The following is a 144,179-nucleotide window of genomic DNA, read 5'->3' as shown; positions in this document are numbered from 1 at the left end:
TTCACATGATGTGGGCGTGTCCGAGACTGGCTGCTTTTTGGTTGGTGGTTCTGAGTCCTGTGGAAGAAGCATATAGATGAACGGTACCAAGGGAACCGGTGGTTTGTTTGCTGGGTTATGTAGAGGAGATTGGAGTGGATAACTTCCTGAAAATAGCAATTGCCAGATTATTATATACTAGCTGAAGAGCCCGGCGTTGCCTGGGCATAGTAAATATCTGTGGTTAGTTATAGCACCTCACTTCTCTTATTGTTCCATCACGCCTCATTTTCCCCCTCACATCTCTCATTTTCTCCCTTACAACTCTCATTTTCCCCCTCACTCCTCTCATTCTCCCCTCACTCCTCTCATTCCCCCCTAACACTTGTCATTTCGACCTCACATCTGTCATTTTCCGATCACTCCATTTTCCCTCACTCCTCTCATTTTGCACTCGCACCTTTTAATTTTCACCTCACACCCCTCATTTTCACCTCACACCTCTCATTTTCCCCTCAGTATATACATGTTTGTCATCTCCCTTATATATAGTATACACCTGTATGTCATCTCCTGTATATAGTATATACCTGTATGTCATCTCCTCCTGTATATAGTATGTACCTGTGTGTCATCTCCTCCTGTATATGGTATATACCTGTGTGTCATCTCCTCCTGTTTATAGTATATACCTGTGTGTCATCTCCTCCTGTATATAGTATATACCTGTGTCATCTGCTCCTGTATATAGTATATATCTGTGTGTCATCTCCTCCTGTATATAGTATATACGTGTGTCATCTCCTCCTGTATATAGTATATACCTGTGTGTCATCTCCCCTGTATATAGTATGTACCTGTGTGTCATCTCCCCTGTATATAGTATGTACCTGTGTCATCTCCCCTGTATATAGTATTATAGTATGTACCTGTGTGTCATCTCCCCTGTATATAGTATGTACCTGTATGTCATCTCCTCCTGTATATAGTATATATGTGTGTGTCATCTCTGTTGTGAATTCTGCTTTTGGGTTCCCTCCAGTGGTTGTAGGTGGGAATGCAGTTGTCCCTGAGTTGCAGTCCTGGCCAGGTGTATCTGCTGATTGCAGTTCTGACTGGGATATTTAGGTGTGCAGGATTCATTAGTCCTTGCCAGTTGTCCATGGTTCTGGGAGGTTTTGGATCTTTGGTTCCTCCTGCCTTGCTGCCAATTCAGCAAAGATAAATGTCTGGTTTTTGTTTCTGTGGCACACATGCTGTGTGCTTAATAATTCTGTGCTATTCATTTGTTTTCTCTTGTCCAGCTTAGATTGTGTCAGTGTTTTCTCAGTCTTGTTGGATTCTCTGGAGTTGCAGATATACGCTCCACATCTTTAGTAAGATGGTGGAATTTTTTGTATTTTCTGCTGTGGATATTTTTAGAAGGGTTTTAATACTGACCGCTTAGTATTCTGTCCTATCCTTTCCTATTTTAGCTAGAGTGGCCTCTTTTGCTAAATCCTGTTTCCTGCCTGCGTGTCTTTTCCTCTACTACTCACAGTCAATATTTGTGGGGGGCTGCCTATCCTTTGGGGTTCTGCTCTGAGGCAAGGTAGTTTTCCTATTTCCATCTATAGGGGTATTTAGTCCTCCGGCTGTGTCGAGGTGTCTAGGATTTGTTAGGTACACCCCACGGCTACTTCTAGTTGCGGTGATAAGTTCAGGATTTGCGGTCAGTACAGTTTCCACCAACTCAGAGAAAGTTCCATGCGGCTCCAAGGCCACCGGATCATAACACATCTCCTCCTGTATATAGTATATACCTGTATGCCATCTCCTCCTGTATATAGTATATACCTGGGTGTCATCTCCTCCTGTATATAGTATATACCTGAATGTCATCTCCTCCTGTATTAGACCGCGTTCACACGTTATTTGCTCAGTATTTTTACCTCAGTATTTGTAAGCTAAATTGGCAGCTTGATAAATCTCCAGCCAACAGGAAGCTCTGCCCCCTGGCAGTATATTAGCTCACACATACACATAATAGACAGGTCATGTGACTGACAGCTACCATATTTCCTATATGGTACATTTGTTGCTCTTGTAGTTTGTCTGCTTATTAATCAGATTTTTATTTTTGAAGGATAATACCAGACTTGTGTGTGTTTTAGGGCGAGTTTCATGTGTCAAGTTGTGTGTGTTGAGTTGCGTGTGGCGACATACATGTAGCGACTTTTGTGAGATGAGTTTTGTGTGGCGACATGCGTGTAGCAACTTTTTGTGTCGAGTTGCATGTGATAGGTTAGCGTAGCAAGTTGTGTGCAGCAAGTTTTGCGCATGGCGAGTTTTGCGCGTGGCGAGTTTTATGTGTGGTGCGTTTTGAGTATGTGCAAGTTTTGTGTGAGGCAACTTTTGCATGTGTTGCAACTTTTGTGCATGTGGCAATTTTTCCGTGTGTGCAAGTTTTGCGTGTGGCGAGTTTTCCATGAGGTGAGTTTTGCACGTGTGGCGAGTTCTGCGTGAGCCTAGTTTTGCATGTGGCGAGTTTTGCGCGTGGCGAGTTTTGAGCGGCGACTTTTGTGTTTCGACTTTTATGTGGCGAGGTTGGTGTATGCATGGTGAAATGTGTGCTAAGGGTGATATGTGTTCAAGCACGTGGTAGTGTGTGGCGCATTTTGTGTGTGTTCATATCCCCGTGTGTGGTGAGTATCCCATGTCAGGGCCCCACCTTAGTAACTGTACGGTATATACTCTTTGGCGCCATCGCTCTCACTCTTTAAGTCCCCCTTGTTCACATCTGCCAGCTGTCAATTTGCCTCCAACACTTTTCCTTTCACTTTTTCCACATTATGTAGATAGGGGCAAAATTGTTTGGTGAATTGGAACACGCAGGGTTAAAATTTCGCCTCACAACATAGCCTATGACGCTCTCGGGGTCCAGACGTGTGACTGTGCAAAATTTTGTGGCTGTAGCTGCGACGGTGCAGATGCCAATCCCGGACATACACACACACACACACACACACACACACACACACACATACATACACACACACACATTCAGCTTTATATATTAGACTAGCTGAAGAGCCTGGCGTTGCCTGGGCATAGTAAATATCTGTGGTTAGTTATAGCACCTCACTTCTCTTATTTTCCCATCACGCCTCTCATTTTCCCAATCACATCTTTCATTTTCCCCCTCACATCTCTCATTTTCTCCCTCACACCTTTCATTTTCTCCCTCACTCCTCTCATTCCCCCCTAACACTTGTCATTTCAACCTCACATCTGTCATTTTCTGATCACTCCACTATTTTTCCTCACTCCTCTCATTTTGCACTCACACCTTTTCATTTTCACCTCACACCTCTCATTTTCTTCTCATCACCTCAGTATATACATGTTTGTCATCTCCCTTATATATAGTATACATCTGTATGTCATCTCCTGTATATAGTATATACCTGTATGTCATCTCCCCTGTATATAGTATATACCTGCTGTGTGTCATCTCCCCTATATATAGTATATACCTGAAAGTTATCTCCTTCTATATATAGTATATACCTGTATGTCATCTCTTCCTGTATAGTATATACCTGTGTGTCATCTCCCCTGTATATAGTATATATCTGTGTGTCATCTCCTCCTGTATATAGTATATACCTGTGTGTCATCTTCTATATATAGCATATACCTGTATGTCATCTCCTCCTGTATATAGTATATACCTGTGTGTCATCTCCCCTGTATATAGTATATATCTGTGTGTCATCTCCTCCTGTATATAGTATATACCTGCATGTCATCTTCCATATATAGCATAAACCTGTATGTCATCTCTGTTGTGAATTCTGTGGCAGAGTTCACTCCTGTGGTCACAAGTGGTACTTCGGCTGATTCTCTCTGGGAGCTTCCGTTTGTGGAGGAAAGTGGTACTGCAGCTTCTGAGTTTCCTCCCTCAGGTGATCTGGTGAGGTCGTTAGCTGCTTCTCTACTTAACTCCACCTGATGCTTTGATCCATGCTTCCTGTCAATGTTCCAGTGTTGGACTTGTGTTTCTCTGGATCATTCCTGTGGCCTGCTGCTCTGCATAGCTAAGTGCTTCTTTGCTATTTGTTGCTATTTTTTCTGTCCAGCTTGTCTATTTGTTTTGCTGGAAGCTCTGGGACGCAAAGGGTGTACCTCCGTGCCGTTAGTTCGGTACGGAGGGTCTTTTTGCCCCCTTTGCGTGGTTTTCTTTAGGGTTTTGTGTAGACCGCAAAGTTATCTTTCCTATCCTCGTTCTGTCTAAAATATCGGGCCTCACTTTGCTGAATCTATTTCATCCCTACGTTTGTCTTTTCATCTTACTCACAGTCATTATATGTGGGGGGCTGCCTTTTCCTTTGGGGTATTTCTCCGAGGCAAGGTAGGCTTATTTTTCTATCTTCAGGCTAGTTAGTTTCTCAGGCTGTGCCGAGTTGCATAGGGAGCGTAAGGCGCAATCCACAGCTGCCTCTAGTTGTGTTTGGAGAGGATCAGGAATTGCGGTCTACAGAGTTTCCACGTCTCAGAGCTCGTTCTATTATTTTGGGTTATTGTCAGATCATTGTATGTGCTCTGATCGCTATGTACATTGTGTTACTGAATTGCCTATCATAACAGTACAGGAAGCCAAAAGTGCTGATGATTCTCAATAGAGGGAAAAAAGAAGTTCTGAGACCATTTTTTTTCCTTTGCACTGTGATTTGTCTTTTTTTTCCCCCTAGACATTTGGGTGGTTCAGGACACAGGTGTTACAATGGATATTAAAGGTCTGTCTTCATGTGTAGATCAGCTCACTGCAAGAGTTCAAGATATTCAAAATTTTGTGGTTCAGAATTCTATGTTAGAACCGAGAATTCCTATTCCAGATTTGTTTTTTGGAGATAGAACTAAATTTCTGAGTTTCAAGAATAATTGTAAACTGTTTCTGGCTTTGAAACCTCGTTCCTGTGGTGACCCAGCGCAACAGGTTAGGATCGTCATTTCTTTTTTGCGTAGCGACCCTCAGGACTGGGCATTTTCTCTTGCGTCAGGGGATCCTGCATTGAGTGATATCGATGCGTTTTTCCTGGCGCTTGGATTGCTGTACGATGAGCCTAATTCAGTAGATCAGGCAGAAAAAAATTTGCTGGCTCTTTGTCAGGCTCAGGATGAGATAGAGCTATATTGCCAGAAATTTAGAAAATGGTCCGTGCTCACTCAATGGAATGAATCTGCGCTTGCAGCCATTTTCAGAAAGGGTCTCTCTGAAGCCATTAAGGATGTCATGGTGGGATTTCCTATGCCCGCTGGTTTGAATGAGTCTATGTCTTTGGCCATTCAGATCGGTCGACGCTTGCGTGAGCGTAAATCTGTGTACCATTTGGCGGTATTACCTGAGATTAAACCTGAGCCTATGCAGTGCGATAGGACTATGACCAGAGTTGAACGGCAAGAACACAGACGTCTGAATGGGCTGTGTTTCTACTGTGGTGATTCCACTCATGCTATCTCTGATTGTCCTAAGCACACTAAGCGGTTCGCTAGGTCTGCCGCTATTGGTACTGTACAGTCAAAATTTCTTCTGTCCATTACCTTGATATGCTCCTTGTCGTCGTATTCTGTCATGGCGTTTGTGGATTCAGGCGCTGCCCTGAATTTGATGGACTTGGATTATGCTAAACGTTGTGGGTTTTTATTGGAGCCCTTGCAGTGTCCTATTCCATTGAGAGGAATTGATGCTACACCTTTGGCCAAGAATAAGCCTCAATACTGGACCCAGCTGACCATGTGCATGGCTCCTGCACATCAGGAGGTTATTCGCTTTCTGGTGTTGCATAATCTGCATGATGTGGTCGTGTTGGGGTTGCCATGGCTACAAGCCCATAATCCAGTATTGGATTGGAATTCCATGTTGGTTTCCAGCTGGGGTTGTCAGGGGGTACATGGTGATGTTCCATTTCTGTCAATTTCGTCATCCACCCCTTCTGAGGTTCCAGAGTTCTTGTCTGATTACCGGGATGTATTTGATGAGCCCAAGTCCGATGCCCTGCCTCCGCATAGGGATTGTGATTGTGCTATCAATTTGATTCCTGGTAGTAAATCCCCAAAAGGTCGACTGTTTAATTTATCCGTGCCTGAGCACACCGCTATGCGTAGTTATGTGAAGGAGTCCCTTGGGAAGGGGCATATTCGCCCGTCATCGTCGCCATTAGGAGCAGGGTTATTTTTTGTAGCCAAGAAGGATGGTTCGCTGAGACCGTGTATAGATTACGGCCTTCTTAATAAGATCACTGTTAAATTTCAGTACCCCTTGCCATTGTTATCTGATTTGTTTGCTCGGATTAAGGGGGCTAGTTGGTTCACTAAGATAGATCTTCGTGGTGCGTATAATCTGGTGAGAATCAGGCAAGGCGATGAATGGAAAACTGCATTTAATACGCCCGAGGGTCATTTTGAGTATCTAGTGATGCCGTTTGGACTTGCCAATGCTCCATCAGTGTTTCAATCCTTTATGCATGACATCTTCCGTGAGTACCTGGATAAATTCCTGATTGTGTACTTGGATGACATTTTGATCTTCTCGGATGATTGGGAGTCTCATGTGAAGCAGGTCAGAACGGTTTTTCAGGTCCTGCGTGCTAATTCTTTGTTTGTGAAGGGATCAAAGTGTCTCTTTGGTGTGCAGAAGGTTTCATTTTTGGGGTTCATCTTTTCCCCTTCTACTATCGAGATGGATCCGGTTAAGGTCCAAGCCATCCATGATTGGACTCAGCCGACATCTCTGAAAAGTCTGCAAAAGTTCCTGGGCTTTGCTAATTTTTATCGTCGCTTCATCTGCAATTTTTCTAGTGTTGCCAAACCATTGACCGATTTGACCAAGAAGGGTGCTGATTTGGTCAATTGGTCTTCTGCTGCTGTGGAAGCTTTTCAAGAGTTGAAGCGTCGTTTTTCTTCTGCCCCTGTGTTGTGTCAACCAGATGTTTCTCTTCCGTTCCAGGTCGAGGTTGATGCTTCTGAGATTGGAGCAGGGGCTGTTTTGTCACAGAGAGGTTCTGGTTGCTCAGTGATGAAACCATGCGCTTTCTTTTCCAGGAAGTTTTCGCCTGCTGAGCGAAATTATGATGTGGGCAACCGAGAGTTGCTGGCCATGAAGTGGGCATTCGAGGAGTGGCGTCATTGGCTTGAAGGAGCTAAGCATCGCGTGGTGGTATTGACTGATCATAAGAACTTGACTTATCTCGAGTCTGCCAAGCGCTTGAATCCTAGACAAGCTCGTTGGTCGTTGTTTTTTGCCCGTTTTGACTTTGTGATTTCGTACCTTCCGGGCTCTAAAAATGTGAAGGCGGATGCTCTGTCTAGGAGTTTTGTGCCCGACTCTCCGGGTTTATCTGAGCCGGCGGGTATCCTCAAGGAAGGAGTAATTGTGTCTGCCATCTCCCCTGATTTGCGGCGGGTGCTGCAAAAATTTCAGGCTAATAAACCTCATCGTTGCCCAGCGGAGAAACTGTTTGTCCCTGATAGGTGGACGAATAGAGTTATCTCTGAACTTCATTGTTCGGTGTTGGCTGGTCATCCTGGAATCTTTGGTACCAGAGAGTTAGTGGCTAGATCCTTTTGGTGGCCCTCTCTGTCGCGGGATGTGCGTACTTTTGTGCAGTCCTGTGGGATTTGTGCTCGGGCTAAGCCCTGCTGTTCTCGTGCCAGTGGGTTGCTTTTGCCCTTGCCGGTCCCGAAGAGGCCTTGGACACATATCTCTATGGATTTTATTTCTGACCTTCCCGTTTCTCAAAAGATGTCAGTCATTTGGGTGGTCTGTGATCACTTTTCTAAGATGGTCCATCTGGTACCCTTGTCTAAATTGCCTTCCTCCACTGATTTGGTGCCTTTGTTCTTCCAGCATGTGGTTCGTTTGAATGGCATTCCAGAGAATATTGTTTCTGACAGAGGTTCCCAGTTTGTTTCGAGGTTTTGGCGAGCCTTTTGTGGTAGGATGGGCATTGACTTGTCTTTTTCCTCGGCTTTCCATCCTCAGACTAATGGCCAGACCGAACGAACCAATCAGACCTTGGAAACATATCTGAGATGCTTTGTTTCTGCTGATCAGGATGACTGGGTGTCCTTTTTGCCTTTGGCTGAGTTCGCCCTTAATAATCGGGCCAGCTCGGCTACCTTGGTTTCGCCATTTTTCTGCAATTCTGGGTTCCATCCTCGTTTCTCTTCAGGACAGGTTGAGTCTTCGGACTGTCCTGGTGTGGATACTGTGGTGGACAGGTTGCAGCAGATTTGGACTCAGGTAGTGGACAATTTGACCTTGTCCCAGGAGAAGGCTCAACTTTTCGCTAATCGCAGACGCCGTGTGGGTCCCCGACTTCGTGTTGGGGATCTGGTTTGGTTATCTTCTCGTCATATTCCTATGAAGGTTTCCTTAATCCTGTGTCTGTGTTAATCCTGTGTCTTTTCGTCTGACCCTTCCAGATTCTTTTTCCATACATAACGTATTCCATAGGTCATTGTTGCGGAGATACGTGGCACCTATGGTCCCATCTGTTGAGCCTCCTGCCCCGGTTTTGGTGGAGGGGGAATTGGAGTATATTGTGGAGATTTTGGATTCTCGTGTTTCAAGACGGAAACTCCAGTATCTGGTTAAATGGAAGGGTTATGCTCAGGAAGATAATTCCTGGGTTTTTGCCTCTGATGTCCATGCTCCCGATCTTGTTCGTGCCTTTCATGTGGCTCATCCTGGTCGGCCTGGGGGCTCTGGTGAGGGTTCGGTGACCCCTCCTCAAGGGGGGGTACTGTTGTGAATTCTGTGGCAGAGTTCACTCCTGTGGTCACAAGTGGTACTTCGGCTGATTCTCTCTAGGAGCTTCCGTTTGTGGAGGAAAGTGGTACTGCAGCTTCTGAGTTTCCTCCCTCAGGTGATCTGGTGAGGTCGTTAGCTGCTTCTCTACTTAACTCCACCTGATGCTTTGATCCATGCTTCCTGTCAATGTTCCAGTGTTGGACTTGTGTTTCTCTGGATCATTCCTGTGGCCTGCTGCTCTGCATAGCTAAGTGCTTCTTTGCCATTTGTTGCTATTTTTTCTGTCCAGCTTGTCTATTTGTTTTGCTGGAAGCTCTGGGACGCAAAGGGTGTACCTCCGTGCCGTTAGTTCGGTACGGAGGGTCTTTTTGCCCCCTTTGCGTGGTTTTCTTTAGGGTTTTGTGTAGACCGCAAAGTTATCTTTCCTATCCTCGTTCTGTCTAGAATATCGGGCCTCACTTTGCTGAATCTATTTCATCCCTACGTTTGTCTTTTCATCTTACTCACAGTCATTATATGTGGGGGGCTGCCTTTTCCTTTGGGGTATTTCTCTGAGGCAAGGTAGGCTTATTTTTCTATCTTCAGGCTAGTTAGTTTCTCAGGCTGTGCCGAGTTGCATAGGGAGCGTTAGGCGCAATCCACAGCTGCCTCTAGTTGTGTTTGGAGAGGATCAGGAATTGCGGTCTACAGAGTTTCCACGTCTCAGAGCTCGTTCTATTATTTTGGGTTATTGTCAGATCATTGTATGTGCTCTGATCGCTATGTACATTGTGTTACTGAATTGCCTATCATAACACATCTCCTCCTGTATATAGTATATACCTGTATGTCATCTCCTCTATATAGTATATACCTGTGTGTCATCTCTCCTGTATGTAGTATATATCTGTGTGTCGTCTCCCCTGTATATAGTATATACCTGTGTGTCATCTCCTCCTGTATTAGACCTCATTCACACGTTATTTGCTCAGTATTTTTACCTCAGTATTGTGCCATAATGGCACAACGTAAATAAAATACGAAGATTAGGACTGCCCCATTATGAGATTGCCGTGAAGTGGCGGGGTAGCTCAAAGAATTGATCAATTGTTTGCTAAATGTCTCATATTTGAAATACAGTTAGAATTTATGTGCAATTGCACTTCAGTTATTGCGTTCTGACCATAAGCAGTGCTGGCTTCTTCCCTCTTTTTTGCTTTGCATTGGTATGTGGCTGACCACCACTGTTGCCGCGCACGCTGGGTTATGTGCGCCATTCTTTCTGTGTTCACTGTGATTGATAGGCTGCTGTGCACACACACAGCAGCCCTGCCCCGCCTCAGGCTCAAGTTAATTGTGCACCTGTGTCTCAGCCTGTCTCACCCTTCATCTTTGGTGCGGGTTTGGCAGTGTGGAAGCCAGATCTGAAATGTCCGCACTGGACCTGATCGGCCTTTACCTGCGCTTGCCTTTCCTGGCACCAAGGGAGTGATTCTGAAAATGCTCCAGGTACAGTTAGCATTTAATGTGGTCCTTTTTTTTTTTTTTTTTTATACTCTTTATACATTCAGGAGGCCATAATGGCACAACGTAAATAAAATACGAAGATTAGGACTGCCCCATTATGAGATTGCCGTGAAGTGGCGGGGTAGCTCAAAGAATTGATCAATTGTTTGCTAAATGTCTCATATTTGAAATACAGTTAGAATTTATGTGCAATTGCACTTCAGTTATTGCGTTCTGACCATAAGCAGTGCTGGCTTCTTCCCTCTTTTTTGCTTTGCATTGGTATGTGGCTGACCACCACTGTTGCCGCGCACGCTGGGTTATGTGCGCCATTCTTTCTGTGTTCACTGTGATTGATAGGCTGCTGTGCACACACACAGCAGCCCTGCCCCGCCTCAGGCTCAAGTTAATTGTGCACCTGTGTCTCAGCCTGTCTCACCCTTCATCTTTGGTGCGGGTTTGGCAGTGTGGAAGCCAGATCTGAAATGTCCGCACTGGACCTGATCGGCCTTTACCTGCGCTTGCCTTTCCTGGCACCAAGGGAGTGATTCTGAAAATGCTCCAGGTACAGTTAGCATTTAATGTGGTCCTTTTTTTTTTTTTTTTTTATACTCTTTATACATTCAGGAGGCCATAATGGCACAACGTAAATAAAATACGAAGATTAGGACTGCCCCATTATGAGATTGCCGTGAAGTGGCGGGGTAGCTCAAAGAATTGATCAATTGTTTGCTAAATGTCTCATATTTGAAATACAGTTAGAATTTATGTGCAATTGCACTTCAGTTATTGCGTTCTGACCATAAGCAGTGCTGGCTTCTTCCCTCTTTTTTACCTCAGTATTTGTAAGCTAAATTGGCAGCCTGATATATCCCCAGCCAACAGGAAGCCCTCCCCCTGGCAGTATATATTAGCACATACACATAAGACAGGTCATGTGACTGACAGCTGCCGTATTTCCTACATGGTACATTTGTTATAGTTTGTCTGCTTATTAATTAGATTTTTATTTTTGAAGGATAATACCAGACTTGTGTGTGTTTTAGGGCGAGTTTCGTTTGTCAAGTTGTGTGTGTTGAGTTGCGTGTGACGACATGCATGTAGCGACTTTTGTGAGATGAGTTTTGTGTGGCAACATGTGTGTAGCAACTTTTTGTGTGTCAAGTTGCATGTGACAGGTTAGTGCAGCAAGTTTTGCGCATGGCGAGTTTTGCGCGTGGCGAGTTTTATGTGTGGTGCGTTTTGAGTATGTGCAAGTTTTGTGTGAGGCAACTTTTGCATGTGTTGCAACTTTTGTGCATGTGGCAATTTTTCCACATGTGCAAGTTTTGCGTGTGGCGAGTTTTCCATGAGGTGAGTTTTGCACTTGTGGCGAGTTTTGCAATTGCCTAGTTTTTGGATGTGGCGAGTTCTGCGGGTGGCGAGTTTTGAGTGGCGACTTTTGTGTTTCGACTTTTATGTGGCGAGGTTGGTGTATTTGTGGTGAAATGTGTGCTGAGGGTAATATGTGTTCAAGCATGTGGTAGTGTGTGGCGCATTTTGTGTGTTCATATCCCCGTGTGTGGTGAGTATCCCATGTCGGGGCCCCACCTTAGCAACTGTACGGTATATACTCTTTGGCGCCATCGCTCACATTCTTTAAGTCCCCCTTGTTCACATCTGGCAGCTGTCAATTTGCCTCCAACACTTTTCCTTTCATTTTTTCCCATTATGTAGATTGGGGCAAAATTGTTTGGTGAATTGGAAAGCGCGGGGTTAAAATTTCACCTCACAACATAGCCTATGACGCTCTCGGGGTCCAGACGTGTGACTGTGCAAAATTTTGTGGCTGTAGCTGCGACGCCTCCAACACTTTTCCTTTCACTTTTTTCCCCATTATGTAGATAGGGGCAAAATTGTTTGGTGAATTGGAACGCGCAGGGTTAAAATTTCGCCTCACAACATAGCCTATGACGCTCTCGGGGTCCAGACGTGTGACTGTGCAAAATTTTGTGGCTGTAGCTGCGACGGTGCAGATGCCAATCCCGGACATACACACATACACACATTCAGCTTTATATATTAGACTAGCTGAAGAGCCCGGCGTTGCCTGGGCATAGTAAATATCTGTGGTTAGTTATAGCACCTCACTTCTCTTATTTTCCCATCATGCCTCTCATTTTCCCAATCACATCTTTCATTTTCCCAATCACATCTTTCATTTTCCCCCTCACATCTCTCATTTTCTCCCTCACTCATCTCATTCCCCCCTAACACTTGTCATTTCGACCTCACATCTGTCATTTTCTGATCACTCCACTATTTTCCCTCACTCCTCTCATTTTGCAATCACACATTTTCATTTTCACCTCACACCTCTCATTTTCACCTCAGTATATACGTTTGTCATCTCCCTTATATATAGTATACACCTGTATGTCATCTCCTGTATATAGTATATACCTGTTTGTCATCTCCCCTGTATATAGTATATACCTGCTGTGTGTCATCTCCCCTGTATATAGTATATACCTGTATATCATCTCCTCCTATATATAGTATATACCTGTATGTCTTCTTCTATATATTAGTATATATCTGTATGTCATCTCCTCCTGTATATAGTATATATCTGTGTGTTAACTCCTCCTGTATATAGTATATACCTGTATGTCATCTTCTATATAGCATATACCTGTATGTCATCTCCTCCTGTATATAGTATATACCTGTAGGTCATCTGCTCCTGTATATAGTATATACCTGTGTGTCATCTCCTCATGTATATAGTATATACCTGTAGGTCATCAGCTCCTGTATATACCTGTGTGCCATCTCTCCTGTATATAGTATATACCTGTGTGCCATCTCTCCTGTATATAGTATATACCTGTGTGTCATCTCCTCCTGTATTAGACCGCATTCACACGTTATTTGGTCAGTATTTTTACCTCAGTATTTGTAAGCTAAATTGGCAGCCTGATAAATCCCCAGCCAACAGGAAGCCCTCCCCCTGGCAGTATATATTAGCTCACACATACACATAATAGACAGGTCATGTGACTGACAGCTGCCGTATTTCCTATTATCTTCTCTTGTAGTTTGTCTGCTTATTAATCAGATTTTTATTTTTGAAGGATAATACCAGACTTGTGTGTGTTTTAGGGCGAGTTTCGTTTGTCAAGTTGTGTGTGTTGAGTTGCGTGTGGCGACATGCATGTAGCGACTTTTGTGAGATGAGTTTTGTGTGGCAACATGCGTGTAGCAACTTTTTGTGTGTCGAGTTGCATGTGACAGGTTAGTGTAGCAAGTTGTGTGCAGCAAGTTTTGCGCATGGCGAGTTTTGCACGTGGTGAGTTTTATGTGTAGTACCTTTTGAGTATGTGCAAGTTTTGTGTGAGGCAACTTTTGCATGTGTTGCAACTTTTGTGCATGTGGCAATTTTTCCGCGTGTGCAAGTTTTGCGTGTGGTGAGTTTTCCATGAGGTGAGTTTTGCACTTGTGGCGAGTTTTGCGTGAGCCTAGTTTTTGCTTGTGGCGAGTTTTGCGTGAGCCTAGTTTTTGCATGTGGCGAGTTTTGTGCGTGGCGAGTTTTGAGCGGCGACTTTTGTGTTTCGACTTTTATGTGGCGAGGTTGGTGTATGTGTGGTGAAATGTGTGCTGAGGGTGATATGTGTTCAAGCACATTTTGTGTGTGTGCTCATATCCCCGTGTGTGGTGAGTATCCCATGTCGGGACCCCACCTTAGCAACTGTACGGTATATACTCTTTGGCGCCATCGCTCTCATTCTTTAAGTCCCCCTTGTTCACATCTGGCAGCTGTCAATTTGCCTCCAACACTTTTCCTTTCACTTTTCCCCATTATGTAGATAGGGGCAAAATTGTTTGGTGAATTGGAAAGCGCGGGGTTAAAATTTCACCTCACAACATAGCCTATGACGCTCTCAGGGTCCAGACGTGTAACTGTGCAAAATTTTGTGGCTGTAGCTGCGACACCTCCAACACTTTTCCTTTCACTTTTTTCCCCATTGTGTAGATAGGGGCAAAATTGTTTGGTGAATTGGAAAGAGCGGGGTTAAAATTTTGCCTCACAACATAGCCTATGACGCTCTCGGGGTCCAGACGTGTGACTGTGCAAAATTTTGTGGCTGTAGCTGCGACGGTGCAGATGCCAATCCCGGACATACACACATACACACACACACACACACACACACATACACACACACACACACATTCAGCTTTATATATTAGATAGCCCGAAAGGTAATAGCGAGAAACTGGATAAAGGAGGAGCCGCCCACAAGATGAGAATACCTTCAATATGTGAAGCAGGGTCTTGCATTGGAAAAAGGGGTTTATAAGAAAAGAGGAAAAATTGAAATGTTTGACAAATTGTGGACTTCTTGGTTTGAAGTTTGAAATGGGCTAGAAGCTAGGTAAAGGGGGAAAAGTAGTTGGTGGCTTGTTGCTGGAAGAAAGATTGTATATGCGGTCTTAATTGTGATGAGATCCATTATATGTTGTTTGAGGAAGTGGTAATAAAAGATGTGAGCTGTCTCATTGGGATGGGGGGGATAAATTGGGGATGTTGGGGTTTGACACTTAAAATTTGAAATAAAAATAAGGTTGTAACATGTAAAATTCAATGTTATTCTTAATAAAAATCGATTTGAGTTTAAAAAAAAAAAACAGCGTGGGGATCCTTCTATTCTTGATAACCAGCCTTGCTAACGCTGACAGCTGAGGGCTGCAACCCGCTGAATTTTGCCTGACTGGTTATCAAAAATTCAGGGAAACCCATGCCTTTTTTTTTTTTAAACTATTTAGAGTGCAGGTGCCGGCTGATAAATACTCCAATCAGCCGCTCCTGCTCTTGCTGTAATTAGCAGCAGCAGGCGTAAGGCTGCCGGGAGCAGTAGTCCCATCAGCTGACGCCAGTGACCGGAGGTAAACTTTTGACCTTCACTTTTGACCTTTGATCACAGCTGCGGGCTCATGCTATCATCTCATAGCGTGGGAACCGCAGTTGTCTGACCCGAACAGTAGGTTCGCCCATCTCTATTCAAGACCAAGCAATTTACCCCTGTTCCGATTTCCGTTTTTCTTTTCATACATGTGAATTGAAGAGCTTCAACCACATGTAAGAAAGAAAGCATGGATCATATCAATTTTTCTCATGCAGATACTCAAAAGTATTGGCAGTAGCTTTTTTTTATTTATATTTTTCATTCATTTCACACATTCTGACACCCATAAGTTCATAAAAGACCTTTGAGAAGCATTATAATATTTAAATAGTTTTTTGTACATGATTTTCCCTGTAACTCACACATTAGCCCCAGTTATAGTAGAAATACAGCCTTCTTGGCAGCATGGCAGAGCTGACTGGGTCTCCTTGGACAAAGCAGCAACTGTTACTTCCTTACAACTAGCAATCACATGACCGCAGGGGCCAGAGGAAGAAGCACCATTAGCGAGTTGTAATATGTATACACAGAGCATGGTCGATGCTTTTCATACAACATTAGAGAAGGCAGAGATGTTAATAAACCACCTGTGCCTTCTCTATGGAATCCCAGATCCTGCAGCTGCATGTTTGCTTGCAGCTGCTCTATTGTGCATTTACCGGTTAATTTTAGAAGGTCACTGTAGAGTAGAATGTGGACTGACGAGATGTTTATCGTCTATGAGCTGTCTAGTAGGAGTTAATTAAGTTTGCTATTTAGGTCTCGTCTTTCAAATATGCAAAAAAATGTTCTGAGTTTCATTACTGTTTGGATCAAGTTTTCATCAGTGGTTCATCTGTTGCTATCAAGTAAGTCATCACTGATTTTCACCTGAAAAAAAAAAGAAAAAAAAGATAGCAAAGCTCCTATACATTGCATAGCTAATCACAGACAGCATATGGATGCCAATCACGTTTTCACAGACTTAGACTTGTATGTGCAATTTTGATCAGGGATTCCGATGAAAAAAAGAGGACAAAAGAAGACATGTCTCCATGATTTTTTGGAGGATGCATGGACCTCAGACTTTAATGGATATCTGTTCTATCCTTAAAAATCACTTAACTATCCAAGCTAGATTGGAGTGGAGGTCTGCATGCTCGACCAATTCATTTATTCCCTATAGTGCTGCCAGCAGTCCCTTATAGAATGAATGGAGAACTGGTTGAGCAATCGACCTGACGCTCAATTTTAGAATAGGAATAAAAGTTTCCAGTCAGGTAATATAAGTTCTGTTGGAGCCTCACTTATGAATAAGTTATCATCTATCCTGTGGATAGGCGATCATTTGTTTTAACTGGACAACCCCCCATCAACTTTTCAATTTCATGCTTTCGATTTCTCTCTCCAGTAACTTTGAATGCCATGATTAATTTTACGATATAATGTGTCCTAGCAATAGTATTTTCTAGATCACTTCCCTTATAGCAATATCAAACTTGCAAAACTTTTTTATATTTTAGTGATTAAAGAAATTTAGAACTTTATATAAAAAAATAATAATAATTTGGATTGTGTTGCTATTTTCTGAGGTCAGTAACATTTTTATTTTTTATTTTTCTATCGATGGACCTGTGCTATTTTTTATAGTTTATCAATTTGAAGAATTAAGAACGTGGCAATATCAAAATTTATAAACTTTTATTCTTTACATTTTGATTTTGAGCTTTGGGGAAAAGGATTTAAACTTTTATATTTAAATAATACATCAGAAGACACCTTCCATTCAAGCTTAACAATGAGATTTAGGAGGTTAAATTGATGCGATTGGAGCTAGTTACAATTGCAACAATTACTCATGGGTGCCAGATACAGTGCCTTGCAAAAGTATTCGGCTCCCTGGAACTTTAAAATCTTTTCCCACATATCATGCTTCAAACATAAAGATACCAAATCTAAATTTTTGGTGAAAAATCAACAAGTGCAACACAATTGTGAAGTTGAACGAAATTTATTGGTTATTTTAAATTTTTGTGGAAATTCAAAAACTAAAAAGTGGGGCGTGCAATATTATTCGGCCCCTTTAACTTAATACTTTGATGTGCCACCTTTTGCTGCGATTACAGCTGCAAGTCTCTATCAGTTTTGTACATAGAGAGACACTGAAATTCTTGCCCATTCTTCCTTGGCAAACAGCTCGAGCTCAGTGAGGTTTGATGGAGATCGTTTGTGAAGAGCAGTTTTCAGCTCTTTCCACAGATTCTCGATTGGATTGAGGTCTGGACTTTGACTTGGCCATTCTAACACCTGGATACGTTTATTTGTGAACCATTCCATTGTAGATTTTGCTTTATGTTTGGGATCATTGTCTTGTTGGAAGACAAATCTCCATCCCAGTCTCAGGTCTTTTGCAGACTCCAACAGGTTTTCTTCAAGAATGGTCCTGTATTTGGCTCCATCCATCTTCCCATCAATTTTAATTATCTTCCATGTCCCTGCTGAAGAAAAGCAGGCCCAAACCATGATGCTGCCACCACGTTTGACAGTCGGGATGGTGTGTTCAGGGTGATGAGCTGTGTTGCCTTTACGCCAAACATATCGTTTGGCATTGTTGCCAAAAAGTTTGATTTTGGTTTCATCTGACCAGAGCACCTTCTTCCACATGTTTGGTGTGTCTCCCAGGTGGCTTGTTGCAAACTTTAAACAACACTTTTTATGGATATCTTTGAGAAATGGCTTTCTTCTTGCCACTCTTCCATAAAGCCCAGATTTGTGCAGTGTACGACTGATTGTTGTCCTATGGATAGACTGTCCCACCTCAGCTGTAGATCTCTGCAGTTCATCCAGAGTGATCATGGGCCTCTTGGCTGCATCTCTGATCAGTCTTCTCCTTGTCTGAGATGAAAGTTTAGAGGGACAGCCGGGTCTTGGTAGATTTGCAGTGGTATGATACTCCTTCCATTTCAATATTATTATTATTATTATTTATTTATATAGCACCATTGATTCCATGGTGCTGTACATGAGAAGGGGTTACATACAAGTTACAAATATCACATACAGTAAACAAACTAACAATGACGGACTGATACAGAGGGGCAAGGACCCTGCCCTTGCGGGCTTACATTCTACAGGATTATGGGGAAGGAGACAGTAGGTTGAGGGTTGCAGGAGCTCCGGTGTTGGTGAGGCGGTAGCTCCGGTGTTGGTGAGGCGGTAGCTCCGGTGTTGGTGAGGCGGTAGCTTCGATAGTGATGAGGCAGCAGCGGTGTCAGTGCAGGCTGTAGGCTTTCCTGAAGAGATGAGTTTTCAGGTTCCGTCTGAAGGATCCGACTGTGGTTGATAGTCGGACATGTTGGGGCAGAGAGTTCCAGAGGATGGGGGATATTCGGGAGAAGTCTTGGAGGCGATTGGATGAGGAGCGAATAAGTGTGGAGGAGAGAAGGAGGTCTTGGGAGGACCGGAGATCACGTGAGGGAAGATATCGAGAGATTAGTTCAGAGATATAATCACTTAGTGATCAATATGATCACTTGCACAGTGCTCCTTGGGATGTTTAAAGTTTTGGAAATCATTTTGTATCCAAATCCAGTTTTAAACTTCTCCACAACAGTATCACGACCTGCCTGTTGTGTTCCTTGGTCTTCATGATGCTCTCTGTGCTTCAAACAGAACCCTGAGACTATCACAGAGCAGGTGCATTTATATGGAGACTTGATTACACACAGGTGGATTATATTTATCATCATTAGGCATTTACGACAACATTACATAATTCAGAGATCCACAACAAACTTCTGGAGTGAGTTTGCTGCACTGAAAGTAAAGGGGCTGAATAATATTGCACGCCCTACTTTTCAGTTTTTGAATTTCCACATAAATTAAAAATAACCAATAAATTTTGTTCAATTTCACAATTGTGTTCCACTTGTTGTTGATTCTTTACCAAAAATTTACATTTGGTATCTTTATGTTTGAAGCATGATATGTGGGAAAAGGTTGAAAAGTTCCAGGGAGTCGAATACTTTCGCTAGGCACTGTATGTAATGCAGCTGATGTCCATGTTGTACAGAGCAGGCTCAGCTCCTGTGCCCGAGCCATAAAGCGCTGACCCACGGCTGCCTTACATGTACCGTTGCTATGGGATTAAGCTGATATTTTGACATTAGTGCACTCAGATATTAATATTTCTGTGTGTAGTGGGCACAGGTTTCTCAAGCGTCTCATAAACAATCTATGAAAAACAGATGGCATTTGAATGCTGTTCAATTTTTTCTTGAACTCGTCGACTTGAACCAGGGATTCAAGCTTGAGGAGGCTAATTTGCATATTCCAGGTGCCTTCTGGGAAAAGCGAAGAGTCTCCCTAAGCTAGAAGATCGTTGGGTACAGCCGGGACCAGCTGCTTGGAAAGAATCACCTGTAGGACATTAATGCAAGAGAGCTTGGCTGAGTAGATTACACAAGAAGGAAAACACAGCAGCAAGTCAGCAGGATCTAGGAGCAACATGGCAGATGTGACAACCTACATGGTGAGCTGCAGCATGTGCTACATGTTCACAGATCGACCAGAAGAAGAATTAAATTTCACCTGTCAGAAGTGTAGACTAGTGGCCCTTTTAGAAGAAAAGGTGCGGGGTCTGGAAGAAAGAATAGCAACTTTGAAACTCATCAAAGAGAATGAAGACTTTCTAGACAGAACAGAAGCATCTCTACTGGTCACAGAAGGTGAAAAAAGTGTCAGAGAACCTCCAAAAGCAGATGAGTGGAAGCACGTGACTAAAAGAAGCAAGAAGACCATGGAGAAATCACCAACCACACAACTGAAGAAACGATATCAAATCTTTGTAGAGGATGAAGATGGCACACCTAAGGATGAAGCAATACCAGCAAGCAAAAAAGAAAAGGGCACACAGCAACAAGTGACAGCAAAAAGTACAGCCAAGAAGCAACGAAGAGTGGTGGTGGTGGGAGACTCACTACTGAGAGGCACAGAAGCAGCCATCTGCAGACCGGACATAACTGCAAGAGAAGTATGCTGCCTTCCAGGTGCGATGATCAAGGATGTGACCGATAGGATACCAAAGCTCTTCAACTCCAAGGACGTCCACCCATTTCTTCTGATACATGTTGGCACCAATGACACGGCAAGGAAGGACCTACCGACAATCTGCAAAGACTTTGAAGAGTTGGGGAAGAAAGTAAAGGAACTGGATGCACAGGTAGTTTTTTCTTCTATCCTTCCAGTAGACGGGCATGGCACCAGGAGATGGAACAGGATCCTTGATGCAAACAACTGGCTAAGACGATGGTGCAGACAACAAGGATTCGGATTCCTGGACCACGGTGTGAATTACTTGTACGATGGACTCCTCGCCAGAGACGGACTACACCTCAACAAACCTGGGAAACACACATTTGCCAGAAGACTCGCTACACTCATCAGGAGGGCGTTAAACTAGGAGAAGAGGGGACGGGAAGAAAAACATTAGACTTGAACAAAGAAGATCCAGGAAAACATACTCAGAAGGGAGGTAAGAACATTTCTAAAACAATCCACAGCGAGGAGATTGGAACAAAACAAAATCCTCTAAACTGCATGCTCGCAAACGCCAGAAGCCTGACAAACAAGATGGAAGAACTAGAAGCAGAAATATCTACAGGTAACTTTGACATAGTGGGAATAACCGAGACATGGTTAAATGAAAGCTATGACTAGGCAGTTAACTTACAGGGTTACAGTCTGTTTAGAAAGGATCGTAAAAATCGGAGAGGAGGAGGGGTTTGTCTTTATGTAAAGTCTTGTCTAAAGTCCACTTTAAGGGAGGATATTAGCGAAGGAAATGAGGATGTCGAGTCCATATGGGTCGAAATTCATGGAGGGAAAAATGGTAACAAAATTCTCATTGGGGTCTGTTACAAACCCCCAAATATAACAGAAACCATGGAAAGTCTACTTCTAAAGCAGATAGATGAAGCTGCAACCCATAATGAGGTCCTGGTTATGGGGGACTTTAACTACCCGGATATTAACTGGGAAACAGAAACCTGTGAAACCCATAAAGGCAACAGGTTTCTGCTAATAACCAAGAAAAATTATCTTTCACAATTGGTGCAGAATCCAACCAGAGGAGCAGCACTTTTAGACCTAATACTATCTAATAGACCTGACAGAATAACAAATCTGCAGGTGGTCGGGCATCTAGGAAATAGCGACCACAATATTGTACAGTTTCACCTGTCTTTCACTAGGGGGACTTGTCAGGGAGTCACAAAAACACTGAACTTTAGGAAGGCAAAGTTTGACCAGCTTAGAGATGCCCTTAATCTGGTAGACTGGGACAATATCCTCAGAAATAAGAATACAGATAATAAATGGGAAATGTTTAAGAACATCCTAAATAGGCAGTGTAAGCGGTTTATACCTTGTGGGAATAAAAGGACTAGAAATAGGAAAAACCCAATGTGGCTAAACAAAGAAGTAAGACAGGCAATTAACAGTAAAAAGAAAGCATTTGCACTACTAAAGCAGGATGGCACCATTGAAGCTCTAAAAAACTATAGGGAGAAAAATACTTTATCTAAAAAACTAATTAAAGCTGCCAAAAAGGAAACAGAGAAGCACATTGCTAAGGAGAGTAAAACTAATCCCAAACTGTTCTTCAACTATATCAATAGTAAAAGAATAAAAACTGAAAATGTAGGCCCCTTAAAAAATAGTGAGGAAAGAATGGTTGTAGATGACGAGGAAAAAGCTAACATATTAAACACCTTCTCCACGGTATTCACGGTGGAAAATGAAATGCTAGGTGAAATCCCAAGAAACAATGAAAACCCTATATTAAGGGTCACCAATCTAACCCAAGAAGAGGTGCGAAACCGGCTAAATAAGATTAAAATAGATAAATCTCCGGGTCCGGATGGCATACACCCACGAGTACTAAGACAACTAAGTAATGTAATAGATAAACCATTATTTCTTATTTTTAGGGACTCTATAGCGACAGGGTCTGTTCCTCCGCAGGATTGGCGCATAGCAAATGTGGTGCCAATATTCAAAAAGGGCTCTAAAAGTGAACCTGGAAATTATAGGCCAGTAAGTCTAACCTCTATTGTTGGTAAAATATTTGAAGGGTTTCTGAGGTTATTCTGGATTATCTCAATGAGAATAACTGTTTAACTCCATATCAGCATGGGTTTATGAGAAATCGCTCCTGTCAAACCAATCTAATCAGTTTTTATGAAGAGGTAAGCTATAGGCTGGACCACGGTGAGTCATTGGACGTGGTATATCTCGATTTTTCCAAAGCGTTTGATACCGTGCCTCACAAGAGGTTGGTACACAAAATGAGAATGCTTGGTCTGGGGGAAATTGTGTGTAAATGGGTTAGTAACTGGCTTAGTGATAGAAAGCAGAGGGTGGTTATAAATGGTATAGTCTCTAACTGGGTCGCTGTGACCAGTGGGGTACCGCAGGGGTCAGTATTGGGACCTGTTCTCTTCAACATATTCATTAATGATCTGGTAGAAGGTTTACACAGTAAAATATCGATATTTGCAGATGGTACAAAACTATGTAAAGCAGTTAATACAAGAGAAGATAGTATTCTGCTACAGATGGATCTGGATAAGTTGGAAACTTGGGCTGAAAGGTGGCAGATGAGGTTTAACAATGATAAATGTAAGGTTATACACATGGGAAGAAGGAATCAATATCACCATTACACACTGAATGGGAAACCACTGGGTAAATCTGACAGGGAGAAGGACTTGGGGATCCTAGTTAATGATAAACTTACCTGGAGCAGCCAGTGCCAGGCAGCAGCTGCCAAGGCAAACAGGATCATGGGGTGCATTAAAAGAGGTCTGGATACACATAATGAGAGCATTATACTGCCTCTGTACAAATCCCTAGTTAGACCGCACATGGAGTACTGTGTCCAGTTTTGGGCACCGTTGCTCAGGAAGGATATAATGGAACTAGAGAGAGTACAAAGGAGGGCAACAAAATTAATAAAGGGGATGGGAGAACTACAATACCCAGATAGATTAGCGAAATTAGGATTATTTAGTCTAGAAAAAAGACGACTGAGGGGCGATCTAATAACCATGTATAAGTATATAAGGGGACAATACAAATATCTCGCTGAGGATCTGTTTATACCAAGGAAGGTGACGGGCACAAGGGGGCATTCTTTGCGTCTGGAGGAGAGAAGGTTTTTCCACCAACATAGAAGAGGATTCTTTACTGTTAGGGCAGTGAGAATCTGGAATTGCTTGCCTGAGGAGGTGGTGATGGCGAACTCAGTCGAGGGGTTCAAGAGAGGCCTGGATGTCTTCCTGGAGCAGAACAATATTGTATCATACAATTAGGTTCTGTAGAAGGACGTAGATCTGGGGATTTATTATGATGGAATATAGGCTGAACTGGATGGACAAATGTCTTTTTTCGGCCTTACTAACTATGTTACTATGTTACTATGACTTGTATTGGCGAGTTAGATCCAAGACTCAAGTTAAACTCAGACCACTCAGTCTGCAAAAATACACAGTCATGTGAAAAGTGCCATGGACTAATAGGTACGAGTTCAAATATAAGAAGAACTCTGATAGTACTTGTATGAGAAAAACTAATATCTGAATGAGCCCTAAAGAGGACCTGTAACTTTCCATAAACATGTATTATATGTTACCTGCTCTAAATGTCACTGTTCTCTTGAATCTGGTATTGTTTTATTTTTTGTTTGGCAGCTGTTCAGTTCTTGAGACATGGCCTCCTCTTCCTAGTGTGTACATCTACACTAGTTAGCCAAGGATTGGTGGCCTCTCACTACTCTCTATGTGAATCTTCATAAGGATCATGTTTGCTAGGCTAGCACATCTAGATTAACATACAGGGAAGAGGGGCCATATATATAAAAAAAAAAAAAAAAATAATGGCAAAATGACATTTAGACAGAGGAAACAATTCAATCATGGCAAGTGACACATCATCTTTACATTACAGCTTTCTTAACTCCTTAATGTCCCTAATTTTATTTCGATTTAAAAGGAGAAAACAGCCCACTACAATGACATAACTCATTAGCATAGATATTCTGTTTCTTCTAGGACCCAGCAGCTCTGCTATGTTGGCAGATACCCAGCAATTAAGTGATACCCAGGTCTTATATCAGCTGTGCCCATTCCACAGTACAACGCACTTATTGAGTGCCATGTTGCCGGTAAAATAGAAGCAGTAACAAATCACTTCTTTCTTCTTGTCCCCACAGTCCCCGGCTGTGTCTGAAAGCTGAGGAGACCTGACCTCACTTCTGATAGATTGCGGGAACAAAAGCTTTAGCCGTGCGATATATTTACAATATCATGGGTCCTTGTGAGGTTCATAAAGGTTGCAGTAAAACACATAAAAATACTTCAACACATTGCTGTAATAAAAAAAATATATTATAAAACAATGTGACCAAACAAAGTGCTATAGAATACAAAGATTTCATGTTTGGGTGATGGCTGCTGAGCCAGATATTTGGCAGCTGGTGGGAAGTTGCTTGCTGGATAGCTGGGGATCCTCGTTGGCATGATGTTTCTTGGTATGCTTGTGTAGCAATTGTTTGTCAGGAGTGGAATACTGACAAAGGCTACATTTGAACATTTCTCTTGTGTGGTGCCGACGTATGTGGAGGTCGAGACTTTTCTTCTGAATACTAAAAATAATATATTAAATAAAATACGTTAATAATGTTACTATGTTTTTGTTGAAGGTGGTATTACTAAAGCATTGCCTTTATATGAGATGATTAACATATATTACAAACAATCTTAAAAATTAATAAACTCACTTCAGACTTTCAAGAACATATTGAATCACTGGATGGCAAATATGACATGATATTTTCTCTCATGGCATCAAAGCTGTATCTAAGATGCTGAGCTGTGGGGTAAGCAGTTTTCCAGAATTTAATTCAGTATTTTCATGTAAAAAGTGGGTTAAATGCTTGCAGGACAGATGGCCCTGTTAGGAATGCTCTTACTCCAAACAGTGATCGAGAGGTCTACATTCATTTACAGAAACTCATATAGGAAGAATTGTCAATCACAAAGTGTGGGGGAAGTAAGACACATAGGCTTTCTGGACAGCAACCTATAATGAAAATACGAACAGAAATCATAGATATATATATATATAACCCCCTTTATAATATAGTGCTCTAAGGCAAAGTCACTTTAAATGAATGTGGATGGGCTATACATTTTAAAAATCACACAATTCATTCTCTCCCATCCTGCACCATCGTAAGACACCAAGAGAGGTATCATGGCTAACAGATAAATGCCAAGGTAAATCAAATATGGAATTTATCACTGTTGAAATGCTCATAGATTTCTAGTGTCATCCTAAAAGGAGACCTGTGGGATGTGAAAATGAAGATTTTTGGTATTCACGGTAAAATCTTTCTCGTAACCTTCATTGGGGTACACAGGAACCATGGGATAATGTTACCACCTGAAGGCTGACAGTAAGGCCGGGGTCACACTTGCGAGTGCAATGCGAGAAACTCGCAAGAGTCTCTCGCATCAATACCCGGCACTGATGCCGGCACTTGGGACCGGAGAGTGCACTGCATAGAAATACATGCAGCTGAACGCTCCGGTCCCGAGTGACGGCGGCAGTGCCAGGTATTGATGCGAGAGATACATGCAAGTTTCTCGCGTTGCACTCGCAAGTGTGACCCCGGCCTAAGACTACATCTTAGGAATAAAAAAATAGCTGACTCCTCTCTGCTAGGTTACGCCTAAGCAGCTGGCACACAGGTATTCAGTTATTGCAAATCAGTAGGAGCAGCAAAATCAAGAAAAGCGCCCCACCCTGAAAATGGAGGGTTCTGTGTCCCTTAATTAAGACTACAAAAAAAGATATCACGGTGATTACCAAAAATCTTATTTTTTTTTTTTTTATTGCTGCATTGGGGGACACAGGAAACGTGGAACGTCCTAAAGCTGTCCCTGCTGTCCAGTACTGCAGAAAGAAGAATAGCAATCTCTCGGATTAACACGCAAGCCCACTGCCACTTGTTGTACCCTTCTGCTAAGACTTGCATCCCTAGAAGCAAATTTTAGAGCTCCACAAAGATGTGGACAGAAGACCTTCTGTATTGGCAGATCAAAACCAGACAACACTGGTTGCCCTCGAGGTGGTCGGACATCTTCCAGAGAAAAAAAAACAACACTCTATAGGAAAGCCAAAATGGAGAGATATCTCTGATCAGTCCAAAAGAAAGTGAATGAAGGGCATCTAAGACTAGAATGAGGTCCCACAGATCTAGGGGGGGGCAATTCGGTGACACAGAGTTCTCCCTGCTCAGGCAAGCAGTCCTGATCAATGGTTTATAAGTCAAGTTCTGCTGGACCAGGATAGCCATGGCTGGAACCTGACCATTGGGAGTCAACCCAAGCTCAAGACAGACAAGCAAAAATTAAAAAGGTGGATATCGGTATAGGAGTGCTGCTGATTTGTTCTTAGGTGAGAATCTGAGACTTTCTAAATATAATGGTTTAAATGTGACATCTAAGGTCCTTGTTCCACAATTCCAGTCTAGCACACCTAATCTGAAAGGCACAAAGCCTTCTGAACTGTGGACTAAACAATTCCTGCTGGTAAATTAGATGACTAAGAAATTGGGTAGACAAGATCACCATTGGGAAAGGTTTATCTGGATGCTATGAGTGGTTTCGGGGCATCTCCAACAAAGAACGGGAGCTCTAGATGCAATCTGAAAAATCCTGAGTTTAGCAGGGAAAACTGGGGAAGGAAAATCCAGCCCTGAACGGGAAAGATCAAAATTCCTCTGGAATGTAGAAGAACCCAGACCAGTCACTTACAGAGGAAATAGGGATTTTTGTGCTACTCACCGTAAAATCCTTTTCTCCGAGACGCTCATTGGGGGACACAGGACTGTGGGTGTATGCTACTGCCGCCAGGAGGCTGACACTAAGTAAACATAAAAAAAAAAGTTTAGCTCCTCCTCTGCAGTATACACCTTGACACTGGCCGCAGGTGAACCCAGTTTAGTGCAAAAGCAGTAGGAGAGAAAAGGAAACATATCAACATTAATACAGAAAACAACATGTCTAGAAATAACCCCACTGACTGAACAAGTCAGAAGAAAAATGAAACAAAGAAAAGAGCCATCTGGCTAACAGGGAGGGAGCTGTGTCTCCCAATGAGCGTCTCGGAGAAAAGGATTTTACGGTGAGTAACACAAAAATCCCTATTTCTCCTTCGCCTCATTGGGGGACACAGGACTGTGGGATGTCCTAAAGCAGTCCCTGGGTGGGGAATTAAATCACTGGTATAACATCCAGGCATCTGCCGACTATAAGTGCGCTACCGCTGCCTGAAGAATCCTTCCACCCAGACTTGCATCTGTAGAAGTCTGAGTATGGACATTATAGTGTTTGGAAAAGGTATGCAAACTAGACCAGGTTGCGGCCTGGCAAATCTGTTCTGCTGAAGCATGGTGCCAAAGCGCCCAGGAAGCCCCCACTGCCCGAGTGGAAAGCGCTTTTATTCCGGCCGGAACGGCTACTCCCTTGATGCGGTAGGCCTCCTGAATAGCTGATCGTATCCACCTGGCCAAGGTTGATCTCGAGACCGCAAGACCCTTCCTGCGACCCTCAGGGAGGACAAACAGCACATCCGTCTGCTGAAAAGGTGCTGTCTGAGACACGTACCTTCTCAGCGCTTTCACTAGGTCTAACGTAGTGAGAGCTTTTTCCACACGGTGCGTTGGTGCCGGACAGAAAGAAGGCAAGACAATGTCCTCGTTAATGTAGAACGAAGAAACCACCTTTGGTAAAAAGGAAGGTGCTGGTCTGAGCACCACTTTATCCAGATGGAACCGTACAAAAGGAGCCCGACAGGATAGAGCAGCCAGCTCCGATACCCGTCTAATTGAAGTAAGCAAGAATACAACCTTCCAGGAAAGGTAAGTAAAAGAGATGTCCTGAAGGGGTTCAAAAGGAACTTCCTGCAAGGCACTTAAGACCAGATTAAGGTCCCAAGCATCCAGGGGGTTCTGTAAGGAGGAACCTTATGAGCTACTCCCTGTAGATTGATAGCGATCCTGCGCTGAAAAAGTACCGACAAGGCTGATATCTGTCTTCTAAGTGTACTCCGTGCAAGCCCTAAATCCAGGCCGGTCTGGAGAAACCCAAGAATGTTTGGGATGGAGAAACGTAGTGGAGGGAGCCCACGCCCTCTGCACCATGAAAGGAAAACCATCCAGGTGTGATGATAACTACGTGCAGAGACGGATTTCTGGGCGCTAATCTTGGTAGCAGCTACCTCTTAGGAAAACCCGGCCTGTGTTAGGATCCAAGATTCAATTTCCAGGCCGTTAAACACAGGGCCCCTAAGTTCTGGTGGTAGATCGGGCCCTGTGAAAGTAGATCTGGGTGGTCCGGAAGCCGCCACGGAGCTCCGGCGAGCAGCTGCACTAGGTCTGCGTACCATGACCGATGAGGCCAATCTGGAGCGACCAGGATAGCTGGAACTCATTCTGCCTTGACCTTTCTGATTACCTTTGGGAGCAGTGCTAGAGGGGGAGACAGATATGGGAGATGAAACTGGCCCCAAGGCAAAACTAACGTGTCCACAGCAATCGCCTGTGGATCTCGATATTGGGCGACAAACCTGGGTACTTTGTGAGAGATCAACGTGTGCACAACTCTAGAATGGTGCATGGGTAGGTTCCCAAACCATAGAATAACTAGTAACAAAACCCAGCACTCAACTTGTTGTGAAGAGGAAAATTAGATACTTTATTATATCCCAACGTACACTTCAAACCTGGGTACTTTGACATTCCTCCCGGAAGCCATCAGGTCTACGTCCGGGCTCCCCCAGAGTTGACATAGCTGCAGAAATACTTTGGGATGTAGAGACCATTCCCCAGACGCAAGATCCTGTCGACTGAGAAAATCCGCAGCCCAGTTTTTCTCGCCCGGGATGTGGACTGCCGAAATCACAGAGTGATTCCTCTTGGCCCAGCAGAGGACCTGTTTTACCTCGTGCATGGCTGCCCTGCTGCGGGTACCCCCTTGATGATTTATGTATGCCACCGCTGTAGCATTGTCCGATTGAATCCGGACAGAGCGGTCTGCCTGGAGATGATGGAAATGCTGCAACGCCATCCGAATTGCCCAAATCTCCAACAGATTGATCGGGAGGGTTGACTCCTGCGAGGACCAGCATCCCTGGGCTGTGTGGCGGTATAATGTCTGACCTGGAAAGATAGACGGCACCTGAGGTTGAGAGAGAATGGATTCCTGTCCCACGCTGATAACAGAGCATGCTGGAGAGGGCGAAGAAGACACTGCTTCTATTGTCGCCACCATTCTCCCCAAGACCCTCATTTAAAATCGAATTGTGTGATAGACTGGCCGGCGAAGGGTCTTCACCTCTTGCCGAAGTTTCAGGACCTTATCCCGAGGTAGGATTGTCAAGCCTTGTAAGGTGTTGAAAAACATCCCTAGAAAAGAAATTCTCCGGGATGGTACGAGGGGCAATTTTTCTCGGTTTACCAGCCACCCTAGACGAGAAAGAGTGTCTAGAGTAATGCTGACGTTTTCCTCGCAGGCCCGAAAAGACGGCCCCTTGATGAGGAGATCGTCTAAGTAAGGTAAAATGAGTATGCCCCGAGACTGCAGGATGGACACAACAGCCGCCATGACATTTGTGAACACTCTGGGGGTGGTGGCTAGCCCGAAAGGTAAGGCTGTGAACTGAAATCTTTCTTCCTTTGGAACTGGAATGATGACCCCGCGAAACCGAAGAGACTCTATAGAATTAAACAGGGCCTGTAACTGGGATTTTGAGCTGGGAAGGTGGGAAGGAAAGAACCGGCACGGAGGAAGGTTGACATACTCTATCTTGTATCCTGAAGATACCAGTTCTCTTACCCATCTGTCGTGAACCACAGTGAGCCAGGACTGGCGAAAAGAGAGTAGGCGGCCGCCTACTTTGTCGGCGGGGACCAGAGGCCGACTCCAGTCATTTGGCCGAAAACCTATGGGACCTAGATCCCCTTCCCCTCCCCTGAGATCGCATTCTTCCCAACGGGTTGGCCTTGTATGAGATCTGATGATCTCTGTCCTGATTGGGTCACCCTGGAGCAGCGGGATTTGACGTTGGAGTCCACCTGGTATTGCGAAAGGGCTTAAAGCGAGCCTGGAACTGACGACGAAAAGGCTGCTTAATCTTCTGCTGTGGAAGGAAATTGCTTTTTCCTCCTGTTGTATCAGAAATGAGCTGATCCAATTTTCTCCAAATAATCGGCCTCCTGGTAAGGAAGGGTTGTAAGAGATTTCTTAGAGGTAGAATCTGCTCGCCATGTTCTCAACCAAAGAGTCCTTCTGATGGCAATAGCGGTTGCTGCCGCTGAAGCCGCACAGCTTGCTGCGTCTAAACACGCATTGATCAGATAGCTCCCAGCCAGAGCTATTGATTTGATATCTCAGTCAACTCCACTGGAAGATCCCTCTCCTGAAGAGCCTTGGTCAAAGATTCTGACCAGGACATCATGGCCTTAGCTACCCACGTCGCCGCAAAAAAGGGCGAGAGAGCTGAACATGAAGCCTCAAAGACTGAACGAGCCAAACTATCAATAAGTCGATCAGTAGGATCCTTAATAGATGAGCCATTGGGAAGGGATAACAGTGTATTAGAGGCCAAACGAGAAACCGGGGGATCTACCGAAGTTGATTCTGCCCATTTTTTACGCAGCTCAGGAGCAAAAGGGTATGTAGCATTCAGAGCCTTTTGTCCCACAAAACAATTGTCTGGATGCTCCCTGTGACGTTGGACCAAGTCCTCAAACTCGGGGTGAGAAGCGAACACCCTATGAGACTGCTTGGCCCTTTTGAATGATATAGAAATGCAGCTAAGGTATATAGTAGAATAGGCCGTGTCTAAATCCTCTGGATCACAAATAGAATTAGCTATGGAGGATATCCCCTGTATAAAACATAACTTTTAATATATGTAATTAAAATACTCGGATCCTAACATACACATACATAGACACTAAACAATGTGCTCAAGTGAATCAGTGCTCAAGATAAAAAATTGGAGCGGTCTTACCAATTAGACGGACAAACAGAAAGAATCCCTCATGTTCTGTAAGGGAGGTGGTTCCAAAAAGGTAAACCTCAGACTAGAGGGTAGGGAAATAATGTGTCACTACTGTCTTCCCTGTAAACCCTCCAAAGAGCTCCTGTCCTGACAAGGACAGGCCCCAAGTAGATCCTGCTATGGACACCCACCAACCAAATAATGACTAAGATATCTCTCTTCTCCCAACGCGTTTCAACTCCGATAGAGGAGAATCATCAGGGGAGTTTATATAAAGTGCGAAGTAGCGACCAGTGGGTCTGTTAAATAGTCCAGAAAAAGTTCAATCACATGGAATCCGTACAGGTCCGTATAAGTCCGTGCTTCTATGGGTCCCGCAGTGGCAAGGAATCCCAATGCACAGTCCACAGGTGTAAACTGTGTCCGCAACGTGGAGTAAGTCCCTGCATACTGACCAAAGTAATCTCCTTATATAGCCCCATGCCTGTCAGCTGTGTGAAATTATCCCCCAAACAAAAGGCCGGTGTTACATACCCGGTCCTAGGTTGCGTCCATTATGGTACCGGGCGGTGAGTTAGTTCCGGCCGCTGAGACGCTTTTTACCGGAAGCAGCGCTGCCATATTGAGAGCGTCATACAATGCCCACCATATTGGTGAAGCCCAGCGCTTCCACTAACCGGAAGTAGCGACGCCATATTGAAAGCGTCACTTCCGCCCACCATATTGTTGGAGCCCAGCAGTCCCATTCACGGGAGAAACCTCCATATCGGCGAACATTACCACCGGCGGTGGCCACACACATCGGACACAGATGCTCCCATGCCCGAAAATCGCCGCACATGAGTATGTGTCGTTTTAGTCTGCGCCCTCTGTCCTCATCTTGTGTGTCTTTTATATAGTGGGCATGAACCTGTGGTGTGCAGGTCATTATCAATCTAGTGGTAAATGGTAACAAGATGGGCAAAAAAGAAGAAAAAGAGAGGGACAGACAAACAACGAGGGGTCAATATGAGGGGCAAACCAAGTAAAAATGAAAGTTAGGTCCTCAAGGAAAGACCCTTTCAGGGCTTGATTGGGAGGAAAATCCCAAACGGGACCCCCAATCCGTGTGTCCACTAAGAGTCGTAATAGGAAGTAGTGACACATTATTTCCCTACCCTCTAGTCTGAGGTTTACCTTTTTGGAACCACCTCCCTTACAGAACATGAGGGATTCTTTCTGTTTGTCCGTCTAATTGGTAAGACCGCTCCAATTTTTTATCTTGAGCACTGATTCACTTGAGCACATTGTTTAGTGTCTATGTATGTGTTTGTTAGGATCCGAGTATTTTAATTACATATATTAAAAGTTATGTTTTATACAGGGGATACCCTCTTGAATGATACCGTATGACCAGAGGTCAAGGTAGATTCGTCCTCTATACCCAGGGTCTGGTTGACAGCCTCGATTAGACTGTCTACTGACTCTTGGTAATCAGAGGCCTCTAGATTGAGGGATCCCTCAGAATCATAGTCCGAACCGAGTTCTCCGCTCTCCACTGGAGAAGGTGAACGAGAAGGGGAACTCCAGGAAGCAGATGCCCCTGATGGACCGGGAGACGCTGTGTGGGTTCGCTTTCCCCGCGTCTGCCTAGTGCGAGCTCGGCCCCTGCAGGCCAACGGCTCCTGAGAGTCGGAGACCTCTCAACGGCAGGTGAACTGCTGTCACTGGCCCCAGCCGGGGTCTGCAGGGACTCTATTGCCTTAGTTAGGGATGCCATAGACTGTGACAAGGACGTAACCCATTCCGGGGGAGAAACCACGGCTTCTACCTGTGTCATAGGGGAGGGCTCCTGAGTGCGTTCGGAGTTGCAGGCCTCACAGAGACGATTACTCTGGGCATGCGGAAAAGCGGACCGACAGACTACACACGCGGTATATAGCACTGTGTGAGATTTGGCCCTTCTAGACATGGTGCCCTGCAAATGCTATAATCAGGCGATCCAGATAGGCCGAAGTAATGCAGCACTTAATGCTGTCAGGCTGGGGGAAGTAGCACTTACCCCAGTCCTGTGTCCCCGTTTGTTCTGTGGAACGTGTCCCAGAGCGAAGAATCCGAGCTGCCTTTTTTGAAAAAGAGGGCCCCCACTAGTGGGCGGAACCGGAAACAGCAGCGTCTGCGGCCTAGAAGTGGCCAGTGCTTCGGCGAGGAGAGGGGGCGGAGCCGCCGCAAATGACGCGGCCGGAAGGGGCAGGGCTTCCGTTTGCGGCCTACTTCCTGCTAGAAGCCGGGGACTAAATTATCGGCGTAAACAGGAGACCGCGGCGCCACCACCGGCTGAAAAAGACTCCAGCCGCCATCACCGCCATACCGCAGGGACGCCAGGAAAGAAATGCAGACCTGTTCTCCAAACCCCCGGTGTGATGTGCGCTTCAGGAGCCCTCATAGCCCCCCCACAGGCAGCCCTTCTTGAATGCCGGCGCCCGCGTGAGGGGGCTGTGTAACCAAATAGACGGTGCAGGCACCCTAACTCCGTCTTCCTTTCTATATCAAGAGGAGAGGGACCGTCTGCCCCCCTTTATCACTGCTGTCTAGCATTGGTGATGCAGTGGGGGGCCGCACAGAAAATGCATACGCACCTGTACAGCCTAGGGTTTCATTACCTTAGGGTGGTCAGGGCTTAGTCCAGCAAGTCCCACGTCACGGGAGAGGATACATGGAGGCGACACTCCACGTGCTTGCCCGTTGATGGTTTGGAGAGATCGGACCCCTTCAATAGGGTCCGTCGCCCCTGTCTAACTTCCAAAAAAAAGGGTCCAGAAAGGTCTGGGAACCAGACGTGTGCCTCCTTCAGACACTAAGCATGAACTGGGTTCGCCTGTGGCCGGTGTCAAGGTGTATACTGTGGAGGAGCTAAACTTTTTTTTTTATGTTTACTTAGTGTCAGCCTCCTGGCGGCAGTAGCATACACCCACAGTCCTGTGTCCCCCAATGAGGCGAAGGAGAAAACTCTAGTGGAGGAGCTTTGACTACATCCAACAATTTTTGGGCACTTGCTGGCTTTGCATCAGAAACTGAATTTTTTATGTCACCCCACAAGTGTTCTATGGGATGAAGGTCCGGGGATTGGGCTGACCACTCCATAACCTTCATTTTGTTGAACTGAAACCAAAATTTTGCTTGTTTACTGGTGTGTTTTTGGTTGGTCTTGTTGAAACACCCATTTCAAAGGCATATCCTTTTCTGTGTAAGGCAACATGACATCTTCAAGTATTTTAATATATGCAAGCTGGCCCATGATCCCTGGTATTGCGGTAAACAGGTCCAGCATTGTAGTAAGAAAAACAAGCCCATATCATGATGCTTGCACCACCATGCTCCACTGTCCTTAGACAGTGCTGTGGCTGGAATGCAGAGTTTGGGGGTCTTCTGACGAACTGTCTGCAGACCATGGACCTAATTTTACTTTCATATGGCCATAAAATGCTTCTCCATTTCTCTTTAGGCCACCATGTTATTTAGCAAATTGTATCCGCTTAAATACTTTTTTTTTTTATTCTAACAGTGGGACTTTGCAGGAACTTCTTGCTAGGCTACGTTCACATTTGCGTTGTGCGCCGCTGCGTCGGCGACGCAACGCACAACGCAAATAAAAACGCACCAAAACATACGCAAAAACGCTGCGTTTTGCGACACATGCGTCCTTTTTTGCCGAAATTTGGACGCAAGAAAAATGCAACTTGTTGCGTTTTCTGCGCCCGACGCTTGCGGCAAACAAAAACGCATGCGTCGCACAACGCAGCACAACGCATGTCCATGCGTCCCCAATGTTAAATATAGGGGCGCATGACGCATGCGTCGCCGCTGCGTCGCCCAATGCAAACACGCAAAATGCTAATGTGAACGTAGCCTAAGAGATTAGCTTCACACATGCGTCTTCTAACTGTCACAGTACTCACGGATAACTTGAGACTGTCTTTGATCATCCTGGAGCAGATTGTTGGCTGAGCCTTTGCCATTCTTGTTATTCTTCCATCCATTCGAACGGTAGTCTTTATTTTTCTTCCAAGTCTCTCTGGCTTTGGCTTTCCATTTTAAAGCATTGGAGATGATTTTAGCAGAACAGCCTATCATTGTCTGCACTTCTTTATAAGTTTTATTCTCTCCAATCAACTTATTAATCAAAGTACACTGTTCTTCTGAATAATGTCTCGGACGACCCATATTTCTTAGGCTTTCAAAGAGAAATGCATGTACATGTCCTGGCTTCACCCTTAAATGTGGGCCACCTAATTCACACCTCTTACCTCACAAAATGATTGACATCACTAATTGAAATCCACACTGCTATTATTTTGAACACACCCCCTTTAAATTAATTATTCTAATACACAGACTCAAAAAAATGCAGATCATGAATCTAAGATACCATGAACACAGGATTCCTACAAGGTGGAAAGGTGGAGGTATGAGAGTGACCCGCCAGCATTCTGCACTGCAAAGCAAAAATGACTAGCTGACTAAGCCAGTCACCTCTGCCTCTAGAATTAGAGGAAGAGAAAAAGGTTAGTTCCTCACCTGCCTAATTAAGACTAAGGCTACTTTCACACTTGCGTCATTTGGCCTCCGTCGCAATGTGTTGTTTTGGGAAAAAACGCATCCTACAAATGTGCCCGCAGGATGCGCTTTCTTCCCATACTTGTATTGCCGAAGGATCGCGACGTATGGCCATACGTCGCATCCATCGTGCACTGGATGTGTCGTGTTTTGGTGGACCGTCGTCACGAAAAAATGTTCAAGGGAACATTTTTTCATACGTCGGGTCCTGCATTTCCTACCGGGCATGCGCGGCCGGAACACCGCCCCCCTCCTCCCCGGGACTTTAGAATGGGCAGCGGATTCATTGAAAAACTGCATCCGCTGCCCACGTTGTGCTGAATTTTCACAACGTCCGTCGGTACGACGTGCCGACACTTAGCGACGGCCCCGTACCGACGGAAGTGTGAAAGAAGCCTAAGACAATTATCCTACTCAGACTCATGTCTGCCTCTAATTGACACCAGGCTAAACTGAATAACTGAGCATTGGCTGACGATGTAGCCTGGTGAGGAGGAGTCAACTTTTTTCCTAAGATATATTCTTAGTGTCTGTTTCCAGGTGGCAGCATATTATCCCATGGTTCCCGTGTCCCCCCGAGAAACATTCACATGGTTACTTCAAAATCAATTCACTATAGAGTGTGTAGAATATGTGTAGCAAACTTGTACTGGCTTTACTCTCCAAAAAGCTCTGAAAAGATTTCTTGATCTGACTCCCCAACAGAAGCCGATTATGTGAGTAAACCTTAAATGAGTTGCGCAATACTTAATATTGATGGCCTGTCCTTAGGATACGTCATCACGTTTGTTTTGGTGGTGGCGCAACACCTGGCACACCTGTGATCAGTTGTGCACGGTGCCGGCCAAGACTGGAAGTGATTAATTGCAGAGCAGAACTACACAAGTTCTGTCAACTCTATAGTGGTCACAGTAGGGTGCTGTAGTTCCACTCCTATTTAAATAAATAGGTGTGGATGTGCAGTACCCGGCGACAGCCACTAGATAGTTGATGGAGTTTTGTAGTTCCGCTCAGCAAGTGAGGGCAAAACAGTTGATAATTGAGGGTGCCTTGTGTCACATCTTAAAGGGACACTGTCACCTGAATTTGGAGGGAACAATCTTCAGCCATGGAGGCGGGATTTTTGGGTGTTTGATTCACCCTTTCCTTACCCGCTGGCTGCATGCTGGCCGCAATATTGGATTGAAGTTCATTCTCTGTCCTCCTTAGTACACGCCTGCGCAAGGCAAGATTGCTGATATTTATCCTATGGATAGGCCATCAATATAAACCTATTTAAAGCAGACCATAAAAATACATCTAGTATGAAATAAGTTCATTTGTTGTTTGAATGCTGCACAATGTCACAAGTCTCACTCACACAGCACAGAAGTAGGAAGTCTCTACAGCTGTCAAACAGTGAAACAGTGGGGAGTAAAGATGGGCAAACCCGTGGATGTTCTGGTCCGGCTGAACATTTAAAAAAAGTTTAGTTGGGGTACTAGAACGGTACGTGAACTCGAATCCGGACCCCATTCAAATGAATGGGAGGCCCGAACAACTGGTGTTTCCCATGCTGTCATCTATGCGACAGCGCGAGAAACACTGGATCTGATCGGCTCTGTCATACAGATGACAGCGTGAGCCAGCAGCTGTGACCGGCGGTAAAAACTTTACCACCGGTGACAGGCGTTGGCTGATGAGAGTATTACTCTGATTATCCTGTGCCTGTGCAATAAATATAAATAAATAACAGTAATAATAATAACAATAAAAAAAAGATGCGGGATCTGAATAGTCATAGGACAGATATGGATAATCTTCTCGTCGGACAGGTGAAGAATATGATGTTTTATTATTTTTTTTAAATAAATAGGTAAAAGAGTGTGTGGAATTTTATTTCAAATAATGAACTTTATTCTTGCTGTGTCTTTATTACAATCTGACTGCGGTTAGTAATGGGGGCATCTTACACGCGCCCCTCCATTACTAACCTGTGGGCTTGATGTCAGCTGATATTACAAAGCTGACATCAACCCCACAACTATTACTCCACATGCTACAGAACCAGGAAAAGTGGGAAGAGCCGGGCAAAACACCAGAATTGGCACATCTAATAGATGCACCTTTTCTGAGGCAGCTGCAGGCTACCATTTTTAGGTTGGGGAGGGGCCATATTCATGGCCTCTTACAAGTCTAAGAATACCAGCTCCCAGCTGCCTGCTTAAGCTTGGCTGGTTGTAAAAAAAATGGGGGACCTTATTTATTTAAATTATTTATTTGAACAATTTAAAAGAATGGTGTGGGGACTCCTCTATCTATATATATAATTGCCTAAGGGGTACTTCAGTCTGTTTCTAACTTCCGTCTGTCGCGGAAATCCCGGGTCGCTGATTTCCCCTCCTGTCAGTGCCCCCTCCATTCTCCCCTCCAGTCAGCGGCCACATAGGGTTGTAGCAGTCCGTTACATGGAGTGCGTTACACCACGACATAACACGGTGTAACGCAGTCCGCTAATGCTGCTATTAACCCTATGTGACCAACTTTTTACTATTGATGCTGCCTATGCAGCATCAATAGTAAAAAGATCTAATGTTAAAAATTAAAAAAAATAAAAAATCATTACATTCTCACCTTCCGGCACCTTTCCCGCTTCTCGCGATGCTCCGGTCCCAAGAATGCACTGCGGCAATGACTCGACATCACGTAGCGGTCTCGCGAGATGAAGACGTAGCGGTCTCGCGAGACAGCCACTTAATCACGCGTTATTGCCGCAATGCATTCTTGGGACCGGAGCGTCACGAGGAGCATCGCTAAACGCCTGGGCTGAATCCGGGGGCCAACGGAAGGTGAGTATATAACTATTTTTTATTTTACGTCTTTTTTTAACAGGGATATGGTGCCCACATTGCTATATACTACGTGGGCTGTGTTAGATACTACGTGGGCTGTTATATACTGCGTGGCCTGTGTTATATACTACGTCTCTGTGCTATATACTATGTGGCTGTGCTATATACTATGTGGCTGTGCAATATACTGCGTAGCTGGGCAATATACTACGTGGGCTGTGTTATATACTACGTGGGCTGTGTTATATACTACGTGGGCTGTTATATACTACTTTTCTGTGCTATATACTATGTGGGCTGTGCTATATACTACGTGGCTGTGCAATATACTGCATGGCTGGGCAATATACTACGTGGCTGTGTTCTATACTACGTGGGCTGTGTTATATACTACGTGGGATGTGTTATATACTATGTGGGCTGTGTTATATACTACGTGGGCTGTGTATATACTGCGTGGGCTGTGCTATATACTATGTGGCCTGTGCTATATACTACTATACATATTCTAGAATACACGATGCGTTAGAATCGGGCCACCATCTAGTTTTTAATAACCAGGCAATATAAAGCTGATACGTGGGAACTGTAGCCTGCAGCTTTTTGTTTTGCCTGCACTGGTTGTCAAAAATAGAGGGGACCCCATGTCATTTTTTTAAATTATGTATTTACTGCAGACGTGTTGGTTGGCGAAAACTCCCTTCATTGTACATCTGCTCTCGCGGATATCAGCGAGAGCGGGCGTACGATGAAGAGAGTAGTATTTTCATCAGGCAACACCTGTGACCGCCAATAAACTTTTTATTGCCGGTCACAGCTGCTGGCTCACATGCTTTCACATGTGTGACAGCGTGAGAACCGCAGTGCTCTGACTGGTGGTAACGAACTTACCAACGATCAGATGACAGTGTGTGAAACACCCAATTTTTGGGCTGATGAACCTGAACAGTAACACGAACTTAATAGTGAAGTCCGTGTTAAGAATCTGTGCACGGACACTAGTTGTGTGGTACGGATCACGAATTTTACTGTTCGGGTTCGGCCATCACTGGTGGGGAGTCAATTTCAGTCTTCCATTCTTAAAATATCAAAATTTTCATCACTAAATTTCACAGTATTTTTCTAGTTTTACTAATCATGTATAGTTCAAAAAGATTTTATATTTTGGTCATCTTTTACTTCATGAAGTTTTCCAGTAGGCGATAGGTCCTCGTTAAATTACTATTTACTGATGAAAAGGATAATTGATCTTTTTGATTTTCACAGTACATATCTTTTTCTTTTGGATTTTTTTCTATCTAGCAAACAAAGAATTCACCAACTACCACTATGGCAAACAAAAAGAGTGTATCAGTAATCCTTTAAGACACATTAAAATCACAAAGTTTGCAGCACCTACTTCATTCTCTATAACTGCGCTTTGTCTATCATCAAATGCAGAAACTATTACTTAGTCTTCTAAAATTACAGGTAAAAATAAATAATAAGAAAATAGAATATGATCCAAAAGACAAAATGCAGGATGAAACAATTCAATTTATAGTACTTGTCAGACATCTTGTTTGAGTAAGGAATAACCATATAAACTTACCAACTGTATGAACAATGCTGACACTTGTAAGGCTTCTCATGAGTATGCGTTCTGATGTGTCGACGGAGAGAACTAGCATCTATTGATGCATAGGAACATAGTTCACATTTAAAGGGCTTTTCACCTACAAAAATATGCAATAAAATAATTTATTATATTATTATTAAATGATAATTAAACTCAATTTAAGCCAAGAAAATGCTTAAAGGGGTTGTCTTCTACTGGGCAACCACTTCTAAAATACTAATGTGGCCTATATAAAATTTAAAAAACCAACATACTCATCTGAACATCGCAGTTTCAGCGATGTCTGTGATATGTCTCCCAGTGGTCATGTGACATTGTAAGGGTATGTACGCATGAACTTGATTTCCGGCGTTACTGCAGCAAACACCTAAAAATTGCTCAAAAGGCAATTTAATTCATTTCTATTGAAAAACAACATAGCGTATGAACAGCTAAGGATTTTTTTTTTTTTTCAAAACAAGTGACCTAAACATTCTTCCGGTGTTTTCCATTATAAAGCCACTTTATAACTTTACAATAGCGGCCAAAGGGAATGCTACAAAAACATCTGGATGCTTTTTTTCAGCATTTGGCAACCTTTTTTTTTTAAGCATTTTTTGCCTAAAAAAATGCTAACATTTTATTCATCACTTTATGGATTGGATTTGAAAACACGTGACAAAATCTCCCCAATATATTCTTACACAAGACTAAAAAAAAGCTGTAAAAAAACAAGTGCAAAACATTTACAGGAAACGCAAAGAAAAAGAAAATTCAGGAAATGTTAACAAAAACATGTTAGTGCCAAGAAAACGTCAACTTCTCTAAGCATTTTGTGCTTAAAAACTCATTATTTTTGACTGCCTGAAAATAATGTTGTGTGAAGGAACTCTTATGTCACATGAGCACTGCAGCCCATCAGTGGTCAAAGATGGGCTGCAGCCTTCATAGTCCTGGCAGGTGGAACAGTCCAGCGATCTAGCCAGTTTCAGAGTTGTGCTTACAAGCTCTATTAGAAAGAGCCTGTAAGCACTGTGCAAGTTCAGCCACCATTGTTAAACTGCAGCAGTAGGTGGTAATCTAGGCAATAAGGCATAAACAATAACATTAAAACTTTAAAATATTATTATAAAATTAACAATTGTTCCCACATGAGAATTTTCCTTTAAGCCTTCAAAATACATTCAAAGAAAAGTCAAAAATGTTCTCAGGGAAAGCAATTGCAACATCAATGGATCTTCATGGTGCTATCGAAAGAATACAGGTAGCCACACTATCTATAAACAGAGAGATGGTGACAGAACACTTAGCTAATTTAAATTAATTTAAATCAGCTAATTTAAATTAATTTAAATCTCCTGGTTCAGGTTAATTATATGTTAGGGTACTCAAAGGGTTAGCTGAGGAAATTGCAGAAGCACTAGCTGGAATCTTTGAAAAATCCTGGAAAACAGGAGAAGTCCCAGAAGCAAATATTGTCCCCATCTTTAAAAAAATGAAAGAAGGGAGCCAGGAAATTACAGGCCAGTGAGAGTTAGGGTGACCAATGAGTGGAACAAGCTGCCACAAGAGGTTGTGAATTCTCCTTCAATGGAAGTCTTCAAACAGAGGCTGGACAGATATCTGTCTGAGAAGGTTTAAATCCTTTCTGACATTAGACGTACTATCCCGTTGAGGTGGGGTGGGCCCCTATGACCACCGACGGCGTACGTCATATGCGAACGGCCGCGCTCACGAGGGAGCGCGGCCGATCGCGGCTGGGTGTCAGCTGCCTATCGCAGCTGACATCCGGCACTATGTGCCAGGAGCGGTCACGGACCGCTTCCGGCACATTAACCCCTGGCACAAAGATGATCGCGGTGTGCCGGCGGTACAGGGAAGCATCGCGCAGGGAGGGGGCTCCCTGCGGGCTTCCCTGAGCCCCCCGCAGCAACGCGATGTGATCGCGTTGCTGCGAGGGTCTCCCTACCTCCCTCCCTGTAGCAGGCCCGGATCCAAGATGGCCGCAGCATCCGGGTCCTGCAGGGAGGGAGTTGGCTTCACAGAGCCTGCTCAGAGCAGGCACTGTGAAGCCTGCAGTGCTCTGAGACAGATCGGTGATCTGACAGAGTGCTGTGCAAACTGTCAGATCACCGATCTGTGATTTCCCCCCCTGGGGCAAAGTAAAAAAGTAAAAAAAAAAAATTTCCAAATTTGTAAAAAAAAAATAAAAAAAAATATTCCTAAATAATGAAAAAAAAAAAATATTCCCATAAATACATTTCTTTATCTAAATAAAAAAAACAAAACAATAAAAGTACACATATTTAGTACCGCCGCGTCCGTAACGACCCAACCTATAAAACTGGCCCACTAGTTAACCCCTTCAGTAAACACCGTAAGAAAAAAAATGAGGCAAAAAACAACGCTTTATTATCATACCGCCGAACAAAAAGTGGAATAACACGCTATCAAAAAGACAGATATAAATAACCATGGTACCGCTGAAAATGTCATCTTGTCCCGCAAAAAACGAGCCGCCATACAGCATCATCAGCAAAAAAATAAAATAGTTATAGTCCTGAGAATAAAGCGATGAAAAAATAATTATTTTTTCTATAAAATAGTTTTTATCGTATAAAAGCGCCAAAACATAAAAAAATTATATAAATGAGGTGTCGTTGTAATCGTATTGACCCGAAGAATAAAACTGCTTTATCAATTTTACCAAACGCGGAACGGTATAATCGCCTTCCCCAAAAGAAATTCATGAATAGCTGGTTTTTGGTCATTCTGCCTCACAAAAATCGGAATAAAAAGCGATCAAAAAATGTCACGTGCCCGAAAATGTTACCAATAAAAACGTCAACTCATCCCGCAAAAAACAAGACCTCACATAACTCTGTGGACCAAAATACGGAAAAATTATGGCTCTCAAAATGTGGTAACGCAAAAAATATTTTTTGCAATAAAAAGCGTCTTTCAGTGTGTGACAGCTGCCAATAATAAAAATCTGCTAAAAAACCCGCTATAAAAGTAAATCAAACCCCCTTCATCACCCCCTTAGTTAGGGAAAAATTAAAAAAATGTATTTATTTCCATTTTCCCATTAGGGCTAGGGTTAGGGCTAGGGTTGGGGATAGGGTTAAGGCTACAGTTAGGGTTGGGGCTAAAGTTAGGGTTAGGGTTGGGGCTAAAGTTACGGTTAGGGTTTAGATTACATTTACAGTTGGGAATAGGGTTGGGATTAGGGTTAGGGGTGTGTCAGGGTTAGAGGTGTGGTTAGGGTTACTGTTGGGATTAAGGTTAGGGGTGTGTTTGGATTAGGGTTTCAGTTATAATTGGGGGGTTTCCACTGTTTAGGCACTTCAGGATCTCTCCAAACGCGACATGGCGTCCGATCTCAATTCCAGTCAATTCTGCGTTGAAAAAGTAAAACAGTGCTTCTTCCCTTCCGAGCTCTCCCGTGTGCCCAAACAGGGGTTTACCCCAATATATGCAGTATCAGCGTACTCAGGACAAATAGGACAACTTTTGGGGTCCAATTTCTCCTGTTACCCTTGGGAAAATACAAAACTGGGGGCTAAAAAAATAATTTTTGTGGGAAAAAAAAAGGATTTTTTATTTTCACGGCTCTGCGTTATAAACTGTAGTGAAACACTTGGGGGTTCAAAGTTCTCACAACACATCTAGATAAGTCCCCTGGGGGGTCAAGTTTCCAATATGGGGTCACTTGTGGGGGGTTTCTACTGTTTAGGTACATTAGGGGCTCTGCAAACGCAATGTGACGCCTGCGGACCATTCCATCTAAGTCTGCATTCCAAATGGCACTCCTTCCCTTCCGAGCCCTCCCATGCGCCCAAACGGTGGTTCCCCCCCACATATGGGGTATCAGCGTACTCAGGACAAATTGGACAACAACTTTTGCGGTCGAATTTCTCCTCTTACCCTCGGGAAAATACAAAACTGGGGGCTAAAAAATTATTTTTGGGGAAAGTTTTTTTTTTTTTTTCACGGCTCTGCGTTACAAACTGTAGTGAAACACTTGGGGGTTCAAAGCTCTCACAACACATCTAGATGAGTTCCTTAGGGGGTCTAGTTTCCAAAATGGTGTCACTTGTGGGGGGTTTCTACTGTTTAGGTACATTAGGGGCTCTGCAAACGCAATGTGACACCTGCAGACCATTCCATCTAAGTCTGCATTCCAAATGGCGCTCCTTCCCTTCCGAGCCCTCCCATGCGCCCAAACAGTGGTTCCCAACACATATGGTGTATCATCGCACTCAGGACAAATTGGGCAACAAATTTTGGGGTCCAATTTCTCCTGTTACCCTCGGGAAAATACAAAACTGGGGGCTAAAAAAATAATTTTTGTGGGAAAAAATTTTTGTTTTATTTTTACGGCTCTGTATTATAAACTTCTGTGAAGCCCTAGGTGGGTCAGAGGGCTCAAAACACATCTAGATAAGTTCCTTAGGGGGTCTACTTTCCAAAATGGTGTCACTTGTGGGGGGTTTCAATGTTTAGGCACATCAGGGGCTCTCCAAACGCAACATGGCGTCCCATCTCAATTCCTGTCAATTTTGCATTGAAAAGTCAAACGGCGCTCCTTCCCTTCCGAGCTCTCCCATGCGCCGAAACAGTGGTTTACTCCCACATATGGGGTATCCGTGTACTCAGGACAAATTGTACAACAACTTTTGCGGTCCATTTTCTCCTGTTACCCTTGGTAAAATAAAACAAATTGGAGCTGAAGTAAATTTTTTGTGAAAAAGAGTTAAATGTTCATTTTTATTTAAACATTCCAAAAATTCCTGTAAAGCACCAGAAGGGTTAATAAACTTCTTGAATATGGTTTTGAGCACCTTGAGGGGTGCAGTTTTTAGAATGGTGTCACACTTGGGTATTTTCTATCATATAGACCCCTCAAAATGACTTCAAAGGAGATGTGGTCCCTAAAAAAAATGGTGTTGTAAAAATGAGAAATTGCTGGTCAACTTTTAACCCTTATAACTCCCTAACAAGAAAAAATTTTGGTTCCAAAATTGTGCTGATGTAAAGTAGACATGTGGGAAATGTTACTTATTAAGTATTTTGTGTGACATATCTCTGTGATTTAATTGCATAAAAATTCAAAGTTGGAAAATTGCGAAATTTTCATAATTTTCGCCAAATTTCCATTCTTTTCACAAATAAACGCAGGTACTATAAAAGAATTTTTACCACTATCATGAAGTACAATATGTCACGAGAAAACAATGTCAGAATCACTGGGATCCGATGAAGCGTTCCAGAGTTATAGTCTCATAAAGGGACAGTGGTCAGAATTGTAAAAATTGGCCCGGTTATTAACATGCAAACCACCCTTGGGGGTAAAGGGGTTAATGAATCTTGCATTGAGCAGGGGGTTGGACATGATGACTTTGGAGGTCCCTTCCAACTCTAGCTTTCTATGATTTAATGAATGTCACCCAAAATTTTGTTGAGATGCATGTGATTAAAGGGAACCTACAACCAGGTTTGTACCATATGAAGTAAGGCCAGAACCGTTCAGCTCTGATATACAGCATTCTAATGTTCAGTATAAACTATGTCCCCAATCCGGCCTGCAAGACAAGAAAAATATCTTTTATAATACTTACCTGCGTGGACGGTCGTTGGGTCTGGTGTGCGTTGCGGTCATGGTCCTGTGCCTCCTCTCTTCTTGCGATGCAGTCCTCCTTCTGTGCTTCATGTAAATGAGGCGTTTTACGTCATCCACAGTGTCCCAGGCATCATGCTCCAGCCCTATCGAGGGCACCGCAAAGTACTGCAGTGAGCATATGCCTGAAAAAGCCAAAGGGCCCTGTTGCATGCGCACTGCAATACTTTACTCTGCCCACATCAGGGCAGAGAAGTATGCATGCGCAGGATCGCGATGCCGGCACGCTGTGTGGATGACGTAGCACACGTCATCCACACGAAGCACAGAAGGAGGACAGCATCACAAGAAAAGAGGAGGCGATGGACCAAGCTCAGGGACGCCCATCGGTCCGGACCGCCCCATAGGTGAATATAATAATAGATATTTTTCTTGTCTTGCAGGTCAGATTGGGGATATATATACAGCATATTAGAATGCTGTATATCAGGGCTGAAAAGTACTGGCTTTATCTCATATGGGACAAACCTGGTGATATGTTCCCATTAACTATAACCTTAACTTCACTACTTTACCTGTTACATCCTCATCAACTCTCCCTGATCCTACATGCCAGTTGTACAACCCCTGCTTCCCAGTAATATTAAATGTATGTCTGTGCTCTCACGATTAATTTTTTGTGAGTTTTTTACACTGCAAAATATTGCTGCATCAAAAACGCAGCATCTTAGGCATTTTTCACACTTCCGTCGGTCCGAGTGCGTCGCAATGCAGTGAAGCGACGTATCAACGTACATTGTGAAAGTACAGGAAAACGTGTGCGACGCATCCTGCACAAACAACTACAGACTAGTCTCCAATCTCCCCTTCATCTCTAAACTCTTGGAGCGCCTGGTCTACTCCCGCCTTACCCGTTACCTCTCCACTCACTCCCTCCTAGATGCTTCACAGTCCGGTTTCCGCCCCCTACATTCGACAGAAACTGCACTCATTAAAGTGACCTTCTGACAGCAAAACGTAACGGTGACCACTCTCTGCTCATTCTTCTCGACCTTTCTGCAGCTTTCGACACTGTTGACCACCCTCTCCTACTCTCTAGGCTCCAGTCACCAGGCATTAAGGACACTGCTCTCTCCTGACTCTCTTCCTATCTATCTGACTGCTCCTTCAGTGTTCTGTTCTCTGGCTCCACTTCATCTCCTCTTCCTCTCACTGTCGGGGTACCTCAGGGCTCAGTCCTTGGCCCCCTTCTCTTCTCTCTCTACACGGCCCCAATTGGACAGACCATCAGCAGATTTGGCTTTCAGTACCATCTTTATGCCGATGACACACAACTATACACATCATCCCCTGGCCTTACTCCTGCTGTACTACAGAACATCACTGACTGTCTATCAGCAGTCTCTGACATCATGTCTGCTCTCTATCTGAAACTCAACCTCTCCAAAACTGAACTTCTTCTGCTCCCGCCATCTACTAACTTCCCTAAATCTGACATTTCCCTCTACATGGGTGGCACCATAATAACACCCCGGCAGCAGGCGCGCTGTCTGGGTGTTATGTTTGACTCTGATCTCTCCTTCACCTCCCATATACAATCTCTTGCCCGCTCGTGCCGCTTACACCTAAAGAACATCTCTAAAATCCGCCCTTTTCTCACCATGGAAACAACAAAAACCCTCACTGTGCCCTGATCCACTCCCGCCTGGACTACTGTAATGCTCTACCAATTGGCCTCCCCCTTACTCGACTTTCCCCTCTCCAGTCTATCCTTAATCCAGCAGCCAGGGTCGTCCATCTGGCTAATCGTTACTCGGACTCGTCCGCTCTTCGCCAGTTGTTACACTGGCTGCCCATTCATTACAGGATACAATTCAAAGTACTTGTTCTCACCCACAAAGCTCTCCACAGTGCGGCACCCCCATACATCTCCTCCCTCATTTCTGTCTATCGGCCTAACCGACCTCTGCGCTCTGCAAATGACTTTCGACTAACCTCTGCACTAATCCGTACCTCCCACCCCAGACTCCAAGACTTCTCCTGTGCTGCACCAATCCTCTGGAATGCTCTACCCCAAGATATTAGGACCATCCACAATTTGCATAGTTTTAGGTGCTCGCTCAAAACACATTTGTTCAGAGCGGCCTATCACATTCAGTAATCAAAGTCATTTTATGTTTGTGAGTGTGTAGCCCATTCACTATCTCCATCTATCCCCCTCCCCCTGAAGATGGCTGGACCATCATTGTAAATACATCACTGTAAATACACACCTGGACTTTGTATCTCCCCCACCTCATTGTAGATTGTAAGCTCTCACGAGCAGGGTTGTTTTATTTCGCTTTAATTATTGTATTGCTAACGTTGTTACTGCTTGTGTTTGAAACTGTTAAACTGTAAAGCGCTGCAGAATATGTTGGCGCTATATAAATAAAGATTATTATTATTATTATTATGGAGTGTTATGGCGGATGCGTCGAAGGAGTTCCTGCCTGCATTTTCAGGTATAATATTCTGGAGAGGAGAGAGAGAGAAAGAAATAGAGAGAAAGAGAGTTTTTAATTTTGTTCCTGGACTAGAAAATCCTTCCGGGCATGCTCAGAATGAGAAAAGGGGATACATCGCTGGATTCCTTCTTTTGACGGTCAGCGACGGATCCTGCGTCCATAGGCTTCCATTATAGCCGACGACAGACAGCGCAGGACCCATCGTTGAGCAATTTTCCGACGTGCAGAAAAAACGCTCCTCTGAACGTTTTCTCCTCCTGACAGACAGTTACTTTCCAATGGATCCAGTGCACGACGGATCAAACGGATGGCCATCCGTCACTAATACATGTCTATGGGAAAAAACTGGATCCTGCAGAAAAAATTGCAGGATCCTGTTTTTTCAAAACTCAACGGATTATGACGGGAAGTAAAAGACGGAAGTGTGAAAGAGGCCTTACGGTTCAAGCAAAGTGGATGGGATTTATTTTACTCAGTGTAAAGCTACTTTCTCACTTGCGTTTTCTGGTTTCCGTCGTCGTGCAGTGAAATGACGTATCGACGGATGTCATGAAAATAGTGAAAAACGTGTGCGTTGAGAGAGAGAGACAGACAGTGTGTGAGTTTTTCCCGGGCTTGAAAAATCCTTCCGGGCACTCTCAGAAGGGAAAAACTGGATCCGTCACTGGATTTCTGTGTGTGGTGGTCAGCGACGGATCCTGCGTCCATAGGCTTCCATTGTAGCCGCCGACGGGCAGCGCAGGATGCGTCGCTGACCGATTTTACAACGTGCACAAAAAACGTTCCTATGAAGTTTTCTCTGCACGATGGACTGCTATTTTACGACGGATCCGGTGCACGCCGGATGAAACGGATGGCCATCCGTCATAATCCGTCGCTAAACAAGTCTATGGGAAAATGCAGATCCTGCAATTTTTTTTGCAGGATCCTACATTCACAAAAAACAACGGATAGTGACGGATTAAAAAAAATGCAAGTGTGAAAGTAGCCTAAACCGACCTGTGGTGCAAGTTCCAAATATAAAATTTTATGTGCAGATTTTCCCCATAGGCTTGCATTAGATGTTGAAAATCCGCAGGTAAAAAACGCAAGTGTTTGAAGAATGGGAAAAAAAGGTGAAAGAAATGCAATTTCACCATTGTTGTTTGGGTTTCATTTTATGGCGTTCGTCGTATGGTAAGGGTATGGGCGCACTTTGAATATTTGATTGCAGAAATTTCTGCAACGTTTCTGCATCTCTTGGAATTTGTTGGCAGCAAAAACGCAGTTGAAACACTGCAAGTTCTTGGTGCGTTTTTGTACAGCAATTAATCCTTTTTGGGGTTAAATTAAGATATTTGAAAACAAAAAAGTTTTGTGGTGTAATTTCCTTGTTCAACACCTTCTTTTTTCATACTTATTTGCCCCATCCCAGGCTAAAAATATCAGCCCTCAGCTGCCCCAGAAATGGCACTTTATATTTGAAGTACCAATTCTGGCACTTAGCCTGGGCTCTTTCCCATGCCCTGGTGCAGTCGCATTGGTAATGGGATTAGAGCAGACCTGGGCAAAGAGCGGCCCCCGGGCAACATCCGGCCCTCTGGCTGTCTCAATCCCGCCCGCGGACCGAAAAAGCCGTGGGGCTGGAAACCAGAGGCCCACACCGTGCCCGCCGGGTCGCTGTCCCCATAGGTGCTGACTACATTGGTGGAGGAGGGGCCTCCGGCCACTTTCTCCACCAATCAGCATGTGAAATAGCTGACGCGATGACGTCACATCAACATGTCCGCTGTGTACTGCAGAGTCAGCGCACCAGAGGCAGGGAGAGAAACAGAGCGCCGGGGAACAGGACCGAGGTGAGTATGTGGTGTTCTTTTTTTCATGTGAACGGGATGCTATGGGGGTGTCGTGGAGAACATAGGGAGGCTTTGTGGGGCTCATATAGTATATAGGGAGGCTATGTGGGGCTCATGCAATGTATATACGGAGGCTTTGTGGGGCTCATATAGTATATAGGGAGGCTGTGTGGGGCTCATGCAATGTATATAGGGAGGCTGTGCGGGGCTCATGCCATATATATAGGGAGGCTGTGTGGGGCTCATGCAGTATATATAGGGAGGCTGTGTGGGGCTCATGCAGTGTATAGGGAGGCTGTGTGGGGCTCGTCCAGTATATATAGAGAGGCTGTGTGGGGCTCATCCAGTATATATAGAGAGGCTGTGTGGGGCTCATGCAGTATATATAGGGAGGCATTTGTGGGGCTCATGCAGTGTATAGGGAGGCTGTGTGTGGCTCATGCAGTGTATATAGGGAGGCTGTGTGGGGCTCATGCAGTATATGGGGAGACTGTGTGTGGCTCATGCAGTATATGGGGAGGCTGTGTGGGGCTCATGCAGTGTATAGGGAGGCTGTGTGTGGCTCATGCAGTGTATATAGGGAAGCTGTGTGGGGCTCATGCAGTATATATATAGGGAGGCTGTGTGGGGCTCATGCAGTATATGGGGAGGCTGTGTGGGGCTCATGTAGTATATATAAGGAGGCTGTGTGGGGCTCATGCAGTGTATAGGGAGGCTGTGTGTGGCTCATGCTGTATATATAGGGAGGCTGTGTGGGGCTAATGCAGTATATATAGGGAGGCTGTGTGGGGCTCATGCAGTATATATATAGGGAGGCTGTGTGGGGCTCATGCAGTATATGGGGAGGCTGTGTGGGGCTCATGTAGTATATATAAGGAGGCTGTGTGGGGCTCATGCAGTGTATAGGGAGGCTGTGTGGGGCTCATGTAGTATATATAAGGAGGCTGTGTGGGGCTCATGCAGTGTATAGGGAGGCTGTGTGGGGCTCATGCAGTATATATAGGGAAGCTGTGTGGGGCTCATGCAGTATATATATAGGGAGGCTGTGTGGGGCTCATGCAGTATATGGGGAGGCTGTGTGGGGCTCATGTAGTATATATAAGGAGGCTGTGTGGGGCTCATGCAGTGTATAGGGAGGCTGTGTGTGGCTCATGCTGTATATATAGGGAGGCTGTGTGGGGCTAATGCAGTATATATAGGGAGGCTGTGTGGGGCTCATGCAGTGTATAGGGAGGCTGTGTGTGGCTCATGCAGTATATATAGAGAGGCTGTGTGGGGCTCCTGCAGTGTATATAGGAAGGCTGTGTGGGGCTCATGCTGTATACAGGGAGGCTCTGGGGCTCATGCCGCATATGGGGGAGGCTGTGTGGGGCCCATGCTGCATATGGGGGAGGCTGTGTGGGGCTCATGCCGCATATGGGGGAGACTGTGTGGGGCTCATGCCGCATATGGGGGAGGCTGTGTGGGGCTCACACAGTGTACATAGGGAGGCTGTGTGGGGCTCATGCAGTATATATAGAGAGGCTGTGTGGGGCTCATGCAGTGCATATAGGAAGGCTGTGTGGGGCTCATGCTGTATTCAGGGAGGCTCTGGGGCTCATGCTGTATACAGGGAGGCTCTGGGGCTCATGCTGTATACAGGGAGGCTCTGGGGCTCATGCTGTATACAGGGAGGCTCTGGGGCTCATGCCGCATATGGGGGGAGGCTGTGTGGGGGCTCATGCCGCATATGGAGGCCGTGTGGGGCTCATGCTGCATATGGTGGAGGCCGTATGGGGCTCATGCCGCATAGGGGGGTGGCAGTGTGGGACTCATGCCGCATATGGGGAGGCTGTGTGGGGCTCATGCCGCATATGGGGAGGCTGTGTGGGGCTCATGCTGCATATGGGATAGGCTGTGTGGGGCTTATGCCGCATATGGGGGAGGCGGGGTGTTGCTCACGCCGCATATGGGGGAGGCTGTGTGGGGCTTATGCCGCATATGGGGGAGGCTGTGTGGGGCTTATGCCGCATATGGGGGAAGCTGTGTGGGGCTCATGCCGCATATGGGGGAGGCTGTATACAGGGAGGCTCTGGGGCTCATGCTGTATACAGGGAGGCTCTGGGGCTCATGCTGTATACAGGGAGGCTCTGGGGCTCATGCCGCATATGGGGGGAGGCTGTGTGGGGGCTCATGTCGCATATGGAGGCCGTGTGGGGCTCATGCTGCATATGGTGGAGGCCGTATGGGGCTCATGCCGCATAGGGGGGTGGCAGTGTGGGACTCATGCCGCATATGGGGAGGCTGTGTGGGGCTCATGCCGCATATGGGGAGGCTGTGTGGGGCTCATGCTGCATATGGGATAGGCTGTGTGGGGCTTATGCCGCATATGGGGGAGGCGGGGTGTTGCTCACGCCGCATATGGGGGAGGCTGTGTGGGGCTTATGCCGCATATGGGGGAGGCTGTGTGGGGCTTATGCCGCATATGGGGGAAGCTGTGTGGGGCTCATGCCGCATATGGGGGAGGCTGTGTGGGGCTCATGCCGCATATGGGATAGGCTGTGTGGGGCCTATGCCACATATGGGGGAGGCGGGGTGTTGCTCACGCCGCATATGGGGGAGGCTGTGTGGGGCTTATGCCGCATATGGGGGAGGCTGTGTGGGGCTCATGCCGCATATGGGGGAGGCTGTGTGGGGCTCATGCCGCATATGGGGGAGGCTGTGTTGGGGGCTCATGCCGCATATGAGGGAGGCTGTGTGGGGATCTTACAGTATATTGGGGGTTCATACGATATAATGAAGGGACGTACTCAGGTTCAAACGCTATATAGGGGATTGTCAGCGTACTTAATTCTGCACAATATTAAGTGATACAATTAATATTAACATAATTATCAATAATATAATACCGTATTGTTCAGACTATAAGATGCACCCAACCATAAGACGCTGCCCAAATTTTCAGAAAGAAAATAGGGGGAGAAAAAAAGGTGTCAAATAGGGGTTCGTCTTACAGTCTGAATTCAGCTTACCGGGGGGAGAGAGGATTGGCAGTGCTGGTGGAGCGTGGTTACAGGGGTGTTCAGCGGTCCCAGGCTGGTGCGGTGGCCTCCAGGAAATCCCATCCCAGGCTGGTGTGGCAGGTTCAGCGGTGGTGCTTTGTGGTACGGGGGCTCCTCCGGCATTTTGTGAAAGCCCGGAGGCCCTCACACATCCGTTGCTGCAATGCGGTGGCCTCTGGGAAAATGGCCGCTGGGGGCGGCACATACTCAGGTTGAGATCTTGGCAACGAGATCTAATCCCGAGATCTCACGGCCATTTTCCCAAAGGCCACCGCATCGCAGCAGATTGAGAACTCGTTGTCAAGATCACAATCTGAGAATGCACCACCCCCGGCGGCCATTTTCCCGGAGGCCACTGCATCGCAACAATGCATATGCGGGGCCTTTTGGCTTTCACAAAATGCCGGCAGAGCCCCCTGCACCACCGCCGAACCAGCCTGGGAAGGGAGTGTGATTGTCGGACCAAGACCGCCGCAGAATCGCCCGACTCCTGCTGCCGACTATAAAAACACCCCCATTTTCACTAAAAAAATTTGAGGAAAAAAGTGCGTCTTATAGTCCATAAATACAGCAATTATAAAATATATTGATATTAATATTGAGTAGAATTAATTTCAGCCTATTGGTTCGGCCCTCTACAACAGTCACAATCTCTCATGTGGCCCCTTGGGAAAATTATTTTCCCACCCCTGGATTAGAGAATGGTGGCAGCAGCTACCACTGACACCAAGCCCTAGGTTTAATAATGAACAGGTGTCAGCCAGACACCTTTATTACTAAAACTGTAAGTAAAGAGTTAAATAAATGCACAAACACACCAAGAATATAAAATTGTAGCATGCTGCGATTGTCCTTGTATATTGGATGAAACTCGTCAATGCAAGTCAATGGGTGCAAGAAAAAAAAAAAAGTGCCGTCGGAGATTTACGCACCCATGTTCTTGTAAACCTGACATTTCTACTGCTGTGTACCATAAAATCACTGCGTGACCCAACAAAATAGGATAGAATAAATATATACACATAGAATAGATATATAAAGATGTCAGTCACATATATAATTAAAAACACAAAAAGTGCCCTTCACTGTGAACACGGAGAATCGTGGCAATCAAGAAAACCTACAAAAAAGAAGTCCTCCAATAAATTCATATAAAAGTGTATATTTTATTAAACCATGTCTAAAAAATATTTAAAATGGGATGACATCATACAGAAAAGAAGCAGGCAAACATTGGGCAGAGGGATGCATCAGGTCCAACAATAATAATGAATACAAAGAGAACAACAATAAGGTCCCTTCATAAATCAATCAATAAATCAATAAAAGCACAGTGCTTAAAGCAGATCATGTGCAAAAATTCATGTGAATAAGGACCAAACACATCCTGCAGGACTGGGTGAAGTTATTTAAATGATATATTGCAATGCATAGTAAGAGAGATTTTACTTAGGAAGAAACATTTCTCCGCACATCATGGCCAAACATAGAAACATATTAAAAAAGTACATGATAAGTATTGGCTGAAAAACACATATAATTACCCAAAGTCCAGACAGCCAAAACGTACCCCCTGACGCGCGTTTCGAGAATCTCTTCCTCAGAAGGGGTGCATTACTATGCATCTGCTTTAAGCACTGTGCTTTTATTGATTTATTCATTTATTTATGAAGGGACCTTATTGTTGTTCTCTATGTATTCATTATTATTGTTGGACCTGATGCATCCCTCTGCCCAATGTTTGCCTGCTTCTTTTCTGTATGATGTCATCCCATTTTAAATAATGTTTAGACATGGTTTAATAAAATATACACTTTTACACATATATAATTAGTACAGTGTGTGTGTGCAGCTTACTGTACATGTATAGAGTAGATGATTATTTTTCTGAAAAAATGACGTGTGCTCCTGCATCATTTTCATCACCAGCAGAAAGAATGCAGACAGCGGGGGGCAGATTTTTAGAGCCTGGGAAGGGGGTAATACCCATGGAACTTCCCAGCCTATTAACATCAGCTCACAGCTCTATACTTAGCATCTACTGGTAATTAAATTGGGGGATCCCCCTCAAAAAATGAAGAAGGGTCCCCCTATATTTAATAACCAGCAAAGGCTAGGCAGACAGCTGCAGGCCGATATTAACCCCTTAATGACCAGAGGTATTTTTAGTGTTGCATTTTCAATTTTTGCTCCTCTTCTTCCTAGAGCCATAACTTTTTTATTTTTTGGTCAAAATAGCCATGTGAGGGCTGTTTTTTTGTGGGATGAATTCTTCTTTTGAAAGACACCATTGGTTTTACCATGTCCTGTACTCGAAAATGGGAAAAAAATTCCAAGTGCAGTGAAATTGCAAAAAAAAAGTGCAATCCCACACTTATTTTTTGTTTTCCATTTTTTTTTTGGTTCACTAAATGCTAAAACTGACCTGCCATTATGATTCTCAATTTTTCAATGATCCATGGGAGACTAGAAGCTGCCATAACCAGATCGGCTCTGCTACATACAGGCAATGATCAGATCACCTGTATGTAGCAGAATTGTTGACTTGCTATGAGCTCCGACCACCAGGTGGCGCTCACAGCAATCCAGCACTGACAACCATAGGGGTCTCCAGGAGAGCTCTGGTTGTCATGCCATCCCACTGGTGACCCGAGATCACGTGATGGGGGTCACCGGTGGGCAGATTTCCGGCGCGATTGCTGGAAGCGCATGTTAAGTGCCGCTGCCAGAGTTTGACAGCGGCATTTAATGGGTTAATAGCCGCAGGTGAATCGTGATTACACCAGTGGCTATTACAGGCACATGTCAGCTGTTCAAAACACCTGACATGTACCGGGAAAATGTGGGCTCACCGCCAGGGCCCACATCAAAGGAAGGGCGTCCGACATCGGCGTAAATTTATGCTCGATGTCGGAAAGGGGTTAATATGCCATGAAGGTGCCATGGATATTGGCCTTGTTCCAGACTAAAAACATCAGCTCCCAGCCATCCCAGAAAAGGCGCATCCATAAGATCCAATTCTGGCACTTAGCCCCGCTCTTCCCACTAGCCCTGGTGAGGTGTCAAGTGGGGTGATAGTTAGTGGGGTTGATGTCACCTTTGTATTGTCAGATGACATCAAGCCCAGAAATTAGTAATGGAGAGGCGTCTATAAGATGCCCCCATTAATAACCCCATAGTGATATTATAACAAAAAAAAAGAAAACACACACCTAGAATAAAGTCTCTTAATTGTAAATTAGGGGGCAGGTCACCGAGGGATCAGTGATCTGTCAGCAGTCTGCATTATGAATACCTAATCAGAGCACCACATGAAGACCCCCCCACAAGCCGCTCCAGAGCACAGGCATATCATTAACTCAAAACTGAAAATAAAGATTAAAAAACAACCACAAGATGGATTTCATTAACCAATGTATCATTTTAATTAGTATAACGGCACCGACCTGGCACTGTCTGTAGGTTACTGTGCTGACTGGTTACCTTTAAATGTGGTTAGTAATAAATAGACCATCTATTAACTATTCTAACTGGTCAGATGACTCTTACCTGTATGGACCCTCATGTGCTGTGTTAGTGAAGCTTTTAGTCTGGTCTTGTATTCACAGTGCGAGCAATGAAATGGCTTTTCTCCAGCATGTACTCCCATGTGTCTGTGCAATGCTAGTTTTGATGAACACTTCCTAGGAAAAAAATGTATTTTGTCACAGCCCAAACACAATAAGCTTAATTAACTCCAGCAGATGAGATCATTAATGGCTGCTTTTATAAGGACTGGAACAAACAAGACATAACAGACTGTTATAGAGGAAACAATGTCTAGGTTTTAGTGTAGCACAACATTTGTCTGAAGCATTTCAGTAGAAGCATTAAAAGAACCGTTCAACAAATTTGTCATGTTGAACAAGACAATACAATAATGGCTGCACAGTGGAATAAAATAACTATATATTTATTTAAATAAATGAGTTAACAGCATGAAATGTCAAGGCAAATGAAAACTTAAGTCCAAGTAGGTGTTATTAGTTTTTACTGAGGGGGTGTATTTCTTTCTACTGTATGGTGCTGACCAATCATAAGTAGGCAGCCACACAGAAGTGCAGAAGGACCTGTGACATCATCAGGGTAACATGACCCGAGTCCACATGTCCTGCTAGCTGAAGTGTCCAGCCTAAATAAACACTAAAGATATATTACATGCCACAGAAGTGTGGTGCCATTATCTTCTATGCTTATTTAGGCAGCACACTGTGGCTGGCAGGACATGTGGACTCTGATCATGTGACCCTGATGACATCATCACAGGTCCTTCTACACTTCTATTTTGCTGCCTGCAAATGATTGGTCAGTTTCATACAGGAGCAACATAAATGCCACCAGCAAAAAAAAGACCCAACTGAACTTAAAAAGTTAACTCATTGAGTGCCAAATACTTTTGATTGCTAATATTTCTGCACACAACAAAAAAAATAAATAAAACCTTTCTATTGCAGTGTGCAGCCACTATTACATGGTGTATCCAAGTTAACATGAATTTGGTGAACGTCCTCTTTAAAGCACCAATCCATTCTAGATTGACCGTGTATCCATAATATAGGCCTTCAATGTTAGATTAAGGTTTGAAGGGGACTAGGAAACTGCTCAGTATTTGTAGTAATGGCTGTACTTGGTTTTCCAGTTTACACATCTTTGTCCCATTCAAGTTAATAGGACAGCCACTACTAAAAATACAGAGTAGTGTCTGGCAAACAAGAGATATGCAGTGCTTTCGGCAGCCACTTGAATGAGCCGATTGTCAAGGATCCCAGGTCAACACCCATAGCATTCTACTAAATTTTAAATAATCGGATAACTACTATATTTTTTCCTTTGCTAATTAGCAAAGTGAAGTCAAGGAATGATTGATGTAAACATCCTATGACACTATAGTATGCATCTATGGCCAACAATATATACAGTAGAGTTTATTACATATGAAAAGGAACTAGACATGGGCAAACGCTAGAATCATGCTAGTGAATGTAGCATTAAAAACACTGAATTCTATCTTTCAGAGGGGCCACTTATTTCCTGCACACTAAGCAATCTGGCTCGAGAAACTCAATTTTTCATTTTCTTTTTGCTCATGACTGTTAACTGTTGCATCTCGGCTTTGGGAAAATGGCCGCCGCGATCTCTAATGCGCACGCGCGGCATCCCGCGGCCATTTTCCTGAAGCCCCGTGCAGCAGAGCACTCGATCTGCGCACGCGCGGCCCCAGGAAGATGGCCGCCCCCACCGATGACAGGGGCAATAGCGCAGAACACGCGCTTTTGCTTCACGTGCGCGCAGGGGATTCGGAACTCTGGACATGCGCACACCACTACGCCACCAACGGAAAGCTGGGGAAGAAAAGAGCGATGTCACCACGCCCACCCGACCTGACCAGCCTGATTGACAGGCGAAAACGGCGACTTTGGTAATGTATTTCTCAGCATAGGTGGGGAATCGGGGTACACTACATACACTATAGTAACACACAGCGCAGGCCCTATTTAACAGTATTTATATCTCAATCTCAAAAAACGGGGTGACAGGTTCCCTTTAACGACTGAGCACCTGCCAACCATGATAAATCTGTTTACAACAAGCAGGATGTTGATGACCGATCATGAGGTCATCAATATGAGATGTCCAGACAACTTCTTTCAAAAAGAGCAAACTGAGCAAATCTGAGTACAAAGCCTAATTGCAAAAATGCAGTTACATGCCAAAATTATGGTTTAAAAGCCACCGAGCCATCAAAATAGTGAGTGTACCCCTCCATACCAGTAAGTAACTCATTACATTTATCTCAGTGCCATCCATTTTTTCTTCTTTCTAGCCATCAAAATAGTACTTACTGGTTATAGCCCAAGATCTCTAAGGAGGATATCATGGTCCCCACTGTGTTTTGTTTACTTGGCTGCCACAATAATAGACTATGCCCACATGAAGGCTGTAGTCAATGTATCGTACTTCACTGAGGCCACTGATTGGATGCAGAAGCCAGCCTAGTTAACAAAAAACAGTATATCTCACTGGTGATGCTCCAGAGGCTGGGGATTTTTAGTGGTGTTTTTTTTTTTGTTTTGTTATTTTATACCAATCGCTCCCTTTAGACAATTTTTTTTTACTTTCTTTGGAAGCCCTATAAAGTGATTGTCTCTTCTTCATAAATGGGTAAAATTGCCAGGAGCTTGTAAAAACAGGCAACTTCGCAATTTAATCGTTATTAAAAATCCTCTTCATTGCCGATAACTGAGGGGTTTTTTTTTGGTTTTTTTTTTTAATTGTACAGCTTTGGCACCCCTGGTCAAAATTACTATTAATGTGAACAGTTAAGCAAGTTGAAGATTAAATGATCTCTAAAACCCTTAAGTTGAAGTTAAAAACACATTTCACTTATAATTTAGGCAAGAAAAATACAATTTTTAATCTTTTATATTTTAAAAATTAGAAAATGGGCCTATGATAAAGTGTGGGCATCCTGCATGTTTACCACCTAGTAGCACCCCTTTTTAAAGTATCACAGGTTATAAACCCTTTTTGTAGCCAGCCAAGAGCTTTCAATTCTTGTTTGTAGGATTTTCGTCCATTCTTCCTTGGAAAATGCTTCCAGTTCGGTGAGATTCCTGGGTCGTCTTGCATGCACTGCTTTTTTGAGGTCTAGCCACAGATTTTCACTGTATAGTTTCCTGCTCAATGCATATGTTACTGAGTGACCGCCTCTATTCTTCATCTGTGGCGGACAGTTTTCAAGGCAAAGGGTGCAGTGCTTACAAGCTCTTTTCTTTAGAGCTTCTAATCACTGCTCTGAAGCTGCTAGATAGGTGAATGCAGCTAGCTTTAGCCTAAGTGTGCTCTTCCCAAGATGCAGGCTCAAAGCGGTTTCTGCTTGAAGCATCGGAGAACACACAGTTTGGACCAGCAGCACAGCAAAGCAGCTGGTCCGAACTGAAAATTAACATAGAGGTAAGAGGCATTTACACTGTAAGATAAACGTGAATAAGCATTGTTAAAAATGCTCACTTCATGATTATCTTGCCATGTAAACAGGCTACCAATCACTCAATGAATGAGCGAAACACTCATTCTTCAAGTGAAATGATCTTTTGTGCACCATAAAAAGTTCATTGCTATTGGCGGTGCGTCGTACTGTGTAAACACGGCTCGAAATTGCAAAAACAATGGCAGCCTATGCGCACTGAGAGATCTAGTATAGGTTGCTCAGCACGCATTGTTGACTTTGGTCTGCCTGTTTAAACAGGCAATCAAACGAGCAACAATCGGTAAACGTTTACCGATCGGTGGTCATAATGTGCCGCTGATCAGTGACTTGAGCTTCAATCTTACCCCGTTTCATCATTGGTAGTGATAGCCCTAAAGAGGACCTGTCATCTCTCCTGACATGCCTATTAAAGTAATTATATACACTCCATGTAAAATAACAATTCTACAGCTAGCTCTGCATTAAGCTGTTAATCTTCTAGAAATGTAACAAAAAATTGACAACGGGATGTTACCAATTTCCTTAGAAAATTATTGTGTCTGCAGTCTGTAGTATTGACAGTCTGATACTGTGAGTACTGATTAAACTGTATCAGAGTGGGTAGGGACACATCCCAAATGGCTAATATCTAGATATCAGTTTATTAATATATTTCTAGGAGAAATATTTAAGAAACTGCACAATGCAGAGCTCTAAAAAAAGAACATACCCTAAAATTGCTAGTTTAATGGGAATGTAATTTTTTATTTTTTTTTAAATGGGCAAGCTGACAGGCTCTTTTAAATTGATTGTCTGGTCTTCTGATAAAAATCTGCAGCCACTCGGACTACAGATTTACGACTCATTACAGCACGTGTGACACATGCTGTCAGGATTCTCTGGTAATGCTGGCAAGCGGGAGATCATGTTACCGCAAGTATGTGATTTGTATACTTCTGGCTACATTCCAACTAGATGTACTTGGCCTCACTCAATTGACTGGTACTGAGTGAGGCAAGTATGTGATTTGTATACTTCTGGCCACATTCCAACTAGACGTGCTTAGCCTCACTCAATTGACTGGTACTGAGTGAGGCAAGTATGTGATTTGTATACTTCTGGCCACATTCCAACTAGACGTGCTTAGCCTCACTCAATTGACTGGTTCTGAGTGAGGCAAGTATGTGATTTGTATACTTCTGGCCACATTCCAACTAGACGTGCTTAGCCTCACTCAATTGACTGGTTCTGAGTGAGGCAAGTATGTGATTTGTATACTTCTGGCCACATTCCAACCAGACGTGCTTAGCCTCACTCAATTGACTGGTACTGAGTGAGGCAAGTATGTGATTTGTATATTTCTGGCCACATTCCAACTAGACGTGCTTAGCCTCACTCAATTGACTGGTACTCAGTGAAGCCGAGCTCGTCTAGTCTAGTCGGAATGTGACTAGAGGCATGTAAATCTCATACTTGCTGTCACTTGACCACTCGCTCTCGCTGGCAGTACCAGAGAATCCGAACAGCATGTGGTGTGCGTGCTGTTAGGATTCCGAAGTCTGCAGTTATACTTATTACTGCAAACTTCAATCAGAAAACTAGACAACCTCTTTAAAAATTAGGCACATTTTTCTATACCAAGAATGTAGGGCCTAACTATTTCTTCATTCCATTCTTAAGAACACTGCAATCTTTCACCACGCTCTCTTAGGTAATTATGGTAAAAAAAACAGGAAGAAGTGTTTTCAAACACAAATCTTTTGATCCCTACAAAGGAAAAATGTGATAAAATATTGTGCCAGATGTTAGTTGGTCTGTTAGATTACTACTCCTCAGAAAATTCTATTTACATCTTTTCCTGAAAGCAAGTTCATCTCTGGAAAGTAATTAAAACGTAATTTACTGAATAAAAAGTATGCAGATTTGAGAGAAAATGGCAATCCTAACAGCTTCACACTGCGATACCATATGTCTGTGGATTTGTAACTGTCAAAACTGCCAAAGCTAAACATCAGAGAATGTAATCCACGTACAGTATCGCCAAGTGCTAGAATAACAAACACTTAATAACAAAAGTTCCCAACATATTGCAATGCAAGTATGAATCACTGACAATGCGTTCCATTTAGCAGGAGAACAGATGAAATCCTATGCACCGGAGTGGAGATAACATTCCCAGTACTTTCCCCCGCTGGCATTTCTCTCTATCTCATGAAAGCTGTACTCGTGGCTACACAAGAGAGATGGGGAAAGAAGGAGCCAAATATGATCTCATTTAGGGAGGCTACCCGTGTAATGTGACTCAGCGCACCGCCGCTGCAGCCTAATTTACCAATACATTACGGAAATTCAATGAGACAAGTCCTTCACATGAGCAGAAGGAATTCAGGGTGTTATATCCACAGGGTCATTTGGTTTACTTTGGGCAGCCTGGGAAGGGGGGAATGATTCAAAGGAAATGAAAGGTCATTTGATACAGAGGTGCTGTTCTGCAGTCAGCTGAATCAAGGTAGAAAATAAAAAACAATCCCGCCGTAGATAAAGATATAGTAGCATACAGTATGAGGTGCTGTGAAATGCAGGTCCCCCTACCATTTCTTTTTCTATTTTTACATATTTGTCACACTTGAACGTTTCAGATAATCAAACTTATTTTACTATCAAAGATAATTCAAGTTAAGGGGAGTCCGTCACTCCCAAAATGCATTCTAAATGGGTTATACAGTGTTGTAGGGGACGTAGGCCTTATTATAACCGTACCAGCGCTGTACCTGTTACTGGTACCGGGCCTGAGAAAATAGCTTTTAAGGCTACTTTCACACTAGCGTCGGAATCTCCCTGTCGCAATGCGTCGGGCAGAGATTCTGACGCCAGCGTTTGACGCACTGCACAACGGGTGCAGCGGATGCATTTCTCCGGCGCATCCGCTGCCCCATTGTGAGGTGGGGGCGGAGTTCCGGCCGCGCATGCGCGGTCGGAAAAAGCGGTCCGTCAGGAGCAAAAAACGTTACATGTAACGTTTTTTGCTCCCGGCGGTCCGCCACAACACGGCGCAACCGTCGCACGACGGTTGCGACGTGTGGCAAAGCGTCGCAATGCGTCGCTAATGTTAATCTATGGGGCAAAAACGCATCCTGCAAACAACTTTGCAGGATGCGTTTTTTGCCATAAACGACGCATTGCGACGTTTGGCAAAAAACGCCAGTGTGAAAGTAGCCTAACTGGTATGAAAATGAAGAGGGTCTGGTGCACATATGGTTACTATGTTACTACAACAATGCCTATTCTTAATTCTGTATAATCAGCTTCTCTTATCACAGCCATATACCACCTCTCTTTTGGGCTTAATAATTCCTGAACCTCATTTACCAATTCTTTTTCTTTACGCTGAAGAGCAAGAAAAAAAACCAAGTGAATATATAAGCTGCTTCAGCCTCTTGAAACGCATACGTCCATCAGGAGATGACTAGTATACGGTAATACTGTATACAAAAGAATAAAAACATACCAATATAGGCTGTATCTGTGTGTGTGGGTAGTTGATAAATCTTGGTACTGTAATTTCAATGTCATTTTCAAGAGGTTGGGTCGCTGCGAGTGAAAATGAGCATTCAAATATCTACATTAAACATCCTTGTGCTCTCCATTTTTTGTATACACATGTATACAAATGATAATACTGTACAGATGAAAAATTGTCAGCTTTTTTTCTGGATGAAAACAGCACAAATTTTTACACGGTCATGTGAACTTTTGCATACATCGGCAGTGAATAAAATTTACAAGAACAAGTGCAATTCTTGACATAGGAAACTGTATTATGGCTGTAAAAATTGGATGCAATACGGTTGATCTGTACGGGATCCGATTCCTTTTGTGTGCACATAGACTTCAATAGCCAAGTCTCAGCCAAAATAAAGGAGGAGACTACTGCCTGCTGCATTTTTTTTTTTTTTACATGTAATCTGAGCAGCCCAACCGAATAACATTGGTCTGAGTGCTGTCTGTGTGAGGAGAGTTTTTTTTTCCCTACACACATTACTTGGACCAAAAATACAATCACTTTAGACTGGACACAATGGTATGCTTTTCATAAAGGGAATCTGTCAGTAGGTTTTTGTGAAGTAATCTAAACACAGCAGAGATAGAGGCTGAAACCCAGAATTCAAAGATGTGTCACTTGTCAAACTGAAGGATTTATCACTAGAGATGGGCAAACCTGAACAGTAAAGTCTGGCATCTGTATCAAACACCTACTGTTAGGGCACGGCCCAGAACTTGGAAGTCTGTGTTACTGTTCAAGTTCGGCTGCCCAGACACCGGGCGGCATACACTGCTTCTGATCAGCTGTAAAATCATCCCCGCCGGTCAGACAGCCAGGGTTCCCACGCTGTCAAAACACAGCGTGAGCCCCCCTGTGATTGGAGGTATACAGTTCACCTCCGGTCATTGGCGTTAGCTGATGGGACTACTGCTCCCATCAGCTGCCGCTAATATCAGGGAGAGCAGGAGCGGCTGATGGGAGTATTCATCTGATGTCTCCTGCACTGCATATAAATAATTAAAAAAAAAAAAAGTAAAACTGTTTTGTTTTATCTACTATATAATTGTCTAAGGGTCACTTCCATCTTTCTGTCTGTCTTTCTGTCACAGATATTCATTGGTCGCGGCCTCTGTCTGTCATGGAATCCAAGTCGCTGATTGGTCGCGGCAAAACAGCCACGACCAATAAGCGACGGGCACAGTCCAGAAGAAAATGGCCGTTCCTCACTCGACCCGCAGTCACTGCCTGACGCCCGCATACTCCCCTCCGGTCACCGCTCACAAAGGGTTAATGCCGGCGGTAACGGACCACGTTATGCCGCGGGTAACGCACTCCGTTACCACCGCTATTAACCCTGTGTGTCCCCAACTTTTTACTATTGATGATGCCTATGCGACATCAATAGTAAAAAAAATGTAATGTTAAAAATAATAAAAAAACAAAAAACCTGCTATACTCACCCTCCGTTGTCTGCCGAGCCACTAGCGCCTGCCGCCATCTTCCGTTCCCAGCGATGCATTGTGAAATTACCCAGAAGACTTAGCGGTCTCGCAAGACCGCTAAGTCATCTGGGTAATTTTGCAATGCATCCTGTGAACGGAAGATGGCAGCAGCCGTGCGCCTATCGCCGGAGCTTCGGTGGATCCTAGGGGGTGAGTATATAGCTATTTTTTACTAGATGGTGGCCCGATTCTAACGCATCGGCTATTCTAGAATATGCATGTCCACGTAGTATATTGCACAGCCAACGTAGTATATTGCCCAGTGACGTAATATATTGGCCAGCCACGTAGTATATTGCCTAGTGACGTAGAATATTGCCCAGCCACGTAGTGTATTGCCCAGTTACGTAGTATATTGCCTAGTGACGTAGTTTCTTGCCCAGCCATATAGTATATTGCCCAGTTACGTAGTATATTGAGCAGCCACGTAGTATATTGCCCAGTGACGTAGTATACAGTACAGAGCCACGTAGTATATTGCCCAGTGATGTAGTATATTGCCCAGCCACGTACTATATTGCACAGCAAAGTAGTATACAGCACAGAGCCACGTAGTATATTGGCCAGCCACGTAGTATATTGCCCAGCTACGTAGTATATTGTCCAGCCAGGTTTGCCACAGGTGAAAAAATAAAAAATAAACATATACTCACCTTTCCGATGGAGCCCTTGTAGTCCACGGCAGGTTCCTCCGGTCCCAGGGTTGGTATTAGCGCAGGACCTGTGATGACGTCGCGGTCACATGACCGTGACGTCATGGCAGGTCCTTATGCCACCGGAACCTGCAAGGAAAGATGGCGGAGGGTGAGTATAGCAGGTTTTTATTTTTTTATTATTATTTTTAACATTATATTTTTTACTATTGATGCCGCATAGGGAGCGTCAATAGTAAAAAGTTGGGGACACACAGGGCTAATAGCGGCGGTAACGGAGTGCGTTACCCACGGCATAACGCGGTCCGTTACCGCCGGCATTAACCCTGTGTTAGCGGTGACTGGAGGGGAGTATGCGGGCGACAGGCACTGACTGCGGGGAGTAAGGAGCGGCCATTTTGTTCCGGACTGTGCCCGTCGCTGATTGGTCGTGGCAACCATGACAGGCAGCTGGCGAGACCAATCAGCAAATGAATAACCGCGACAGAAGGACAGACAGACGGAAGTGACCCTTAGACAATTATATAGTAGATTTTAATTATTTTTTTCAACAGAGATATGGTGCCCACACTGCTGTATACTGCGTGGGCTGTGATAGATACCGCGTGGCTGCTATATACTACATGTGCAGTGTGATGTACTGCAGGGGCTGTGCTAGATATTACGTGGCCACTGTTATATACTCTGTGGGCAGTGTTATATACTACGTGACTGGACAATATACTACGTGGCTCTGTGCTGTATACTACGTGGCTCTGTGCTGTATACTACGTCGCTGGGCAATATACTACGTGACTGAGCAATATACTACGTGGCTCTGTGCTGTATACTACGTCGCTGGCCAATATACTATGTGACTGGCCAATATACTATGTAACTGGGCAATATACTACGTGGCTGGGCAATATACTACGTGATTGGGCAATATACTACGTAGTTAGGCAATATACTACGTGGCTGGGCAATATACTACGTGGCTGGGCAATATACTAGGTGACTGGGCAATATACTACGTGACTGGGCAATATACTACGTGACTGGGCAATATACTACGTGACTGGGCAATATACTACGTGGCTGGGCAATATACTACGTGGCTGGGCAATATACTATGTGGCTGGGCAATATAATACGTGACTGGGCAATATACTATGTAGCTGGGCAATATACTACGTGGGCTGTGCAATAAACTACATGGCTGTGCAATATACTACGTGGACATGTATATTCTAGAATACCCGATGCATTAGAATCGGGCCACCATCTAGTTTCTAATAAACGCCTTTATTCTGGTTGTGTCTTTATTTACCACATAAATAACTATAGGATTAATAATTGATACAAAACAAAGGTGACACGAACCCCTCAAATATAAACCCCACTAACCACCGCTACAGGGCAAGTGGGAAGAGCCAGGCAAAGTGCCAGAATTGGCCCTTCTAATAGATGCACCTTTTACGGGTGGCTGCGGGCTGCTATTTTTTTTAGGCTGGGGGGGGGGGGGGGAAGGGGGGCAATATCCATGGCTCCTTACCAGCCTGAGTATACCAGCCCCAAGCTGGCTGTTGTTTAGCAAGGCTGGTTGTCAAAAATGGGAGGGTTCCTGACATTTTTAAAATTATTTATTTACATAATTAAAAAATACGGAATGGGGACCCCTCTATTCTTGATAACCAGCCTTGCTGAAGCTGATGGTCTCCCAGCTGTGAGTTTTGCCTGGCTGGTTATCATAAATACGGGACAACCCACTTCGGGTTTTTTTTTTTTTTTTTTATTTATACACAGGGTGGGCACAGCTGATGAATACTCCCATCAGCCACTCCTGCTCTCACTGTTATTAGCGGCAGCAAGTGTTGGCTGATGGGAGCAGTAGTCCCATCAGTTTACACCAGTGACCGGAGGTGAGTTGTATACCTCATACCACAGCTGTGCACTCACTATGTATTTTGACAGTGTGGGAACCACAGCTCTGACCGGCGGTGATGATTTCACTGCCGATCAAAAGCTGTGTTTTCCGCACTATCATGCACATTACAGCGTGGCAAACACAGGATGTTCGGGTCCCCAATTCAAATGGATGGGGTTCGGGTTTGGGAACTGTTCTGGTACAAAAAATTTTTGTAACTGTTCAGCCAAAGCAGCTGGACCCGAACATCCAGGTGCCCACCCATCTCTATTCATCACTAAGAGATTAAAGGGTACCTGTCACCCCCAAAATCGAAGGTGAGCTAAGCCCACCAGCATCAGGGGCTTATCTACAGCATTCTGTAATGCTGTAGATAAGCCCCCGATGTATCCTGAAAGATGAGAAAAAGAGGCTAGATTCTACTCACCTGGGTGGGCGGTCCCATCCGATGGGCGTTGCGGTCCGGGGCCTACTATCTTCATAGGATGACGTCCTCTTCTTGTCTTCACGCTGCGGCTCTGGCGCAGGCGTACTTTGTCTGCCCTGTTGAGGGCAGAGCAAAGTACTGCAGAGCGCAGGCGCCGGGAAAGGTCAGAGAGGCCCGGCGCCTGCGCACTGCAGTACTTTGCTCTGCCCTCAACAGGGCAGACAAAGTACGCCTGCGCCAGAGCCGCAGCATGAAGACAAGAAGAGGACGTCATCATAAGAAGATGGGAGGCCCCGGACAGGGCCGCGACGCCCATCGGACCGGACCGCCCCTGGGTGAGTATAATCTAACCTCTTTTTCTCATCTTTCAGGATACACCGGGGGCTTATCTACAGCATTACAGAATGCTGTAGATAAGCCCCTGATGCTGGTGGGCTTAGCTCACCTTCGATTTTTGGGGTGAGAGGTTCCCTTTAACATTGTCAGACTAGTCCTGCAACGATCCCTCCTGTGACAAGCAGCTCACTGTGTATGGACTTTGTACATACAGTGCCTGGTGTGGATGGGGGCAGCTTTCTCAGCTCTTCTTCATTCTAAATCTAAAGAACTGGAAAAAGACATAGGTTATTCCCCGGCTTGTCGCGATGAAGACGTTATATACTTCGAAATGTGTTGATGAATAAAATCACCTGAAATTTGATTGACATTCTTAATTTTGTCTCCACAGTTGTGCAGAATAACTCATTTGATTCTCTAGTTCTATGCATTTATCTCCTTGTAGGTCTGCAGGAGCCTTAAGGTACCGTCACACTGAATGATATCGCTAGCGATCCGTGACGTTGCAGCGTCCTGGCTAGCGATATCGTTCAGTTTGACAGGCAGCAGCGATCTGGATCCTGCTGTGACATCGTTGGTCGGAGCAGAAAGTCCAGAACTTTATTTCGTCGCTGGATCTCCTGCAGACATCGCTGAATCGGCGTGTGTGACGCCGATTCAGCGATGTCTTCACTGGTAACCAGGGTAAACATTGGGTTACTAAGCGCAGGGCCGCGCTTAGTAACCCGATGTTTACCCTGGTTACCAGCGTAAACGGAAAAAAAAAAAAAAAACACTACATACTTACATTCCGGTGTCTGTCCCCCGGCGCTGTGCTTTTCCAGACACCGGAATGTAAGTATGTAGTGTTTTTTTTTTTTTTACGTTTACGCTGGTAACCAGGCTAAACATCGGGTTACTAAGCGCGGCCCTGCGCTTAGTAACCCGATGTTTACCCTGGTTACCAAGGGACCCGGCATCGTTGGTCGCTGGAGAGTTTTCTGTGTGACAGCTCTCCAGCGACCACACAGCGACGCTGCAGCGATCGGGATCGTTGTCTAGATCGCTGCAGCGTCGCTTAATGTGACGGTACCTTTAGGCCTTATAAGTGGTTGTGTGTACACAACCCATCCAGGTGAGCACCATCATGCATATCCTTCTATATTGTTACTCAGATAAGACCCTATTTGTGCTTTGTCTCCTCTCCAGCTTCTATCTCTCGGATCATTCTAAATATAAAAACTCTGTGTCAGAATGGCTGAACCCAATAAACTAAGTGATACATCGTTGGATTCAGCTTCTCATACCTACATCATGCTGCTCTCAGATGAGGTAGCAAAAACCTGCTGATCAATTCCCTTTTGTTCACAGCAAGAATTCCTATGTCCTGGTTCACCGTATTTTTGTTCACTCACAGCAAAATAATATTTTACAAAAATTTTAAAATGATGGGGAATTGAACCACAAGCAAGAAATTATAGAACATTTAGTTGATATAGTTATAGCTTTACTGACATAACACTGGTCCCAACTGGGTACGACCTTCTATAACGCAAGGTCTTATGAAAGACAGCAGCTAAGACTGGCTTCTGCTTGTTCCAGATGCAGTATAACATGGCAATCTATTACATGGTTGGCTACTCATAGGATTGAGTCTTGCCATAGAAGAAGCAGTGTTGTCCTATTCTGGCTAATAGCACAGGATTCTGAAAAGACGAGTAAGCGGACAATTTCACCAGGATACCTGGTATTGGGACATCCTCAATCGGCTCATAGTAGCCAAGTTCAGTTACAGGAACACATCTAATGTTATTTTAAGAGAATCTAAATACAAATCAGCTAATATCCAAAACACCCGACATATCTTTCTAGCCTAAAAACTGAAATATGAAACAGAGCATGGGACACATGACAGACTGCACCAAATCACAAAGCTGAAATGTTACTTGATCTTTGCTGACACCTATTGGTAAGTATGTATACTAGCTTTTCTTGTAAAGAATTATTACTTTACAATACAGAAAACACAGAAAATGGATATGCACTGCATACAAGTGTTCCCATGTAAAACCAGGATAGTCTGCATGTAAAGAACTGTAATGTGGTAGTAGTCAATCTAAGCTACGTCAGCACAGGATGCATGTGATGTGGAATCTCTGCAGTGGAAATGCCATAGCAAACTCTTAATAGCAATGTGGCACTAAAATGCCGTTTACGCTAAATGCTGCAGATGTACCAAGACTTCACCCTTTCCATTGCAAAATATGGAGTTTTCTGTAAATATCTGCAGCATAAATCCATTGTGGATGTAAGATCTGTAGCAGAGGTCGATTTATCTCCGCAGCGTGTGGTTATGATTTTAGAAGATCTCCTCCACCACATTGGTAGTCTAATACTAGCTGGTTATCAATCAGGATCAACTATGGAAAATTCACCGCAAAAACATCAGAAAACTGTTCTGAGGGCAAGGCTAAAATGCATGAGTAATGATCCCATATGCACTATAATAATTCCAAGTTTGTAGCGATAAAGAAAATCTTTAGACCTTATGTAATATATGGCTCTAGGTAACAGTGATTGCTCGGTCCTTTGTGACATATGGCGGCAGGCAGCAATATTCTGTGATGACAGTGAATACCAGTGGCATAACTTGAAATTCATGGGCCCCGATGCGAAAACTCCAACGGGCCCCCAAAATTTTAAATCTGTAATAGCAATAGTCTTTCTATATGCCAAAGGGACTTTTAGGGCCCCCTAGGCTCCAGAGCCCGGGTGCAATTGCAACCCCTACACCTGTTGTAGTTACGCCCCTGGTGAATGCCCCAGTGTGAGCCTCAGAGCAGCACACATACAGAGACTACACTGCTATGAGGATGCCAGAGAACATATTGTACATCCACATGCAGCTACCTATGTTCTAAAAGGTCCACATCAAGTTATGTAGGTTTTAGCATTGAACAAAAAAACATTTAATAGGTTGCTAGTAGGGTTGAGCGACCTTGACTTTTTTAGGGTCGAGCCGGGTTTCGCGAAACCCGACTATCTCAAAAGTCGAGTCGAGTGAAATCGGCCGATTATGGCGAAAAGTCGAGGATCGACCGAAACACGAAACCCAATGCAAAGCCAACGGGAATTTATTTATTTATTTTTTTTCTTCTCTCTCTCTCTCCCCCTCCGTCCGTCCCTGAACTGAAAAGCTGGTGTTACACAGTGCAAATCGCTACAGCGCACAAGCGACAACATGGCGATAGGCGTCCACGCCCCTAAGACCTATGTCATCACTCTGCCCACGCCCCTTCATTGGCTGAAAAAAATGGCGCCAAGCGCGTCATACGAAACGCGACTTTGGCGCGAAAGTCGCGTACCGCATGGCCGACCCCACACAGGGATCGGGTCGGGTTTCATGAAACCCGACTTTGCCAAAAGTCGGCGATTTTTGAAAATGAACGATCCGTTTCGCTCAACCCTAGTTGCTAGTATTACCATTAATCAGCACTGCGTTCTTCACAGACCAAGGATTGACATAACAGGACCAGCAGTGCCGCAGTACCAGGTACATTTGTTATTAATCTGACCTGGTATTCATTGTGCTGCATGGCAGATTATCAGGGTGTCTCGACTACAGGATCCCAGAATTATAGAATGTTATTGCACTTTTACCACTTAATGGTAATTGATGGTCAGTAGTATATCAAGAGGTGAGATTATTTTTTAAAGGGAATCTGTCACCTAATTTTGGGCCTATAAACTGCGGCCACCGCCATCAGGGGCTTATCTACAGCATTCTGTAATGCTGTAGATAAGCCCCCGATGTAACCTGAAAGATAAGAAAGACAAGTTAGATTATATTCACCCAGGGGTGGTCCAGTCTGATGGGCGTCACAGTCCGGTTCCAGCACCTCCCATCTTCATGCGATGACGTCCTCTTCTTTGCTTCCTGTCGTGGCTCCTGTCGTGGCGCCGGGCCTGTCTGACCTTTCCTGGCGCCTGCGCACTGCAGTACTTTGCTCTGCCCTCAACAGGGCAGACAAAGTACGCCTGCGCAGGAGCCACGACAGCAAAGAAGAGGACGTCATCGCATGAAGATGGGAGGCCCCGGACCGCGATGCCCATCGGACCGGACCACCCCCCCAGGTGAGTATAATCTAACTTGTTTTTCTTATCTTTCAGTTTACATCGGGGGCTTATCTACAGCATTACAGAATACTGTAGATAAGCCCCTGATTGTGATGGACGCATTTTATAGGCCCAAAATTAGGTGACAGATTCCCTTTGAAGGTAAGAACACATTTTCCATATATCCACAAAATGATGATTGCAGGTAGTCCCAATGCTGAAATACTACAGCAGACACCACTGTAGCGCCTACAGATAACTATAATGGAATAATAGTAATCATGATTACTACTAGGAATAACTATGTTATTGCTAAGCAATATGGCTCAGGTTTTAGTCAACATATCAGGGGATTCTTGACAGGGAAATAGCTATGATCTAATGTGCATAAAATGCGTTCTAGAAAAAAAGTCACTTCACCAAAACCCAATAAAAGCATAGAATAAAATCATATTAGCTCTCAAAGAACCCCTAGACAATGCCAATTTAATGAAGGTGGGTAAAGAAACGATTACCTGTTACAAATGTCACAACTGAATTCTCTCTTTGGAGCACTTTGCGGATTGATGGAGCCGTCAGAGACAAGGACTCTATTTTGGTTCTCTAATTTCCCCTTTATTTTTGAACGATTTTTGTTGTTCTGTTTGGCATGAATTCCTTTTTGATGTCTAGTCAGTTGGCGAATATTTTTGAAAGTCAGGTCGCAGGATGAACAAGTACGAAGCTGGTGCTTTTTGTGCTTACAGGAGTGGGCTTTTAATTGTGATCTGCAAAAAAGAAAAAGAGGAGCTTACATATAGTTTTGCATTATATAGTTACATACAGTAGGTCGAAAAAAGACCTAGGTCCATCAAGTGCCACCTTTCTCCACCAATTGTACATTTAGTCACTAAATTAACTATAACCCGCAATGTTATGTGTATTAAGGAAATCATCGAGCCCTTTTTTAAAAGCTGTTATAGTGTCCACCATTACTACCTCTTGTGGTAGGGCATTCCACAGTCTGCCTGATCTTCTGTCTCTCACTCGTGTTGCTGTCCTGATGTGCAGAGCTCTTAGCCGGTAGCGATGCTGGAGCAACCGCCATAATGAAAAACCATGATCCTTTAAAACGCATTGGTTTGTTTGGCTGCATCAGCACTCTGTAGTCTCCTCAGGTGACGTCACACGCCCGTTTCGCCAGGATCCACCATCGCTACCGGCTGGAGTGCTCTGCCCATTGGGACAGCAACACGAGCAAGAAACAGGAGGCGGCCACGCAACTCAGCCCAAAGTACTCATTTTCAGCCAGACAGTCGTCTATGGACTTTTCCTACCTAAAACAAGCAAAAGCAAGGTAATCCTTTAGAAAGTCAATGAAGGATATGCTAATTGTCCAATTACGTTTACTTATGGCGAGACTTTACATCATTGTCTTTCAATCAATGTTGTACTTCTAATTTTGACACTAATACTATTACAAGTGTGTTAACATTGTGGTACAATTGCTTCATTTTTATTTTATGAACACACTTCTCTTGTTCTCATTTTCTTTAAGTATCGTAATATTTATTTTTAGAGCAGAGGTTTTTCCTATATCCATTTTATTCTTTTGACCGGGCAGCACACAGAATCGATCTCCTTACCAGCAGCAATAGCCTACAGATGTTTTAGGCAGGGCGCCAGTGGGTTTTTTGCGCATTCACCTTTCCATTTTTTGCACTTTATAATTATTATTCTTATGGCATTTTCAATTTATTTTCATTTTGTGATTTGTACCGTTCTTTACACCCTTCTTCCTTACTTTTGATACTTATTTCAATTTCTCTATATTCAGGTATTTACCATGGTACATCTCATGTGATCTATTTACCATGCTTCGATATTCCCTATATATTCTATACATTTTGCCTGTTGGTCATTCACTGTTTGCATATCTGCCATTGAAATGTTGGATATTTTATTCCTACCTTACTTCCTCCTTTTTATTCACTTTTATTATTATGTGGAATTGAATTAATAAAGATTTAGACCATTTTCAATCATTCTCTTCCAAGCACATCTTTGTATTGGTTTTCATATCTATATGTGCATGTAGCTCCTTCAAAGACAAGTCCAGTAAACCCTCTACATGGCCAGTCCGATTCTCCTTTACTGAGAAGTCAACATTTTCACTAATATGCAATTAAGTCTGTAGATCTGAAGCCTCTGTCACTCCACTCTCCTTTGCCTGAAGTCACACATCATAGAGGTTGTCAGTCAAGCAGGAGAAGGTGCAATGAGAGGAATAGAGCTGGAGTGACAAAGGCTTCAGATCTACAGCCTCAATTGCATATCAATTAAAATGCTGATTTCTCAGTAAAGTAGTAATGGACTCGTCATGTAAATGTATTGCTGGACTTGTCTTTGAAATAGTTACAAGTACATATAAATAGTTTTATGAGGGGGAAGGGAGGATGAAATCCTTTAAAATTCCCTTTAAAAACATATAACAGACAGCATGTCAATATGGAGGAACAGTTGCTGTTGTCTTACTATTAGGTCCTCCATGACCTCCGGAACTGATTTTGCATTTACTTTTCATAACAATAAAAAGAAAACAATTAAATACAAATAATAAAAAAAGACACACAAACATTCCTCCTCTCTGTTGACCAACATGAGACTTGCAAGCAATACTATGGGTGAGGTGGTTAAATCAATATAGAGAATGTACAACTAAACTCTAGCACCAATGATTGAAGTAATGATATACCGTACTTTAAAATATATTCTCCTTAGCAGAATATTTTTCTTTATGATGCTAAAAATACATCAGCATGTAGTTAACGGTTTTTCTCTTTAGACAAATTTATGTTTGTGCCCCCATAGGACATGGAGGCAGATAAATATAATTATTATTTACAATAATTATACCGTAATTGTTTCCTTTTTGCAGAATACATGCTAATTAACCTTGTATGATAAATGCTATAGGTATAAAAATATATTACATTCTGTTATTGCTTACCTTGCTATATCAATACGTCTAATTAGCAGCACATACAGCTAACTTATCCATAAGGCCCCATTCATCCAGTATATGACAAAAGAATACTTAAACCAGTATTTTTTATTTCATTGTGTGATATATTTTTTGGCTTATACTATTGCCAATAATGTGGCATATGCTGCAGCCTTTTGTTGGAAGTATATATCAGCGAGTACATATGAACATGCCATAAAACAAAATAAATAACTTACTTGGTGGAAAATCTTTTGCTGCATTTGCTACATATAAAGGGCTTTAAACTGTTGTCATGCTTGCACAAATGCTCAAATATAGTGTTCCATTCTTGTTCTACAAAACAATAGACATAAAATAACAGTGACTATTTAGGTGATACAATAAAATGGGCTATAATGGCTGCTGTAGATGTCACGACTTAGGAAACTATTTTTTTTGCTAGGAAGTTATAAGGGTTAAAAGTTGACCAGCGATTTCTCATTTTTCCTACAAAAGTTAAGTTACAAAACTTTTTGGTTTTTAGGGACCACCTCACATTTGAAGTGAGTTTGGGGGGTCAATATGACAGAAAATACCTAAAAGTGACAGCATTATAAAAACTGCACCCCTCAAGGTGCTCAAAACCACATTCAAGAAGTTTATTAACCCTTCAGGTGCTTCACTAGACCTAAAGCAATGTGGAAATAAAAAATAAACATTTTACTTTTTTCACAAAAAAATGTACTTTACACCTAAACTTTTTTATTTTCACAAGTGTAACAGGAGAAAGTGGACCACAAAATTGGTTGTGCAATTGCTCCTGAATACGCCGATACACTGTATGTTGGGGAGCATTGCAGGGCTCAGAAGGGAGGGAGCATCGTTTGACTTTTTGAACTCAAAATTGGCTGGAATCAATGGCAGGCACCATGTCGCGTTTGGAGACCCTCTGATGTACCTAAACAGTGGAAACCCCCCAATTCTAACTCAACCATAACCCTAACACACCCCTAACCCTAACAACAACCCTGACCCCAACACCACCCTGACCCCAACCCTAACTGCAAATTATTTTTACCTAAGTAAGGGGGTGATAAAGGGGGGGTTGATTTGCTATTTTTTTTATTTTGATCACTGTGATAGAGTCTATCACAGTGATTAAAATGAAGCATGCGCCCGCCATTTTCTTCCAGGAAGAAGACGTGGAAGTCCGTGGGACGGAACAGGAGGGTCCAGAGATGGCAAAGGTAGCAGGGTTGGGCTCGGGGTACTGTTATGAACTGGTGATTCAGAAACACAATAGACCTGGTGGTTAAGAGCACACAAAGTGACCTGATAGTTAATAGTAACATAGGACGAGCTCTGGGACGTGGGAACTCTGCTGACCGCAATCCCTAATCCTATCACACCACACTAGAGGTAGCCGTGGAGCGCTCCTGACCAGACCTAGGCGCCTCGGGCACAGCCTGAGAAACTAGCTAGCCCTGAAGATAGAAAAATAAGCCTACCTTGCCTCAGAGAAATTCCCCAAAGGAAAAGGCAGCCCCCCACATATAATGACTGTGAGTAAAGATGAAAATACAAACACAGAGATGAAATAGGTTTTAGCAAAGTGAGGCCCGACTTACTGAATAGACCGAGGATAGGAAAGATAGCTTTGCGGTCAGCACAAAAACCTACAAACAACCACGCAGAGGGCGCAAAAAGACCCTCCGCACCGACTAACGGTACGGAGGTGCTTCCTCTGCGTCCCAGAGCTTCCAGCAAGCAAGAAAAACCAATATAGCAAGCTGGACAGAAAAAATAGCAAACAAAAGTAACACAAGCAGAACTTAGCTTATGCAGTGAAGACAGGCCACAAGAACGATCCAGGAGAAAGCAAGACCAATACTGGAAAATTGACTGGAGGCCAGGAACAAAGAACTAGGTGGAGTTAAATAGAGCAGCACCTAACGACTTAACCTCGTCACCTGAGGAAGGAAACTCAGAAGCCACAGCCCCACTCACATCCACCATAGGAAGCTCATAGACAGAACCAGCCGCAGTACTACTCATGACCACAGGAGGGAGCTTGACCACAGAATTCACAACAGTACCCCCCCCTTGAGGAGGGGTCACCGAACCCTCACCAGAGCCCCCAGGCCGACCAGGATGAGCCAAATGAAAGGCACGAACCAGACCGGCAGCATGAACATCAGAGGCAAAGACCCAGGAATTATCTTCCTGACCATAACCCTTCCACTTAACCAGGTACTGGAGTTTCCGTCTCGAAATACGAGAATCCAAAATCTTCTCCACTATATACTCCAACTCCCCCTCAACCAAAACCGGGGCAGGAGGATCAACGGATGGAAACACAGGTGCCACGTATCTCCGCAACAATGACCTATGGAATACATTATGGATGGAAAAAGAAGCTAGAAGGGTCAAACGAAAAGACACAGGATTAAGAACCTCAGAAATCCTATACGGACCAATGAAACGAGGCTTAAACTTAGGAGAGGAAACTTTCATAGGAATATAACGAGACGACAACCAAACCAAATCCCCAACACGGTCGGGGACCCACACAGCGCCTGCGGTTAGCGAAACGTTGAGCCTTCTCCTGGGACAATGTCAAATTGTCCACTACATGAGTCCAAATCTGCTGCAACCTATCCACCACAGTATCCACACCAGGACAGTCTGAAGACTCAACCTGCCCTGAAGAGAAACGAGGATGGAAACCAGAATTGCAGAAAAACGGCGAAACCAAAGTAGCCGAGCTGGCCCGATTATTAAGGGCGAACTCAGCCAAAGGCAAAAAGGACACCCAATCATCCTGATCAGCAGAAACAAAACGTCTCAGATATGTTTCCAAGGTCTGATTGGTTCGTTCAGTTTGGCCATTTGTCTGAGGATGGAAAGCCGAGGAAAAAGACAAATCAATGCCCATCCTAGCACAAAAGGCTCGCCAAAACCTCGAAACAAACTGGGAACCTCTGTCAGAAACGATGTTCTCTGGAATGCCATGTAAACGAACCACATGCTGGAAAAACAATGGCACCAAATCAGAGGAGGATGGCAATTTAGACAAGGGTACCAAATGGACCATCTTAGAGAAGCGATCACAAACTACCCAAATGACCGACATCTTTTGAGAGACGGGGAGATCCGAAATAAAATCCAAAGAGATATGTGTCCAGGGCCTCTTTGGGACTGGCAAGGGCAAAAGCAACCCACTGGCACGAGAACAGCAGGGCTTAGCCCGAGCACAAATCCCACAGGACTGGACAAACGAACGCACATCCCGCGACAGAGACGGCCACCAAAAGGATCTATACACCAAATCTCTGGTACCAAAGATTCCAGGATGACCAGCCAACACCGAACAATGAACCTCAGAGATAACTCTACTCGTCCATTTATCAGGGACAAACAGTTTCTACGCTGGGCAACGGTCAGGTCTATTAGCCTGAAATTTTTGCAGCACCCGCCGCAAATCAGGGGAGATGGCAGACAAAATTACCCCCTCTTTGAGAATACCCGCCGGCTCAGACAAACCCGGAGAGTCGGGCACAAAACTCCTAGACAGGGCATCCACCTTCACATTTTTAGAGCCCGGAAGGTACGAAACCACAAAGTCAAAACGGGAGAAAAACAGCGACCAACGAGCCTGTCTAGGATTCAACCGTTTGGCAGACTCGAGATACGTCAAGTTCTTGTGATCAGTCAAGACCATCACGCGATGCTTAGCTCCATCAAGCCAATGACGCCACTCCTCGAATGCCCACTTCATGGCCAGCAACTCTCGATTGCCAACATCATAATTACGCTCAGCAGGCGAAAACTTCCTGGAAAAGAAGGCACATGGTTTCATCACCGAGCCATCAGAACTTCTTTGCGACAAAACAGCCCCTGCTCCAATCTCAGAAGCATCAACCTCGACCTGGAACGAGAGCGAAACATCTGGTTGGCACAACACAGGGGCAGAAGAAAAACGACGCTTCAACTCCTGAAAAGCTTCCACAGCAGCAGAAGACCAATTGACCACATCAGCACCCTTCTTGGTTAACTCAGTCAACGGTTTAGCAATACTAGAAAAATTATTGATGAAGTGACGATAAAAATTAGCAAAGCCCAGGAACTTTTGCAGACTCTTCAGAGATGTCGGCTGAGTCCAATCATAAATGGCCTGAACTTTAACAGGGTCCATCTCGATAATAGAAGGGGGAAAAATGAAACCCAAAAATGAAACCTTCTGAACACCAAAGAGACACTTTGACCCCTTCACAAACAAAGAATTCGCACGCAGGACCTGGAACACCATTCTAACCTGCTTCACGTGAGACTCCCAATCATCCAAGAAGACCAAAATATCATCCAAGTATACAATCAGGAATTTATCCAGGTACTCTCGGAAGATGTCATGCATAAAGGACTGAAATACTGATGGAGAATTTGAAAGCCCAAATGGCATAACCAGGTACTCAAAATGGCCCTCGGGCGTATTAAATGCTGTTTTCCATTCATCGCCCTGTTTAATACGCACAAGATTATACGCACCACGAAGATCTATCTTGGTGAACCAACTAGCCCCCTTAATCCGAGCAAACAAATCAGACAGCAGCGGCAAGGGGTACTGAAATTTGACTGTGATTTTGTTTAGAAGGCGGTAATCAATACAAGGTCTCAGCGAACCATCCTTCTTGGCCACAAAAAAGAACCCTGCTCCCAATGGCGACGACGACGGGCGAATATGACCCTTCTCCAAGGATTCCTTTACGTAACTCCGCATAGCGGCATGCTCAGGCACAGATAAATTAAACAGTCGACCTTTAGGAAACTTGCTACCAGGAATCAAATCGATAGCACAATCGCAATCCCTATGCGGAGGTAGGGCACTGGATTTGGGCTCATCAAATACATCCCGGTAATCCGACAAGAACTCTGGGACCTCAGAAGGGGTGGATGATGAAATAGACAGAAATGGAGCATCACCATGTACCCCCTGACAACCCCAGCTGGACACAGACATAGATTTCCAATCCAATACTGAGTTATGGACTTGTAGCCATGGCAACCCCAAAACGACCACATCATGCAGATTATGCAACACCAGAAAGCGGATATCCTCCTGATGTGCAGGAGCCATGCACATGGTCAATTGGGTCCAATACTGAGGCTTATTCTTGGCCAAAGGCGTAGCATCAATTCCTCTCAATGGAATAAGATACTGCAAGGGGTCCAAGAAAAACCCACAGCGCCTAGCAAAGTCCAAGTCCATCAAATTCAGGGCAGCGCCTGAATCCACAAATGCCATGACAGAATAGGATGACAAAGAGCAGATCAAAGTAACCGACAAAAGAAATTTCGACTGTACCGTACCAATGGTGGCAGACCTAGCGAACCGCTTAGTGCGCTTAGGACAATCGGAGATAACATGAGTGGAATCACCACAATAAAAACACAGCCCATTCCGACGTCTGTGTTCTTGCCATTCAGCTCTGGTCAAAGTCCTATCACATTGCATAGGCTCAGGTTTATGCTCAGATAATATCGCCAAATGGTGCACATTTTTACGCTCACGTAAGCGTCGATCGATCTGAATGGCCAAAGACATAGACTCATTCAGACCAGCAGGCATAGGAAATCCCACCATGACATCCTTAACCCCTCTGTGACCTTAGACGTACTATCCCGTCGAGGTGCCCTGGGCTTATCTGACCCTGGACGGGATAGTACGTCATAGCCGATCGGCCGCGCTCACGGGGGGAGCGCGGCCGATCGCGGCCGGGTGTCAGCTGCTTATCGCAGCTGACATCCGGCACTATGTGCCAGGAGCGGTCACGGACCGCCCCCGGCACATTAACCCCTGGCACACCGCGATCAAAGATGATCGCGATGTGCCGGCGGTGCAGGGAAGCACCGCGCAGGGAGGGGGCTCCCTGCGGGCTTCCCTGAGCCCCCCGCAGCAACGCGATGTGATCGCGTTGCTGCGAGGGTCTCCTCACCTCCCTCCCTGCTCGAGCCCCGGATCCAAGATGGCCGCGGATCCGGGTCCTGCAGGGAGGGAGGTGGCTTCACAGAGCCTGCTCAGAGCAGGCACTGTGAAGCCTGCAGCGCTGCATGTCAGATCAGTGATCTGACAGAGTGCTGTGCAAACTGTCAGATCACTGATCTGTGATGTCCCCCCCTGGGACAAAGTAAAAAAGTAAAAAAAAAAATTTCCAAATGTGTAAAAAAAATAAAAAAAAATATTCCAAAATAATGAAAAAAAAAAAAAAATATTATTCCCATAAATACATTTCTTCATCTAAATAAAAAAAAAAAACCAATAAAAGTACACATATTTAGTATTGCCGCGTCCGTAACGACCCGACCTATAAAACTGTCCCACTAGTTAACCCCTTCAGTAAACACCGTAAGAAAAAAAAAAAAAAAAACGAGGCAAAAAACAACGCTTTATTATCATACCGCCAAACAAAAAGTGGAATAACACGCGATCAAAAGGACAGATATAAATAACCATGGTACCGCTGAAAGCGTCATATTGTCCCGCAAAAAAAGAGCCGCCATACAGCATCATCAGCAAAAAAATAAAAAAGTTATAGTCCTGAGAATAAAGCGATGCAAAAATAATTATTTTTTCTGTAAAATAGTTTTTATCGTATAAAAGCGCCAAAACATAAAAAAATGATATAAATGAGGTATCGCTGTAATCGTACTGACCCGAAGAATAAAACTGATTTATCAATTTTACCAAACGCGGAACGGTATAAACGCCTCCCCCAATAGAAATTCATGAATAGCTGGCTTTTGGTCATTCTTCCTCACAAAAATCGGAATAAAAAGCGATAAAAAAAGTCACGTGCCCAAAAATGTTTTCAATAAAAACGTCAACTCGTCCCGCAAAAAACAAGACCTCACATGACTCTGTGGACCAAAATATGGAAAAATTATAGCTCTCAAAATGTGGTATTGCAAAAAATATTTTTTGCAATAAAAAGGGTCTTTCAGTGTGTGACGGCTGCCAATCATAAAAATCCGCTAAAAAACTCGCTATAAAAGTAAATCAAACCCCCCTTCATCACCCCCTTAGTTAGGGAAAAATAAAAAAAAATGTATTTATTTCCATTTTCCCATTAGGGCTAGGGCTAGGGTTAGGGCTAGGGTTAGGGCTAGGGCTAGGGTTAGGGCTAGGGTTAGGGTTAGGGTTAGGGTTAGGGCTAGGGTTAGGGCTAGGGTTAGGGCTAGGGTTAGGGCTAGGGTTAGGGTTAGGGCTAGGGTTAGGGCTAGGGTTAGGGCTAGGGTTAGGGCTAGGGTTAGGGCTAGGGTTAGGGTTAGGGTTGGGGCTACAGTTAGGGTTGGGGCTAAAGTTAGGGTTAGGGTTTAGATTACATTTACAGTTGGGAATAGGGTTGGGATTAGGGTTAGGGGTGTGTCAGGGTTAGAGGTGTGGTTAGGGTTACCGTTGGAATTAGGGTTAGGGGTGTGTTTAGATTAGGGTTTCAGTTATAATTGGGGGGTTTCCACTGTTTCGGCACATCAGGGGCTCTCCAAACATGACATGGCGTCCGATCTCAATTCCAGCCAATTCTGCGTTGAAAAAGTAAAACAGTGCTCCTTCCCTTCCGAGCTCTCCTGTGTGCCCAAACAGGGGTTTACCCCAACATATGGGGTATCAGCGTACTCAGGACAAATTGGACAACAACTTTTGTGGACCAATTTCTCCTGTTACCCTTGGGAAAATACAAAACTGGGGGCTAAAAAATAATTTTTGTGGGAAAACAAAAAGATTTTTTATTTTCACGGCTCTGCGTTATAAACTGTAGTGAAACACTTGGGGGTTCAAAGTTCTCACAACACATCTAGATAAGTTCATTGAGGGGTCAAGTTTCCAATATGGGGTCACTTGTGGGGGGTTTCTACTGTTTAGGTACATTAGGGGCTCTGCAAACGCAATGTGACGCCTGCAGACCAATCCATCTAAGTCTGCATTCCAAATGATGCTCCTTCCCTTCCGAGCCCTCCCATGCGCCCAAACGGTGGTTCCCCCCCACATATCGGGTATCAGCGTACTCAGGACAAATTGGACAACAACATTTAGGGTCCAATTTCTCCTGCTAACCTTGGAAAAATACAAAACTGGGGGCTAAAATATAATTTTTGTGGAAAAAAAAATATTTTTTATTTGCATGGCTCTGCGTTATAAACTGTAGTGAAATACTTGGGGGTTCAAAGCTCTCACAACACATCAAGATGAGTTCCTTAGGGGGTCTACTTTCCAAAATGGTGTCACTTGTGGGGGGTTTCTACTGTTTAGGTACATTAGGGGCTCTGCAAACGCAATGTGACGCCTGCAGACCATTCCATCTAAGTCTGCATTCCAAATGGCGCTCCTTCCCTTCCGAACCCTCCCATGCGCCCAAACGGTGGTTCCCCCCCACATATGGGGTATCAGCGTACTCAGGACAAATTGGACAACAACTTTTGGGGTCCAATTTCTCCTGTTACCCTAGGGAAAATACAAAACTGGGGGCTAAAAAATAATTTTTGTGGGAAAAAAATTTTGTTTTATTTTTATGGCTCTGTATTATAAACTTCTGTGAAGCCCTTGGTGGGTCAAAGTGCTCACCACACATCCAGATAAGTTCCTTAGGGGGTCTACTTTCCAAAATGGTGTCACTTGTGGGGAGTTTCAATGTTTAGGCACATCAGTGGCTCTCCAAACGCAACATGGCGTCCCATCTCAATTCCTGTCAATTTTGCATTGAAAAGTCAAACGGCGCTCCTTCCCTTCCGAGCTCTCCCATGCGCCCAAACAGTGGTTTACTGCCACATATGGGGTATCAGCGTACTCGGGACAAATTGGACAACAACTTTTGAGGTCCAATTTCTTCTCTTACCCTTGGAAAAATAAAAAATTGGGGGCAAAAATATAATTTTTGTGAAAAAATATGATTTTTTATTTTTACGGTTCTGCATTATAAACTTCTGTGAAGCACTTGGTGGGTCAAAGTGCTCACCACACCTCTAGATAAGTTCCTTAGGGGGTCTACTTTCCAAAATGGTGTCACTTGTGGGGGGTTTCAATGTTTAGGCACATCAGTGGCTCTCCAAACGCAACATGGCGTCCCATCTCAATTTCTGTCAATTTTGCATTGAAAAGTCAAACTGCGCTCCTTCCCTTCCGAGCTCTCCCATGCGCCCAAACAGTGGTTTACTGCCACATATGGGGTATCAGCGTACTCAGGACAAATTGGACAACAACTTTTGAGGTCCAATTTCTTCTCTTACCCTTGGAAAAATAAAAAATTGGGGGCAAAAATATAATTTTTGTGAAAAAATATGATTTTTTATTTTTACGGTTCTGCATTATAAACTTCTGTGAAGCACTTGGTGGGTCAAAGTGCTCACCACACATCCAGATAAGTTCCTTAGGGGGTCTACTTTCCAAAATGGTGTCACTTGTGGGGGGTTTCAATGTTTAGGCACATCAGTGGCTCTCCAAACGCAACATGGCGTCCCATCTCAATTCCTGTCAATTTTGCATTGAAAAGTCAAATAGCGCTCCTTCCCTTCCGAGCTCTCCCATGCGCCCAAACAGTGGTTTACTGCCACATATGGGGTATCAGCGTACTCAGGACAAATTGGACAACAACTTTTTGGGTCCAATTTCTCCTGTTACCCTTGGTAAAATAAAACAAATTGGAGCTGAAGTAAATTTTTTGTGTAAAAAAGTTAAATGTTCATTTTTATTTAAACATTCCAAAAATTCCTATTAAACACCTGAAGGGTTAATAAACTTCTTGAATGTGGTTTTGAGCACCTTGAGGGGTGCAGTTTTTAGAATGGTGTCACACTTGGGCATTTTCTATCATATAGACCCCTCAAAATGACTTCAAATGAGACGTGGTCCCTAAAAAAAAATGGTGTTGTAAAAATGAGAAATTGCTGGTCAACTTTTAACCCTTATAACTCCCTAACAAAAAAAAAATTGGTTCCAAAATTATGCTGATGTAAAGGAGACATGTGGGAAATGTTACTTATTAAGTATTTTGTGTGACATATCTCTGTGATTTAATTGCATAAAAATTCAAAGTTTGAAAATTGCGAAATTTTCAAAATTTTCGCCAAATTTCCGTTTTTTTCACAAATAAACGCAGGTACTATCAAAGAAATTTTACCACTATCATGAAGTACAATATGTCACGAGAAAACAATGTCAGAATCACCAGGATCCGTTGAAGCGTTTCGGAGTTATAACCTCATAAAGGGACAGTGGTCAGAATTGTAAAAATTGGCCTGGTCATTAACGTGCAAACCACCCTTGGGGGTAAAGGGGTTAAGGGCTTCAGAGAGACCCTTTCTGAAAATTGCTGCCAGCGCACATTCATTCCATTGAGTGAGCACAGACCACTTCCTAAACTTCTGACAATATATCTCTACCTCATCCTGACCCTGACACAGAGCCAGCAAATTTTTTTCTGCCTGATCCACTGAATTAGGTTCATCATACAGCAATCCGAGCGCCAGAAAAAAACGCATCAATATCGCATAATGCAGGATCTCCTGGCGCAAGGGAAAATGCCCAGTCTTGTGGGTCGCCACGTAAAAAAGAAATAATAATCTTAACTTGTTGAACTGGGTCACCAGAGGAGCGGGGTTTCAAAGCCAGAAACAGTTTACAATTATTTTTGAAATTCAGAAACTTAGCTCTATCTCCAGAAAACAAGTCAGGAATAGGAATTCTAGGTTCTAACATAGATTTCTGAACCACAATGTCTTGAATACTTTGTACTCTTGCAGCGAGATGATCCACACAAGAAAACAGACCTTTAATGTCCATCACTACACCTGTGTCCTGAACCACCCAAATGTCTAGGGTAAAAGAAAGGCAAAACACAGAACAGAGAAAAAAAAAATGGTCTCAGAACTTCTCTTTTCCCTCTATTGAGAAGCATTAGTACTTTGGGCCTCCAGTACTGTTATGAACTGGTGATTCAGAAACACAATAGACAGACCTGGTGGTTAAGAGCACACAAAGTGACCTGATAGTTAATAGTAACATAGGACGAGCTCTGGGACGTGGGAACTCTGCTGACCGCAATCCCTAATCCTATCACACCACACTAGAGGTAGCCGTGGAGCGCTCCTGACCAGACCTAGGCGCCTCGGGCACAGCCTGAGAAACTAGCTAGCCCTGAAGATAGAAAAATAAGCCTACCTTGCCTCAGAGAAATTCCCCAAAGGAAAAGGCAGCCCCCCACATATAATGACTGTGAGTAAAGATGAAAATACAAACACAGAGATGAAATAGGTTTTAGCAAAGTGAGGCCCGACTTACTGAATAGACTGAGGATAGGAAAGATAGCTTTGCGGTCAGCACAAAAACCTACAAACAACCACGCAGAGGGCGCAAAAAGACCCTCCGCACCGATTAACGGTACGGAGGTGCTTCCTCTGCGTCCCAGAGCTTCCAGCAAGCAAGAAAAACCAATATAGCAAGCTGGACAGAAAAAATAACAAACAAAAGTAACACAAGCAGAACTTAGCTTATGCAGTGAAGACAGGCCACAAGAACGATCCAGGAGAAAGCAAGACCAATACTGGAAAATTGACTGGAGGCCAGGAACAAAGAACTAGGTGGAGTTAAATAGAGCAGCACCTAACGACTTAACCTCGTCACCTGAGGAAGGAAACTCAGAAGCCGCAGCCCCACTCACATCCACCAGAGGAAGCTCATAGACAGAACCAGCCGCAGTACTACTCATGACCACAGGAGGGAGCTTAACCACAGAATTCACAACAGGGGACCCCATTTCTCTCTCCGTGGGTATGATAAATCATATCAGAGGAGAGAGGAATAAATGGGAAATCTGACTTTTTTTTGCAATTGCCGTTATTCGGTGAATACCGGCAATCACAAGTCTGGGGATAGTAAAAACCGACCCGAATCATGTTCTCCAGGGTCTCAGCTACCCCCGGTAGCAGAGACCGCGGAGATTTTACGATGCTGAGGGGCGCTATACACTTATTTCTCAGCACCGTTAAAAAGCGGTGCTGAGGAATAAGTACCCTTAACTGCTGCCCTTAAAAGGCGTATCGGGGGTCGTTAAGGGGTTAAAGGGAACCTGCAAAGTGATTGAGCAGTCAGAGATCGACTCCATCTTTACAACTATATCTGTTTTACTCTGAAAGCTCCGGAGCTCAAGAAAAAAAAAAACATACCTTGAACAGGGAGTCAAGAACGAGGTGACTATGTGGACTAGAAAGGGTAATGAGTCCCTTCAAACGTCTCGCCACTCAGCTCTACTTGACTGACGGGTCTCTCTCTATACACACACAAAAGTGAGAGGCGAGGGAGCAGCGGCGCTGAGTATCTGCCAGTCAGGCCTCCTCCTTTACTCTTGTGACCAGTTCACTCCCTGTTCATATTATATTACAGCTCGGAGTAAAACAAGGATATTGGTAAAATGATGGAACAGTCTCAGATTTAAGCTGACCATGTTTCAGGGAGCATGAATCACCTGACAGGTTCCATTTAAAGAGGAACATTCAGATTTTCTAACACATCTATTTTATTAAATGTGTATTTTCTAATAAATATAACTGTCACTTAGTCAGTAAAATACTTTATAAAAATCTCTGAGCTCCTTTTATTCTGCAACTCTTTTCCATCTTGAGGCATTTCAGTAAAATGCAGAGATATTCACATATATTTCTTCAGGAGCACACTATGTGAAATCTCTTCTTGCAGTACAACTGGACGTTTCTTCAGAGTTTTCTCTGGGGGCATGAATTTTCAGCCTCTCACCCAGATAGCGCCAATCACAGCTCAACTATAGCAGTTTATCAGGCTCAGAGGCTGTGATTGGCAGTATCTAAGGCTGGGTTCACACTGCGTTGTGTGAACCCGTTTAACGGACTACGTTACACCGCGGCATAACGCGGTGTAACGTAGTCCGTTAACGCCGCCATTACAAGCAATGGCGAGCGCATCGCTAGCGCACGCCCACAATGGGCATGCGCTAGCGATGTGCCGTCATTGAGTGACGGACCCGAGACGCCGCTTGCAGCGTTTCCGGGTCTGTCACTGCTAGCTCGCCGCTAGCGCAGATGGAGCTAGCAGAAGCTCCATCTGCGCTAGCGCTGTGCAAGTGCCGGCACTTGCGTTAGTGCAGTCCGTTTAACGGATATGTTGAACGGACTGCACTAACGTAGTGTGAACCTAGCCTAAGAGGGAGGGATGAAAGTGCACTCCCTCAGAAAAGTCTGGGAAGAAATGCCCAGTTTGTCTGCAAAAAGAGATTTCACGCAATGCGCACCAAAGAAATACATATGAATATTTCTGCAATGGAGTGACACAGCACAAAACGGAAAAGAGCGGCAGAATCAAGTAAGTTCAGGGATTTTTACAAGTTATACAAGCTTATGACCATAACCTCCGATTTCTGGTCATTCAGAAATTGCCATCACAAGATGATGGCATGGGAAGAGAGCAGCACTGGGAATAGCAGAAGACAACAACTGGTAAGTAAAATACTAGGCTCAAGGGCTTAGTGTCAGTGGCAGTACTCCAGCACTGTTAAACAAAAAAAAGCGGCTTCAAATAATAATCCTGGTTAATCTTTTCTTGAAAAAAATAAATTGACAATATTGGTATTACCAGTTAGGGGTGCGTCCACACAGTTTGATATAGTCCAATTGCTGGTAATTGTATCAGACTTTGTAGGGAACCACCATTTTGAAAAGAAGAATTTAAACAGCTGGTTGTCAATTAATTGATCATGACACATTAAGGCACCATTCACATCTCCATTAATCCTGTTGTTCTACTTACTTTCAATGTGTGCACAATTTTTAGGCAAGTGAGTATTTTGACCATAACATAATTTTTATGCAGAATTTCCAACTCCATGATGTAAACATGAATACTTATTGGATGAAGCAGATCAGGTGATGTGCAATTGTTTAATGAGAGATGCTGTGGACTGAGGATACAACTCCTTTTATCAAGGTGTGCAGAATTATTAGGCAGCTTGTTTTCCTCAGGCAAAAAGGGCCAAAAATAGATTTAACTATGAAAAGTCAAAAATTGTTACGTCTTACAGAGGGATGCAGCATTCTTGAAATTACTAAGATATTGGGACACAATCACAGAACCATTAAAAGTGGTTACAAATAGTCAACAGGTTTGCAAAAACACATTGAGAAAAAAAACTCACATTAACTGCCAAAGATTTGAGAAGAATCAAATGTGAAGTGACCAGGAACCCTTTGTCCTCCAGTGCTGTCATATTCCAGAACTGCAACCGCTGGACTACAAGGTGCTCAGTACTCAGAGACATGGCCGAGGTAAAGAGGCTGGAGCCCGACCACTACTGAACAATACACAAAGTGCAAAGTCAAGACTGGGCCAAGAAATATTTGAAGACGGATTATTCAAAGGTTTAATGGACTGATGAGATGAGACTGGCTCTAGACAGACCAGATGGATGTGTCCCTTGGCCGGGTCATTAACAGGCACAGACCTCCACTTTGACTCAAATGCCAGCAAGGTGAAGGTCGGGTACTGCTATGGGCTGGTATTATTAAAGATGAGCCAACTGGACCTTTTTTTCCTTCATTTTTATCCTTAACTGGACCTTTTTGGGTCCAAGATGGACTCAAAATCGATTTCCAAACTGCGAGCTAGGTTTTGAAGAGTTTCTGCAAGCAGTGTTACTAGAAAAACTCAGCAGCTTTAAAAAAAACAAACAATTTTTCTGCAGGACAATGCTCCATCGCACGCATCAAAGCACTCTACTGCTTGGCTAGCCAGTAAACACCTTAAAATGAAGGAATAATGACATGGCAGCCTTTCTTCCTTCGAATCAGCGTGTGAAGGGCCTTAGATGACGTCGCGGCTTGTGATTTGTCGCGCGACCGCCCATGTGACCGCTCGCGCGACCAATCACAAGCCGCGACGTCACCGCAAGGTCCTTCAAGCGCTGATTCTTAGGAAGGAAGGCTGCCGGAAAGAAGCAGGGCGCGTCCGAGGGTGAGTATATACCTAATAGGAATATACTCACCCTCGGACGCGCCCTGCTTCTTTCCGGCAGCCTTCCTTCCTAAGAATCAGCGCTTGAAGGACCTTGCGGTGACGTCGCGGTTTGTGATTGGTCGCGCGACCAATCACAAGCCGCGACGTCATCTAAGGCCCTTCAAGTGCTGATTCGAAGGAGGGAAGGTTCCCGGTTAGTACCAGGGCGCGTCCGAGGGTGAGTATAGCAATTTTTTTTTATTTTAGTTCTTTATTTTACACTTAAATATGGATCGCAGGGCCTGTAGGAGAGTTTGCTCTCCTTCAGACCCTGGGAACCATTGGAAACCCAATGCACTGCATTGGGTTTCGAGTTTCGGCCGACCCCGACTTTTTTATAGGATCGGCCGATTTCACTCGACCCGACTTTTGAAAAAGTCGGGTTTCGTGAAACCCGACCCGATCCTATAAAAGTAAAAGTCGCTCAACCCTAGTACTGAACATAGACATAATCTTTCGAGCTGAATTAATCCAAAATACACAATACCCGATCCCTTAACACCAATAGATCTCCTTCAGACGTCCGTGATTGCTACAATATGTAACACAGACCACTGTACATCAGAGTTTTGGATCTGAGTATCATCAGTGTCAGTTTGCGCCATCATTGTTTTATTAGTGACAAAACGTCTCCTATTCATTGCAATGTTAACCCCTTAACCACTGCTGATATGCCTTTTAATGGCGGCAGCTAAGGGTACTTATGCTTTAGCGCCACTATTTAATGGCGCTGAGAAATAAGTGTATAGCACCCCCCAGGATCGGAATTTCTCCAGGATCTCGGATACCAGGGGTAGCCAAGACCCCAAGAGAACATGATTTGGGTCAGTTTTTACTGACCCCAGTGTTGCGATCTCCGTTATTACCGGTACAACGGCGACCGAAAAAAAAGGAGTCCAATTACCCATTTAATTTCTCTCTCCTCTGATGTGAGCACAAATCACAGGAGAGAGAAATGGGGTCCCCTGAACCCCTCGGTACCTCCAGAGTCCCTGCACCCCCCACCACCACCACCACCGTGAAGTCCCGCGGGTTGTTGGCGTCTTCTTCTGGGAGAAAATGGCGGGTGCAGTGCGCCCGCTTAGATTTAGTGGCCGGCACCTAGCAAAAGTAGGAAATTTTTCCTATTGGTTCATTTTGATCACTGCGATAGACCATATCACAGTGGTCAAAATAAAAAAATAGTAAATAAATCCCCCTTTATCACCCCCTTACTAAGGAAAAATAGTAACATAAAAAAATGTATTTATTTCCATTTTTCCATTAGGGTTAGAGTTGGGCTAAAGTTAGGGTTGTGGTTATGATTGGGATTACGGTTATGGTTGGGATTAGGGTTAGGGTTGTGTTGGGGTTATGGATGGAGTTAGAATTGAGGGGTTTCCACTGTTTAGGCACATCAGGGGGTCTCCAAACGCGACATGGAACCACCATTGATTCCAGCCAATTTTGCGTTCAAGAAGTCAAATAGTGCTCCCTACCTTCTGAGCTCTGCCGTGCGCCCAAACAGTGGCTTTCCCCCACATATGGAGTATCGGCATACTCAGGAGAAATTGCATAACAAATTTTGTGGTACATTTTCTCCTGGTACCCTTGTGAAAAAAAAAAAAATTGGTTCCAAATTACATTTTTGGTGGATTAAGTAAAATGTTAATTTTTTCTTCCACATTGCTTTAGTTCTCGTGAAGCACCTGAAGGGTTACTAAACTTCTTATATGAGGTTTTGCGCACCTTGAGGAGTGCAGTTTTTAGAATGGTGTCACTTTTGGGTATATTGAACCCCCAAACTCACTTCAAATGTGAGGTGGTCCCTAAAAAAAAATGGTTTTGTAAATTTTGTTGGAAAAATCGGTGGTCAATTTGTAACGTCCTAACAAAAAAAATTATGTTTCCAAAATTGTGCTGATGTAAAGTTGACATGTGGGAAATGCTACCTATTAACTATTTTGTGTGACACCACTCTGATTTAAGGGTACAAAATTGCCAAATTTTCAAAAATTTTTGCCAAATTTCCATTTTTTTCATAAATAAACGCAAGTTATATCGAAGAAATTTTACCACTAACATGAAGTACAGTATGTAACGAAAAACAGTCTCCAAATCAGTGGGATACGCTGGAGCGTTCTAGAGCTATAACCTCATAAAGTGACAGCGGTCAGAACTGTAAAAATTAACTTGTCATTAAGTACCATATTGGCTATGTCACTAAAGGGTTAATAAAGGACAACACACATATTGTACAAGTATCATCTGTATACTGGCAGTGATTTTCATGTGCCCTTAAACTTTTTTTTTTACAGATTTTATTTTACAGATTTTTTTTAACCCCTTCACGACCTTGCGACTTTCCATTTTTGCACTTTTTTTTTGCTCCCCTTCTTCCCACAGCCATAACTTGTTTACTTTTCCATCAAAATGGCCATGTGAGGGCTTTTACTTTTGAACACCACCATTGATTTTCCCATATAGTGTACTGGAAAAAAATTCCAAGTGCATTGAAATTGCAAAAAAAAAGTGCAAGTCTACAGTTGTTTTTTGGGTTTTTTATTTATCGTATTCACTAAATGCTGAAACTGACCTGCCATTATTATTCTCCAGGTCTTTACGAGTTCACATATACCAAACATGTATAAGTTCTTTTTTTTTTTTTTTTTAGGTAAATGGTGAAAAAAAAATTAAAAGTTTGTAAGAAAAAAAAAAGCCATTTTAAGAGACCTGCAGAGTCTCCGCTTTTCGGGATCTGGGGCAGGTTGAGGGCTTACTTTTTGCGCACCGAGCTGGCGATTTTATTTATACCATTTTGGGGTAGATATGATGTTTTGATCACCTGTTATTGCATTTTACTTTACGTGCGGCGGCCAAAAAACGTAATTCTGGCATTTTGATCCTATTTCTTGTTATGTCGTTTACTGATCGGATTAATTGTTTTTATATTTTGATACATTGGACAATTCTGAAAACATCGATACAAAATATGTGTTTCATTTGTTTTATTTTGAATGATGCAAAAGGGAGATGATTTAAACTTTATTTTTTTAATTTTTTAAATATATTTTTAAAACATTTTTGTCCTACTTTTTACTTGCTTAGTACACTCTTCCAATTGCTTGTGCTACATATACCAAGGCATCATCTTGGTATATGTAATCATCATCTCCTGTGAACGCTGGCCAAAAGACAGCGTTCATATGAGATCTGCAATGACATGCACGGGTTCTTCTACAGACCCTCAGCTTTCATGCCAACCCATCGGCCCCGGTGAAAGGGTCGCCGATAGGCGGGGTTTGTGAAGCGGATCTGGTTTTTGAAAATTAAATTCCACTGTCAGAGATTGACAGCAGCATTTAACATGTTAACAGAAGCAGGTGGATTGCGATTGTTAGGGGCACATGACAGCTGATGAAATCTGCTGTCATGTGCCGGAAAGATGTGGGCTCAGCGCTGGAGCCTGCATCAAAGGGAGGGACGTGAAGGTGTTATCTGAGTATCTTGGGTGTGCTCGGATAATATTTGAGACCCTGCAGCTGCATGTTTTGTGGCAGAACAGAGCCGCAACACCTGAGGATTATCTGTTTGTTAGGCAATGCCCACATGTGATGCGGCTGTCTCCCATCACAAAACATGCAGCCGCAGGGTCTTGAAAATATTATCCAAGCATGTCCACGATACTCAGATAAAAAAAGGGGGTAAAACGTGGATTTAAACTGCACTGCTGAATGATTCAAGGTCCAAATATTAATAATATTAACTGGGTCGCTGTGACCAGTGGGGTACCGCAGGGGTCAGTATTGGGACCTGTTCTCTTCAACATATTCATTAATGATCTGGTAGAAGGTTTACACAGTAAAATATCGATATTTGCAGATGATACAAAACTATGTAAAGCAGTTAATACAAGAGAAGATAGTATTCTGCTACAGATGGATCTGGATAAGTTGCAAACTTGGGCTGAAAGGTGGCAGATGAGGTTTAACAATGATAAATGTAAGGTTATACACATGGGAAGAAGGAATCAATATCACCATTACACACTGAATGGGAAACCACTGGGTAAATCTGACAGGGAGAAGGACTTGGGGATCCTAGTTAATGATAAACTTACCTGGAGCAGCCAGTGCCAGGCAGCAGCTGCCAAGGCAAACAGGACCATGGGGTGCATTAAAACCAGGGATTCAAGCTTCAGGAGGTTAATTTGCATATTCCAGGTGCCTTCTGGGAGAAGCGAAGTCTCCCTAAGCTAGAAGATCGTTGGGTACAGACGGGACCAGCTGCTTCGAAAGCATCACCAAACCAGGGATTCAAGCTTCAGGAGGCTAATTTGCATATTCCAGGTGCCTTCTGGGAGAAGCGAAGTCTCCCTAAGCTAGAAGATCGTTGGGTACAGCCGGGACCAGCTGCTTCGAAAGCATCACCAAACCAGGGATTCAAGCTTCAGGAGGCTAATTTGCATATTCCAGGTGCCTTCTGGGAGAAGCGAAGTCTCCCTAAGCTAGAAGATCGTTGGGTACAGCCGGGACCAGCTGCTTCGAAAGCATCACCAAACCAGGGATTCAAGCTTCAGGAGGCTAATTTGCATATTCCAGGTGCCTTCTGGGAGAAGCAAATTTTTGCCTGTAGGACATTATTGCAAGAGAGCTTGGCTGAGTAGATTACACAAGAAGGAAAACACACAGGAAGTCAGCAGGATCTAGGAGCAACATGGCAGATGTGACAACCTACATGGTGAGCTGCAGCATGTGCTACATGTTCACAGATCGACCAGAAGAAGAATCCAATTTCACCTGTCAGAAGTGTAGACTAGTGGCCCTTTTAGAAGAAAAGGTGCGGGGTCTGGAAGAAAGAATAGCAACTTTGAAACTCATCAAAGAGAATGAAGACTTTCTAGACAGAACAGAAGCATCTCTACTGGTCACAGAAGGTGCAAAAAGTGTCAGAGAACCTCCAAAAGCAGATGAGTGGAAGCATGTGACCAAAAGAAGCAAGAAGACCATGGAGAAATCACCAACCACACAACTGAAGAACCGATATCAAATCTTTGTAGAGGATGAAGATGGCACACCTAAGAATGAAGCAATACCAGCAAGCAAAAAAGAAAAGGGCACACAGCAACAAGTGACAGCAAAAAGTACAGCCAAGAAGCAACGAAGAGTGGTGGTGGTGGGAGACTCACTACTGAGAGGCACAGAAGCAGCCATCTGCAGACCGGACATAACTGCAAGAGAAGTATGCTGCCTTCCAGGTGCGATGATCAAGGATGTGACCGATAGGATACCAAAGCTCTTCAGCTCCAAGGACGTCCACCCATTTCTTCTGATACATGTTGGCACCAATGACACGGCAAGGAAGGACCTACCGACAATCTGCAAGGACTTTGAAGAGTTGGGGAAGAAAGTAAAGGAACTGGATGCACAGGTAGTTTTTTCTTCTATCCTTCCAGTAGACGGGCATGGCACCAGGAGATGGAACAGGATCCTTGATGCAAACAACTGGCTAAGACGATGGTGCAGACAACAAGGATTTGGATTCCTGGACCACGGTGTGAATTACTGGTATGATGGACTCCTCGCCAGAGACGGACTACACCTCAACAAACCTGGGAAACACACATTCGCCAGAAGACTCGCTACACTCATCAGGAGGGCGTTAAACTAGAAGAAGAGGGGACGGGAAGAAAAACATTAGACTCGAACAAAGACGACCCAGGAAAACATACTCAGAAGGGAGGTAAGAACATTTCTAAAACAATCCACAGTGAGGAGATTGGAACAAAACAAAATCCTCTGAACTGCATGCTCGCAAACGCCAGAAGCCTGACAAACAAGATGGAAGAACTAGAAGCAGAAATATCTACAGGTAACTTTGACATAGTGGGAATAACCGAGACATGGTTAGATGAAAGCTATGACTGGGCAGTTAACTTACAGGGTTACAGTCTGTTTAGAAAGGATCGTAAAAATCGGAGAGGAGGAGGGGTTTGTCTCTATGTAAAGTCTTGTCTAAAGTCCACTTTAAGGGAGGATATTAGCGAAGGGAATGAGGATGTCGAGTCCATATGGGTTGAAATTCATGGAGGGAAAAATGGTAACAAAATTCTCATTGGGGTCTGTTACAAACCCCCAAATATAACAGAAAGCATGGAAAGTCTACTTCTAAAGCAGATAGATGAAGCTGCAACCCATAATGAGGTCCTGGTTATGGGGGACTTTAACTACCCGGATATTAACTGGGAAACAGAAACCTGTGAAACCCATAAAGGCAACAGGTTTCTGCTAATAACCAAGAAAAATTATCTTTCACAATTGGTGCAGAATCCAACCAGAGGAGCAGCACTTTTAGACCTAATACTATCTAATAGACCTGACAGAATAACAAATCTGCAGGTGGTTGGGCATTTAGGAAATAGCGACCACAATATTGTGCAGTTTCACCTGTCTTTCACTAGGGGGACTTGTCAGGGAGTCACAAAAACATTGAACTTTAGGAAGGCAAAGTTTGAACAGCTTAGAGATGCCCTTAATCTGGTAGACTGGGACAATATCCTCAGAAATGAGAATACAGATAATAAATGGGAAATGTTTAAGAACATCCTAAATAGGCAGTGTAAGCGGTTTATACCTTGTGGGAATAAAAGGACTAGAAATAGGAAAAACCCAATGTGGCTAAACAAAGAAGTAAGACAGGCAATTAACAGTAAAAAGAAAGCATTTGCACTACTAAAGCAGGATAGCACCATTGAAGCTCTAAAAAACTATAGGGAGAAAAATACTTTATCTAAAAAACTAATTAAAGCTGCCAAAAAGGAAACAGAGAAGCACATTGCTAAGGAGAGTAAAACTAATCCCAAACTGTTCTTCAACTATATCAATAGTAAAAGAATAAAAACTGAAAATGTAGGCCCCTTAAAAAATAGTGAGGAAAGAATGGTTGTAGATGACGAGGAAAAAGCTAACATATTAAACACCTTCTTCTCCACGGTATTCACGGTGGAAAATGAAATGCTAGGTGAAATCCCAAGAAACAATGAAAACCCTATATTAAGGGTCACCAATCTAACCCAAGAAGAGGTGCGAAACCGGCTAAATAAGATTAAAATAAATAAATCTCCGGGTCCGGATGGCATACACCCACGAGTACTAAGAGAACTAAGTAATGTAACAGATAAACCATTATTTCTTATTTTTAGTGACTCTATAGCGACAGGGTCTGTTCCGCAGGACTGGCGCATAGCAAATGTGGTGCCAATATTCAAAAAGGGCTCTAAAAGTGAACCTGGAAATTATAGGCCAGTAAGTCTAACCTCTATTGTTGGTAAAATATTTGAAGGGTTTCTGAGGGATGTTATTCTGGATTATCTCAATGAGAATAACTGTTTAACTCCATATCAGCATGGGTTTATGAGAAATCGCTCCTGTCAAACCAATCTAATCAGTTTTTATGAAGAGGTAAGCTATAGGCTGGACCACGGTGAGTCATTGGACGTGGTATATCTCGATTTTTCCAAAGCGTTTGATACCGTGCCGCACAAGAGGTTGGTACACAAAATGAGAATGCTTGGTCTGGGGGAAAATGTGTGTAAATGGGTTAGTAACTGGCTTAGTGATAGAAAGCAGAGGGTGGTTATAAATGGTATAGTCTCTAACTGGGTCGCTGTGACCAGTGGGGTACCACAGGGGTCAGTATTGGGACCTGTTCTCTTCAACATATTCATTAATGATCTGGTAGAAGGTTTACACAGTAAAATATCGATATTTGCAGATGATACAAAACTATGTAAAGCAGTTAATACAAGAGAAGATAGTATTCTGCTACAGATGGATCTGGATAAGTTGGAAACTTGGGCTGAAAGGTGGCAGATGAGGTTTAACAATGATAAATGTAAGGTTATACACATGGGAAGAGGGAATCAATATCACCATTACACACTGAACGGGAAACCACTGGGTAAATCTGACAGGGAGAAGGACTTGGGGATCCTAGTTAATGATAAACTTACCTGGAGCAGCCAGTGCCAGGCAGCAGCTGCCAAGGCAAACAGGATCATGGGGTGCATTAAAAGAGGTCTGGATACACATGATGAGAGCATTATACTGCCTCTGTACAAATCCCTAGTTAGACCGCACATGGAGTACTGTGTCCAGTTTTGGGCACCGGTGCTCAGGAAGGATATAATGGAACTAGAGAGAGTACAAAGGAGGGCAACAAAATTAATAAAGGGGATGGGAGAACTACAATACCCAGATAGATTAGCGAAATTAGGATTATTTAGTCTAGAAAAAAGACGACTGAGGGGCGATCTAATAACCATGTATAAGTATATAAGGGGACAATACAAATATCTCGCTGAGGATCTGTTTATACCAAGGAAGGTGACGGGCACAAGAGGGCATTCTTTGCGTCTGGAGGAGAGAAGGTTTTTCCACCAACATAGAAGAGGATTCTTTACTGTTAGGGCAGTGAGAATCTGGAATTGCTTGCCTGAGGAGGTGGTGATGGCGAACTCAGTCGAGGGGTTCAAGAGAGGCCTGGATGTCTTCCTGGAGCAGAACAATATTGTATCATACAATTATTAGGTTCTGTAGAAGGACGTAGATCTGGGTATTTATTATAATGGAATATAGGCTGAACTGGATGGACAAATGTCTTTTTTCGGCCTTACTAACTATGTTACTATGTTACTATGTAAAAGAGGTCTGGATACACATGATGAGAGCATTATACTGCCTCTGTACAAATCCCTAGTTAGACCGCACATGGAGTACTGTGTCCAGTTTTGGGCACCGGTGCTCAGGAAGGATATAATGGAACTAGAGAGAGTACAAAGGAGGGCAACAAAATTAATAAAGGGGATGGGAGAACTACAATACCCAGATAGATTAGCGAAATTAGGATTATTTAGTCTAGAAAAAAGACGACTGAGGGGCGATCTAATAACCATGTATAAGTATATAAGGGGACAATACAAATATCTCGCTGAGGATCTGTTTATACCAAGGAAGGTGACGGGCACAAGGGGGCATTCTTTGCGTCTGGAGGAGAGAAGGTTTTTCCACCAACATAGAAGAGGATTCTTTACTGTTAGGGCAGTGAGAATCTGGAATTGCTTGCCTGAGGAGGTGGTGATGGCGAACTCAGTTGAGGGGTTCAAGAGAGGCCTGGATGTCTTCCTGGAGCAGAACAATATTGTATCATACAATTATTAGGTTCTGTAGAAGGACGTAGATCTGGGGATTTATTATGATGGAATATAGGCTGAACTGGATGGACAAATGTCTTTTTTCGGCCTAACTATGTTACAAATATGTAGCCATTAAATCGTGAAGAAATCCATATTTGGACCTTGGATCATTCAGCAGCGCAGTTTAAATCCACGTTTTGCCCCCCTTTTTTTTATCTCTAGCTGGTCACGAGTGGACCCGTGGATCTGTTGCAGCAGGATATATCTTTGAGCCTGTTTTCGGCTCAAATTGGTGAATAGAATCTGATCTTTCTAACCAATTGGATCTCAGATAAGACCCTATTGCGCTCTTTTCTCCAGCAGTATTTATTGCAAGATACTAGGATAACACATCAAACGAGCATGTTCGCTCATCACTACTGCTGGAGCAAATATTGGCCACTTTTTCCCTCGTAACAGGTCCTCTTTAAATGGGCATTTTTTTAATGTTATGTTTACGGCTTGTTTCTTGCGTTACTGGCCATCTCAGCAGTCTATTGGAGTATAGTGCTTACAATTTCTTCGCTATAGAGCTTGCAAGCGCTGCTCTGAAACTGGCCAGATAACTGGACAAAGCTTTTCCCCGCTGTGCTCTCCCCATGCTACAGAAGTAAAGCTAACTCATAACAGCAACGTGGAGTGCAGAGTGATTCCGGTCCAAACTGTCAAATCAGTCAGGAGCAAAATGTCCTACAACAATCAGGAGAGCTCCTCAAAGTTGAGAAGACCCCTTTAAAATTTAAGTGTGATCATGCATAGCATGAATAGAAAAAAAAAGGAAGGTATGTCAACACTGGAGTGATTAATGAGCAACTAGTAACATAAGCTGCCTAGGAAAAATATTAAGCACATACCCACAAGTCCACATTGACAACACTTGAAGACATCTTCGTTATGACAGGTCACATGCAGGTTTCTAACACTTTCACTTTCAAATGATAAAAGGCACTTTGTGCACAAGAACAGTTCACTCTTCTGATCATGGCCTCTCATGTGGCTTTTCCATGCACTCTGGGTCATGAACCGTTTCCCACATACCTGACATTGGTAGCTCTTTCTTACTAGACGATGGCTTTTTATGTGCTTTTCCATTGGGTACCATTCATTCATGAAGAGGCCACAATAAAAGCAGGTGAACCCATCACCATCATTGTGGCACTGTGTATGTACTTTGTAGGTGTCTTTTGTCTCAAACTCAAGTTGACATGAAGCACACTTATAACTTTTTTTGTGGCTATCGTTGTCTTTGATCTGTTCAGTCGACAAGGAGGGTAGATTGGCAAGCTTTCTAATATTGCTCCTTGTTCTTACAGATTTTCTTACCAAGTTGCTTTCAGGAACTTTTGTTTCAGTTGATAGAGAGAGGGGTCTCAGGTTAGAGATGCGGTATAGACCCAGAGACAAGAGGTGCTCGCATTGAGCATCATCTTCATCTTTACTTTTGGGAGAATTAGCAGAGCTCGAAAGTGGAATGCAGTCACTTGGCATAGATTCATCCATGGGAAACTCTGACTGCTCTCCATCAAATAATGAATTCACATCACTTGCACTGACCATATTTGTACCCACATTTTGGTCCCCAAGACTCATATCACAGGACGTTGGGCTCAGAGTGTTCAACATTCTGTACAAGAAGGGCATTTTTTCCAAGTTTTCCTCGTTCTCCTTGTTTTCTTGACTCATTTCCTCTCCAATACCATAAGAATCACTTTCTTCGTGTTCAGTGCATTCTGATGCCAGAGGAGTTTGATCCAGCTGATGCACGTCTGACATATGAAGACATATTTTATTTTTCAAGCTGCTGGTAAACTGGCATAGTTTGCACCTATAAACCTCCAGCAAAAATACTTCCACCAGGTTGGCTATCCTGGCATCTAAATCTTCTGCAGTAGATGCATAAAAACTTGTCGCTGTAATCTCTGTGTGGATATGTAGCGTTGTTGGCGTGATTCGCTCAAATTTGTATTTCAGTTCATTCATTTTTCAAAAGAAAAGAAAACTGCCTAAAGGAAAAAAAAAGATTAATTATATGGAAAAAAAATGCTGTTAATTGTTACGTCTGAAAGGTTTTAACTGTGACTGCATTCTTGTGTGTGAGCCTTTAACTGTTACGAAATACAGAATTCTATTTTTTTGCAATACACCGTAATGGTGTACAGTGATATCTACGGCAGTATTAAATTCTCACCAGATGTTGGTAACAACCCATCCACACAGACAAAGAAATCAAACCATAGACGTCCATGAATTAAATTGTGTAACAATGAGAAATGACACAGGGAAAAAGCAATGAACACTCTTACTGAAATGTAATAATTAGTACAAAAGCCTTTGTCATTTCTCATTATTACACACTAGCTATTGAACCCGTTCTACGCCCAGGTGGCGAGCATTTATATTGGTATATGGTCTCCATCCTGGTATGTGCTGCTCCATCCTGCGTCCCCATCCTGTCATGTGCTGCTCCATCCTGCGTCCCCATCCTGTCATGTGCTGCACCCATCCTGCGTCCCCATCCTGTCATGTGCTGCACCCATCCTGTGTCCCCATCCTGTCATGTGCTGCTCCCATCCTGCGCCCCCATTCTGACATGTGCTGCTCCCATCCTGCGCCCCCATTCTGACATGTGCTGCTCCCATCCTGCGCCCCCATTCTGACATGTGCTGCACCCATCCTGCGCCTGCATTCTGACATGTACTGCACCCATCCTGCGCCTCCATTCTGACAAGTGCTGCACCCATCCTGCGCCTCCATTCTGTCATTTGCTGCTCCCATCCTGCGCCCCCATCCTGTCATGTGCTGCTCCCATCCTGCGCCCCCGTTCTGTCATGTGCTGCCCCATCCTGCTCCCCGTTCTGTCATGTGCTGCTCCCATCCTGCGCCCCCGTTCTGTCATGTGCTGCTTCCATCCTGCACCCCCGTTCTGCCATGTGCTGCCCTATTCTGTCATGTGCTGCTCCCATCCTGCGCCCCCGTTCTGTTATGTGCTGCTCCCATCCTGCGCCATCGTTCTTTAATTTGCTGCTCCCATCCATATGCCCCATACGCTGCTCCATAAAGGTTTATGGCCCCCATAAGATGCTCCATAGTATATGCCCCGTACACTGCTCCATAAAGGTTGATGGCCCCAATAAGATGCTCCATAGTATATGCCCCGTACACTGCTCCATAAAGGTTTATGGCCCCCATAAGATGCTCCATAGTATATGCCCTCGTACACTGCTCCATTATGGTTGATGGCCCCATAAGATGCTCCATAGTGTATGCCCCGTACGCTGTTCCATAAAGGTTTATGGCCCCCATAAGATGCTCCATGGTATATGCCCCCGTACACTGCTCCATAAAGGTTTATGGCCCCCATAAGATGCTCCATGGTATATGCCCCCGTACACTGCTCCATAAAGGTTTATGGCCCCCATAAGATGCTCCATGGTATATGCCCCCGTACACTGCTCCATTATGTTTTATGGCCCCCATAAGATGCTCTATTGTATATGCCCCGTATGCTGCTGCAATATATATAAAAAAAAAATACCATACTCACCTATCGTCGCTGGGCGCCGAGTGCTGGGGGGCCTGAGCAGGCGGGGACACCGGCGTGCTGTGGGGGTCAGGTGCCGGTATCGCCGCTAGCTCAGGCCCCCGACACTTGCTATATTCACCTTGCCCCGTTCCACCGCTGCGCGCTGCCATCTTCCGGGTCCTCTGGCTGTGACTGGTCAGTCAGAGGGCGGCGCGCATTAAGCACGTCATCGCGCCCTCTGAACTGAACGTCACAGGCAGAGGACCGGGACACGGAGACGGAGCCGCACGCAGCGCTGGAATGGGGGACAGGTGAATATAGCCGATACTTACCCTCCTGGCGGTCCCTGCCTCTCCATTGGAGATCGCGGTGTGCTTTCAGTGTTTACGCATACCACGATCTCCTGGGAGCGTCATTCTGTGGGGTCCAGACTGCGCCAGCGCTTGCGCAGTCTATAAAGGCTTCGGACAGAGTGACGCTCCCAGCGTTATATTATAGATTATACTCATTATTACACATAACTTAATGTATGGACATCTATGGTTTGACTTCTTTGCCTGTGTCAATTGGATGGGTTGTTACCGACATCTGGTGAGCATTTCATGTCAATAGCACTCTTAGAATATTTACTAAAAAAACTGGTGTCGTGTTCAAAACTTAATTAATCCGCTGTATAAAAGCAACATAAATTGAAAAAAGCTGCAGGAGTTGAGATCTGAAGCAAATGCTTTCAATGCAAAGAGTAAGGGTAGGTGCACACGGTCGGTAATTTGAAGCTTTCAACGCAGCACATGTCTGCTGTGTCCAAAGCTCTGACGGCTATTGAATGCAGGTGATTCCACATATGTTCATTGAACCATGCGGATTCACCGCATCCAATATATTGCACAAGTGAAATTTATCTTGACATGCGGTCTGGAAAGATGCGCTGCATGTCGGTCTCCGCGGGTGATCCGCAGGAGTCTATGCAACCACTGTGGGCATGGGATTTCTTGAAATCCCATCCACTATGCTGTAACATCTGGACGCTGTGGGTTGGACACTGTGCAAGTACGCAGCATCCAAACCGCAGCGTTTACAGACTCTGTGCACCTACCCTAAAATGTGCAGCAAGTGCGTGAGATTTCTTATAATTTCAAACACTGTTCTGACAATGTAGAGTGCAGCTTAGAATATGCACACAATAGACATTTCAACTGTGGACCTGTTGAAGTGAGATCTGCTTCAATACATATGGCAGCTGATGTAGCTGAGGAAATTGTCTGGTTATGCCGTGCTTTTCAGCCTTTGAATTGCAAAAGATCAGCAGTAACATACACTGTAAAAATTGCCAAATTCTGGTAGTTAGTCAAGTTATGCTGCGGATGTTTCCATAGCTCGTACATAAGATTTCTTAAAATCTCATGTGCATAACATTTTATGAAAACCCAGTACATATGTGGTGAGACCATACCCTTCCTGCATTCATTGTCTTCTAAACAAGATATGCAACAGAGTTCTGATTCCTAATTCGATACTGAGAAAAATACTAAAATAAATATTTTATGTCAATCTCAGAGAAAAATTAAAAATGCAGACGTACTCCAGAGAGGGGACATATAACCCTCACATTGAACTAATTATAACTAGGGAAGAGAGAAATGAATTAAACAAAGGGAACTGAGATAGATAACACTTCAAACTCCATTGAAGTAGGGGCCTCCTGCAGTGAACAGGTAATGACCACAGGAGATTTGTTCTGGGAAAAGACAGCAAGTCTGAGATTTGTTTATGCAGAGGTGAAGTACGCTTTCAAACCAAAGTGCTTCCTCTGATCAAAATCTTTTTAGATGTTTTGGAGCCAACGGTCAGTGATGAATAATGGGGTTTTGCATCAATCCGATATTTATGGGAGATATATTGTCTGCATTGTAGCAAAGGGACAGACATAGTGCATTCACTCACATCACCATAAGGCTGGAAGAATCTCTCCAACTTAATATAGGTCTAATGCACGATGCTATCCATGTCATGTTTCATTCCTATAGATAGGTAAAATCACGATAAGAAACATGACACCAATATCCATCGCATGGGACCTCCAGGGGCAAATATACCCTGTAAGTTGGGGATCTAATAAAATTCTAAAAGGCCTAGCACATCCCACAACCAGCAACCACATGAGCTTATCAAGGGGAGGTATGCGGGCGTATCCTTGAGCTAATAAAATTGAAAATTTGGGTCTCTGTCTTTGTTCATTCTGGAAGACATGAGTCTGCTGTGAGAGTGTTTCGTTTTCCTAATCGGAGTGCTTCCCTCCATAAAGATAAGAACCACTCCTGCAATATCAGGCTTAGTAATTCTCTTTTGTTATTCCTTTTTATTTTATGTAATTGTATATCGTATTGTTTTGCTTGCATTTTGCATCATATTTGTATTTTTTTTTATTTTTATACACACTACCTACCTTTCTGCATTAAATATATAAAATGTATTAGCTCTATTCCTCTTGCTCTGTAAACCGCACCCCTGAAGCCATACAGCACCTGTAACGAGTGTCCAGTCGGCCTGCATAAACGACTGGTTGTGGCAGCTAGTAGGGGTTCCTTTTGATGTTATTGTGGAGCTGGCAATGACCGTACCAGGATATATATTAGTGATGAGCGAATGTGCCTGGATAAGGCGTTATCCAAACATGCTTATATTTTAACAGAGTGTCTTCGGCGTGCACAAAAAAATACGTTCTGAGTCCCTGTGACTGCTTGTCTCACAGCTGTTAGACAGCTGCAACACATGCAGGGATTTCCCGCTTGTTAGGCAATCCCTGCATGCATGTGTTGTGGCTGTTAGACAGCCATGAGACATGCAGCCGTGGGGTCTCGAACATAATTTTCAAGCATAATTTTCAAGCAGTTCGAAGACACTCGGTTAGCATATGAGCATGCTTGGGTAACGCCTTAGCCAAGCACGTTTGCTCATCACTAATATATATCCTTTTCATGTTTTGGAATTGGGGAAGTATATAGCATATGCTCAGTGTGAGTTCCCCACAGGGAAACGCATGTCCGTTTTTGATCAGAGACACAGGTCAAAGTTACCCAGATAAATCCAAGGGACTGTGAAAATCATGGACACCACATGAATGGCATCAGTGTGCTATCCATGTGCTAACTGTGATTATAGCACCACTCCAGCGTTTGTTTTTCTTTTTTATTGCAGTGCTGGAGCGGTGCCACTAATCTAAGTCCCGGGCACCTCGTATCATATTCACCAGCTACAGTCTTCTGTTATGGGAACTGCTCCACACCGGTTTCCAGAAGTTTGTGACTTGTCGAATTGCTCCAATGTTTGCTGGTGCGATCCTGAAGTCACAACTCACTGCAAGTCTATGAGAGCCAGAACAAAGCTCTAATAGATTAGCCGTGCGAACTTGTGACCATTACCTCTCCTCTGACTTACGAGCAGTTAGAAGTTGCGGTCATAAGATGAAGGCGCCAGAAACGGTTGAACATTGCGGTTGGTAAGTATAATACTAGATTCAAGGAACTTAGATTAGTTGCACCACTCCAGCGATAGATGAAGTAAAAAAAATGCTGGAGTGTTGATTTAAAGGGAACCTGTCACCCCCAAAATCGATGGTGAGGTAAGCTCACCGTCATCAGGGGCTTATCTACAGCATTCTGTACTGCTGTAGATAAGCCCCCGTTGTAACCTGAAAGAGGAGAAAAGGAGGTTAGATTATACTCACCCAGGGACAGTCCCGCTGCGCTCCGGTCAAATGGGTGTCTCAGGTCCGCTCCGGCGCCTCCTATCTTCATTTCATGACGTCCTCTTCTGGTCTTCACGCCGTGTCTCCGGCGCAGGCGTACTTTGTCTGCCCTGTTGAAGGCAGAGCAAAGTACTGCAGTGCGCAGGTGCCGGGCCTCTCTGACCGCCGCGGCGTGAAGACCAGAAGAGGACGTCATGGAATGAAGATAGGAGGCGCTGTTCTGGACCTGAGATATCCATCGGAGCAGGACCGCCCCTGGGTGAGTATAATCTAACCTCTTTTTCTCCTCTTTCAGGTAACATCAGCGTCTTATCTACAGCATTAAAGAATGCTGTATGACCCACAGAGTCTGAAGAGCGGTGACATCACTGAGAAGAGGAGTGGAACGGCGCTAGATAACAGAAAAGACAGTGATAGGTCAGTATATTAAGACATTGATACTACAGCATATACAAACACACATTTTTAGGGGAAAATAAGATCATGGCAGCGCTTCCTTAACCCCTTTCCGACGTTGGGAATAATAATATCTTTGATGTGGGCCCCAGCGCTGATCCCATATCTTTCCAGGCACATGTCAGCTGTTTTGAATTCATTGTCTTTCCCCCATCTCACGCGATCCCCCCAACGAACCTATCCATTACAGTAAACAGCTGTCCACTCTCCCCAGTCCCAGAAGCTCGCTGTCTCGGGGTAATCCTTGACACTGATCTCTCCTTCAAACCGCATATCCAAGCCCTTTCCACTTCCTGCCACCTTCAACTCAAAAATATTTCACGGATTCGTACATTCCTAAACCAAGAATCTGCAAAAACCCTAGTCCCTGCCCTCATCATCTCCCGCCTCGACTACTGTAAGCTCCTGCTCTGTGGCCTCCCCCCGAACACTCTTGCACCCCTCTAATCTATTCTAAACTCAGCTGCCCGAATAATCCACCTGTCCCCCCGCTATTCCCCGGCCTCTCCCCTCTGTCAATCCCTTCACTGGCTCCCCATTACCTAGAGACTCCAGTACAAAAGCCTAACCATGACATACAAAGCCATCCACAACCTGTGTCCTCCATACATCTGTGACCTCGTCTCCCGGTACTTTCCTGCACGCAACCTCCGATCCTCACAAGATCACCTTCTCTACTCTCCTCTTCCCACAATCGCATACAAGATTTCTCTCGCGCATCACCCCTACTCTGGAACTCTCTACCACAACATATCAGACTCTCACCTACCATCAAAACCTTCAAAAAGAACCTGAAGACCTACCTATTCTGGGAAGCCTACAAACCTGCAGTAATCACCGATCGACCAAACCACTGCACGACCAGCTCTATCCTTACCTACTGTATCCTCACCCATCCCTTGTAGATTGTGAGCCCTCGCAGGCAGGGTCCTCTCTCCTCCTGTACCAGTTGTGACTTGTATTGTTCAAGATTATTGTATCTGTTTTTATGTATACCCCTCCTCACATGTAAAGAGCCATGGAATAAATGTCGCTATAATAATAAATAATAATAATAATAACAACTTGTATTGTTCATGATTATTGTACTTGTTTTTTTATTATGTAGTAGATGGTGGCCCGATTCTAACGCATCGGGTATTCTAGAATATGTATGCAGTTTATTTATGAAGATTTTAGAATAATACAATATAGCTGCTGGGGACCGGAGCAGCGCGCGAGGAGCGGGAAAGGTCTGGGCTGGATCCGGGGGCCACAGGAGGGTGAGTATATAATGATTTTTTATTTTTTTAAATTATTTTTAACATTATATGTTTTTACTATTGATGCTGCATAGTATATATAGATACCCCTTTATACATGTAATAAACCATGAAATAAATGGCGCTATAATAATAAATACTAAGGCCATGTGCACACACTGCGGATTCCGTTGCGGAATTTTCCGCAGTGGATTTGATTAAATCCGCAGTGCAAAAAGTACTGCGGATTGATCGCGTTTTTTTGTGTGGTTTCCACTGCGGTTTTAGACACGTGCGAATTTTTAACATGGAGCAGGTGCCAAACCGCTGCGGATTCCACACAAAGAATTGACATGCTGCGGAAAATAAACCGCAGCGTTTCCGCGCGGTTTTTTCCGCAGCATGTGCACAGTGGTTTTTGTTTTCCATAGGTTAACATTGTACTGTACACCGCATGGAAAACTGCTGTGGATCCGCAGCGTCAAATCCGCTGCAAAAAACGCAACGTGTGCACATACCCTAATAGTATTGAGTTGATTGCACATTTGCAAATCCGGTCAAAAAAAAAAAAAAAACAAGGATGAGCACCACGATGGAAACCGGATAGGAATTGTTCACATGACGTTTTATTTAAGGTGTTTCTGGAGCCTGTGTGTTCCAAGAGACACCTATAAGGATACTCAGAAAACGTTTGAAAGTCTCTTACTAATCATTTCTTTTGTAAAACTACCATGTTCACATGTTCAGTTTAAGGCCAGGGTGAGACTTGCGAGAAACTCGGCCGAATCTCACACATCAATACCCAGCACTGCCACCGGCACTCGGATCGGAGCGTGCGGCCGCATAGCAATACATGGAGCCGTACGCTCTGCTCCCAGTTGCCGGCGGCAGTGTCGGGTATTAACATCCAAGACTCGGCCGTGTTTCTGGTATGTGTGATCCCGCCGGCCTCAGTGTCTTAACCATTTCAGGTTTACAAAACACTGAGGTCCTGATTCATCTTTGCATTTCTGCCAGTTTTGGTGTGAATACCTCTCAACTAGTGACATTTTGATTAGCAACAAATTCATCAAACAATTTTCACCCTTTTTTTTAAGTTATCTTTTGTGGTTGAGTTAGTTTTCTGATTTTTTTCATCAATGTGGCTTTTCCAGATGTTTTAGACTGATTCATTAAGTGCAACTTTTCAAAAAAAATTTGCAAAATTTGGCACAACTCCACTCCATTTTCCTCCTGAGTGATTTTGACACATACAACCCCTGGCAAAAATTATGTACTGTAATCACCGCCCTTGGAGGATGTTCATTCAGTTGTTTAATTTTTTAGAAAAAAAGGAGATTGCAGACATGGCACAAAACTACAGTCATTTCAAATGACAACTTTCTGCCTTTAATAAACACTAGTGATGAGCGAGTGTACTCGTTGCCCGGGTTTTCCCGAGCACGCTTGGGTGATCTCAGAGTATTTGTAACTGCTCGGAGATTTAGTTTTCATCGCGGCAGCTGAATGATTTACAGCTACTAGACAGCCTGAGTACATGTGGGGGTTGCTAGGGAATCCCCACATGTAATCAAAGCTGGCTAGTAGCTGAAATACATTCAGCTGAGGCGATGAAAACTAAATCTCCGAGCAGTGACAAATACTCGGAGATCACCTGAGCGTGCGTGGGAAAATCCGAGCAACGAGTATACTCGATCATCACTAATAAACACTAAAAAAAAATCAAGAACAAAAAATGTTGTAGTCAGTAATGGTTACATTTTTTAGAACAAGCAGAGGGGAAAAATTATGGACTCGCTAAATTATGTGGGAAAAAATTCTGGAATCATGAAAAAACAAACAAAAAACACTCCCAACACATCACTAGTATTTTGTTGCACCACCTCTGACTTTTATTACAGCTTGCAGTCTCTGAGGCATGGACTTATTGAGTGTCAAACAGTACTCCTCATCAATCTGGCTCCAACTTTCTCTGATTGCTGATGCCAGATCAGCTTTGCAGGTTGGAGCCTTGTCATGGACCATTTTCTTCAACTTCCACCAAAAATTTTCAATTGAATTGAGATCCGGACTATTTGCAGGCCATGACATTGACCTTATGTGTCTTTTTTCAAGGAATGTTTTCACAGTTTTTGCTCTATGGCAGGATGCATTATCATCTTGAAAAATTATTTCATCATACCCAAACATGCTTTCAATTGATGGGAGAAGAAAAGTGTCAAACATATCAACATAAACTTGTGCATTTATTGAAGATTTAATGACAGTCATCTCCCCAGTGCCTTTACCTGACATGCAGCCCCATATCATCAATGACTGTGTCATCTTTATAAATCTAATTGGAATAGCACCAAACAAAAGTTCCAGCATCATCATCTTGCCCAATGCAGATTTGCGATTCATCACTGAATATGACTTTCATCCAGTCATCCACAGTCCACGATTGCTTTTCCTTAGCCCATTGTAACCTTGTTTTTTTCTGTTTAGGTGTTAATGATGACTTTCGTTTAGCTTTTCTGTATGTAAATCCCATTTCCTTTAGGCAGTTTCTTACAGTTCGGGCACAGAAATTGACTCCAGTTTCCTCCCATTCGTTCCTCATTTGTTTTGTTGTGCATTTCCTGTTTTGGAGACATATTGCTTTAAGTTTCCGGTCTTGACGCTTTGATGTTTTCCTTGGTCTACCAGTATGTTTGCCTTTAACAACCTTCCCATTTTGTTTGTATTTGGTCCAGATTTTAGACACAGCTGACTGTGAACAACCAACATCTTTTGCAACATTGCGTGATGATTTACCCTCTTTTAAGAGTTTGATAATCCTCTCCTTTGTTTCAATTGACATCTCTCGTGTTGGAGCCATGATTCATGTCAGTCCACTTGGTGCATCAGCTCTCCAAGGTGTGATCACTCCTTTTTAGATGCAGAATAACGAGCAGATCTAATTTGATGCAGGTGTTAGTTTTGGGACTTGAAATTTAGAGGGTGATTCCATAATTTTTCCCCCCATAATTGAGTGAGTCGATAATTTTTCCCCTATGCTTGTCCTAAAAAAGTAACCATTACTGATTACATTTTTTGTTCTTGATTTCTTTTAGTGTTTATTAAAGTCAGAAAGGTGTCATTTGAAATGACTGTAGGTTTGTGCCATGTCTGTGATCTGCTTTTTTTCTACAAAATTAAACAAATGAATGAACATCCTCGCTGATTACATAATTTTTGCCAGGGGTTGTATTTTATGACATTTTGCAAAACCTGCAACATTTCCTGCTAAACAGTCACAAAACCAGTTAAAGGGAACCTGTCACCCCGTATTTTAAAGATGAGATAAAAATGGCATTAACAAGGGCCAGAGCTGAGCTTTACAGTACTGTCTTCTGTGTGTTTATATTCCGCACCTATCTTGCCGAAATACCTTTTGAAAGTCGGCGTTTGGTGCTGTCACTCAGTCAGGTCTGGTCAGATGGGCGTTGATAAGTTGCGGTTCCTCCCCCCTGCTCCTCGGCGTGTATGACTTAAATGCGCTCTGTGAATCACACAGATCGCGCACTTTTTTCGCAGTTGCGCATTAAATGAGCCTCTTGCGCCTGCGCATTATGCTGTGCCCAACTGTGGGCATAGCGTACGTTACATCACTGCGCAGGCGCTTGTCGGCACTTTTACCTGTGTGCCCCAGAAGTGGTTATATGCGCATTTAATGTATAGCTGGATGCCGGTAAAACTTACGATCGCAGGTGGGGCTGAGAAACTGTTACCGGCATCCAGCTATACAGTATGCGCATATGACCACTTCCGGGGCACACTGGTAAAAGTGCCGACACGCGCATGCGCAGTAATGTCCATTATGATATGCCCACAGTTGGGAAAACCATAATACGCAGGCGCCAAATTATACGTTAGTGCGCAGGCGCTAAGCACAACGCTGACGGCGGGAATAACATTCGCAGGGAAACGCAAGAGGTGGGGGAGGAACCGCAACTTATCAACGCCCATCTGACCAGACCTGACTGAGTGACAGCACCAAACGCCGACTTTCAAAAGGTATTTCGGCAACATAGGTGCGGAATATAAACACACAGAAGACAGTACTGTAAAGCTCAGCTCTGGCCCTTGTTAATGCCATTTTTATCTCATCTTTAAAATACGGGGTGACAGGTTCCCTTTAAAGAAGTTGTCCACTACTTGGACAACTTCTTGTCATACCCTTCAGTTGGCAAGCATGAAGAGGAAGCCAGAGATCAGCTGCAGCCCAGACTTCCTGTTCATGATAGAGGGATGGGAGAACTACAATACCCAGATAGATTAGCGAAATTAGGATTATTTAGTCTAGAAAAAAGACGACTGAGGGGCGATCTAATAACCATGTATAAGTATATAAGGGGACAATACAAATATCTCGCTGAGGATCTGTTTATACCAAGGAAGGTGACGGGCACAAGAGGGCATTCTTTGCGTCTGGAGGAGAGAAGGTTTTTCCACCAACATAGAAGAGAATTCTTTACCGTTAGGGCAGTGAGAATCTGGAATTCCTTGCCTGAGGAGGTGGTGATGGCGAACTCAGTCGAGGGGTTCAAGAGAGGCCTGGATGTCTTCCTGGAGCAGAACAATATTGTATCATACAATTATTAGGTTCTGTAGAAGGACGTAGATCAGTGGATTTATTATGATGGAATATAGGCTGAACTGGATGGACAAATGTCTTTTTTCGGCCTTACTAACTATGTTACTATGTTACTATGTTATGTCCGAAGGCGGGGAGAGACCTCAGTGCTTATTTGGCGCTGGTGTCACAACACCGTACGAGAGCCGCGGGGAGAGCAACTGCCGACAACGCTGGAACGGCGCTGGCACGAGAGGGGAGTACAGGCTTTATGGTATGTTTCCACGGTCAGGAAATGCTGCGTGTTTGACGTTGCGTACAGCCGCAGCATCCAGATGTTACAGCATGGTGGAGGGGATTTCATGAAATCCCGTCTTCACCATGCGTTAAAAGATGCAGGCGGAAGACCCGCGTAAACAGACATGCGGCGCGTCTTTCCAGAACGCAGCATGTCTGTTTACAATGCGGCGACGCTCCGTCGTCACACAGTAAATTTACCATAGACTATCATTAGATGCGGTAAAACCGCATCTAATGATTGGGCACATGCGTAATAACTGCGTAAAGGCAGTTTACTACGCATGTCTACCAATTTAAATAAGGTCTTACCTGTCAACATCTCCGGAAATCCGCATCCATTTCAGTTCTCGCGATATCTTAGCTTACAGCGAGAACTGCTGTGCACGTGACTGGGGGTTATCTCCGGTCACCCTAGGCTAGTTATCACAGTCAGCTGACCGCGAGTGCTAGAGTGTAGGTGATCATCGGAGAGTTATCTCCGGTGGTCATCTACAAGCTCTCCTATGTCTGGATGTCAGGTATCCAGATGTAGCAGAGCTGGACTCGTCGTGAGACACTCGTTATTAAGGACTGTGTTGGACCAGGGAGTATACTGTTGGTTGGTTTATTTATTTATTTTTTTTCAGAAGATCGATGGCTTCACTTGGATTACCAGTGTAATAAAGATGGCAAAACTGTGTGGTGTTTTATTTCATTAAAATACTTTATTTTGCATGTGTGTGTTTCATTAATCCTTTACCAACTAAAGGATTAGTAATGGTAGGAGTGGTATTAACGCCTCTATTTTACTAAGCCGGCTTAGGCTACTTTCACATATCCGTCTTTCGCTGTCACGCTCAATCCAGCAGGGTGCCGGCAAAAATTGTAAAAAACTGATGCGACGGATCCGGCAAAAAAACGGATCCGTCGCATCAGCTCTCCATCCGTTTTGTCTGTTTTACGATGGATCCGGTTTTAAAAACGGCCATGGGAGGCTCCCAAACGTGATTGGCTACTGAAAACCTATATATACTGTGTTCTACAGCCCATCTTTGACAGGTTGGAGAGCAAGTGGTTGGAGAACAAGGAAGACGCTATTGCGAACATTCTGAAGATTAATGTGGATTTTACCATGGAGGCGAATCGTTTGAAAGCGATTGTTCTGGAGAAGCGAGAGAGACTGCAGTTTTCCAATGGCTTGGGAGCTGTGGACGGGAATCTTATAAACATCGTAAAACCTGCTGGATCTGGATCGGAATATTTCAACTACAAAAAAATATTTCTCCATCGTGCTCACGGCCATCGCAGACGCTGAATACAAATTAATAGCGAAAGATATTGGCGCCTATGGACGCTCCAATGTTTCTCAAGTGTTTAAAGTGTCTGCAATGGGGCGTCATCTCTATGGAAACACCTTCGAATTTCCACCACCAAGACCGCTTCCTGAAACCTCTGGGCCACCAATGCCATTTGTATGTGTTGGAGATAAAGCCTTTCAACTATCGGAGCACCTGCTGAAACCATACTCCAGTAGTGGATTGACGGCAACTAAACAAATTTTTAATTACCGCCTAACACGAGCACAAAGAATGGTGAAGTGCGCTTTTGGGATTCTAACAGCTAAATGGCGAGTTCTCTTGACCACTATCAACCTAAAGGCTGACACTGTTGACGAGGTGGTGAAAGCTTGTGTGGTCCTGCACAATTTTGTTATATGCAAGGAACAGATTTCCATTGATGACCACTCTGAAGAAAAGACCTTGCATGACTATCAGAACATTACTTTTAGAAGTTCTGTGTCAGATTCGAGAATGAGGGACAAATTTGCTGAATACATTATGTCACCTCAAGGAAGAGTAGACTGGCAGGATGAGAGAGTTTGAAAATTGTGTTTTGGACCTTGTTCTCAACAGTATTTCACCTTGTTTTACCCAAAGTATTTTACCTGGTTGGGAATTTCCCAAAGTTTATTACCTTTTTTTACCCAATATTAACGTGTTTATTACCTTTTTTATCCAAAGTGTTGTACATGTTTTTACCTAAGTATTGTACCTGGTTGGGATTTTCCCAAAGTTTATTACCTTTTTTTACCCAATATTACCTTGTTTATTACCTTTTTCAACCAAAGTATGGTATATGTTTTACCCAATGTATTGTACCTGGTTGTGATTTCCCAAACTTTTATTACCTTTTTAACCCAAAGTATTGTGCCTGTTTTACCCATACTATTAAACCTTATACATGTAATAAATGACACAAATTTTTTAAACCAAAAAAGTGCTTTATTTAAGAATTCGTTTAACAAAACTTTTATAAATTTAAAAACTGTGGGGTGGAGATAATACTGGAGGGGCTGTCAGATTGGGACACTTCGATAGTGGGAGTGTGGAGAGAGGATGGTGGTGGAGGGATTGGGAGGCAGAAGAGGTGGAGGGTGGAGAAGAGGGATGTGTTTGGGGCATGATGGGTGGTGTAGAAGACTGGTGGTACTCGGCAGGGACTGCAGGTTGGCAGGGAGTGGAGGTACATATGTCGTTGGGAACTGGTATGGGACAGGATGTTGGTAGTGGGCAAGATGATGATACTGGCCAGGATGCTGGTACTGGCCAGAATGCTGGTATTGGAAAGGGAGGAGGGACAGTGGCTGGAGGGGGGGCAGCTGCGGGAGCAACTACAGGGGCGGGTGGAGGGGCTTGGGAGGTAACCTGCACTAGAGCAAACTGACAGGCTTGCATTACATGCATCTGATGGTCAGGAGATAGCTTGTCTATGCGCTCGACAACTGCCTGGAAAAACGAGTGTTAAGGCGATCTACTTGCATCTGAATTCATCCTATCCAGTCGTGTGTGCAACTCAGGAATACTATTGCTGAGCAAATTAAATCCTGCAGACATTTGCTCAGACAACAGTTTGAGACAGTCCTGGAAGGCTGCATTCAGATACAAGAACTCGGGCGCATAGCTCTGTACCTGACCCCTCTGGCGCTGCCTCCCAGAACCCACAGGTGTTCTAGAAGTGGCAGCATCAGAGGGGTGGGGTAGAGGAAAAGCTATATCCTCAAAAGCAGCTTCATGTAACGAAGTCTGCCACGATGCACCAGCGCTGGTGGATGGGACCGAGGGATCGCATGTGAGGGAAGGCTGTGAAGGTGCAGAGGGGTAGGGTCTGTCGATGTATCCCTTGGTGGTGGACTCCTGAGAGATTGCTTCAGAAGGATGCAACGCGGCAGGCTCCCGAGTGCTGCAGACGGTGCTGTGGAAAAAAAGAAAAAAAAATTGAAATTAATATACTGATATTGCTTGGCTCTGGCTAAAACCCAAAAAACAGGTTAGACATGTAAACATTTTTAAATGGGGTGGGTAATATTTACCTTCTGCTCACCATCGTTGACCTGAGGAAAGAAAGGGCACTCACATACTTATACTTGCTCCTGCGTCCTCCGGATCCACTCGGGGCCCGCATCTCCTTGTTGAATTCCCTGATTGACCGCCACCGCTTGACAACTCTTTTGCCTGTAAAGTGAAAGCACAAATTGGTTAGTATACAACACATTACATCCAGCTACATAACTGAACTGTGTATACTTACATGCTTGATTCTGTCCTCCCAGTTGTCCACAAGCTGTTAGCAGACTTCCTCCCAGAGCCGTCGGGTAACACCAAGATCAGCGTGGCGGCGGTCCCCCATGTTCCACAGCGGCTCCCGCTCTCGGGACTAGATCGATGAGGAGGTCAATGTTTAGACCGGCCTCCTCACCGTCAGTCAGGAGCTCGCTGTGGAGCCTGTTAAAAAAGAAAAAAAAATCAAATCAATGAAAAAAAGGGAGGAAAAAAAAAAACTTACTTGGTGCTGACCGCCACGACGCTCAAGCCGACGACCCTGGGAGGCGCTTTGAGGACCTCTGGATTGAGCCCTAGAATTGGAAGACTTGGATGTTGGCTTATGTGTTGTGTGTACTGTGATGTATATAATGATCTGTTTTTGTGTTGTGTGTACTGTGATGTCTGTAATGATCTGTTTTTATGTGTTGTGTGTACTGTGATGCCTGTAATGATCTGTTTTTGTGTTGTCTGTACTGTGATGTCTGTAATGATCTGTTTTTGTGTTGTGTGTACTGTGATGCCTGTAATGATCTGTTTTTGTGTTGTCTGTACTGTGATGTCTGTAATGATCTGTTTTTGTGTTGTGTGTACTGTGATGCCTGTAATGATCTGTTTTTGTGTTGTCTGTACTGTGATGTCTGTAATGATCTGTTTTTGTGTTGTGTGTACTGTGATGTCTGTAATGATCTGTTTTTGTGTTGTGTGCTCTGTGATGTCTGTAATGATCTGTTTTTATGTGTTGTGTGTTCTGTGATGTCTGTAATGATCTGTTTTTATGTGTTGTGTGTACTGTGATGCCTGTAATGATCTGTTTTTGTGTTGTGTGTACTGTGATGTCTGTAATGATCTGTTTTTGTGTTGTGTGTACTGTGATCTCTGTAATGATCTGTTTTTGTGTTGTGTGTACTGTGATGTCTGTAATGATCTGTTTTTGTGTTGTGTGTACTGTGATGTCTGTAATGATCTGTTTATGTGTTGTGTGTACTGTGATGTCTGTAATGATGTGCTTCTGCGATGCATGTAGATACTTACTAAACGTGCACCCACTCCGGGTCTTTCTTCACCCCTTTCGTCTCCTTCTGGAAGCACCTCTGACACTGCAGGTTCCTGTTAAGAATTAAAGCATATTGTTAGTTGAACATCACCAAAAACAAAAACGATATATATTTAACTCACAGTGCAGGCGATGAGAGGAAGGGCGCTCAGAAGAAGACATTGCTGGCTGGCTGGCTGTGGCTGGAGCTGTGGCTGGCTGTCCTAGAGCAGGTTCAGCTCTGGCTCCGGTGGCAGGTTCAGCTCTGGCTCCGGTGGCAGGTTCAGCTCTGGCTCCGGTGGCAGGTTCAGCTCTTGAGGCAGGTGTTCTCTTGCTGTCAGGTAAATGGATGAGTGATGGCCTACTTGGCTGGCTTTCTCTATGTTTCCTAATTGGGGGCTGGACAATTGTTTCGGAGCATGCCAAGTTTAAAAAAACGGAATCCGGTGCCGGAATCCGTCATAGGCTTCCATTCTAGCAAAAATCCGGAGACAAACTACATTTTTGCCGGATCTGGCGAAAACCGGACGAAACATAAGGTCATCCGGCGCTAATACAAGTCTATGAGAAAAAAACGAATCTGGCTGTATCTTTCGCCGGATCCAGTTTTTCAAAATTTGTCGGATTGAGCCTGACGGTAAATGACGGATGTGTGAAAGTAGCCTTAATGTCACCTTACAAAGGTGACATTAACCCCTTATTACCCAATATGCCACCGCTACAGGGCACTGGGAAGAAAGAGGCTTAGCTCCGGAAATGGCGCATCTTACAGAAGCGCCATTTCTGGGGCGGCTGGGCACTGGTATTTGTAGCAGGAGGGGGGCAATATCCATGGCCCTTCTCTAGGCTATGAATATCAGCCCTAAGCTGTCTGCGTAGCCTTTCTGGCCTATAAATTATAGGGGGAACCCATGTCATGTTTTTTTTGGGGGCCCCCCTATTTTAAAAGCCAGTAAAGGCTAAATATACAGCTGCGGGCTGATATTCATAGCCTGGGAAGCTTGATGGGTATTAATTAGTGATGAGTGAGTGTACTAGTTGCTCGGGTTTTCCTGAGCACGCTCGGGTGACCTCCGAGTATTTGTTATTGCTCGGAGATACAGTTTTCATCGCCTCAGTTGCATGATTTACGGCATCCAGATAAGCTGAATACATGTGGGAATTCCCTAACAAACAAACAGACTTTCCTCACATGTATTCAGCGTATCTGGAAGCCGTAAATCATGCAACTGCGGCATATAATAATATAATCTTAATAATATATATCATATAATAATTATATAATATATATAATATAATAATATATCTACGAGCAATAACAAATACTCGTAGGTGACCCGAGCGTGCTTGGAAAACTCGAGCAATGAGTACACTCGCTCATCACTAGTATTAACCCCTTCCCAGGCTATAAACATCGGCCCCTAATTCCTGGCTTTCCCTCTCTGGTGCAGAAAATTGCGTAGGAGCCCACGCCATTTTTTCTCAATTTTTAAAAAAATGAAACAGATATTGCATTTAACCCCTTCATGACCCAGCCTATTTTGACCTTAAAGACCTTGCCGTTTTTTGCAATTCTGACCAGTGTCCCTTCATGAGGTAATAACTCAGGAACGCTTCAATGGATCCTAGCGGTTCTGAGATTGTTTTTTCGTGACATATTGGGCTTCATGTTAGTGGTAAATTTAGGTCAATAAATTCTGTGTTTATTTGTGATAAAAACGGAAATTTGGCGAAAATTTTGAAAATTTCGCAATTTTCACATTTTGAATTTTTATTCTGTTAAACCAGAGAGTTATGTGACACAAAATAGTTAATAAATAACATTTCCCACACGTCTACTTTACATCAGCACAATTTTGGAAACAAAATTTTTTTTTGCTAGGAAGTTATAAGGGTTAAAATTTGACCAGCGATTTCTCATTTTTACAACGAAATTTACAAAACCATTTTTTTTAGGGACCACCTCACATTTGAAGTCAGTTTGAGGGGTCTATATGGCTGAAAATACCCAAAAGTGACACCATTCTAAAAACTGCACCCCTCAAGGTGCACAAAACCACATTCAAGAAGTTTATTAACCCTTCAGGTGCTTCACAGCAGCAGAAGCAACATGGAAGGAAAAAATGAACATTTAACTTTTTAGTCACAAAAATGATTTTTCAGCAACAATTTTTTTTATTTTCCCAATGGTAAAAGGAGAAACTGAACCACGTAAGTTGTTGTCCAATTTGTCCTGAGTACGCTGATACCTCATATGTGGGGGTAAACCACTGTTTGGGCGCACGGCAGGGCTTGGAAGGGAAGGAGCGCCATTTGACTTTTTGAATGAAAAATTGGCTCCACTCTTTAGCGGACACCATGTCACATTTGGAGAGCCCCCGTGTGCCTAAAAATTGGAGCTCCCCCACAAGTGACCCCATTTTGGAAACTAGACGCCCCAAGGAACTTATCTAGATGCATAGTGAGCCCTTTAAACCCCCAGGTGCTTCACAAATTGATCCGTAAAAATGAAAAAGTACTTTTTTTCACAAAAAAATTCTTTTAGCCTCAATTTTTTCATTTTCACATGGACAACAGGATAAAATGGATCCTAAAATTTGTTTGGCAATTTCTCCTGAGTACACCGATACTTCACATGTGGGGGTAAACCACTGTTTGGGCACATGGTAAGGCTCGGAAGGGAAGGAGCGCCATTTGACTTTTTGAATGAAAAATTATCTCCATCGTTAGCGGACACCATGTCGCGTTTGGAGAGACCCTGTGTGCTTAAACATTGGAGCTCCCCCACAAGTGACCCCATTTTGGAAACTGGACCCCCCAAGGAACTTATCTAGATGCCTAGTGAGCACTTTAAACCCTCAGGTGCTTCACAAATTGATCCGTAAAAATGAAAAAGTACTTTTTTTTCACAAAAAATTTATTTTCGCCTCAATTTTTTCATTTTCACATGGGCAATAGGATAAAATGGATCCTAAAATTTGTTGAGCAATTTCTCCCGAGTACGCCGATACCTCATATGTGGGGGTAAACCACTGTTTGGGCACACGGCAGGGCTCGGAAGGGAAGGCGCGCCTTTTAACTTTTTGAATGGAAAATTAGCTCCAATTGTTAGCGGACACCATGTCGCATTTGGAGAGCCCCTGTGTGCCTATGCAATGGAGCTCCCCCACAAGTGACCCCATTTTGGAAACTAGACCCCCCAAGGAACTTATCTAGATGCATACTGAGCACTTTAAACCCCCAGGTGCTTCACAGAAGTTTATAATGCAGAGCCATGAAAATAAAAAATAATTTTTCTTTTCTCAAAAATGATTTTTTAGCCTGGAATTTCCTATTTTGCCAATGGTAATAGGAGAAATTGGACCACAAATGTTGTTGTCCAGTTTGTCCTGAGTATGCAGATACCCCATATGTGGGGGTAAACCACTGTTTGGGCGCACGGCAGGGCTCAGAAGGGAAGGCACGCCATTTGGCTTTTTAAATGGAAAATTATCTCCAATCATTAGCGGACACCATGTCGCGTTTGGAGAGCCCCTGTGTGCCTAAACATTGGAGATCCCCCACAAATTACCCCATTTTGGAAACTAGACCCCCAAAGGAACTAATCTAGATGTGTAGTGAGCACTTTGAACCCTCAAGTGCTTCACAGAAGTTTATAACGCAGAGCCATGAAAATAAAAAAAAAAAATTATTTTCTCAAAAATGAATTTTAGCCCGCAATTTTTTATTTTCCCAAGGGTAACAGGAGAAATTTGACCCCAAAAGTTGTTGTCCAGTTTCTCCTGAGTACGCTGATACCCCATATGTGGGGGTAAACCACTGTTTAGGCACATGCTGGGGCTCGGAAGTGAAGTAGTGACGTTTTGAAATGCAGACTTTGATGGAATGCTCTGTGGGCGTCACGTTGCGTTTGCAGAGCCCCTGATGTGGCTAAACAGTAGAAACCCCCCACAAGTGTCCCCATTTTGGAAACTAGACCCCGAAAGGAACTTATCTAGATGTGAGGTGAGCACTTTGAACCCCCAAGTGCTTCACAGAAGTTCATAACACAGAGCAGTGAAAATAATAAATACGTTTTCTTTCCTCAAAAATAATTTTTTAGCCCAGAATTTTTTATTTTCCCAAGGGTTACAGGAGAAATTGGACCACAAAAGTTGTTGTCCAGTTTCTCCTGAGTACGCTGATACCCCATGTGTGGGGGTAAACCACTGTTTGGGCACACGTGGGGGCTCAGAAGGGAAGTAGTGACTTTTGAAATGCAGACTTTGATGGAATGGTCTGCGGGCGTCACATTGCGTTTGCAGAGCCCCTGGTGTGCCTAAACAGTAGAAACCCCCCACAAGTGACCCTATTTTGGAAACTAGACCCCCAAAGGAACTTATCTAGATGTGTGGTGACCACTTTCAACCCCCAAGTGCTTTACAGAAGTTTATAACGCAGAGCCGTGAAAATAATAAATACGTTTTCTTTCCTCAAAAATAATTTTTTAGCCCAGAATTTTTTATTTTCCCAAGGGTTACAGGAGAAATTGGACCACAAAAGTTGTTGTCCAGTTTCTCCTGAGTACGCTGATGCCCCATGTGTGGGGGTAAACCACTGTTTGGGCACACGTGGGGGCTCAGAAGGGAAGTAGTGACTTTTGAAATGCAGACTTTGATGGAATGGTCTGCGGGCGTCACGTTGCGTTTGCAGAGCCCCTGGTGTGCCTAAACAGTAGAAACCCCCCACAAGTGACCCCATTTTGGAAACTAGACCCCCCAAGGAACTTATCTAGATATGTGGTGAGCACTTTGAACCCCCAAGTGCTTCACAGACGTTTACAACGCAGAGCCGTGAAAATAAAAAATCATTTTTCTTTCCTCAAAAATGATGTTTTAGCAAGCAATTTTTTATTTTCTCAAGGGTAACAGGAGAAATTGGACCCCAGTAATTGTTGCGCAGTTTGTCCTGAGTATGCTGGTACCCCATATGTGGGGGTAAACCACTGTTTGGGCACACGTCGGGGTTCGGAAGTGAGGGAGCACCATTTGAATTTTTGAATACAAGATTGGCTGGAATCAATGGTGGCGCCATGTTGCGTTTGGAGACCCCCTGATGTGCCTAAACAGTGGAAACCCCTCAATTCTACCTCCAACACACCCCTAACCCTTATCCCAACTGTAGCCGTAACCCTAATCACAACCCTAACCCCAACACACCCCTAACCACAACCCTAACCCCAACACACCCCTAACCCTAACCACAACCCTAATTCCAACCCAACCCTAAGGCTATGTGCCAACGTTGCGGATTCGTATGAGATTTTTCAGCACCATTTTTGAAAAATCCGCGGGTAAAAGGCACTGCGTTTTACCTGTGGATTTACCGTGGATTTCCAGTGTTTTTTGTGCGGATTTCACCTGTGGATTCCTATTGAGGAACAGGTGTAAAACGCTGCGGAATCCGCACAAAGAATTGGCATGCTGCGGAAAATACAACGCAGCGTTCCCGCGCGGTATTTTCTGCACCATGGGCACAGCGGATTTGGTTTTCCATATGTTTACATGGTACTGTAAACCTGATGGAACACTGCTGCGGATCCTCAGCCAAATCCGCACCGTGTGCACATAGCCTAATTCTAAAGGTATGTGCAGACGCTGCAGAAAATGCTGCGGATCCGCAGCAGTTTCCCATGAGTTTACAGTTCAATGTGAACCTATGGGAACCAAAAATCGCTGTACACATGCTGCGGAAAAACTGCACGGAAACGCAGCGGTTTACATTCCGCAGCATGTCACTTCTTTCTGCGGATTCCGCAGCGGTTTTACAACTGCTCCAATAGAAAATCGCAGTTGTAAAACCGCAGTGAAATGCCCAGAAAAACCGCGGTAAATCCACGATAAATCGGCAGCGGTTTAGCACTTTGGATTTTTCAAATCCGCTGCGGAAAAATCTGCATAGGACCAGAATACGTGTGCACATACCGAAACCCTAACCCTAACCCTACCCCTAACCCTAGCCCTAACCCTACCCCTAACCCTACCCCTAACTCTAACCCTACCCCTAACCCTACCCCTAGTTCTTACCCCAACCTTAGTGAAAAAAAAAAAATTCTTTATTTTTTTTATTGTCCCTATCTATGGGTGTGACAAAGGGGGGGGTCATTTACTATTTTTTTTATTTTGATCACTGAGATAGGTTATATCTCAGTGATCAAAATTCACTCTGGAACGAATCTGCCGGCCGGCAGATTCGGCGGGCGCACTGCACATGCGCCCGCCATTTTGGAAGATGGCGGCGCCCAGGAAAGAAGACGGACGGACCTCGGGCGGCTAGGTAAGTATAAGGGGGGGGAGATCAGGGCACGGGGGGGGGGGGGCGTCGGAGCACGGGGGGGTGGATCGGAGCATGGGGGGGGTGGATCGGAGCACGGGGGGGGTCGCTGTGTGCGGGGGGGGATCGGAGTGCGGGGGGGTTTGATTGGAGCGCGGGGGGTGTGATTGGTGCACGGGGGAAGCGGACAGGAGGACGGGGGAGCGGAGCACAGGACGGAGGGGAGCGGACCACAGATCGGGGGGCTGGGGGGGCGATCGGAGGGGTGGGGTGGGTGCACATAAGTGTTTCCAGCCATGGCCGATGATATTGCAGCATCGGCCATGGCTGGATTGTAATATTTCACCAGTTTTTTAGGTGAAATATTACAAATCGCTCTGATTGGCAGTTTCACTTTCAACAGCCAATCAGAGCGATCGTAGCCATGAGGGGGTGAAGCCACCCCCCCTGGGCTAAACTACCACTCCCCCTGTCCCTGCAGATCGGGTGAAATTTCACCCGGCCTGCAGGGACGCGATCTTTCCATGACGCATATGCTGCGTCATGGGTCGGAATGGCACCGACTTTCATGACGCAGCGTATGCGTCAAAGGTCGGGAAGGGGTTAAAGCCAGGGTCACACTTGCGAGAAACTTGCACGAGTCTCGCACCTCAATACCCAGCACTGCCGCCGGCACTCAGACCGGAGCGTTCAGCTGCATAGAAATACATGCAGCCGCACACTCTGGTCCCGAGTGCCGGCGGCAGTGCCGGGTATTAAGATGCGAGACTCGTCCGAGTATCTCGCATGTGTGATCCTGGCCTAACTCTTTAGGTACCATTTTATTATGTTTATTACTAAACATCGGGCTTTTGTATTATCTATAGATATATCTATTATCTACCTATTATCTATCTACAGCAGGGGTGTCAAATTGCATTCCTCGAGGGCTGCAAACAGGTCATGTTTTCAGGATTTCCTTGTACTGCACAGGTGATAATTTAATCACCTACACACACAATGATTGCAGCACCTTGTGCAATGCTAAGGAAATCTTGAAAACACACATGGTTTGCGGCCCTCGAGGAATGCAGTTTTACACCCCTGATCTACAGTATCTAGTATTGGAAAACCCCTTTAAAGATAGACAAAAAAAAGATAATTTGAGGCTTTGTGCAAAAATCATGAATCGCATGAGCCATTTTGATGAATTTGGCGCAAAAAGCATTAGCAAAAATCACATATCAAAGAAGTAAAAAAAAAAAGAAAAAAAAAAGGCTGGGTCTCAATTCCCTAATTTATAGCTGTCACTTCCCCAATCTCATCACTCCCTGAGGAAGCACTGGAGGACGGGCAGTGTTCCTGGATGCTCTGGGTTGGCACAGCTTCTCACTAGCTTTTTACATTTACTTTTTAGGACTTATCTGATATTGCCAATACATAACATTTGCATATTTGTGAACATCTTCAGATCATTTTTGATGTGCCACTTCATTATTTAATTCTATTATGAATTGTTATTTATATTATCTATTGTGCACTTGGAAAATATTTTTGATGTTTAGGTTTTTTATTATATTATATGCATGTTAATGATATTCTTTTTTCCGAATGCATATATCTTACAAAACCCACAGCTCTATGCACTTTCCATATTGAAATGGTGTTCATTATGTAGTATTCAATCATAAGCAACTTCCAGGTCATTCTTCATTATTTAGATCACGCCATTTGTACACATTGTTGCTATCTGTGCTCCCCTACTCATTTTTATCTAAATTTATCAATGGTTTTTATTGTCTTCTCCACTTAAAGGGAACCTGTCACCCTGTTTTTTCAGATTGAGATATAAATACTGTTAAATAGGGCCTGCGCTGTGCGTTACAATAGTGTATGTAGTGTACCCCGATTCCCCACCTATGCTGCTCAATACATTACCAAAGTCGCCGTTTTCGCCTGTCAATCAGGCTGGTCAGGTCGGGTGGGCGTGGTCACAGCGCTGTTTCTTCCTCAGCTTTACGTTGGTGGCGTAGTGGTGTGCGCATGTTGAGGTGACTAATCCACTGTGGGCACGTGAACAAGGAGCGCGCGATCTGCGCTATCACCCCCTGTCATCGGTGGGGGCGGCCATCTTCCTGGGGCCGCGCGTGCGCAGATGTAGTGATGCAAACTCGGCTTTGGGAAAATGGCCGCTGCGATCTCTTGTGTGCACGCGCGGCATCCCGCGGCCATTTTCCTGAAGCCCCGTGCAGCAGAGCACTCCATCTGCGCACGCGCTTTACCAACGTAAAGCTGAGGAAGAAACAGCGCTGTGAACACGCCCACCCGACCTGACCAGCCTGATTGACAGGCGAAAACGGCGACTTTGGTAATGTATTGCGCAGCATAGGTGGGGAATCAGGGTACACTACATACACTATTGTAACGCACAGCGCAGGCCCTATTTAACAGTATTTATATCTCAATCTGAAAAACCGGGGTGACAGGCTCCCTTTAATATTCACGGCACGGGAGGTCACTGCAGGATTTCTTATGTTATCGGGGCCGAACATTTAGTTTAATAAGGAGTTGTCCTATTAGTGGACCACCCGGAACATGTCTGGTAGTGATGAGTGAACGTTATCGGAGCATGCTCGGGCGCTAACCGAGTGACTTCGGCCTGCTGGGGTAATATGTTCCAGTCCCGGACGCGCGTATCTTGCAGATGTTCAACACTCACAACACATGCAAAGATTGTCTAATGGCCGGGAGACAGGCAGCGTGCCGATGTCACTCGGTTAGCACCCGAGCATGCTCAGATAACACCTTATCCCAGCACATTCGCTCATCACTAATGTCCAGCCATTTTGGAGCTGTTTTATGTGTTTTCACCTCTAAAAAACACTAGCATTTTGTTCATTACTTGATGAATGACATAAAATTGAGAAAATCTCCCCCCCACCTAAAAAATAATGCTACAAAAAACAAATAAAAATGTTAACAGAAGCCAAGACAAAGCTTTAATAAAACATGCTTCAGGGAGAATGCAAAGCATAACGGAGCACTACAACTCCCAGCCAGCTCTGACAACCTGCTGCACAATCAGCGGAGTGTAAACGCGTGGTGACCAGCAGCAGTGCGCGCGGTACGCCGCCAGTTACTCACAGCGGTCACCAGGCGGCTCCCGGTAAGCTGGCACTCGTCTTTCCGCCGGCGGCCCCTTCCTCACACTCGCAGCTGCCTGTTGCTCTCGGTGCAGCGCTTCCCGTTTTTTTTTTCCTTTCAAAAAACTTTATTGACAGCGGCAAACATGTTTAGCCTTGTTCTATCCACAATCCACGGCACATAGCATTACTGTCTCCAGTGTGTGAGGTGCCTGCTATGTACTGGGACCTCACAGCAGCCTGTACTGGGACCTCACAGCAGCCTGTATGTGCTGGGACCTCACAGCAGCCTGTATGTACTGGGACCTCACAGCAGCCTGTATGTACTGGGACCTCACAGCAGCCTGTACTGGGACCTCACAGCAGCCTGTATGTACTGGGACCTCACAGCAGCCTGTACTGGGACCTCACAGCAGCCTGTATGTACTGGGACCTCACAGCAGCCTGTACTGGGACCTCACAGCAGCCTGTACTGGGACCTCACAGCAGCCTGTACTGGGACCTCACAGCAGCCTGTACTGGGACCTCACAGCTGCCTGTACTGGGACCTCACAGCTGCCTGTACTGGGACCTCACAGCAGCCTGTACTGGGACCGCACAGCAGCCTGTACTGGGACCTCACAGCAGCCTGTACTGGGACCTCACAGCAGCCTGTATGTACTGGGACCTCACAGCTGCCTGTACTGGGACCTCACAGCTGCCTGTACTGGGACCTCACAGCTGCCTGTACTGGGACCGCACAGCAGCCTGTACTGGGACCTCACAGCAGCCTGTACTGGGACCTCACAACAGCCTGTACTGGGACCTCACAGCAGCCTGTATGTACTGGGACCTCACAGCAGCCTGTACTGGGACCTCACAGCAGCCTGTATGTACTGGGACCTCACAGCAGCCTGTACTGGGACCTCACAGCAGCCTGTACTGGGACCTCACAGCAGCCTGTACTGGGACCTCACAGCTGCCTGTACTGGGACCTCACAGCTGCCTGTACTGGGACCTCACAGCAGCCTGTACTGGGACCGCACAGCAGCCTGTACTGGGACCTCACAGCAGCCTGTACTGGGACCTCACAGCAGCCTGTATGTACTGGGACCTCACAGCTGCCTGTACTGGGACCTCACAGCTGCCTGTACTGGGACCTCACAGCTGCCTGTACTGGGACCGCACAGCAGCCTGTACTGGGACCTCACAGCAGCCTGTACTGGGACCTCACAGCTGCCTGTACTGGGACCTCACAGCTGCCTGTACTGGGACCTCACAGCAGCCTGTACTGGGACCGCACAGCAGCCTGTACTGGGACCTCACAGCAGCCTGTACTGGGACCTCACAGCTGCCTGTACTGGGACCTCACAGCAGCCTGTACTGGGACCGCACAGCAGCCTGTACTGGGACCTCACAGCAGCCTGTACTGGGACCTCACAGCAGCCTGTACTGGGACCTCACAGCAGCCTGTATGTACTGGGACCTCACAGCAGCCTGTGCTGGGACCTCACAGCAGCCTGTGCTGGGACCTCACAGCAGCCTGTATGTACTGGGACCTCACAGCAGCCTGTACTGGGACCTCACAGCAGCCTGTGCTGGGACCTCACAGCAGCCTGTGCTGGGACCTCACAGCAGCCTGTGCTGGGACCTCACAGCAGCCTGTGCTGGGACCTCACAGCAGCCTGTGCTGGGACCTCACAGCAGCCTGTGCTGGGACCTCACAGCAGCCTGTGCTGGGACCTCACAGCAGCCTTTGCTGGGACCTCACAACAGCCTGCTATGTACTGGGACCTCACAACAGCCTGTACTGGGACCTCACAACAGCCTGTATGTACTGGGACCTCACAGCAGCCTGTACTGGGACCTCTGTTATGATAAGGTAATTCAGTACCACAATGGACATAGAGGTCAGAGCACATGCAGTGACCTGACAATAACCCAAAAACATAGAACGAGCTCTGAGACGTGGGAACTTTGCTGACCGCAATCCCTAATCCTCTCCAACCACACTAGAGGCAGCCGTGGATTGCGCCTAACGCTCCCTATGCAACTCGGCACAGCCTGAGAAACTAGCTAGCCTGAAGATAGAAAATAAGCCTACCTTGCCTCAGAGAAATACCCCAAAGGAAAAGGCAGCCCCCACATATAATGACTGTGAGTTAAGATGAAAAGACAAACGTAGAGATGAAATAGATTTAGCAAAGTGAGGCCCGACTTTCTGAACAGAGCGAGGATAGGAAAGGTAACTTTGCGGTCAACACAAAACCCTACAAAACCACGCAAAGGGGGCAAAAAGACCCTCCGTACCGAACTAACGGCACGGAGGTACACCCTCTGCGTCCCAGAGCTTCCAGCAAGCAAGAAAAAACAAATTGACAAGCTGGACAGAAAAAACAGCAAACAAAATAGCAAAGCAGAACTTAGCTATGATGAGCAGCAGGCCACAGGCACGATCCAGGAGGAATCAGGTCCAATACTAGAACATTGACTGGAGGCCAGGATCAAAGCACTAGGTGGAGTTAAATAGAGCAGCACCTAACGACTTCACCACATCACCTGAGGAAGGAAACTCAGAAGCCGCAGTACCACTCTCCTCCACCAACGGAAGCTCACAGAGAGAATCAGCCGAAGTACCACTTGTGACCACAGGAGGGAGCTCTGCCACAGAATTCACAACAGACCTCACAGCAGCCTGTACTGGGACCTCACAGCAGCCTGTATGTACTGGGACCCCACAGCAGCCTGTACTGGGACCTCACAGCTGCCTGTGCTGGGACCTCACAGCAGCCTGTGCTGGTACCTCACAGCAGCCTGTGCTGGTACCTCACAGCAGCCTGTGCTGGGACCTCACAGCAGCCTGTGCTGGGACCTCACAGCAGCCTGTGTTGGGACCTCACAGCAGCCTGTGTTGGGACCTCACAACAGCCTGTGCTGGGACCTCACAGCAGCCTGCTATGTACTGGGACCTCACAGCAGCCTGTACTGGGACCTCACAGCAGCCTGTACTGGGACCTCACAGCTGCCTGTATGTACTGGGACCTCACAGCAGCCTGTATGTACTGGGACCTCACAGCAGCCTGTACTGGGACCTCACAGCAGCCTGTATGTACTGGGACCTCACAGCAGCCTGTACTGGGACCTCACAGCAGCCTGTATGTACTGGGACCTCACAGCAGCCTGTATGTGCTGGGACCTCACAGCAGCCTGTATGTACTGGGACCTCACAGCAGCCTGTATGTACTGGGACCTCACAGCAGCCTGTACTGGGACCTCACAGCAGCCTGTATGTACTGGGACCTCACAGCAGCCTGTACTGGGACCTCACAGCAGCCTGTATGTACTGGGACCTCACAGCAGCCTGTACTGGGACCTCACAGCAGCCTGTATGTACTGGGACCTCACAGCAGCCTGTATGTACTGGGACCTCACAGCAGCCTGTATGTACTGGGACCTCACAGCAGCCTGTATGTACTGGGACCTCACAGCAGCCTGTATGTACTGGGACCTCACAGCAGCCTGTACTGGGACCTCACAGCAGCCTGTACTGGGACCTCACAGCAGCCTGTACTGGGTCCTCACAGCAGCCTGTACTGGGTCCTCACAGCAGCCTGTACTGGGACCTCACAGCAGCCTGTACTGGGTCCTCACAGCAGCCTGTACTGGGTCCTCACAGCAGCCTGTACTGGGACCTCACAGCAGCCTGTACTGGGTCCTCACAGCAGCCTGTACTGGGACCTCACAGCAGCCTGTATGTACTGGGACCTCACAGCAGCCTGTATGTACTGGGACCTCACAGCAGCCTGTATGTACTGGGACCTCACAGCAGCCTGTATGTACTGGGACCTCACAGCAGCCTGTATGTACTGGGACCTCACAGCAGCCTGTATGTGCTGGGACCTCACAGCAGCCTGTACTGGGACCTCACAGCAGCCTGTATGTACTGGGACCTCACAGCAGCCTGTATGTACTGGGACCTCACAGCATCCTGTACTGGGACCTCACAGCAGCCTGTATGTACTGGGACCTCACAGCAGCCTGTATGTACTGGGACCTCACAGCAGCCTGTATGTACTGGGACCTCACAGCAGCCTGTACTGGGACCTCACAGCAGCCTGTATGTACTGGGACCTCACAGCAGCCTGTACTGGGACCTCACAGCAGCCTGTACTGGGACCTCACAGCTGCCTGTACTGGGACCTCACAGCTGCCTGTACTGGGACCTCACAGCAGCCTGTACTGGGACCGCACAGCAGCCTGTACTGGGACCTCACAGCAGCCTGTACTGGGACCTCACAGCAGCCTGTACTGGGACCTCACAGCTGCCTGTACTGGGACCTCACAGCAGCCTGTACTGGGACCGCACAGCAGCCTGTACTGGGACCTCACAGCAGCCTGTACTGGGACCTCACAGCAGCCTGTACTGGGACCTCACAGCAGCCTGTATGTACTGGGACCTCACAGCAGCCTGTGCTGGGACCTCACAGCAGCCTGTGCTGGGACCTCACAGCAGCCTGTATGTACTGGGACCTCACAGCAGCCTGTACTGGGACCTCACAGCAGCCTGTGCTGGGACCTCACAGCAGCCTGTGCTGGGACCTCACAGCAGCCTGTGCTGGGACCTCACAGCAGCCTGTGCTGGGACCTCACAGCAGCCTGTGCTGGGACCTCACAGCAGCCTTTGCTGGGACCTCACAACAGCCTGCTATGTACTGGGACCTCACAACAGCCTGTACTGGGACCTCACAACAGCCTGTATGTACTGGGACCTCACAGCAGCCTGTACTGGGACCTCTGTTATGATAAGGTAATTCAGTACCACAATGGACATAGAGGTCAGAGCACATGCAGTGACCTGACAATAACCCAAAAACATAGAACGAGCTCTGAGACGTGGGAACTTTGCTGACCGCAATCCCTAATCCTCTCCAACCACACTAGAGGCAGCCGTGGATTGCGCCTAACGCTCCCTATGCAACTCGGCACAGCCTGAGAAACTAGCTAGCCTGAAGATAGAAAATAAGCCTACCTTGCCTCAGAGAAATACCCCAAAGGAAAAGGCAGCCCCCACATATAATGACTGTGAGTTAAGATGAAAAGACAAACGTAGAGATGAAATAGATTTAGCAAAGTGAGGCCCGACTTTCTGAACAGAGCGAGGATAGGAAAGGTAACTTTGCGGTCAACACAAAACCCTACAAAACCACGCAAAGGGGGCAAAAAGACCCTCCGTACCGAACTAACGGCACGGAGGTACACCCTCTGCGTCCCAGAGCTTCCAGCAAGCAAGAAAAAACAAATTGACAAGCTGGACAGAAAAAACAGCAAACAAAATAGCAAAGCAGAACTTAGCTATGATGAGCAGCAGGCCACAGGCACGATCCAGGAGGAATCAGGTCCAATACTAGAACATTGACTGGAGGCCAGGATCAAAGCACTAGGTGGAGTTAAATAGGTGCTGCTCTAACGACTTCACCACATCACCTGAGGAAGGAAACTCAGAAGCCGCAGTACCACTCTCCTCCACCAACGGAAGCTCACAGAGAGAATCAGCCGAAGTACCACTTGTGACCACAGGAGGGAGCTCTGCCACAGAATTCACAACAGACCTCACAGCAGCCTGTACTGGGACCTCACAGCAGCCTGTATGTACTGGGACCCCACAGCAGCCTGTACTGGGACCTCACAGCTGCCTGTGCTGGGACCTCACAGCAGCCTGTGCTGGTACCTCACAGCAGCCTGTGCTGGGACCTCACAGCAGCCTGTGCTGGGACCTCACAGCAGCCTGTGTTGGGACCTCACAGCAGCCTGTGTTGGGACCTCACAACAGCCTGTGCTGGGACCTCACAGCAGCCTGCTATGTACTGGGACCTCACAGCAGCCTGTACTGGGACCTCACAGCAGCCTGTACTGGGACCTCACAGCTGCCTGTATGTACTGGGACCTCACAGCAGCCTGTATGTACTGGGACCTCACAGCAGCCTGTACTGGGACCTCACAGCAGCCTGTATGTACTGGGACCTCACAGCAGCCTGTACTGGGACCTCACAGCAGCCTGTATGTACTGGGACCTCACAGCAGCCTGTATGTGCTGGGACCTCACAGCAGCCTGTATGTACTGGGACCTCACAGCAGCCTGTATGTACTGGGACCTCACAGCAGCCTGTACTGGGACCTCACAGCAGCCTGTATGTACTGGGACCTCACAGCAGCCTGTACTGGGACCTCACAGCAGCCTGTATGTACTGGGACCTCACAGCAGCCTGTACTGGGACCTCACAGCAGCCTGTATGTACTGGGACCTCACAGCAGCCTGTATGTACTGGGACCTCACAGCAGCCTGTATGTACTGGGACCTCACAGCAGCCTGTATGTACTGGGACCTCACAGCAGCCTGTATGTACTGGGACCTCACAGCAGCCTGTACTGGGACCTCACAGCAGCCTGTACTGGGACCTCACAGCAGCCTGTACTGGGTCCTCACAGCAGCCTGTACTGGGTCCTCACAGCAGCCTGTACTGGGACCTCACAGCAGCCTGTACTGGGTCCTCACAGCAGCCTGTACTGGGTCCTCACAGCAGCCTGTACTGGGACCTCACAGCAGCCTGTACTGGGTCCTCACAGCAGCCTGTACTGGGACCTCACAGCAGCCTGTATGTACTGGGACCTCACAGCAGCCTGTATGTACTGGGACCTCACAGCAGCCTGTATGTACTGGGACCTCACAGCAGCCTGTATGTACTGGGACCTCACAGCAGCCTGTATGTACTGGGACCTCACAGCAGCCTGTATGTGCTGGGACCTCACAGCAGCCTGTACTGGGACCTCACAGCAGCCTGTATGTACTGGGACCTCACAGCAGCCTGTATGTACTGGGACCTCACAGCAGCCTGTATGTACTGGGACCTCACAGCAGCCTGTATGTACTGGGACCTCACAGCAGCCTGTATGTACTGGGACCTCACAGCAGCCTGTACTGGGTCCTCACAGCAGCCTGTACTGGGACCTCACAGCTGCCTGTATGTACTGGGACCTCACAGCAGCCTGTATGTACTGGGACCTCACAGCAGCCTGTATGTACTGGGACCTCACAGCAGCCTGTATGTACTGGGACCTCACAGCAGCCTGTATGTACTGGGACCTCACAGCAGCCTGTACTGGGACCTCACAGCAGCCTGTACTGGGACCTCACAGCAGCCTGTACTGGGACCTCACAGCAGCCTGTACTGGGTCCTCACAGCAGCCTGTACTGGGTCCTCACAGCAGCCTGTACTGGGACCTCACAGCAGCCTGTACTGGGTCCTCACAGCAGCCTGTACTGGGACCTCACAGCAGCCTGTATGTACTGGGACCTCACAGCAGCCTGTATGTACTGGGACCTCACAGCAGCCTGTATGTACTGGGACCTCACAGCAGCCTGTATGTACTGGGACCTCACAGCAGCCTGTATGTACTGGGACCTCACAGCAGCCTGTATGTACTGGGACCGCACAGCAGCCTGTATGTGCTGGGACCTCACAGCAGCCTGTATGTGCTGGGACCTCACAGCAGCCTGTACTGGGACCTCACAGCAGCCTGTATGTACTGGGACCTCACAGCAGCCTGTATGTACTGGGACCTCACAGCAGCCTGTATGTACTGGGACCTCACAGCAGCCTGTATGTACTGGGACCTCACAGCAGCCTGTATGTACTGGGACCTCACAGCAGCCTGTATGTACTGGGACCTCACAGCAGCCTGTATGTACTGGGACCTCACAGCTGCCTGTACTGGGACCTCACAGCAGCCTGTATGTACTGGGACCTCACAGCAGCCTGTATGTACTGGGACCTCACAGCAGCCTGTATGTACTGGGACCTCACAGCAGCCTGTACTGGGACCTCACAGCAGCCTGTACTGGGACCTCACAGCAGCCTGTATGTACTGGGACCTCACAGCAGCCTGTACTGGGACCTCACAGCAGCCTGTATGTACTGGGACCGCACAGCAGCCTGTACTGGGACCTCACAGCAGCCTGTATGTACTGGGACCTCACAGCAGCCTGTATGTACTGGGACCTCACAGCAGCCTGTATGTACTGGGACCTCACAGCAGCCTGTATGTACTGGGACCTCACAGCAGCCTGTATGTACAGGGACCTCACAGCAGCCTGTATGTACTGGGACCTCACAGCAGCCTGTATGTACTGGGACCTCACAGCAGCCTGTATGTACTGGGACCTCACAGCAGCCTGTATGTACTGGGACCTCACAGCAGCCTGTATGTACTGGGACCTCACAGCAGCCTGTATGTACTGGGACCTCACAGCAGCCTGTATGTACTGGGACCTCACAGCTGCCTGTACTGGGACCTCACAGCATCCTGTACTGGGACCGCACAGCAGCCTGTATGTACTGGGACCTCACAGCAGCCTGTACTGGGACCTCACAGCAGCCTGTACTGGGACCTCACAGCTGCCTGTACTGGGACCTCACAGCTGCCTGTACTGGGACCTCACAGCAGCCTGTACTGGGACCTCACAGCAGCCTGTACTGGGACCTCACAGCAGTCTGTACTGGGACCTCACAGCAGCCTGTACTGGGACCTCACAGCAGCCTGTACTGGGACCTCACAGCAGCCTGTACTGGGACCTCACAGCAGCCTGTATGTACTGGGACCTCACAGCAGCCTGTATGTGCTGGGACCTCACAGCAGCCTGTATGTACTGGGACCTCACAGCAGCCTGTACTGGGACCTCACAGCAGCCTGTATGTACTGGGACCTCACAGCAGCCTGTATGTACTGGGACCTCACAGCAGCCTGTACTGGGACCTCACAGCAGCCTGTATGTACTGGGACCTCACAGCAGCCTGTACTGGGACCTCACAGCAGCCTGTATGTACTGGGACCTCACAGCAGCCTGTATGTACTGGGACCTCACAGCAGCCTGTATGTACTGGGACCTCACAGCAGCCTGTATGTACTGGGACCTCACAGCAGCCTGTATGTACTGGGACCTCACAGCAGCCTGTACTGGGACCTCACAGCAGCCTGTACTGGGACCTCACAGCAGCCTGTACTGGGTCCTCACAGCAGCCTGTACTGGGTCCTCACAGCAGCCTGTACTGGGACCTCACAGCAGCCTGTACTGGGTCCTCACAGCAGCCTGTACTGGGTCCTCACAGCAGCCTGTATGTACTGGGACCTCACAGCAGCCTGTATGTACTGGGTCCTCACAGCAGCCTGTACTGGGACCTCACAGCAGCCTGTACTGGGTCCTCACAGCAGCCTGTACTGGGACCTCACAGCAGCCTGTATGTACTGGGACCTCACAGCAGCCTGTATGTACTGGGACCTCACAGCAGCCTGTATGTACTGGGACCTCACAGCAGCCTGTATGTACTGGGACCTCACAGCAGCCTGTATGTACTGGGACCTCACAGCAGCCTGTATGTGCTGGGACCTCACAGCAGCCTGTACTGGGACCTCACAGCAGCCTGTATGTACTGGGACCTCACAGCAGCCTGTATGTACTGGGACCTCACAGCAGCCTGTATGTACTGGGACCTCACAGCAGCCTGTATGTACTGGGACCTCACAGCAGCCTGTATGTACTGGGACCTCACAGCAGCCTGTACTGGGTCCTCACAGCAGCCTGTACTGGGACCTCACAGCTGCCTGTATGTACTGGGACCTCACAGCAGCCTGTATGTACTGGGACCTCACAGCAGCCTGTATGTACTGGGACCTCACAGCAGCCTGTATGTACTGGGACCTCACAGCAGCCTGTATGTACTGGGACCTCACAGCAGCCTGTACTGGGACCTCACAGCAGCCTGTACTGGGACCTCACAGCAGCCTGTACTGGGACCTCACAGCAGCCTGTACTGGGTCCTCACAGCAGCCTGTACTGGGTCCTCACAGCAGCCTGTACTGGGACCTCACAGCAGCCTGTACTGGGTCCTCACAGCAGCCTGTACTGGGACCTCACAGCAGCCTGTATGTACTGGGACCTCACAGCAGCCTGTATGTACTGGGACCTCACAGCAGCCTGTATGTACTGGGACCTCACAGCAGCCTGTATGTACTGGGACCTCACAGCAGCCTGTATGTACTGGGACCTCACAGCAGCCTGTATGTACTGGGACCGCACAGCAGCCTGTATGTGCTGGGACCTCACAGCAGCCTGTATGTGCTGGGACCTCACAGCAGCCTGTACTGGGACCTCACAGCAGCCTGTATGTACTGGGACCTCACAGCAGCCTGTATGTACTGGGACCTCACAGCAGCCTGTATGTACTGGGACCTCACAGCAGCCTGTATGTACTGGGACCTCACAGCAGCCTGTATGTACTGGGACCTCACAGCAGCCTGTATGTACTGGGACCTCACAGCAGCCTGTATGTACTGGGACCTCACAGCTGCCTGTACTGGGACCTCACAGCAGCCTGTATGTACTGGGACCTCACAGCAGCCTGTATGTACTGGGACCTCACAGCAGCCTGTATGTACTGGGACCTCACAGCAGCCTGTACTGGGACCTCACAGCAGCCTGTACTGGGACCTCACAGCAGCCTGTATGTACTGGGACCTCACAGCAGCCTGTACTGGGACCTCACAGCAGCCTGTATGTACTGGGACCGCACAGCAGCCTGTACTGGGACCTCACAGCAGCCTGTATGTACTGGGACCTCACAGCAGCCTGTATGTACTGGGACCTCACAGCAGCCTGTATGTACTGGGACCTCACAGCAGCCTGTATGTACTGGGACCTCACAGCAGCCTGTATGTACAGGGACCTCACAGCAGCCTGTATGTACTGGGACCTCACAGCAGCCTGTATGTACTGGGACCTCACAGCAGCCTGTATGTACTGGGACCTCACAGCAGCCTGTATGTACTGGGACCTCACAGCAGCCTGTATGTACTGGGACCTCACAGCAGCCTGTATGTACTGGGACCTCACAGCAGCCTGTATGTACTGGGACCTCACAGCTGCCTGTACTGGGACCTCACAGCATCCTGTACTGGGACCGCACAGCAGCCTGTATGTACTGGGACCTCACAGCAGCCTGTACTGGGACCTCACAGCAGCCTGTACTGGGACCTCACAGCTGCCTGTACTGGGACCTCACAGCTGCCTGTACTGGGACCTCACAGCAGCCTGTACTGGGACCTCACAGCAGCCTGTACTGGGACCTCACAGCAGTCTGTACTGGGACCTCACAGCAGCCTGTACTGGGACCTCACAGCAGCCTGTACTGGGACCTCACAGCAGCCTGTACTGGGACCTCACAGCAGCCTGTATGTACTGGGACCTCACAGCAGCCTGTATGTGCTGGGACCTCACAGCAGCCTGTATGTACTGGGACCTCACAGCAGCCTGTACTGGGACCTCACAGCAGCCTGTATGTACTGGGACCTCACAGCAGCCTGTATGTACTGGGACCTCACAGCAGCCTGTACTGGGACCTCACAGCAGCCTGTATGTACTGGGACCTCACAGCAGCCTGTACTGGGACCTCACAGCAGCCTGTATGTACTGGGACCTCACAGCAGCCTGTATGTACTGGGACCTCACAGCAGCCTGTATGTACTGGGACCTCACAGCAGCCTGTATGTACTGGGACCTCACAGCAGCCTGTATGTACTGGGACCTCACAGCAGCCTGTACTGGGACCTCACAGCAGCCTGTACTGGGACCTCACAGCAGCCTGTACTGGGTCCTCACAGCAGCCTGTACTGGGTCCTCACAGCAGCCTGTACTGGGACCTCACAGCAGCCTGTACTGGGTCCTCACAGCAGCCTGTACTGGGTCCTCACAGCAGCCTGTACTGGGACCTCACAGCAGCCTGTACTGGGTCCTCACAGCAGCCTGTACTGGGACCTCACAGCAGCCTGTATGTACTGGGACCTCACAGCAGCCTGTATGTACTGGGACCTCACAGCAGCCTGTATGTACTGGGACCTCACAGCAGCCTGTATGTACTGGGACCTCACAGCAGCCTGTATGTACTGGGACCTCACAGCAGCCTGTATGTGCTGGGACCTCACAGCAGCCTGTACTGGGACCTCACAGCAGCCTGTATGTACTGGGACCTCACAGCAGCCTGTATGTACTGGGACCTCACAGCAGCCTGTATGTACTGGGACCTCACAGCAGCCTGTATGTACTGGGACCTCACAGCAGCCTGTATGTACTGGGACCTCACAGCAGCCTGTACTGGGTCCTCACAGCAGCCTGTACTGGGACCTCACAGCTGCCTGTATGTACTGGGACCTCACAGCAGCCTGTATGTACTGGGACCTCACAGCAGCCTGTATGTACTGGGACCTCACAGCAGCCTGTATGTACTGGGACCTCACAGCAGCCTGTATGTACTGGGACCTCACAGCAGCCTGTACTGGGACCTCACAGCAGCCTGTACTGGGACCTCACAGCAGCCTGTACTGGGACCTCACAGCAGCCTGTACTGGGTCCTCACAGCAGCCTGTACTGGGTCCTCACAGCAGCCTGTACTGGGACCTCACAGCAGCCTGTACTGGGTCCTCACAGCAGCCTGTACTGGGACCTCACAGCAGCCTGTATGTACTGGGACCTCACAGCAGCCTGTATGTACTGGGACCTCACAGCAGCCTATATGTACTGGGACCTCACAGCAGCCTGTATGTACTGGGACCTCACAGCAGCCTGTATGTACTGGGACCTCACAGCAGCCTGTATGTACTGGGACCGCACAGCAGCCTGTATGTGCTGGGACCTCACAGCAGCCTGTATGTGCTGGGACCTCACAGCAGCCTGTACTGGGACCTCACAGCAGCCTGTATGTACTGGGACCTCACAGCAGCCTGTATGTACTGGGACCTCACAGCAGCCTGTATGTACTGGGACCTCACAGCAGCCTGTATGTACTGGGACCTCACAGCAGCCTGTATGTACTGGGACCTCACAGCAGCCTGTATGTACTGGGACCTCACAGCAGCCTGTATGTACTGGGACCTCACAGCTGCCTGTACTGGGACCTCACAGCAGCCTGTATGTACTGGGACCTCACAGCAGCCTGTATGTACTGGGACCTCACAGCAGCCTGTATGTACTGGGACCTCACAGCAGCCTGTACTGGGACCTCACAGCAGCCTGTACTGGGACCTCACAGCAGCCTGTATGTACTGGGACCTCACAGCAGCCTGTACTGGGACCTCACAGCAGCCTGTATGTACTGGGACCGCACAGCAGCCTGTACTGGGACCTCACAGCAGCCTGTATGTACTGGGACCTCACAGCAGCCTGTATGTACTGGGACCTCACAGCAGCCTGTATGTACTGGGACCTCACAGCAGCCTGTATGTACTGGGACCTCACAGCAGCCTGTATGTACAGGGACCTCACAGCAGCCTGTATGTACTGGGACCTCACAGCAGCCTGTATGTACTGGGACCTCACAGCAGCCTGTATGTACTGGGACCTCACAGCAGCCTGTATGTACTGGGACCTCACAGCAGCCTGTATGTACTGGGACCTCACAGCAGCCTGTATGTACTGGGACCTCACAGCAGCCTGTATGTACTGGGACCTCACAGCTGCCTGTACTGGGACCTCACAGCATCCTGTACTGGGACCGCACAGCAGCCTGTATGTACTGGGACCTCACAGCAGCCTGTACTGGGACCTCACAGCAGCCTGTACTGGGACCTCACAGCTGCCTGTACTGGGACCTCACAGCTGCCTGTACTGGGACCTCACAGCAGCCTGTACTGGGACCTCACAGCAGCCTGTACTGGGACCTCACAGCAGTCTGTACTGGGACCTCACAGCAGCCTGTACTGGGACCTCACAGCAGCCTGTACTGGGACCTCACAGCAGCCTGTACTGGGACCTCACAGCAGCCTGTATGTACTGGGACCTCACAGCAGCCTGTATGTGCTGGGACCTCACAGCAGCCTGTATGTACTGGGACCTCACAGCAGCCTGTACTGGGACCTCACAGCAGCCTGTATGTACTGGGACCTCACAGCAGCCTGTATGTACTGAGACCTCACAGCAGCCTGTATGTACTGGGACCTCACAGCAGCCTGTATGTACTGGGACCTCACAGCAGCCTGTATATACTGGGACCTCACAGCAGCCTGTACTGGGTCCTCACAGCAGCCTGTACTGGGACCGCACAGCAGCCTGTACTGGGACCTCACAGCAGCCTGTACTGGGTCCTCACAGCATCCTGTACTGGGACCTCACAGCAGCCTGTACTGGGACCTCACAGCTGCCTGTACTGGGACCTCACAGCAGCCTGTACTGGGACCGCACAGCAGCCTGTATGTACTGGGACCTCACAGCAGCCTGTGCTGGGACCTCACAGCAGCCTGTACTGGGACCTCACAGCAGCCTGTACTGGGACCTCACAGCAGCCTGTACTGGGACCTCACAGCAGCCTGTACTGGGACCTCACAGCAGCCTGTATGTACTGGGACCTCACAGCAGCCTGTATGTACTGGGACCTCACAGCAGCCTGTACTGGGACCTCACAGCAGCCTGTACTGGGACCTCACAGCTGCCTGTACTGGGACCTCACAGCTGCCTGTACTGGGACCTCACAGCAGCCTGTACTGGGACCTCACAGCAGCCTGTACTGGGACCTCACAGCAGCCTGTACTGGGACCTCACAGCAGCCTGTACTGGGACCTCACAGCAGCCTGTACTGGGACCTCACAGCAGCCTGTACTGGGACCTCACAGCAGCCTGTATGTACTGGGACCTCACAGCAGCCTGTATGTACTGGGACCTCACAGCAGCCTGTATGTACTGGGACCTCACAGCAGCCTGTACTGGGTCCTCACAGCATCCTGTACTGGGACCTCACAGCTGCCTGTACTGGGACCTCACAGCATCCTGTACTGGGACCGCACAGCAGCCTGTATGTACTGGGACCTCACAGCAGCCTGTACTGGGACCTCACAGCAGCCTGTACTGGGACCTCACAGCTGCCTGTACTGGGACCTCACAGCTGCCTGTACTGGGACCTCACAGCAGCCTGTACTGGGACCTCACAGCAGCCTGTACTGGGACCTCACAGCAGCCTGTACTGGGACCTCACAGCAGCCTGTACTGGGACCTCACAGCAGCCTGTACTGGGACCTCACAGCAGCCTGTATGTACTGGGACCTCACAGCAGCCTGTATGTACTGGGACCTCACAGCAGCCTGTATGTACTGGGACCTCACAGCAGCCTGTACTGGGTCCTCACAGCATCCTGTACTGGGACCTCACAGCTGCCTGTACTGGGACCTCACAGCATCCTGTACTGGGACCGCACAGCAGCCTGTATGTACTGGGACCTCACAGCAGCCTGTACTGGGACCTCACAGCTGCCTGTACTGGGACCTCACAGCTGCCTGTACTGGGACCTCACAGCAGCCTGTACTGGGACCTCACAGCAGCCTGTACTGGGACCTCACAGCTGCCTGTACTGGGACCTCACAGCAGCCTGTACTGGGTCCTCACAGCATCCTGTACTGGGACCTCACAGCTGCCTGTACTGGGACCTCACAGCAGCCTGTACTGGGTCCTCACAGCATCCTGTACTGGGACCTCACAGCAGCCTGTACTGGGTCCTCACAGCATCCTGTACTGGGACCTCACAGCAGCCTGTACTGGGACCTCACAGCAGCCTGTACTGGGACCTCACAGCAGCCTGTACTGGGACCTCACAGCTGCCTGTACTGGGACCTCACAGCTGCCTGTACTGGGACCTCACAGCAGCCTGTACTGGGACCTCACAGCAGCCTGTACTGGGTCCTCACAGCATCCTGTACTGGGACCTCACAGCTGCCTGTACTGGGACCTCACAGCAGCCTGTACTGGGTCCTCACAGCATCCTGTACTGGGACTTCACAGCAGCCTGTACTGGGTCCTCACAGCATCCTGTACTGGGACCTCACAGCAGCCTGTACTGGGACCTCACAGCAGCCTGTACTGGGACCTCACAGCTGCCTGTACTGGGACCTCACAGCTGCCTGTACTGGGTCCTCACAGCAGCCTGTACTGGGACCTCACAGCAGCCTGTACTGGGACCTCACAGCAGCCTGTACTGGGACCTCACAGCTGCCTGTATGTACTGGGACCTCACAGCAGCCTGTATGTACTGGGACCTCACAGCAGCCTGTATGTACTGGGACCTCACAGCTGCCTGTATGTACTGGGACCTCACAGCTGCCTGTACTGGGACCTCACAGCAGCCTGTATGTACTGGGA

At 45.6% G+C, this 144,179-nt stretch overlaps 1 protein-coding gene and 1 long non-coding RNA gene across 2 annotated transcripts; both read right to left on the bottom strand.

Annotated features, from left to right (window-relative positions):
- Window positions 1-24,614: 24,614 nt before the first annotated feature.
- On the bottom strand, window positions 24,615-128,081 carry LOC138642518 (gastrula zinc finger protein XlCGF26.1-like). Its single transcript, XM_069730723.1, has 7 exons — window positions 127,974-128,081; window positions 100,914-102,062; window positions 76,039-76,135; window positions 73,332-73,583; window positions 56,894-57,027; window positions 40,336-40,459; window positions 24,615-24,889 (listed from the first exon to the last, which is right to left on the bottom strand). Exons 2-7 carry the CDS (start codon window positions 102,037-102,039, stop codon window positions 24,679-24,681), a joined length of 1,944 nt encoding a protein of 647 aa, XP_069586824.1. The 5' UTR covers window positions 102,040-102,062; window positions 127,974-128,081; the 3' UTR covers window positions 24,615-24,678.
- Window positions 116,189-119,092, bottom strand: LOC138641387 (uncharacterized). Its single transcript, XR_011313809.1, has 3 exons — window positions 118,538-119,092; window positions 117,492-117,685; window positions 116,189-117,415 (listed from the first exon to the last, which is right to left on the bottom strand). It is a non-coding gene; the product is annotated as an uncharacterized lncRNA (long non-coding RNA).
- Window positions 128,082-144,179: the final 16,098 nt, after the last annotated feature.

Source organism: Ranitomeya imitator, chromosome 6 (assembly GCF_032444005.1).
Source record: "Ranitomeya imitator isolate aRanImi1 chromosome 6, aRanImi1.pri, whole genome shotgun sequence".
NCBI classification, from domain to species: domain Eukaryota; kingdom Metazoa; phylum Chordata; class Amphibia; order Anura; family Dendrobatidae; genus Ranitomeya; species Ranitomeya imitator.
The sequence above is the reverse complement of the archived record's forward strand: the minus strand, read 5'-3'. Positions and strand labels throughout refer to the sequence as shown.

Coding starts and splice junctions, on each gene's coding strand:
- LOC138642518 (XM_069730723.1), bottom strand. CDS start 102,039: ATGAATGAACTGAAATACAAATTTGAGCGAATCACGCCAACAACGCTA. Junction 73,584..76,038: donor AGCAAAAGATTTTCCACCAA/GTAAGTTATTTA, acceptor TCTTTTTTGCAG/ATCACAATTAAAAGCCCACT. Junction 57,028..73,331: donor AGTTGTGACATTTGTAACAG/GTAATCGTTTCT, acceptor TTTTTTTCCTAG/GAAGTGTTCATCAAAACTAG.